We start from the raw sequence: 144,179 nt of genomic DNA on the forward strand, positions 1-144,179 counted from the left end.
GCCCCTTTCCAAATGCCATGATAGCTGCACCACAAGACTAAGGAAAAAATTTTATTTATTAAAAATCCTCAGCTGCTCAAACCAGATTTCTCTGTAAGAATCTTTTAAGGAATTGAAATTTCAGTCTTGGGACTCTCAAGAACAGATTGTTTGAGAGGTTGTGCTCCTTTACAAGATTAAATCAACTCCAGAATCACAGATTAACACCCCACTAACCCTCCTATGAGTCCTCTGGCACCTCTCAGCATCACCCAAAGACATGGGATTTACAGACATAATACTCACTTATTTCTCTTTAAAATTTGGGCTTTTTTAAACTCTATTGGCACAAGACTGGTCCATGCACTTTTGTACAAGATGATTCTTAAAACACAAGTGCAGGAATCCTATCCCAGCTGTTCCTGAAGGTCAACCATCATAAAGAACTGGATAAATCATGTTGTTATGCTCATAAAAGTGTAAAGACAAACTAAAGTAGAAGATCTGGTTAGGTATGAGAAAATTGTGGTTTTTTAACACAACAAAAATGCAATAAATAATAAACAAATACAGGAAATATTTACTGAGCTGCATAAATAAGTAGTTGGGCTCAGGTTAGCAAATTTTTTATCACACACCATGCAAAAGGCATCTTAGCTGAGGCACTTGGCAGGTCTGACGCAGTTTCATAGGTAAAATAACTCATTCCTCCAGTGTTAGAACTAATCTGCACTTGTTGCTTATTTCTTTGTACCATAATAAAATTTCCCCTTGACTTGCTCACATATCACCATCATTAAGTGATCACACTTAAAACAGAGAAAGAACACTCAACATCACAGCCAAAGCTCCTCTATGATATTTATTTGTTATTTGCTATGCAACATCCACTATAATTTGAGTCACTATCATTCTTCTTCAACAAGGAGGCAATTTACTGACAGCAAATGAGCTGGGACTAACATGCTGGTAGTGCATATTTCCAAGTCATCAATATTGTTTCCTATGGTATAGAAAGCAAAAACCAAAAAAAGAAACCCTCCCAAAAAAGCAAGCTCCACCCCAAACAAAAAAAAAAAAAAAAAGAAAAAACCCCCAAAAAATAAAAAAAAAAAAAAAAAAAAACAAACAAAAAAAACCACACACACACAAAAAAAAAAAAATAAAAACCACACCTCCCCAAAACCAAAAAATGACAACAGCAAAAACCACCAAAAATTAGTTACTGGACTGTTATAATTCCCAGTGTGAATTTAATGAGCCCCAACCCGCCCACACCCCCCAGAAGAGGCCAGAGATCCTCAACAGGGTCAGATTTTCCCATTCTGCATTGGCCCAACACAACTCTTATCACTTGGTTTCTAAAGTTCTTTTGTTTTTTCCTCTTAGCTTACAACTTCCAAAAAAAAAAAAAAAAAAAAAAAAGCTTCAAGGAGCTGAAGCTCTAAATCTCACATTTCATGGAAAGCTGGCCAAGTATATAATTCAAATCTCCTTAGAAATCCCAGGCAATATGTCATTTGACTTAGTTTCCACAGCTCTGCTCTATTTTCTGTTGCTCGAGTCCATCCTTTCCCAGAATTTCTGATGCAGCTGCAGGGAACTTGAGGAAAAGGAGTGGAGCTCTGGAGGGGTGAGTGGGCAAAGCTGCTGAGCAGGGTCTGGGGGCTCCTGCACCAAGGGGGACAGGTTGGACAAACAAATACAAGATCATGGTCTGTCAGACTGAGCCCTTTGCTGACCCAGAGAGGTGTTTTAAAAACTTCTATTCCATTTTCAGTGTCATGAGAAGGGTGAGACAGTACTGATGTTATAATTCATGCCATCACAATCAGAAGGTAATTATTTCCTAATTACAATACATGATAAGTGTTTCTTGGCCTACCGGGTTTTGCCACACCATGCTGTAAATGCCTTAAAGCAAATCACTTATGGGTCCTACTACAATGCATCTTTCAAAATTCTGTTTCTCCAAAGTATTTAGTCTTATTTGCAAGGGCACCCTTTGAAATTTGTTTGTAGCTCAATTTATCTCTCAACTATGTCTGTTCTATTCCATGGCATTTCTAAGTCACCATTTCTTGTCTCAATGTCTGCATACAGATGGGAACTTTCTATAAACCCATTTCCCACATTGGTCACGTCTGATGACAGCTCAGCTCGCCAGCTCCCTGTGAGCTCCTCTGGGTGAACTCCCAGCACACAGGGATGTCCCAGAGCTGTCCTGCTGCCCCAGATCCCCATTTCCCACAGCAGAAGCTCCAGAGCTGGGGGAGGCTTTGGGACCCCACTGGTGCTGCCTGCCTGGACCTGGGGCCACCACAACTCACACAAAGGCTCAAGTGCCACCATTTCCTGGCTCTGTCACATCCCCTCAGACTTTTTCCTAATGCACAGCTTGCCTGGGTTGTCTATAAATCCAAACCCCTTTGGGGCAGATATTTTTCTAATTGCCTGTTTGTACTGGTAGAGGCCTCAGCTGGATTCGCCAGAGCCTAAAAATCATAATTCCAGGGCTGCCTTTTTCTGCCTCAAGCACTGTGTTTTTCTTTTAAGTCAGTGAGCATTTTAGAACATGGATCTGGAAATCTACATATTGCTTTATTACAAAAGTGTTTATGTTTTTAATTCTTCCTTCTCTCTGCATAATGAAATTACAAAGCAGGAATCTTTCATAATAAAATTTGATGTAGATATGCCTGGAAAATGAAATCAGAAGGCAGCAGTGATGGGAAAAGCTGCCATCAATCACTGCAGGCAGACTGTTCCCCTTGACAGCAGTCAGACAGAGATAGAAAATGCAGTAATTTGATAAAAGCTGGAGTAGAAAACCAGGAAAAACATTATGATGCCAGTAACTGCATATTTAGCATCAGATCTGCCCTGCACATCAGGCTCCTGAGTGATGGCTACAGCAGAAACTGCAGTGAAGTCAGGCTGCAAATGCTTATTTAGGGCTGGATTGGGCTTGTTCTTAGTCCCACTGCCTGCAGAGAGCAAACCAGGGCTTTTCTGACACCCCCTTCCTTCCACAGCCCCCAGAAATAATCCAGGGGAGAGGCACAACCAGGTGAGGCTTCCCCACCTCATTCCTGAGGAGCTGAATTGGCAAGGGTCAGGTTTGCTCCACTGACTGCAGTGATTTTAGAGCTGGTGTTGCAGGCAGACGAGTTTCCTCCAAACATTAACTTCATTGAAGCTTTAAATGGATAAAACTTGTGGAATTGACGCTAAATAAGCTTACAGAAACATCAGCATTTATGGAGCAGGAGAGCTGAGGTGGCCTCCTCTCCCCTGTTCCACAAGGAGCATCTGAAGCAGCTCTTGCTCCAGCAGAACTCTTGGGTCAGAACAGAAACCCTGGATTTTTTAAATAAATTTGCATTCATTAACTCTTGCATAAGACTGCCTGCACCTTTTGTTTTTTTTTTAGAGACTGGGAGATGTGCAATGCAGCAAATTGCTCTAAAATTTCCCTAACTGGCTTCAAACACAAAACACAAAAAATGCAGCCCAAATTTCTCTAGCTGGCTTCAAGCAGAAAACCAAAACCTGCCTAAAAGCTTCACAGCCTTCTCTCATTAATGGAGGAGATAGAAATTGGAATTTTCTAATTTCAGCCCCAAGTTTGGGACTTATAAAAAACCAAAGAAACTGTAATAAACCATGGTTTAGACAGACAAGAAGACTCTTGGAGTTTGCAGTTTTATTTGCAGGTTGTGGGGTTATTTCAAAATCAAAGACTAAAGACTAATTTATATTTTTATAACAAATCAGAGAAAACACTAGCATAAAATACAGAGAAATTAAACACAAATTATTTTAAGGCAAATTCAGTGTTTTTAATTCTAATTTACCCTAGTGAATAATGGCAAAGCCTACAAAAAGAAAGGCTCCATGTATAATCCTTTCAAGCAGAAGGATCCAAAAATCTAAGTATCAAACCAAAAAATATTTTGCTGTCATTTCTTGTGAATTCAGGCAGCTGAAAATCCTTTTATTGAAAGATAAAACACTCATAAAACAAATCTACAGACCAAAAAAGTCAGTCATAAGTTATGATTACACTTTCTTTCTCTCCAAGGATCTCTGCAACTCTTACTTTCAGACTTATTTCAGTGAAAGAAAAAAATATGTTGGGAAAGCACTGGGTTTTTGGAAGAGAAAAATTGCTTTTATCATCAGTTATAAAAAAAAAAAACAAACCAAGGCTATAGGTAATCTCATAGGAGAGCACTCCTGAATCAAACGTGAAGGAAAAAATATTCTTGTGGGAAAGTTATCCTGCACCAGGTCCTTCCAGTCCATTAAAGGCCATCAATTGCTAATTTGGGCAGCACCAACACATTCGTGTTGCCACAGGCAGAGCTGAACCTCTGATCTAGGAGTGGAAATTGCCCCTCATGTCATGCTGCTGCAAGAATTTAATATTTAGCCACCCCTCATGACAAAGCAGATTTCAATTAAAAAGAACAAAGGCTGTATTAAAAAGATATTTTTTCCTTATTAAAGGGAAAAACCCCCTCATGTTTTATCTGATATAAATATGGAACTGGGAAGTTCAGTAGTGTAAACTGAGCTCTTTAAAATAAAACAATAAAAAAGCCAACTCAGCCACTCCATAAATAAATCTTTCAGACCTGATTTCAGTTGGAGCCAAGTAAAAGAAACCAACTAGAAACATATTACAGGATATTTTGCTTCACAGTGAAAGTGAATTTGCATTTTACAGCTGTTTGTGTGTATTTGTGATACATTTAATACGCTGTGACCTTCACAAGTAATAAAATTTGGGTTTTCATCCCATCAGAAGCTCTTTGGCATTCTGCAGGTTGCTGAGGCAGGCCATCACTCCAAAGTGGGAAGCAATAAAACTTGTTGGACTTATTTCCCTGAAGCACCCTGACTCCTGGCTGACACCTGGAGCAGTCCTAACTAATTATAATTGCTCCATAAAAACAGGACTTGGGCAAGAGTGACTTTTTAACAAAGCATTCTCTGAATGGGTTGGCAGAAATACATCAATTTCCCTTAACTCCTTGGAGATATCTCTAGGTGAAATCAGGTGAGTTAGCTCTAGTTTCTCTACTATAAAATTTCAAGAACATGGAACAACATTTCTGCTCACCTGCAAATCAAAACACAGGGCAAAATTGCCATTGCTGAAATCCATGAACAACAATAAGACTGGGCTGACAAAAGAAAAAATAACATCGCAAGTAGTGTTTCATGATAAATATTTTTTTTTAATTGTATTTGTACCTTCTTGGCCTAGAGTGGTACTGCTAAATTTCACATGATTTAAATTACAGCCTTCTGGAATTTGCTGGATATTTACAGGTTATGAAGGATTTCCACAGTGGGTGTAAAAGGCAGTGCCCTTCCAGCAGAAAAGTTGATCACATTTATCAGAACAAGGCACAAGTGGTGGTTGAAGGAACAAATTATTCCCTAAAATTACTTTATTTATAAGGATTCCCTAGATAAGAAAATGGTTTCCACTCTTTCTTCATAAGATGCCAGGTGCAGCACATAAGAAGAGACAAGCGGTGATCGTGGGAACAATCTGGCTGGATCAACAATGTAAAAAGACATTGATAAACTAGCCAGGGATAGAGCAACCAACTGCTTTGCTGGAAATTCCCCAATAAAACAAGGAACTAACTCAGTCTGCTCATCCCATCAGGCTCCTCAGTGGGAGCTGAAATCTGTCCCTGATAACTCAGCACCATGCTCCAAAGTGTGGCAATTATGCTTCCCACACAGCTATTTGGTTATTTACATCTATTTGCACAAAATCACAGCAAAAACTGAGCTATGGTTCGTGTTGTTTCAGCAGATAACTGAGTCTTTAGTTTGTACCACTTTTACCATAGTTAGATTACTTTTAAGTTCAAAATCCTTTGAAGAACTTCTCTTTAAAAGAATGGACAGTACTCCTTACAGGAATTGTTTTTCTCCCTTGTCATATCCTTGCCAGCTCTAATTTAATCAAGGGAACTTAACCTCTCCATAGAGGCAGAAATATATTCGTCTCTTTTACCCTGGTGGAATTTATCTCCACTTTCTAACAACACATCCTCATTTTTTAAGCTGCAACCAGACACACTAGAACCTGCCAACTTCACTCAACAAACAAAAACTGGTGCTTCATGCAACAATCCTGAACAAGACAATTCACCAACAGATAAATTTCACACACACATTGCAGTAAGGTGGAAAAACTATAAAAGAAAGGCCTCACAAAACCAGGCCTGCTCTGTGAGATCAGTGCTGGCCTTGTCAAGCCAGCACTTTGCAAGCTGCCATGTGAAAGCAATCCTGGTGTGAACAGTTTGTTAGCACAGCAATCTATTCCTGGGTGAAAAACAACTTACACCTGCATAAACCTTAAATCTATCCCATGAAACCAGTGAAGAAAACATATAAACAATTTAAGAATAGAGAGATTTGATGGACAAGTAAAACATCTTTTATTAACCAATAAAGCAATTAGCAAAAAAAGCTGCAAACCAGTTAGAGTCACACACCAGGTCTTTAAAATTAGTTATGTGAATAAAAATTATATGTATAAAATTTTATGCATAAAAATCAGTTATGCTTTGATAGTAATAATCAAAGAAGGCAACTTTGATTATTATTATCATTGCAAAAGATTTTTCCTGCCTATGAATGGACTATGTCCCTAGATCTTGACAACTTGTAGATGTAGGAGCACAGTCAATGTACATAAATATATAAATAGCTTGCACTGATTTCTGTTATAAAATTAGCTTTTTTGAAAATCTTGTGTCATAGATTCTATGCAATAAATTGTGAAATCTCTCTGGAAATGCTGTGTCATTTAATAGAGACTAAACACCCTCAGCTGTTCCTCATAAGATGTGTTTTCTAGACCTTTCCCCAGCTTCATCACCCTTCTCTGGACAGCTCCAGCTTTCTTGAAAGTCTTTGAAAAAACATCCTCCTAAAAACAAGCATCCTCCTTTTTAAAAATAGCAAATATCTCTATTCAAAAAAAAAAAAAAATTAAAAACACTCCTGAGTCACCAACTGTACATTTCTGGTTAGTCAGAGAGCACAGCCTGGATTTCATGCTCCTTTCTGTCAAATTTATGCCCACTGACAAAGCTCCCAGCAGGGCAAAAAACCTTCCCATTCCAAAGTTAATCCATAAACATTCCTTTAAACAAAACTGCAACCCCCCCAAGCAAGTTCCCTCTGATCTGAGCTTTGTGCCAGGCAGGCACAGCATTTCTGATCCTCCAGCCCTGATTGCAAAGCCAGGTTTATCATATCATCAAGGCACAGCTCAGCTGCTGCTAAGCCTTCCCTCCATGCAGCTGTCTGAAGTCTGGCTGCTGATGAAAACATGGTTTGAGTTCCAATTTTTACCTCTTTGATCCCCATTTTGTCCAGAAATCAATTTTCAGCACTAAAACGCTCCCATCTCAGATGTGAGCTGCCTGAATAAGGCAGCAGATAGATCTGTAAGCAATTTCAGATCTTTTGTTTTTATCCCCCTCATGACCAGGCACATGAAATTTTAAAATAGGAAAGCATTAGTGACTGTTTTGTTCCAGGAGTTGCTTATACATTTGAATTTCCCAGAGGTCTGATGGATTATAGCAGATGCCAAGAGGAGGTTGAATAGTTTTATTCCTATAATCCACACTCGTTCTTTTGTCACATTTTTGTTGGCAGCACTCCCCTAGTACATTATCCAGCCTCTACATAAATATTGCAAAGAAATCATTTCTACAGAGTCTAAACTTCTTGTTATTGCAATTTTTGCTTTATTTTACTTAGAGGAGAAGGTATAAACTGTGACTCTGCCAGGATTAATTCATGGCAGGTTGCCCAGAGAGGGGGTGGATGCCCTGGGAGTGTCTGATGCCCTGTCAGGTCCTGGCCTAGTTGAAGATGTCCCTGCTCACTGCAGGGGGTTGGATGAGGTGACTTTAAAAGTCCCTTTAAGCCAAAATATTTTGTGATTCCCACTCACTGAGCTGGAGACTCTCCTGATACCTCTGGTCATCTCACAGGTGTGATCTCCCAGCTCTGAATGCTCTCAGCCTTTCACAACCCTGTTGGGCCCAAATTTACTCTCCTCTGAGCCCAGGAGGCTCCATTTCAATCAATCCATGCACAACCACTCCTATTTCAGATATAAATTGTGTATTCAGTCCTTCTCCACACTGACAAAGGGACCTCAGTGTCAACCACAACTTCCTTGGGTGCCCCAGCCAAGGCAATCCAATCAGAGGAGCACATTTCATCAGCAAAACCCAACAGCAGGCAAAGCTAATTAATCACTGCAAACACATTTTCTCTTTGTGACCATCTACGTGACTCTAAAAGCTCCATTTTCTCTTTGGCTGCTGAATTCTCACCCACAGCCTCAATGCCCATGCACAACCCTTCCAAGACTGATGACCTTCCAGTTTCTGTGACACATGAGGTGCCCCTCCTTCAGCAGGAACTCTCCACTGCTCCAAGACTGGCATTAAAATACTGAGAAATGGCTTTTCACTGAGCAGGGGATGAATAATGAGGGTTCACAGGGGAGAAAATTAGCACAGCCCCAAAAGGACCTCAGAGAAGCTACAGATCCCCTTGGTTCCTGGAGAAGCCACTGAACTGCAGTACAAACTTTTCTACACCTGTAAGTGACTTACCAAGAATATATTGCTAACATTGAGTTATCAGTGAGTAATTAATCTGCATATCTCTGCCTTAATTCTGGAAACTATTCTATGGCATAAACCCTCATTTGTTAGAATCCAAAATGCAGGGAACTCTCAGAACCTTGGCCCTGTAAGCCAAAGCTTAGAATTAAACACAGGATTTGATCTGATACCTTGGAAAATGCTTCCAAACTCAGATGCTAGAAGAAAAAATGTGGATTTATAGTTTAAAGCAGAGACATGTTAAGCTAAGTAAAGGTTAGAGTTTAAGATATAGAAAAAATTAAGTAGTTACAGAGGTAAACAAGGAGTTTAGAATGCAGTACTGTAGGTTTGTGTGTCATAACATAATTAACTAAAAAGCTTACACTGTAGCATGAGTCCATAAGAAGAAATATTTAAGGATCGGGTCAAAACATAAACATCCTTGTTGGCAGTGTTTTATTGGTCAAGAACTCCTTAAAAGGTCTTGTAACTAAGGGTCTTGTGACATTCTAAACCATGTGGTAAATATGTGAGCCAAACTCTCCCTTCCTGTCTACACAGAAGAAAATAAACCACATCAGAAACAACTCAGAGGTCCCACATCTAAATCATTCAAAATCCCCCAGAAGTGAGTTATCATACTCCTCATTTCAAATATACAGCTGAGCCCTTCACAGCCAGTCTAACAACACACTCCCATTTTTAAGTCAGTCAGCAGTGGGTATTTGAAGTCTCGAAGGTCATATTGACACTCATTGCTGGATTTTCCTTAGCAAGAGAAAGGCAAAAGGAACAGTGAACAAATAAAAAAAACTGTGAACAAATGCTACAGTGGCCACTGGAGAGCAGAAACAGATGTTTGAAGGATTCCCTTCTCTCCTGCAGGTGTTTCTGGGTCAGAGCCCTGAATCACAGCTCTTTCTTTGCTCTCAGATGAGAGCAGCATCCCAGAGCATCCCCAAGGAAAAACTGGACCACTGTGTTCTCTTTCTGCCTCCTGGAAGGACAGAAGGATGTGCTGAAGGACATCATTTCAAGCCTCTCACATGAGTTTTGTTATTCAGGACCTGAGCTGTGCCATTCAGGGTCTCTCTGCAGAGCTGCACTGGAAGGGAACCTTTGGAAAAACCCCACTGCCAGCTCAACACCTGTACAGACAAAGGGAGCTTGGAGTCATCGGAGGGAAATTGTACATAAATGCCATGGAGATTGGAGCAATATGTTTCTATTTGCATGCGTGCGCTTTATTTTTTTGAAACAAGAATCTACAGGGCAGAACAAATGCATCGTGCACCGAAGCCAGCTCAAAAACTGTCAGCAATTAGTTTTCTTCAATAGAAATTATGGGTTTTTCTGTGACAATGAAGCTCTGGGACTGTTCTGCCTCCCAGCAGATTGCAGTGCAGCTCATCTGTAAATTCCCCAAAGCACCAGGACGTCTGGCTGTGCATGGTGCTGCAATCAGGACGGGGAATGCTCTGAATGCCTGAGTCTACCTTCAGCCATCTGGAGTCCTTCTTTATTAAATTATTTCTAGTGTTTATGCAGTCTCCTGCTAATTAATTTAAGAGATAAATTAGATTTCAGAAAACTGGCATTCTTCAATTTAGTGGCAACTTGAAAAAGACAAAGTAATAATTATATTGAGTATATTGATATAAAAATGCAAGGCTGTTAACTTAAACACCAAACACACACCACCCACTGAGCAAGAGCTGCCATTTCTGATCATGGCTTTGCTGTGGAGAAAGGAGAGGATCCAGTTTTGTCCACATTAGGAAGGGGTTCTGATGCAGAGCTGGGCACAAAGCAAGGTCCAGAGAAGAGCAAAACTGCCACCCCAACATCCCTTGTCACACATGGCCTGCAGATACAGAGAACACAGAACCCTAATGGGGGCATGAACCAGCTGCTCCCATTTCCAGGAACACAATGAGATCACAAAGCTGCCTATGAGACCACAAAGAAGCTTTGAAGCCCATTTATACCTGTGGGTTTAATGCTGCAGTCACCCATACCCCAAATAAACCATGGAGATTTTGCATATTTGGGGCTGCTCTTTGTCCCAAAGTTCTGTAGGATTGTGGCTGGAGCAGTTGATAAACCAGGAACAGGTGTAGGGGTTTTAGGGAGGCTTGTAATTGTCTATGATTTTTTTTTTATTTCTTTCTAACAGAAGCTTGAATTGCATTTAATCAGAGAAAGGGTGATGCACATAATTACACCGCAGCATGGATGCGCCATTATGGGCTATTTTTTTCCCCCCTTTTAATTTCAGTCAGTGATTTGAAGCATTAATAACCTTCCTAATTTTTTCTAACTAATGTAAGCACAGATGCTAATCTTACTTACATAAGAAGCTCCTCACATCACTGTTTCCCAGGGACCAAATAAAGTTCAGCAAATCCATCAGACTCTGCAGGGGAATTGGTGAATTTGCCTGGGAACATTTGATAATTTCCAAGTGCACCCCAGCTTCCACCACCGAGCCCTGTCTGAACCAGTGCCCAAACTGCTCTGTTTGTTTCTTATTTGGAACTCTCATGGAAGATGATATTCCTCTGAGCAGTTTTGTTCCAAACCTCCATAAATATATTTACCAATAACTATCCAATCCTAAAGTCCAACTAATTATGGACAATTAATTATCAATCAGTTGACATAAAACCTAGGACTAGACCCAGTCAAGTTCCCTGCACAGAATTGTATCACTACAAACTCGCTAAAGAATTTAGGTCATCTATTCTGCCATAAATTTCAATTTCTTCTTAATGAAACTAAACTTGCTCATTACAGCAAACATCCCAAGACCAACCCGTTATTAAATTATTTTCATATGGATACAGCTTGAGGAAAACCAGAATTTTATTGGGAATTGCCTCAGTCTCCACTGGTAAGCTACAAGAATTGAGATAACATTACTAAAAGGATTTCAAAAGATGTAATAAAAAGTCATTTAATAGCAGATAGGTGAGAGAATTAAAACAATCTACTAATTGCACAATTTATCTTGCAGTCCCTCCCATAGGGAGGAAGAACATCTGTAAGTAAAAATAATTAGATCTGTTTTTCAATAGAAGAGAGCACAGTGAAATATTGGATACTCTCCTAGCAGAGCTCCAAGCTTAATTCCCCCTAAAACCACCAGAACATCACCTTGCAAAGGCAGAAAAGCCATTTGGGTAGGAAAAAAGATGCTTGCAGGCTATTGTTTGTTTTTCCAGATTGAATTTAATGAAGAAAACTCTCCCAATCCTTTATGAGGCTGTCTAAAAAAAAAAAAAAAAAAAAAAAAAACAGCAACCAAACTTCTAATCTAACTTATTTCTGCCCTAATTTATAGTTTGGAGTTCCTGATGGGCTTTTATGGGTCTTTTTAAGGAAATAAACCAAGACTAAACGCTAGTTTTATTTCAAATTAACACTATGAAATATGCCTAAACACACACAGGTGATTGGAAAAGAAAATAAATACATGGGTCACTACTCAGATTCTTGTACAAAACCAGAACAGCCTAAAGAACATCCCCGAAAGCCACAATCCTGTGGCAGACTGGATCAGAGGCAATATTACCCAGAACTCCAGAAGAACAGGATTAAACCTGTGGCAATTCTGAAAAATTAGTTTCATTTTTCACTTCCTACAGATATAATCGCACAACATTATAGTCACAGACACTTAAACACAGCAATTACAGAGCAATCATCTTCTCCACCTATTTATAAGTAGTTTAGGTTCCAGAAATCACAACTATAGTTTTGTTTGAGGTAATTTTCAGGCAAAACTAAAGAAAGGTAAGCAGAATGGAAGCAATTCTTCAGAAATAGAAGAAATATCAGTTCAGAAGTGCCATAAGTGCTGTTCCAGATGTCCCAGACCAGGCAGATCTGTGTTGCAGTGCTCCATGGTGCAGAGCAGCTGCCAGTTTGTGTTAAAGCCACCACTGCAGAGCACAGAACCCTTCCCTGTTCCCTCAGAACCACCCCATCTCCACCACAAAAATGAGATAAAATATTGAGCCACAGCACATCCCAACAACACACTTTGCATTCTATTAGACTGATTCACCAGCAATCCTTTTCCTCTTCAATCATTTTTTTTTTATCCTCAATCATATTTACTCATTGTGGTAAATGCCAGACCTCGTTCACTCATTGCCAGGCTTGTCTCAGCCACCCTCTGCAACGTCCCAGGAGCCCCAGCAGCTCTGAGCTTCCTTGGAAAAAAAACACCAAAAAACCACAGCAAAAAACACCAAACAGCTTCCCAAAAGCTCAAAGAAAAGGGTAATCCAGGTGCATTAGGGTCCTCTTTTTACCCACTTCCATGAGGTGTTATGCAATTATCTGATTTCTGTGCCCAATGGAAAAATAACATCTGAATTCTCGCTTGGTTTGTGGGAAGCTGCACTGGCATGAGCAACGTGCTTCAAACCATGAGCACGCCAAATTAAAAAGTGCAGTCTGTGGATCAACAGCTCATTAAAATACCAGTGTTTGCTACACCCAAAAAAGGGTCCAGAATGAGATTTTTGTTATCAACCACTGGCACTGAGCCAGAACTATGGGATCTTTAAGGTCCCTTCCAACACACACCATTCTGTGACTCTGCAAGAAGGGAGGAATGGGCAGAGGGAAGGAGTTGTTTCTAAGCTGGCTAGGTGACAGCAGTGGCTGCACAGCCCCAGCACCACCTTGCCTTTACACACCTGTGCCTTATTTTCATTTGCACAAGTTATAACCAGGTAAGACACAACCATTGTGTTCTTTTTAGCATTAAAACACATAAAGGACATTTGCAAAGCTCCAGATGAGAAGTTTCACTGCCAGGAAAAGTGCTGGTGATAGAACACTGGGGATGATCTGCTCAAACTCAGCCCTGTGTGTGGGACAGACCCTCAGGGAAGTTAATACAGAGCCCAACAATTAAAGAAATTCATCACCCTCCCATCCCATGCCAGCTTTTTCCCCTTAACACAATGCATGAGGAAGACCAAGGAAAATGGAGAAACCAAGGAATTGTTTTGACAAATGCTCCCCTCCAAGCCCTGTCAGCCTGGGGAAGCAGGTAACATTTCTCACACACTCTGCAGCTTGCCAAACACCCAACATTTAACTGCCAGGCTGTAACCCAGGGGCACAGGCTCAGCAGCTGCAGGCTGGGATATACCTGAGCTGGGAACAGAAGCTGGAGCAGTTGAACCCATCCAGGAGCCCACCCTGAATCCATCAGCCCATCAGGAGCTCCCCCTGCGCCCTGCTGCACCAACACCTTCCACTGTGGGAGCCAGGTACCCATGGAGGACAGCACAGTGCACAGAACAGGGCAAAGGGCACAGAAAGAGGGGCTCAGAGGTGATTACAGGCTCCATCAGGCAGAGCAGGTCCCTCCCTCCCTGTCCCTGCCCTGTGACAAAAGGCAGCTGAGGCACACAGGGCATCCCAGTCCTGGGAACTGGTCACTCCACTCAATTATTGCCCTGGCCATAAACAAAGAACAAGCTTTTACTTCAGTTTTTAATTTGCTTATTGCTTCTCAGAAGCCTCACAAAGAGAAGCAAGCTATAAGCCCATGTTTTCTAAAGCAGCTCAGTTCACAGGGCGAGAGAAAAGCAGAGAAACAGTGGAAAAAGTAGCACAGCAAAATCCACGGAGAGCTAAACTACACCTGAACTTAAGCTCCAGACCCATCCCTGCCTGGCCTTGCCATCAAGAAAGAGCCCAGGGTTTGTAACTACAGAGTTATCCCCACTTTCCAAAGACAACAGAAAATTTAAGTGTAAAGTATTTATATACAATTTCTTGTTCAAAGTCACAAGCCCAAGTGCAGGAACCCAGCCTGTCCCAGGGGCTGGCCAGCAGCAGCCCAACAAATGCTCTGACAACACCAACAAGGCAGAAACACCCCACCAACTTCCCCAAAGCACTCCAAAAAAAATTTTTTTTCATAAAATTGAGAAAATTAACAGATAAGATAAACACTGACCTCTCCTGAGCTGAGCCATTCCTCATTCCTGCTCCTTCCATGCACACAGCCACCCTCTGCTTGTCTACAGGACTTTTATAGCAGCTGTGGTGGATCAGGGATAATTACTGATTAATAAGTTTCACCTGGCCAGCAGATCAGGCACACCAGATAAGCACCAGCTGGGATGGGAACTGTGCTCTGTTTCAGTTTGATTTTTTTTATATTCCTGTGATTCGGCTTTTGTTTTGGGGGCTGGAAAGTCCTCTTATGTCAGATACCTCATCCCTTATAATTACAGGTTCTGAATGTTTGAATCAAATTTATTATATTTACCATTCCATTTCCTCTCAGAAATACTGGCCCTTACAGTGGAAATGAAGCTCTGATGCCACAAACTGAAGGGTGACAGCACTGAGGCAGCAGCACCACTTTTTCACTTCATGAAATTCTAATGTTTTTCTCTATTATGACCAATAAATAGGAGTTATTATTATTATTATATTGCTCAAAATAATAACTATTCACAGAGTTGTTGCTAGCACACATCATTGCCTTCTAAAACAGCCATTTCCTGAAAAAAAAAAGAAGAGAAAGAATAGCATCATTGCTGGAAAAGCAAGTTTTGAAAGAGTGACTGTGTTTGGCACGGCAGACACACTGCGCCTTTACTTTGGTTTTGACAACCCCACAAACGAGTCTGTTCAAAAACGGAGCAGGCACGAAATGGATGGCGCTCTCTGGAATCAGAACTTGTAACAAAAGTGGCATTTAGGTTTCAATTTCTTCTGTCACACTGTGAGCCTTTCCAAGGGTCAATCAGTGAGAACTGGAATCGCTGGGAACAATTTCAGTGCAAGCCCAGGGCACGCTCACCGAGGCGCAAGAGAGGGCAGAGTCTGTCCTGGAGCAAACAGCACTGGGGGGGAAATTATTCCCAGTTAAAAGGTTCATTATGGCTTTTGAAGCACTTCTGCAGTAATAGAAAAAACAATAAAAAAAGCTGAAGGCTTCCAGTGGGCTCTGCCTTTTTATTCAGTGAATCAAAATGGATCCCATTTCCTGCTTCTTGGAACAGAAAATTGTTTTTTTATATTTACTTTTTGGCACTAAACAGCTTTATAATTTTTGTCTTGTTTGGAAATAACTTTTTAGCAATTTTGTTGAACAGCAGAAGAAAAATAATTAAAATTACTTTATATGAAAAAATTAATTCCATACAAAATTCATTAGAATCACACATTAAAAAAATTTAAACCACAAAACCATCAGCCTTGATATCCAGAAAGTTTGTATAATTTCATTTTTTTTTACTTATTTGGGTTTGAAATCCAAGATCATCACTGTAACGCTGTAACACAGTGACCCTATTCACATAATTTGAGGAAGGGACCCGAGGGCTTTTTCTATTAACAATTGCTTAATTTCTTGTCATTACTGAAAAGAAACTTCTGGCAGTTTTGTGTTTGAATTATTTGGTGATACATTTGGCACACAGACATTTCCCTGTGTAAAATTATGACACTTTCAGACAGGGATATATTGAGTGTTTTCTTGGCTGGGCACAGTGCCTGGCAAAATCCAATTAAGTATTAAAGACAAGTTTCCCAACTCATTTTGAATGCTTGTATTTGTCATTCACATCCCTTTGCCTCCAGATATTGGAATAAAATATCAAAGAATGCAAGGTGCAAAGGTGTCCAAGAGTCTCCAACAACAATTGTATCCTCTGCTGTCATAAATAAATAAAAGAAAACCAAATAAACATTGTGGGGAAAACATTGCTAAAAGTGTTTCATATCTCATATTGCATTTGAGCAAATGGATGATGATGGAAAGCACAGCTTGCTTTGCACTTGAATACTGATGGTTATATCTGAAGAAGTTATTTTTCTGAATAAGATATTTTTGTCTATTTCAAGCAAGCAGTTCCATTTATGTTAGATATTTTTACATGATTACCTTAAAAGACCATGTAGCTTATTCCAACTTTTGCCTTGATTGCATAAACCAGCAGTTATTTTCATTTAAGTGGAAAATACTCCGACTTGAGACACAAACAGGGCAAAACTTCTGTCTGCCGAGCCATCTCTGTGACTTTAAAGGCTTTATGTGTTATTGAGGCTGTCATTCCTGTTTCCCTCGGTGGGGAGAGCTGGCTTTAATCCCATTAGCCCTGCTGAAGGAGCAGCCTGGAACCAGCCAGGGCCAAGGCAGCAGCTCCAGTGTCCGGGGATTTCTGCTGGTCACAGTGACCCCAAGATAAGTACAAGTCTCTTTTCCCAGCCCAGCAGCCAAAGAAGGAGTCAGAATTCTTCTGTTCTCATTCTCAAGGTTATTTATTTTCTCTTATATATTACATTCTTTCTCTGACCTGCTGAGATCTGTCTGGCAGGTCGGTTTGAGGCACACTGACCGCCCTCAGGGCAGTGGTATCTTTTTATACTAAAAATTACCTGTACTTTATTTACAATAATTTTCCAATACCTATCCAAATGAAGCTTCCAAGCTGGTGCTGGAAAAGGAGCAGGAGCCTGTAGGAAGGGCTGGTGCCATGTCCAGAGCCTGCATTTGGCTCCTCCTCTGCCCAGTGCTTGAGGAACCTTCCAGAGCTGTGATGTGGATATTCACACATTAAATTCAATGCCATGACCCAACACCCCCCAGTTTTTCCATTTCAATGCAGCTGGCTCATCCCATCAGGGTGATTTAGGCTTCAGTTGCTTCACTTTTTTTCCCCAACCAGCTGGAATTGGCCACTTAGCCACCAAAGCTGGTATGGTACCTAGTAATATTAATTACTCTGCCTAGTGAGCCTAATAAAGAGCAAAGCTTTGTATTTCTCTGTTCTATTTCCTAATTAATTCACTGTATGCTCTTCACAAAGTGTTTTATAAGGAAACAGATACAGGCTGCCAAGTCTTCTTCCCCTGTAAATTCCGGGCTCTGTTGCTCTTATTGGAAATAATTTTAGCACACAGAAAAAACCAGAGTAAGGCATTGGACAGAAATAAGCATTCATATTGAGAGATTAAATATATTCCAATTCAGCCACGGGATTTTGAACATTTCATTTCCACCAGGGTCTCATTTTATGAGCATATAGGTAATTTTGCCATGGCATGTGACTGAAGTGATTTCATTGCTGCATTGTCTCAGAACTATCTTAATTCCCAAGTAAGGGACAAGTAAATTCCCAAGTAATGGACAAGGGAATTTCCTTTTTCTTGTCCCATCCACAATCCCTGGTGAGTCCCTGCTTTGCTATCAGCCACCATCCTAAGCTGGAACAAGATTTAAAAGTGAGGAAAAATATTGAAGTTTTTTGGTTTTGACACCCCTCAGGGTTATTTCAGTTTTCCACCATTTCATTTCAATTCCCTGAAGTTATATATAAGAAAAGGTAAATGTAAATGTGATCTAGTTTTGGGAATTTATCCCTTTTGGGGTGAGGGATTAAACATTTTAGGGTGTGTTTTAGTGGTTTTGGGGTTTTTTTTAAAGCTTTTATTTCAAGTAAGACTTTGATGTGAAGAGCAAAACAAAGGCAAGGGAATTCTCCCTTTGCAAGCAAATGTCATGGAGGAAGGCAGTTTTTATTTGGTACAAATAGGTTTTAAAAGATATATATTTATTGTTTGACTCCACAGCTCCTGTCCAGACTCCAAGTTTTGTCCCATGGCTTCAGTCAGTCTGCCTTAATTAAGCTTTCACAGAATGAGGAAAGAGTTGGGCAAAAAGTGAATTTGAATCAATTTTGATCGATGTGATTACACATTGCTGACAGGAAATACAATGGCTCAGAACTAATAAAAGGGGAGGGGGGAAAGCTGGAAAATGGGAGAGGAAACAAACGTAAAAATGGGTTTAATGCACAAAGATCTACCATGCAGAGTTGAAAAGCCAGACTGTGAAGAGCCAATTAGTGCACCAAATATGAAAAGCAGCTGAATTAAACAGAGAGAACATCATCAAAGAGAGCTCAGATAGGGATGTTCCCAGCATGCAGACATAAAGACATTTCAGATGAGTATATAAGCAAATGTTTTTAAAAAGAAATGAAATGCAGTGGGAATTCAGTAAAAACAAGCCTGTAATGGGCAAATGATAGGCTGTGAAATAAAGTAGAAAAGCCAAATCTTTATAGTGTCTAACACTGACAAAACACTTTAAGGCTGAGTTTATGAGGTTCTGTGCCATAAACATCAAAACTTAGAGAGCACATTTGTTTCTTGATGTCTGTTTTTATTTACTCTCTTGGAGTGTTAATGAGCAGAAAGATGGATTCTAGTATAATACCCATGCTACCAGAAGAAAAAATAAAAGGACCAACATTAGCATTGATGTTTTAAATGATTAAAAAAATGTCTTGAAAATGGTATCTCCTGTTAAGCAACTTGGATGCTCCTTGTGGTCTGAACATGCTGAGAACTGCTTTGATATAAAATTCAAATTTCTAAGTAATTTTTCTGCATTTGGAGTGGTCACCTGCTGGCTTTTATTCAAAGGAGATCAAACAGAAATATTTTTAATGGTCCTCTTCCATTTGGATAAAGAAAAGTGTTTAGGCAGTACAATAACAAATAAAAAGTTGCTTGAGTTTCTAACAATTACTGACAAAAATGAGTTTACAACACCAAATACAATGAGAAAATATTTTGGCAAAGTATTTACACTGAGATATGAGGACCCTGAATTAAGGAATGTGGGTGCTTCCTGCAGGATAAATGAATCCTATCTCTGTATCCTTGACTATTTCATATTTCTGGAGGCAGTCAGTACCTCCAGCTAATGCCAAGTCAACACCCAGGATTCTCAGTGAGCTCAAGTTAATATTTTAGTTCAGTCACCATGCCAAGATGATTTGCAGTGCATGTGGAAATCTTGCTGCCTGCTCTTCAAATGAGCATTTTTTTCTTTCAAACAATAAATTCCCTACAGTCAGAGGTTAGCTTTGCAATCAGGACAGTAAATACTGAATTGCTATGAAACCTCAGCACTGCCTTAATCTTTGCGATGGGTGGGGTGTTGGGGTTTTTTTTTTGTTTGTTTTTTTGGGGGGTTTTTTTTTGGGGTTTTTTAATGTTTCACCTTTGAAGATGTGACTGCCACCAGAGGTTTTGCTCAAGCTTTGAAGATAATTCTGGAGATTCCCCTTCCCAGTGAGAGCAGCTCCATGAGGATTCCCTGAAGAAGTTAATTCTACCTTTGAGCTGTGAGGACACAGCTGCAGGATGGTGGAGACCTCAACAAATAAATGTTGGTGAAGGAATGAACCTCCTGCAGCTCAGCTTCCAAGAAAACACATCCAAAGCTGCAGATGAACCAACCTGGACTGTGTTAGAAATGCCAGTTTTGTTACTTCATCATCTCTGAAACTTTAAATGTTTGATTTCACAGCTCTTCAAGTGTTATTCTAAAGCTGTTGACTGAATACTGTGTGTAAGCTCCTGCCGATGTCTTTCAATTTATTCAGCGTGTAAAATTCAAACTTTTCCTACTTTTCTGTGACTAGTTCTTTAACCCACTAGAGCCCAACATACTCTAGAGGTCTCTGATAATTTTCTGAAGAATCTACATAGATATCTCTGTGTGCCCATGTAAAAATTCTATATATACATACATGGATGTATTTACAGAACCTCCACACCAACAAGTGTTTTTGGCATGAGAGAAATTCTCTCTCCTCCTGTTTTGCTGACTGAATTTTCAGGCAGCACCGGTTTTTTTTCCTAAACTGAGTATTAAATTCACTCCATTTTACTGAGGAAATAAAGCTCCTAGCAGATGGCCAGCCAAGGCCATTACAGGCTGTCATTACTTCCCACACCCACTTGTCCCTCCAGATTAGGAAATGCAACTGAAGAGTTGCTTTTCCTCCTGCACTTTTCCTATTTCCATTGCCAGTGAACAGATGATGCCTCACAGATATCTCCAGCTCTTCCCCAAGCACTCTGCTGCCCTTCCAAGGGGTTGCTTTGCTTTCCTATATCAGAGAAGGAAAATGGGAGATTTGAAGATGCACACCTGCTCCCTGCAAAAGGGAGTGCAGCATTTCAGTGCACAAATAAAATCCAGTAAAGCTCCTGGTCATGCTCTGTGACCTTTTTGTCAGATTCTAACAGAATCTCTGAGGCTGGAGCTCAGACAGTTCATGAGGGTGCTTGTGCACACAGCAGCTTCAGGACCTGTGCCTGAGACACAGAAAATGTCCGAATAAAAAGAATTATTTTTTAATTTTGAATTTTTTTATTTTATTTTTATGTTTATTTTTAATTTTTTTAAATTTTATTTTATTATTATCTTATTTTTTATTTTTATTTTATTTTATTTTTCTTATTTTATTTTTTCTTATTTTTTAATTTTATTTTTAATTTTTTATTTGTTTCATTTTATTTTTTATTTTTATTGTATTTTTATTTTATTTTTCTTATTTACTTTAATTTTTTATATTATATTATATTATATTATATTATATTATATTATATTATATTATATTATATTATATTATATTATATTATATTATATTATATTATATTATATTATATTATATTATATTATATTATATTATATTATATTATATTATATTATATTATATTATATTTTTTCTTTTTAATTTTACTTTCTTTTTTCTTTTTTTAGCTTCTCTTCTCTTCTCTTCTCTTCTCTTCTCTTCTCTTCTCTTCTCTTCTCTTCTCTTCTCTTCTCTTCTCTTCTCTTCTCTTCTCTTCTCTTCTCTTTCCCCCACAACATCAGTTCTACAGCTAAAGTTTACAGCCAGTGGAAAATGAAAAATTTTCATTTTCCAGACTAGATGGGGCTTCCACTTGCTGACAATGATTTTTTTTTTCAGCATCAGGATTAAGTAGATGTATAAACACTTTCAGAATTAGCTTCCAAACACCAGATGGAAAAGTAATTGGAGTCAATGTAGGAATCTGTTCCAAATCACTGATATGTCTTTAATTCAGGGTTATGACAGGTATCTTTCACTTGCATTTTTTATCTCAGCTCTGATCTCTCTGGGCTTTATCATGCTCAGTGATGATGAATCATAAGCAGTGAAGGACATGGCTGAAATTCCCTTTCAAAATGTCATTTACAAAAGGCAGAAGAAATGCCTTTTTTTGGTTATGAACTGAGCAAGCTCACCTGGGGAGACTAAAGTGACAAATAAATGTGCCATTTCCCCCTGCCACCCTCAGAGTGACTTTCCAGAACAGAGCCAGATTTTAACTTGAAAGCAAAAATTACCTCTGCCAAGTAATCCATAGTAAACAATGTGATGTTAATTACAGCTCATTAGTTTTTGTTTACTGTGTCAGAAAGTGCCTGGGGGGCAGCAGCCTGTCCTGATGTTCACCAAACCCTGTGGGTGGATTGCCATTCATTTTAATGGGCTAAAAATGATCCCTTGAAATCCTGCGTTTTAAAAATTTTGACTTTTAACTCCTTTAATATCAAAAAGATGTCTTACCTGCATGTTTTTGCAGACCTAAAAGCCTTGAGAACAATCCTAATGGGACACTGCTTGCTGAGTTTAGTGACAGAAGCAATTAAAACCTTGAAGTCTTGAGTGGCTGAATGAAAATTCTGGTTTTCTTCAGTGTGCAGGAGGTCACTAAAGTGAATTTGAAGCTGGTGTGATAGCGCTGGATGGCTTCTAAAAACCTGACTCAGAGTTAGCAGGCTTTGACAGGGTGTGTCAAATGGTTTCTGTGGAGCTTGAAATACTCATTTCTGATTATTTTGGAAGAGAAGTGACACAAGAATATGGAAGTGCTTTTTCAGAGTTAGATAGTGAAATAAGCTTTAATAATTTAAGCTCATCCATGCCATAAATACCAAGCAGCTTCCACTCTGGAATTTCTAACCCAGAAGAGGAGGCCAACACTAGCTCAGCAGAAGATAAAACGAGTTGAAGAAAATGTTTTTGATCATTTTAGTGGCCTCTAAAGCTCTGAGGATGCTCAAAAAGATAACATCAGCTTTTAGGAACTGTTTGACTTCAAAGAAATTGCTGTCACAGAAAACTGAAAATTGATGATCCATTTCTCTATCTTACCCAAGCAGGTATTTCAGAGCTGCTGTTGCTGTGAAGGGACCATCACTCCTCAAAATCCTAAAGTAATATTCACAGCCTCCCAGTAAGGGTGGAAAAAGTGAAATATTGCCATGGCAACAGAAAAAGCTGGAATCCAGAATACAAACCACTTTTACACAGGCTGCCCCTAATTCTGGGTCATCCTCAACCATGAAAAAGTTGAGGTTTCCTCTTTAAAAAGCTTTTATTCTTTCCTGCTCCAGCTGACCATTCCTGGGCTCTGCCACAGTGAGCTGATGCTTCAGGACTTCTCAGAAGTATTTTTCTTTTACCAGTATTTTTCTTTTACCAGTCTTTCTTGTTCCTCTCAGTCCATTAGCAGGCAAAAGTTGGAAGGTAGTGATATAACCCATGATAGAAAAAATGCAATAAAACCAGTTACATGCAAATTAAAAGAGTTGTTTCCATTCCAGGAAGAATTGTTGGAATTTTACTCTTTGTTATTTATTTATGGCTGCACTGTTTCTATGATTAGTGCTGCATTTGGTATAAATTAGTTCTAACTTTTGGCCAGCTAGTGCACTAAAAAGTATTTTATATTGCAAGCTGCCAATGCAAAGAGGTACAACATAAATCAGTCAGTGTGCAGATTGGAAGGAACTTGATTCTTTTCTTCCCCCTCATTTAGTTAGCAGTGCTAACTTTTCTCCACTCAGAAGTATGAAAGATTATCTTACAGTTTTCAAAACAACTCCCAGGCCACTTTAATCAGTGTCTTAAAGGATGTAAGCAAACAAGAAGGATTCAAAAAAACAGGAATTACAAAAGCCCAGGCTATGAAAAGGCTTTTCCAAAGGAAACAAAGCCTCTGTGAGCATCAATCTCTTTCAGAACTTTAATTAGGTCTCTGTTTAAAGTATATCAAAGAACAGATGGTTTTCACAGCTAACAGGCAGCTTGGAACCATCCAATATCAGTCATCCAACTCTAAGCAGGAGCCCCAAGAGGACACAGTTTAGGGCCAGACCATCTTTCCCACAGGGACAAGTCTGAAAGTCTGAATGCTTCTTTCTAACCTGGGCAAAGGCAAGCATCAAGAGAAGAGCTAAAACAGTGTTTATCTGCGATTGAAACTTTCAGCTTTTTCCATACAGAGGCCATACATGTCCTCCCATCCCTGTGGTCAGATATTTATTGAGGCCAGTATCCATCAGGACAGAATTCACTCTTGTTTTGAAAGTCAGTGCCAGATGTAGGAATTTGAAGCAAACTCTACCTAAACTAAAAATCCTTAATTCCAGGATCTTTTATTGGGCTCTGAATCTCATCCTTGTGATGCAAGAAATCCCAGAAGAAACAGAAAAAGGAGTTTCAGTTTGATTCTTCTTTTCCTTAATAAGTACAAGTTACATTGCTGAGCTCTAGTAATGATCCTCTGGGTTTAATTCCTGTATTATAAATTAACTTAGCAGCAAAGTTCTGCTTAAGTTTAATCACTGTGCTCCCTCAGGTGAACTTTTTTACTCCTGAATTCTTTATTGGGCTGTGAATTAAGTGCTACATCATAACAACTTCTCTCTTCCCTTCAAATCCTGCAAACCTTAATGAAGTACTCAACACCAAACAACTTCTCAGTTTCTGGATGTGGTCAGGAAAAGTTCAAATCAAAGAACCAAAAAGAAGGAACCCTAAATCCCATCCAGTGCCATGGCAGGGACACCTTCCCCTGTCCCAGGCTGCTCCAAGCCCTGTCCAACCTGGCCTTGGACATTTCCAGGGATTCAGGGACACACAGCTGCTCTGGGCACCCTCCCAGGTAGGACTTCCTTCCCAATAACCTATCTAAACCTGCTCTAAAAGCAGATTATTTGTTCATTTTGGTTCATTGTCTTGATAGAGAAATGGGAGAAATAGAGAAATAGAGAAATTCATCCATTGTCTGGATGAAGACACTGACTTACAAAAAGATGATTGCACTGTGATCAGATCCAGACACTCACCGTGATGTGGAGCCTCCCAATGCCCACAGTGACTCCCAGATTCCAAAATGTTCATATTCTGGCCTTAAAAGAGTCTCAAATCACAGCAGTGACAGGCAGCAGTAATAAAGCTGCAGTTCTTCACGTGCAATTTGAAAAATACAAAAGAAATTGGATTTTTGACTGATTTCCCTAAAAGAAAAAATCTTGATTGCTTGGAAGTATAATAGCATACAGCTTTGGAACTATGCATTTATATAACTGTACAAAATAAGGCTTTTTATCCTTTAGAGGGAAAAAGAAAATACTGTATTTTTCAAGGTGAACTCATTAAAGGCAGTATTTAGGACTTGAACATTTAACCTTTCTTGCTATAGTGATGCCACAGTGATGTATATCAATGCTTCAGTTTGTTCCACTTACTTTTATCTCTTTTTTCCATAAGCTACATATACTGTACCATCTTAGAGACTGAGTGTTTAATATAGGGATATAGGATAATGACCTTATACATATTTGTATTTTTTTGGCCCTTCATCATCTGTTCTAGAAAAGCAATGACCAGGAATTCCTGTGAATGAAATGTACCCTCCATTTAAAAATAAACCAAATTGTAGCAGCTGGCTTCAGGTAATAACAATTCCTCCTTTGAACAGCTAAATACTGCAGATGGGCATTTTCCACTCTGAGAACAGAAATCATTTTTCCTGGGTAACATGTGAAGCCAGCTCCAGTAGCCTGGTGATCACTGATGCTTTGGTGTGGTGGATTCTCTGCTTTCCTGCAGGGAAATGCTGATGTTTGGAATGAGAAGCTGTCACCAAACAGCTGAGTGCTGCCCCATGTACCTGCCCTGCTGGGCAATGTTCACCTAAGCTGCATTTCAGGGTCATTTCTTGCCTGAATGTCTGGGCTCTGTGGTTAGATGAGGTGCAGAGCTTCTCTGGTTTCACAGAATCCTTGCTTCCCTTTCCTCCTGCCCTCTGGAGCTGTGGGCATCTGTTGGTGGGAGGGTTTGAGAAATGAAACTCAACAGGTGGTGGGATTGCCACTGGCAGCTCATTTGTTATCATTAGCTGGTACAAGGAAAACAATGTTCAAGAAAAACATTAGAAATAAATAAATAAAGTGAGTGACAGGACTCTAACCCCTGTATTTGGCGTTATTTTTAATTTCAACAAAGCCTCACAGGAACTGTTCATCAAGTTCTTTTCCTGGAGGAATTTTTTCTCTGCGTACATTCAGAAGAGAGAATTTGCAAAAATTATATTGATATGGTATCTATTTAGAGCAAAAAAGGGGAAAGTGATCCCTTTGCTTCATTCCAGAGTACATCAAGAGGAAAGCAATCATTCCCACTGAGCTACATCAGACTGAGACCAAAGACACACAGCAAACACATCAGTATTTAGCACAGTGGAGTTCCACTGATGTTAACAAATGACACTGAACCTGGGAAATATTACACAACAGGCTGAGCCTAGATAAGAAAAAAAAAACATACTAAACCAATCTTCTAGAACATATTTTTATCTCAATCATGCTAAGACTAATTAGATGGATATTTGAGTTAATAATTCTCCTTTTAAGAAAGAGGAGCTGGTGTGTGGTCACTTTTTCTAAACAGATTAAGGATTTTATTCTAATTATTTTATTCTAATTATTTTGTTATATTTTAAGGAAGCATTTTGAATTAAATTCAATTTTAATCGAATGCATGTTGACTTTGCTCTGTTAATTAGATCACTTCCATCTATTTTATATAAATGTTTTGGTTGTAGTTTTCTATTTTCTGCAAGAACACATTGTAACCATTACTTCTTATGAGATAATAGAAATGTCATAATTCCATGTTCTGTATTAGATATAAATGGAGCTGCCATGCAATATTCCATTTCTGACAAGAAACCAATAAACCAAGAGAAAAAAGAATGTAAAAAAACACTAAAAAAATCCAAATGAAGCTGTGATTGATGGACATACAACTGAGCTGGGATCCCCATGAATAATGTTAGTTACACAACATGCCAAAAGACAGGGCTTCCAAAGGGAGTGATTTTGTGATTAGTTGTAAATTGTAATCAGGACCAGAATAGTTCCAGGAATTAAATGCTGCTAAGCACAGAAATGAAGAAAATGGAAACCCATTCTCATGTTAAACAGGGCTTTGTTTTTCTTGGCATCATATTTTGTGGCAGCTGTCCTGCCTATAAAGTATTGATTGGGGGGATTTTTTTAAATTGACAGCTGAAAAATCTTATTAAAACCAAGCCCAACCTGTGCTGCTGATATTATTCCATATTATTAAATCTGAAAGAACTTTTGAAATCTGATTTTTCTCTTCTGTAATTTACCACTCATACATAAGATGTCTTGGGCAATAAAAACATCTGTCACTATTTTGCTTTCTGGATTGTCACATTTTAACAGGGGTTTGTAACATGTAAAATGCTCAGAGAGGTTTGTAGGTAAAACCATTCCTTTCATTTCAACAAAATGAAAATACAAGAAAACAATTTAATCAATATTTGATCCTACAGAATGAATTTTGCCTTCTCACAAAACATAAGTTATCTGACAACAATAATAGACACAACTGAAGTGCCTAAGAGAGAAAACTTCTGAATTTCATGAAGAATAATTAACACAGGCCATCCAGGTTGGTAGAATTTCAGCCTGTAATTCTTTCCTTAGTGCTTAGAGTCAAAACTAAAGGGAGAAAAAAATCATCAGTGTTTGGTTTCATGTCCTGCACACAAATTCTCTTACACAAGGTCAACATTGCATGTATTGTTCTCCCATGGATTGTCTGCACTTGCTGATAATTCATTCATTTTCTGGCTCATCAACCCTTCCTTCCAAGAGATTAAATGGCCCTTGAGTCTCCTCAAGAAATATGAGAGAGCTTGATTGCCCAGGGATGACAAGAAGGATGGATGGATTGAATTTCCACATGGCTCCTGCCTTTGCTTCTCTTATTTCTCTGCTTTTTGGAAAGAACAATCTGCTGCCAGTGCAGGGAAAGCAGGATAGATCCATCGGGAGGTTTCGCTTCCCAAACCAGCTTGGGCCAGGTGAAATTTCCCTGTGAAGGAATCTTCCTGGACAGGAGGGTGCTGCCTGCTCTGGGGGAGTGCCACAAACAGGAGTGTCTCACACCTATTCACTTTTCTCTGGAAAAATTCTTGCTACTGGTCATTCCTTCCCATATCAAAGAAGAAATTTTAATTCATTTCCATGGTTTTTTTCTCCCTATTCCTGAATAAAAATATGAATGAAGACCCCCTCTGAAACATGCACAGGAAAAATCTGCAAGAGCATAATTTATGCTGCAAGACAAATTATTGTCTCAGAGCAAGATAAAGGTATTAACATTTTATTTGACCTCCTTTACCCTGACTATTAGTATCTGACTATCTGACTAATATCTGACTAATAGTATCTGACTATTTAATGCCAATAAACACTTATATTCCCCTTCACATCTTGGATCTTAAAAGGAAGGACCCATCCTGGGTATTTTCACATTCAAATAGGATTTTTGGTTTTGCTGCACATTTTTTGTGAACTGCCTTTGCAGAGGTGTGGAATGAACTGGCCACAGGAGGTTCTCAGCAGGGCTTGCCCTCCAAAAGCATCCAAGGCAGATCCAAATCCCACTGAAGCACTAACAACTCCCATTCTCTTTCCACTGGCTTTCCATTTTTGACATGATTAATCCTCATTTTATACGGTACTTCCCACATTCCATACTGGGCATGGAAATAGCTAGTTGGGTTCTGCTCAAGCACCCTCAAAAATAAAATTTAAACAAGTTCTGCAGTGTATACATGTATGTATATATATAATGGTCAATACTAACAGAGCTCCCAAAATCCACAATTCCCCTACAGATGGAAATATCAGGGCCTCTCTGCCACAGTGCAGGGCAGAACCTGGTCTGGTTTTGAGCAGAATACACATTTAAAGCAGCTGCTATTTTTGCAGGACATGAGCACACCATGGACACACATTCTCAAGGTCTCTGGTTTGCAGTATATGAACACCATCCCTGCCTGAGTAAAGGCATTGTCATTATCTCTGAGAAAGGTACTTAGAGTCATTCTCTGGTGTATATTCACAGTGATACACTGATTGAATCCTGAAGCTCGTTGCTCAGAAGCAATGGATTCAGGGCTGATAGTAGTATTTTGTAGTTTTGGACAGAATGCAAGTGAGAGTGTTGCCAAGATAAACTCAAGGTTTGCTTTTATTGCTGGCAGGCATTGCAGGAGCTGCTTTGTTAGAGCTGGAGTTCTGCAAAATACATCAGCACAAAGCTCAGCCCTAAGATCTTAACTCACTGTGCTGAAGGTGAAACCCTTAACAATCTGTGCTGAAATTCCCTTACTAAAGACAATTTGAGAAATTCCTTTCCCTCCTGAAGGAATTCTTTCTTGAAACTCAGCAGGGAAAGGTAGAGATTGTGGAGTTCATGGTCATTTTAAAGTGCCTTCAAGAGAGCAAGAAATGAGACATTTATTGCCTTTGCATTGCAGGTTGCCACTGGCACATGAAGTTTACCACTGGAAAATGGGCAAGGTTGGACAGGAACACTTTTTATCCACAGCAAGCCCTTGTTAAAATACTGGCAGCATATTTTGGAGCCAGACATGGTCAGACCCACCATCAAAAAACTGCAGGGGACACAAAAGGAATTGCACTACTCTTGTTTGTCCTCAGACATGCTGTGCATGACTCCTGTGGTTTGTCAGGCATCTAGAACAGACTCACAAACTCCTTTCCCTCTATATTCCAGTGGGGTTTTCTGATCACTCTCTGGGGTACCTAAAAAGACAATTCATCCAGGGAGCTGTGCTCTTCACACAGACCTTTTCTGTGCAGCTCTGGGGTCAAGGGATTGTGGAGCTCTGTAGCAAACCTTGGCAAGTGGCACATACTCTCTGTGTTTGAAAGTTGGTTCATTCCTAAGGGAGCTGCTTACAAAGATGACAAGCCATCTGTCCCTACTTCTGGTGTTTTCTCTGCTTCCACATCCATAAGTTAAGCCAGAAATAATGTTTTCAACTCAAAAGCCTAATTTGGGCTGTAAATTGTAGGTTTGGAATTATCAAATCTAGTTTAAGCCAGGCAGTGAATATTTTTTGCATTGCCCTTTGCTGGTAGGAATTTCTTCTTCTAGCACTGACGTCTTGCAGATCACTGCTCTGTTATTTGCATTTAATATGGTGTATTATCATATCACCACATTGTGGATTCTTGCTTGTTTCACCCAGAGCCAGGATTATTTACAGGTACCATCCTGCTGCACTGGCTGCTCTGTCCTAGTGGATATTCTATTATAATAAATGTGGGCAGTGTAAGAAAACCATGTTGCACAATATTGCTTTGATTAGCAAGGGTGCATTGGAGAGTTCCATACACAGACACCTGGAATGAAGAGCAATAAAAGGAAAATATTAATTCATTTCTCTGCAGATACATTGTGTGGGCAGAGCTGGGCCCTCCTGCAGGCTCTGAGCCCTCAGAGCTGACTCTGTGACCAGAAGAAATGAGCTTGGATACACCAGACATATAAAAGGGGTTTTGGAATGAGGCATTTTCCTTGGGCAGGATAAGGGGATAAGAAGCCCAGAAGAAACCCAACCAGGAGCATCCCAGGTATTGTGCCAGGTAAAGACCAGGAGCTGCTCAGCCACAGGAGGGTCCAGCTGCCAGCACAGACAAGTTCTCTGCAAAAAGTTTTTCTACTTTGCTCCCAAATCCATCCTTCACTCTATTCATCTTAACAATTTCCAGCAATTAAGGTTGTACAAGCTCTCCCTTTCCTTCCTCTTCCTACCATCAGCTTCAATTTTAAATAAATTTGGTGAACTTCAAAATCCTGACCCCTGCTAGAGAAAGCACAGGATGCCTCAAGCTTTCCTTAGGGCTGTGGCTGATAAAGGACCAGTGGTAAGCTCAGTGAATTTATTCCTGTTTTGAAAGAGTTTGTTCTTCCTACACCCTTCCAAAGTTTTGCTGCTGGCCAAGCCCAAACCCACAATGTTTTTAGCCTACAGATTATATTAACTTCTGCTGAACTAATCCCTAATTGCTTTACCCTCAATGCTTCCAGTACAACATCTGATATGATTAGCCAGGCCATTAATTATCTTGTACTTTAACTATGAACCTCCTGCTGAAACCCAAGGAAAGGTCAGTGCATATCTGGAGAAAATCATACCTAACAAGGTACATTTATCAGCAAATTAGGCACACAGTGAGTTCAGCATGCACAGACTGTCCAAAGGGTTTTTACTCCTGTGCTAATGGTACATTAGATTTTTTTGCTAAGGATATTTGCTTGTAGTCAACAGGAGACTGCCTGGCTAAAAATCTCCCATGGATATTAGTGAGCAAAAATCCTTTATATATTATAAAAATCACTCAGATTAAAAAATGCAGAAGATATTTGTTAAGTAGTCCAGTCTGCACAGATACCAATGTTTTCACCTCAAATAATTTTTAAAAAAATAATTGTTGCCACATAAACCTCCCAAGGAACAGCTTGACAAGCATTTGCTTCCAGCAGTGTTGCTCCACAGCCCCAAGCTGTCACCTCTGCTGTGGCTGAGAGGTTCTTTGAGCTGAACCAGGAGCTGATCCAGAGGAAAAAGCTTTTTTTTTCCCCTTCTGAACTACTTTTAACCTGAGTCCAGGTCCCCAGGCAGCCTCACAGCTGCACAGACACATCCAAGCAGGCAGCTGAGTGATCAAAATAGGGAAAGAGCCTTGTAGGGTGATGTTACTACTCCAAATATGTCAAAACACCACCTGAGTGATTGCAGAATTAATTACTGAGTTCACATTAGAGTAAAAGGAGCCTGACATGAGCCCTTTGAACACAGAACATATGTATTTCTATCCCTGCCTTGAATTTGCTGCATCAGTGGTCTGCTGCAGCTGGCATTTTGAACTTAATGCCATTTAAAAGAAAGGCACCAATGTCAAGGTCACATTAAAAATAAATTGGGGACATGATAAAATCACTCAAGTGTATTTCAGTTCAATACATCTTTGAGGGCTTATAACTTGTATAATTCCTCCTGGAGGAAGGGTTAAGCTTGGCCTCTTTTATCAAAATAAAGGACACAAGGCTGAAGAAGCTGCCCATATTCTGCACATGTATTTGGCACTTCTTTATTTCCTCTTCCAGTTTATGAGTAATAAAACATCTGGGTGCACAGAGCAGTTTTGCACAGATGGCTGAGCTCAGGAGGACTTGGGAGCCAAACCCAGTTTATTGCAGCTCCTGCTCAGGCCGTTCTCTGTGCCCAGGCTGCAGTGAGCTCCTGCTTCACAGGGTACAGGGCACAGCTTCTCAGCCCCTTTGCAAATCAAGCCCTGATGATACAGGAGAAATCCCTCTGCTGTCCTCAGGACTTTTCAAACAGGTGCCTCACTACATAAACACATAATATGTGTGTTGCCATGCTATTTTCTGAAAAATCCCTTTGCCAGGATTTTTCTCCTGAGAAGATGAGAAGCCCCAGAGGAAAAGAAAAACAATGATTATCTGCTGCTGTGGAATGCAACAGGTGCATCTGTGATTGGTCTCATGTGGTTGTTTTTAATTAATGGCCAATCACAGTCCAGCTTCCTTGGACTCTGGTCAGTCACAAGATTTTGTTATCATTCCTTTCTATTCCTTTCAAGCCTTCTGATGAAATCCTTTCTTCTATTCTTTTACTATAGTTTTAATATATCATTTTCTTTTAATATAATATATATCATAAAATAATAAATCAGCCTTCTGAAACATGGAGTCAAGATTCTCCTCTCTTCCCTGGTCCTGGGACCCCTGTGAGCACACCACAATATGTACATATGCATTTATACCTAATTGTTAATTCCATCTCAGTTTGTAGTTTCTGGTAATGGCTCTTTTGATGCTGCTGTCAGGCACCACTGTGTTGCAAGTGTTATCTCCTGAGAGGATTTCACAAATCACTCAATATGAGATGTCACCACATCTCAATCAATAAACTTGTATCATGACCCTATTAACAAAGAGGCTTCCAGTGGCTGAAACCACATATATTTGTACAAAGGATGGCCTGAAAAGCAAAACTAATCTTGTTTATTGACAGAGCTCAGCTCTGAGGAAGGACAGTCCCTTAACAAATCATTTAGCCAAGATATTTTGCAGAAATGCTGCCACATTCATGAAGGACTTTCAGAGGTGATTTATTTCTACTCTCCTGCTACAACTCCTGTTTTTCACTGTCAGTATTTTCTCCACATGGAGCTTCCACTGAGAAGTCAAGGGGGAAAACCAGGGGAAGTATTTGCCATGACAAAGCTGAGCTCCCTTTTTCCTGGCTACTTCATATGGGCAGAAATCTGGGACCTGATTCTCCCCCAGATCCCTTCCACATCCCTTTAGACCCTCCCTGGTGGCTGCTAGAGCTGATTATTTAAATATTCAGAGCTGTATTATTTTAGTCCTTTGTGCAGACAGAAAAGTGGGGACAGAACAATCCTGCAATGCAGAGAACACCATGAATCCCCTGAGCTACCAACAGATGAATAACCAAATATTCCACAGCACCCATAAGAAACCCCAGCTTAGGGAAACCTGACTTCTCACTGCACTCAAGTGAGCTCCTGGTTTCTGAATAAACCCCGTCCTAGTCATGCACTCAGCAGTCTCAAGCATAAACATTGCTTTGGTTGCATTCATGAAGCCATTTTAACAAGGTTAAAGTTATTTGAACTGGTTTTTGGCAGAAAGGGAGCTACAAGGTCAACTGCTTCATTTGTTCTCCTCTCAGGCCTTTGCTCTCTATAACCATCTCTTACACAGACACACTTCACTTTTGATTGTCTGCATTTATATGTATCTGAAGCTGGTTTATAGACATACAAAAGATGTTTCTTTCACAGCCTCCATTTGTAAAGGAAGCCTGAGAGCTCTGTATTTAAGAGCCATCAATCTGAGAGCAGCACTCCTCCTGCACTTTGGGGAACTGAGTTTTACCTTCAAGGGGGTGCATTAGGTGGGGTTCTGTGCTCTCCAAACAGCTCAGCTGAGTGCCAGGAGCAAACCCTGTATTCATGGACACCTCTGCTCAGGTCACTGAAAATTTCCACTGTGGAAAAATGATAAATACTTTGGTCTTTGGGATTTGCAACAGAGGGCAGAGCAGTTTCTGGTTTTCTGTCCATAGGTGGCTTTGCAGTTAGGAATAAACCCCACAAGGAAGTGCTGGATGATGGTTCTGCTGTCACACAGGTCAGGGGCACCTCAGCTTGTGGTGGTGTTCACAGGGGTCCCAGGAGCAGGGAAGAGACAAGAATCCTGACTCCAGGTTTCAGAAGGCTGATTTATTGTTTTATGATATATATTATATTAAAACTATAGTAAAAGAATAGAAGAAAGGATTTCATCAGAAGGTTTGAAAAGAATAGAAAGGAATAGAATGATAATAAAATCTTGTGAGTGACCAGGGGGTCTGAGCCAGCTGACTGTGATTGGCCATTAATTACAAACAACCACATGAGCCCAATCACAGATGCACCTGTTGCATTCCACAGCAGCAGATAATCATTGTTTACCTTTGTTCCTGAGGCTTCTCAGCTTCTCAGGAGGAAAAATCCTAAGGAAAGGATTTTTCATAAAATATGTCTGTGCCACTCAGCAGGCTGGGGAAATGGGGGCTGTCCAGCAGGAAAGCAGCTCTGCAGGGACAGCCCTGGCTCACATCACATTCCTGCTTTTCCTCCCCCTGTTTATATGGGAACACAGGGTTCCCAAATTCCCAAGTTTTCTGGTGACACCCCAAGGATGCCCCCAGGACCCCGTGTGGATGCAGCAGTCCCAGCTCACTGCTGCCATGGCCATTTTCCCTCAGCCTCCCTCCTGGCAGAGCCCCAGGAGCTGTGGGGTACCCAGAGCCCATCTCCTGCTCCCCCCACCCCATTCCTGCCCCTGAAATGGGAAAATGGGAACTCTTAGAGGACACCCCTGCTAAATCTGCACCTGGAGCAAATAAACTCCCCTCAGTGGCCCTGTGCAGATGCCCTGCAGGCTGCCTGTAATCATATTTACACTGGAGTGCTTCCATCAGCCTTTGGGAAGTTAATTCTGATTTACAGTTTTGAAAATTGAGTCTAGAGCCAAGCTCAGAGTTCAAGAGTTGCTGTTAGAAGAGTGTGAAAAAAAACCCAGACTGCTCCCATTAAATCCAAGTAGCTGCCAGTGACTCCCCCATTTGGATCGAGTACAGGTTGGCCAAGAGCACTGAAATGGGAACAGGCATGTGAAGCAATATTTCCCATATTAAACAGAAATTAATGGGACTTTTTATTTCAGCTCTGGGGAACACACCCTAATTCAAAGGGATGATTAAAAGTAATAGTTCATTAATGCAGCTCTGCCCCAGTCCCTGCTCCTATTTGGACATCCAGTCTCCAGCAGCAGCACCCTGGCACTGATCATTTTGTAGGAAATATGAAATGCTAGATTTTATTATTCATCATATGTTTCAAAAAAAAAAAAAAAGAATCACATGCAAGGAGGAATCAGGGAGAATATTATAATGGAAATAGCATTTTAGACAGAGTTTGTAAAACACTTGTCATATTGCAGACACAAAGTTAAATTAATATTTATAACATTCCTTGGGAAAGGAGCAGGACAACTCCAGCACAGATACTGGAAATTTTCTGTGCCATGCAAGGCATCTCCCAGCACAAGCAGAATTGTTTGACTGTGCTGCTTTATGAACAGCTGTGACAGGAGGTGTTCCCAAGGGACAGGAACATTGCTACTGGCACAAGCAGGGAGTCCTGGAACACAGGGAGACAAGCAGCGGATAAGTTTTCCAAAACAAAAAGTTTTCAATAAAAAATTCACTTCTGTCCAAATGAGAATTTTTGGGGAAGGTACTGAATTTCTTACAGAGGTTCTGATTTTTTTTCTTGGAATTAATTCATAAACATGTCCACCTCCTTTCTCTGCCCCGTTCCATAGATATTTTGATGGTTTAAAAAAAAACTTTTAGACAATCGTGTTTTTTTTTAATGCTTACAACCACTTCAGCACAGATGAAAATATAGCAGGGTAAACTTTAAATTTTTGTATGTGGATTGACTAATTAAAGTGTAATTAGCCTTACCTGTTTAATTATGCATTATAATACATACAAAAATAAATCAAAATTTACTGGACATATTGGAAGCTGTGCTATGTATGGTATGTGTTGCAGCACACAAGGAAGATTTCTGCTGAGGAAGCAAAGTATTCATTTGTAAGATTTTAAATCACTATAAACTCAATTTATTTTATTTTTCTTTTATATAACCATAGGTTACACTCATTTTTCCATCCTTTATGTCCAAACTTCCATTTGCTTTTAAGATGTAAGAATGGCTCATTACTGAAGTTGCAGCCCATTTTTTATTTCTTTAACTAGAGCTAATTTTTATGCCATATTCCCCAACCAATTTCTGCACTCCAGATGCTCCTGATTCCTGCAGCATCCTCCTGTTCCCCTCCCATTGCAAGGCAGCTCCTTGCAGGTCCCCCTGCAGCAATTCCTCTCACACAAACCCATAAAATCTGACTGTTCCTTGGTACTGCTGCCCCCTCCCAAGGGAATGTGGCACAGCCCAGCACCTGCTTAAAAATGCTATTTAAGCAAACTCAGATTGCTCACGTGGCACAGAGTTGATAAATATAAATGTGTATAACCCTCCACCCTGATATTTAACATGGAAATGAGGGCAGTGGTTATGGTGTTTGTGTTGGATGTATATATATTAAACAAAGGACATTGTAAAGCTTAAAAAAATCTGACAGGGTAATTTATAAAGATGCAAAGACATTTGTTTGTTTTGGATACAGAGTTTCCTTTGGCAAACTTTCTGCCCAGAGCAAGAAGGATTTTGGAAAGCCCAACACTCACTAGAGGGCCACAGCCCAAGGCAGGCAAGGAGATGCCAAGGGAAGTGTTGGGTCTTGAGAAGCCAAATAGCAAAATCTCCTTGTTGTCCTCAGCTGTCAATGTCAGAGTACAAGGGAAGACAGAGATGTTATTCTTGAAGATGCAGAGAAAGGACAAAAGGCCACAGATATGAGCCCCACCCAGAAAATTTCAACTGTGTATCAGAAAAAAATCCTGCAATCCCAGCAGTCAAACATTACACCAGGGCCAGAGAGGCAAAGCATCTCCAGCCTTCAACAAGGCCCTAAGCAGGGAAGTTGGACTAAGCAACCTCCCAAACTATTTTTTGTGATTAAATACAAAACCTTGTTGAAAAGACCCACTGGAAGTAAGGTAATTTTAATTACAGCCATCAATTTGTATACACAATAATGTGTATTTTACATATATCAAGGAAAAAAAACCATACTGCATTTCAAAATTTGTTTACTGCAATAACAGAGGCAAATAGTCAGGAATAAGGTTAAGCCACTAATATTTAGGAAAGCCACAATGTGTGTGTAAATTGAAGCTACAGAAGCTCAGTAGTCAGAGACATTAATTCCAAGGGTTTCACAACACCTAACTCACCTCAACCTCATTACATGAAAATGGAGTCTGGATTGCAGGGCTGGATCTAGATTATTATCTAGCACCCATAAGCTTCAGGTTCCTATTTACAGTAACAGTTCTGAGATGTTAAACTGCAAGGTCAAGGTAAGTGTTTTAGCTCTCATAACTGCAGCCTAGTTTCACTAAAATTGCCTTAATTAACTTAGAATAGTCTGTGATTCTATAATTACCAGATCAAAATGTCATTTTAAATTGTTCCTCATTTCAGGATATGTGAACACTGAACTAGCTGTAACAAACTTCTAATATTTTCAAAGTCAAAAGTTCATTTTTACTTAAAAAAAAGCCACAATAAAACTCTTAACAGAGGCTTAAAAAGGTCTTTATAAAATAATCTCCATCACACTTACAATAGTAAGAAAATTATTCTGGTTGCTAGATTTTAGTAAATATGAACTGGTTTGTGTAATTTGTATTAAAGATGGTTATAACTTCAGTTCACATTTCATTTCTTAAAGGGGCATGAACAAATGTGTCAAGACCAGTAGATTATTGCTGTTTCTCATCAAGTCCTTTTCACTGAGGACATGCTGCCTTGGGAGGCAAAGCATGTCTGGCAGCCAGCTGGGACAGGAGAGCTGAAGGACAGAAGTTATGATTTGCATGTCAAAAAAACCTTCTTCAATCACCTTATACTTGGCAATGGCACAACTGAGCTGATTTAAGATCAAAACTGTGTCATTCCATCCATCTCCTGAATGACAGTCCTGATCATCTCATAACTCAAGTTTGCTTGAAGTGACACAAGAAGGTAGAATCCAAGTAAGTTCTGGAATGGCAGGGAAAAAACCTCTGATGTTTATCCTCTCATATGCAACTCTGAAAATACCAGATGTTCCTCAGAGGGGTTTTCACCAGGTCTGCAGGAGGAATGGGTATGGCTGTGCAGAGAGAACAGAACATATTGGAAATAGGAAATCCATCAGGTTTTCTATTCCTGCAGTAGTACTGAGCAAATTAAATATGCCCCCATTCAATTTCAAGAGGGCTCAAAAAGATCTAAAAATCCATACATGTTTTTAATCAAACTTTTCATCCAGTAAGCCTCTGAAATGTACTTTCTGTGGACATAAATTGGCAATTACAACTGCAAACAGAAAAAGCTCACAACAACTGCTAATAGGGTGTCATTAATTATGCATTTTAACCAGCTGTTAGATTCTTTAGCTTTTGGTAATAAATTATCCTAGTGAGGATGGTGACAGTTTATATGTCCAAGGTTTAATCTGCTGGTGCACTTCTTTCCTTTGTTTTTATGAAACCTTGCACTACTGTTTCACAAAGAGCAGCTTCTAGAAGAGCTAAATCAAGCCACTCACACAAAATAAAATGGATGTTGCTGTCAGAGGCACCACTGGTAATAATTACCTTCACACTGCCACCTTTCACATTTGAAGGTCTTAAAAGAAGAGAAAAAAAGAGAAAAACCCACATGACTGCTAACACTGAGGGAGAATTTTCCACTTCAGTAATTCCTTGTGATGTGATAATATTTAACTCAGCACATGTGAAGACATTTCTTGTCATGTGGAAAAGATTCCTGGTCTTGTGGTGTGCAGCCTTCCCAAGACACCACTTCAGTGCCATCTGCCCTCCCATTGAAGCCTCTGGTATCTGAATCCCAGTCTCAAACACTGTCCAGTCAAACCAGTGCTGGGGAACATTCTGAGAAATTCCTGATGGAATTACAGACTACCCTGAGTGTGCTTTGCTGTGTGACACCCTGCTAAACTGTCCCCCAGCAGGGGGGTTCCCAATGAAACACCCAGAGTTATGCAGTGTCTGCTGCAGCTGAGCAGCAAACTCCTCTGAGCTCTGCACTGATAAATCCTCACACCCCATCCCCCTGCAGTGAGGCTGAAAGGCATTCCCTCTGCAATCAGATTCCCATGATTTCAACCAGAGCCATCATAAAGAAATAGCAGAGAAAAAATTCTGCAACTGTGAGTGGAGCCTGTGCATAAGCCATTGTGATGGCTGATCCAGCACTGTCAGAGCTGTGCAGCCAGCTGCTGCCTTTTTCCTTTTACCTCTCCATGCTTTAAAGAAATGTATTTGATCAGCCTTGACATTTTATTTAAAAAAAAAAGCTGCTATCAACTGACCATCAGAAGCATTCTGTTACAAAAGAGTACTAAAACTGTATGATAGCAATGAAAGATACCTAAAATATTCCTCTGAAATGTCAAGCATTTCTCTTCATGCTGGGTATTTATGTACCTTGACATTATCAGCTCTTCTGAAAATGGAGAAATACATCAGAAACTATCTTGTATGATTGCAAAAAGGCAAGGTGCATATTATTTCTTCCCTGCCTCTCAAAAGAAAGTATTTTCTTTTCTGTAACAACCATTGATGCAAACTGGTACAATACAGATCCTTAGTCTGGAAACCTACATCTTGAAATAAAAATACCTGCTACAATATTTCAGATCTAAGATGCTCAACTGTAACATGTATTTAATTTCTTTTCAAAGTAAATTTCCATGCTGTGTCATTTCACTTGTTCTACTGTGGTGGTTTGACCAGGAAGAAGTGGGAATTCTGGGATGCTGTGGTCAAACCAATGGGTGCTTGGATTTTGATATTGGCACCTGGTGTAGCCAGTGGGTTTTTGGACACACCTCTGAGAACATGTTATGCTGGACTCTTTTGTGTAGCCATGGACAGAGCCACGTTTCCGTGTGATACAGAGACTGAGTCCAGGGGGAGAAATGTCCCAGAGCCAAAGAAGATTCAGTGTGGGTACCCCTCGTCCCCAGGGGGTATATAAAATATGGGGGGGACAGATGTCCCAAAGGTGCAAGACTGTGCTTTTCTGAAACTGGACAAAGCATCCTTAAAAAGACAACCCTGGAAGCAGCCCTGATTCCTGTTCGGTGGTGAGAGCACCGGAACAAGGACGGAAGAGGCCACCATGACACATGGAAGGACTCCCTCTCCTCTTGAGGAGCTGAAAGTTGAGCATTCTAAAGGGTGGTGCTGGACCCAGAACTGGTGATTTTGGAAGATGTATTGTATTGGGAATTTAGGGGGGAGGAGGAGGAGAGTGTTTTTTGTGAGGTTTTCATTTTGCTCATGTTTTCTTTTTTCTTTTGTGTGTAGTTTAGTAATTGTTTGTGTAGTTTAGTTAATAAACTTTTCTTTATGTTTAAGCTGGAGCCTGCTTTGCTTATTCCTGGTCACATCTCACAGCAGACACCAGGGAAAGTGTATTTTCATGGGGGCTCTGGCTTTGCCAGGCCTAAACCATGACATCTACTGAAATTCTTAATCTATACAAAGATAATAAAATACTGACCTATATCAGGGTCTCATTAATTTATCAATAGGAATGTTTAACACCTTCTTAGGACACAAACAGCTTTTTGCTGACAAATGTGCACCACTGGTGAAACAATCCAGTATTTACATTCACCAGTGAAACACTTTGGGGATTCTTTAATCTACTGCACTGTAAATAAAGTTTCATCATATCCAATTTCACCAAATTTTCCTATTCTTGAACATTCACTGAACAAAAAACTGAGGGAGAAGCAGAAGAAAGAGATCATACTTTGGTTGCATTTGTAGTAGCAATTATTATCCAGTACCAAAAGCACTAACATCAAATATCTTCTGGAAATGAAAGGAAGAAGAAAAAGACTTCCTCTGCATTCAAGTTTAGAAATTGTTTTTGCAATCAAAATGACAAAATTAATCAAAATTAATATAATCAAAATTAATGGCTGTCTGCTTCATAATTTCAACTTCAGAGGAGAAAGGGAAAGTAAAGACATCTAAGCTGTAGCTGAATTTGATACGAGCACAGAAGTTACATTAGAGCAAACTTACAAATTCATGTTTTTATACATCAATGCTGTGGCTGCTCAGGATTGATATTCATGGTCCTGTATATCTCTTTGAGAAACAGCAAGGCAGTGTCTTCAGATCCCCTTTGAGGAAAGAAATAAATAAAACAAAAGGGAAAAAGGGAAGGGAAAAAAAGAGGAAAAGGTTAGTTCAGTATGGTCCATCTTCTAATTCTCCTAAGTCACATTCCAGCCTAATTCAGCTCTCCAAAGAGTGTTCACAACCTCTTGGCCCAGTATTTATTTTTCATGAACATGGCCTTACCCCTACCAGTTTCCTTCAAGCTGTAATTCTACACAAGTTTTGAACAAGTTTTAGTTCTGCTGTCAACCCTAGCCTATACATTTACCTTTTTCCTAGTGCATTTCCTCGTCCTGTCCTCCCTAACTTCCTATGCTGCAAACTCCAAATCCCCTCCTCTATCCTCCTCTTTGGTGTTACTTCCTCATCTTAATCTCCTCAAATAACGTTTCACTTTTTGTCCTGAATATATTCCACACTTCATTCTACTCACTTTGTCCCAGTCCAATAATTAGCCCAGTTCTAGCAGCAATATTCTAATTTCTTCTCTAACTGGCAGGCCCTTAATTGTAAACAGAGTATGTTAAATACCCATAGTCTTCCTCTCTTGCTTACCACTAAAATGTTAGATACATCTCCAATAATTTAAAGATTAATATCATTCAAGTGCCATGTTTCCAAGTGGCTGTTTCCCTCATCTTTTCAAAAAGCAAAGCTTCAGGCTGTCTGAATCTAAAGTTAACATGAATAGACTTAATCTTCTTCTTCATCTATAAAATGCTATTTAGACATACATAAATAATGCAAACATTAAAAAAAAAACTATGTTAAACAGGTAATTTTTAACAAAGTTCCAGAGCTGCAGGAGTTGTCAGATGAGGGCAGCTCTCTGTGCTTTTTAAAATAAATCATATAGGGAGCCAGTGAAGGAGATTTAGATGGTCAGAACTGTGATCCTCCAAATGTGAGGAACAATCTGCAGAACACCAGAACAGAATTCAACACACAAGCTAAGGGAATGCATGTATATTCCACAATTCAGCACAGACATTCCTTGATGGTCTCTGCATTAAATGAGCAGCAAACAAGCAAGCAGAAGGTTCAACACAGAAGCTCCAATCTCTCCAACACTCAGAGCATTTCATTTAAAGCTCTTCCCACCATTCCTCAGGAAGAAATGCTCTCCTATTCGGGTCATTAATCACTGTGCTTATCTTCCTTACTCGAATGACAAAAACAGGCACAGGTACCAAGCTTTTAAAATACTGGCAGTGATCGGCTGCCACCCTGTGGAAGGAATTCCGGTCCCTTCAGCCCTGCCTGTGGAACGGCACTGCCACCACCGGGTCACCCAGACAGCAGCCCGGGAACCCCTCCTCTGGCAGGGGCTGAGCTTCAGCATCCAAGAGATGATGGCTCTAATGAGACCCTTCAGGTAATGCCTTCAGAGCTGTGTTTGAACCTCTGGAAAAAATGCCTGCTGCTAAAATGACCTACTGAAAATCAAAACCTTCAGAAAGAATGTAGAGCACTCTTTGTCCAGCACCTGCTGAACTCAGAGAGACCAGTCACTCCTCCTCACCAACATCACTTTGCACAGCTCACAGCTGACACTCAAGGTTGGCTATTATATACCAAGGTGTGCTGTTAAATATAGTTCCCACATCCTTTGCTCTGCCAGAAGAAGCAATAAAGTTTTACCACTTATTGTAGTCTAATAAAAATCCTTCATGAACAGTTTTGTTTGAAAAGCTGCAGTTGTGAAAATGCTTCCAGAGTTCTCCTTGTTTTGAAAATGACAGTAGCTAAAAATGTGTGTTTGGAGTGTCAAAGGTCAAGAGAAGAGGGTGCAATGTCTTCATTGCAAACAGATTTCTAACACAGAATTTTACTTTGAAATAGGATTATCAAACAGTGACATCCAAGCACTGACCCTGACACTCCTGGACAATCACACAGACTGTGTCCCTTCAGCAGGATTTCTGCAATCACAGATATCTCCCCTTACCAGTAGCACAGGTGGCTCTGCAAAGCAAACAGGTACTCATTGAAGCTCTCTATTGGCTTCTCCTGTAGAACATAATCAATGCGACGCCCTCCGTTCAGCATCCCAACCTTCACTGAAACATCTTCATCTTTTGGAGGCTCTGCACTTTCAGTGATCTTCTCAGCTAAAATCAAAGAGTTTCACATTTCAACTATTTTCAAGCACAGCCTGCTTGACTATAATTAAGAAATATTACCCATTTTTTCCGCTGTAATTTCCAAGTGTTTGTGATAAGACAATAACAACCTGAACTGCCCAGCATGGTTTAGAAAGTTACTGAACTACAGGCTTATTTCTTTCCTAACAGTTTAAACAGTTTTCTAAAGAAGTAACTGCTGAGTGATCTCTCCCTGAACTCACTCCAACCCACAAAGCTTTCATTGTAATTTCTCTCCCACACCCAGCTGAGGAGGACAGTGACAGAGCAGCTTTGGTGGGAACCTGGCATTTAGCAGAGATCTCCTTAACAGGGTCAGGAAAATCAATAGCAAACAGTCTCTGGGATACTCAAGTGTCAACTGATTTGAGACAAGGAAGTTACAGAAAAACCAATAATGTGTCCATGTACCTTCCACCACTTGCTTTTCTTCCTCCTCTTTAATTTGGTCAGCTACTTTCTCCAGCTCTGCTTGCAGCTGGGTTGAAGATGTATGAGCACGTGCAAACTCATTTAGGGTCTGCCATGCACTCTTCAGAGAGCTGATAAAGCCCTGCTTCAGGTCAGATCCCATACGAGACAGAGAGTCTTTCAGCTCTGAGAAAGAAAAAAAACACCAAAAATTTCACTCAGAAGGATTTAAAATTACTAACTAAAATTACTAACTAAAATTTAATTCAGGAGGATTTGAAATTACTAACTCAAAGCAGAATGATAAAGTTCTGTTCAATAAACATCCCAATTATCAGCAGAAACAGGCCTGCTATGTCATAAAAGCCTGTTTCTTGCTTCTCCATTCCATTTTAACAGATTAGGTGAAATGCAATTAATACACATAAAAATTAATCCATGTTTCTTGCTTCTCCATTCCATTTTAAAAGATTAGGTGAAATGCAATTAATACACATAAAAATTAATCCATGTTTCTTGCTTCTCCATTCCATTTTAAAAGATCAGGTGAAATGCAATTAATACACAATTGACTTCTTACTGAATGGGTCAATGAATCAACCTAGATCAAAGTCAAAACAATAAGGAGCAAGAGACCATATTTTGCTCCTTTATTATACACATTTTTGGAGAGCTGTAACCTGAAACAAGTATCTTGTGCAGTCCAGCAAAGCAGACTCACTCTGATGGACAATTCCAAAGGACAGAATCTCTCCAAGTGCCTGAAGAGAGGCTTTCAGGAGGGCTCTGTGAACTTGCACAACAGCAAAACTGACTTTCCTCATTAGATGTGCAAAATTTAAGTGGAGCACCTTGGTCTGATGTGCAGCCAGGAGCAACAAAGTGTGTCCCTGCCCTCCAAAGGCCACAGAACCTCCTTTTCCCTCAGGGGAACAGATTCTGGTTAAACACATCATGGTGGTCATTAAGGACACCAAGAAATTTTGTTTCTGTTTCACAGCTTCTTAGAAATGAAGGTGATCAAGCAATGTACAGCAATGTTTTAATGGAACTTTGGTAAGACAAGGTTAAATCTGGAGGAAATGTGATTATTACTTTTGAATAGAATTGTAATGCCCAGCTTATGGGGCTGGGTAGAATCACCTCTGATGTTTGGAAAAATAAGGAGTCAGATATCCAGGGATATTCATTAGTCTCTTAAAATCTTACAATATTCTGATGCATCAAATGAGAAATAATGAATAGGATCCATATGAAGTAAGTTTTCTTTTTACCCAGATGAAGTCTTTTTCTGCCTTTATGATGTGGAATGAGAACTGGTTTTAAATCCAGGTCTTCAATGATCATTGGTTCTAACCTGTAAGCTACTGGATCAAGCTGTTAAGAGACAACACATTGACATTTAGTTATCTTTAAAATTATTCTAATTATCACATGTCAGTGAAAAAAAAATCCTTATTTATGGATTATAGACAACCATTTTTCATTTCTTCACTATTTGAATTTACAGAAATTCAGTTCATGACATTAAGCAGGTTCATGAACTACTTTGGTCTTGTTCTCCCTACAGAAGGAGATTCTAATGAGGAAACAACAGCAAGATTTCTTTGCACTCAATATCTATCAACGTTAAAGTGTTAAACAAAATGAGACAGAGAAGAACAAACAATGCATGTAAAAATACAAACATTCTATAAAAATCTACAAGAGTGGCCTCAAATTAATGAAAAAACCTAAACAACTCCCCCCCCCCCCAAAATTCTGAAAAGAAAAAAGAAACAAGGCAAATATTATGAAAACAACCCATGCCTGGAAGTGTTTTAGGAAATGTACACAGGGGAACAAGAGGTGTAATGCTCAGAAGGTAGAACTTAGTATTCTGCCTTTTTTGTCATCTACATCAACTGAAATCAAATGTCAAAAGCACTGCTACTCACTGGGTGATAGATATTGAAGAATCCTTTGCAGGTGGGGAGTCTGTAGTTTTCATCAATCTTCTCCACACCCCTCACAGTAAGGAACACACCAATAGGGGAACCAAGAGCAAAGAAAATATCTGGTTCAAAGTCCAGCGCACTGTAAACCACAGAAACCTACCAGGCAGAAATCAGACACATCATCTCTCAGAACTGTCAGCTTCAAAGGAACTAGCTAAAGGTCATCAACATTAAAAAAAAATACAGTGAAAAGAGAGGATTGATCAAATCCTTTAACAGTAATCCTTTTACTGTTCTAATCATTTAGATCCACACAGTCTCACCTGGCCAGTTCCAATTTCGAAGTACTCATAGTCAATGTTCACAGAAGACACAGATGCACCAACTGGGAGCTTCCTCTTTGAGTGCCCAGACTCTGAAGATGAGACAGGAGAAATTGCCTCTTTTGATTTCTGGGTGTCTTCTTGAGTCTGGAGTGTGGCAGCCAGCACTGCTTTCTTTTCTGCTACTGCTTTCTTCTGTTCCTTTTGAGAAAAGTTTTAAAGTTAGGGAGAAAAAAGTTTAATTTCACACTGTCAAAGTTCCTTTAATATATTCAGGATGTCAACAAGAGTGTTCAAGAATAGAAGCTTGTCCACAGCAAGGAAGTCAGTTACAACTTACCAACTTTTAATTTCCATCCTGAAATATGTATTTACCTGCTTGGCTGCTCTGTCTTTTACAAAATTAGCTATTTTCTTCCTTGGTCCAAGAGGTATCCCCATCTCCTTCAGGTCATCAACTGTACACATGAGCTAAAGAAACAAACACCAAACACACACATAAAAATTTATTTTTCTAGTAGAAAAAGTACTTAAAACTTTTCTAGTAAAATGAATAATTATGAATTTGTTAAGTCAATTTATAAAGCTACAGAAAATACAAAATATTAAAAAGACACAGAGTGCCCTAACAACTGGGTGGATGCATCACATCAAGAAAAAACAAGAGCTGCAGAACACTGAGTCTTCAAGTCATGCATTGATTATCTCATCTTTGCAACTGCTCTCATGGGCACTGAGAGGAAAAGCAAAACAAGAAGAAATCCCAAACATGAACCTCCCTTCCCTGGGCAGCCCCAGGAGCCCAGTGAGGATTTCAGTACCAGGGACTCCATGTCGATGCGCTCCTTCTCGAAGGTGCTCACGTACTCTGACAGACTGAGCATCTCCAGGGTCTTCTGCAGAGTGGGAACATCTTCCTCTGCTTCAGCCTCACAAAGGTCATCAGCAGAAGTAGCAATGGAGGAGCCCAAGGAACTGGTATCTTCAGTCATCTCAATAAAACAGCACACAAACAGAATGACACCCTCTAATAGCGGAAAAACCAGTAAGCAGCAAGCAAAACCAAGTTTAACTATTTTCTCTTAAAATATTATTAAGCAAGCTCTGTAAATATATATCCATTTTTAGTGAAGCAGGACACAGATTTTCCACTAAAATAGAACTGCAAAATAAATATTTTAAAATTACTGTGAGAGACAAAACACTCAAAAATGCTTCCTTTTATTCCTCAAACAACTGGTCACCATTTCTAGTCTAAACACAAATTCTCTCTCTTTTATACATCTGCCCCATCATTTACTGTTAGACCAAGTTACATGTTCACAAGGGTCAAAGCTGATGCTCACCACCAAATCTCATTACTGGCCTACTTGAAACTTAAGAGAGAGGTAATTAATTTGTCCTGAGAAATTACAATATTTACAAAACAGCATCTTTCCATTAACATGTTTAAATGTACTATCAAAACCCACAGACTTGTTCAGCTAATAAATTCTGAAAAGTTAAGAAAAAATGATTGAAAATATCAATTTATAGGCCTGGAAAGACCAGCATGCAAATTACCTGTTTATCATGAACAGCCACATCCTTCACACTCCCATTAACACCAGAGAATGGTCCAGAATTTGCTGATGAAGCCAAGTCCTTCTGGTTAGACAATATGTCAAATAGAATTAAGGAACCTGCAAACAGGAATTAGAGCTGATTTGGGGGAAATATCAGGTTTTCCTGTCCCTAAATCTTGAGCAAGATTTATATGCAACAGTAATGTCACAGTACAGTTTGATCAAGAGATGGCTGAAGGAAAATACTCATATGTTACCTTGAACTTAAAAAGCTAAAAGCAGTCTCTTTTCTTTCCTGCTCACGTTTATGTAGTTGCCATGACTAAACTATTTTTCCTTAAACATCTGAGACTGCTTGGTGAACTGGAGGAAAAGTTCCAGTCCAAACCAGTATGTCCATATTCTGCTCTAACACTTATTCTATATTCCAAAAAATGACTGTACTATTACTGAGTGGGGGTTCTGAGACACAGACATCACACATCTAACAAGTCACCAGATAATCTTTCAAACACAGAAGAGACACTAAGTTTTCATGAAGGGAAGTACTGACTTTCTCTCAAAGCCTGATAAACTCAGCTGTTGAGAGGAGCTTGTTGGCTGTTTTCTGAAAGACAGCCATGCCCTAACCGCTAATTTGACATTTATGCATAACAAAGGGGCCATTTTCCTTTTAAGAGGAACTGATTTGTGACAAAAGCAGCATTCCCCAGACAATCAATCACCTAAGCTGTGCCCAGCCACAGAGACTCCCCCTTTGAAGTCGGGGTTGCGGCTCATGAAGAGCGCATACAGGCGGTTCATTTCCATGCCCACTTTATCCACGATGGTCTGGCAGTAGGTGGGGCTGTTGTAGAACAGGATGTCGAGCAGCGTTTCGTTGGTGAAGTGCCTCAGGCGACCAATGCTCGGCAAAGTGATTTTCTTTATGTTCCTGGTTAACACAGAATCGTTAAAAGCATGAAAGGCTTTTAAGAAACGCTCGTGAGAAATTTGTTAGCTTTTGAAATTAATGCAATGTAAATGCTACAGAAAGAGTCTCTAAAGAGATTTTAAAAACCCATACAGCCTTCTGGCCTTGTTGCATATTCACACATTAATGCTACCTGCTGATTGTAATATTTCAGAAAGATACAGCTCTTTTTTTTCTCTCCAGCCTGAAATAACCTCTTCTCTCTATTCCAACTCTACTCTCATAAAGTACCAGGGAAGTTTGGTGAGCAGATTGAAGTGGAAGAGAAAAAGGAACTTGCATATAAAATTAGACTCACAGAATGGTAATACTCTCTTTTTGAAGAAGAAGCTTGGCATCACCATCTGCCTGCCTGGAGTCAAGACAGCTGCACTGGAATTGCTCTAGACTTGAGACTGCCTGGTTTGATTAACAGAATAAGGATTCCTCCTCATGCAGTGCTCAAATGCAAATAAAACAGCAAGGCTGGAGGAAAGCAGTGTGATTTCACTGAGCTACAACAGTCTGGATAACATCAGCATCACTTTAAGTGCCACAGGTTGCCATCCTCACAATTTTTACTTCCCCAGATTTGAGCAAGGGAAACAGCTTGAAATGTGAAGTCATAGCAAAGGGGTAGGCACAGAGAAGGGATTTTAAAACAGATTTTTAAATGCTGTAATATTCTTACCCAAATATAGATACTTTGCTTCAAAAAAGAACCCCTTAGCTCAAATGCCTAATCATAATTCAGGCACTTCTCTGGGATGCTCAGAGGGCTCAATGCCTTCCTCAGAAAGGGTGAAACTCAATCAGACTGCAGGAAAATAAAGAATAGAAAACTCTCTACTCTAAATTGTGCACACCTCATGGACAAAACATCTCCAGGCTCACCACCTCATCCTTGTGATCACAACTCTGCACACTCACCCATCAAGTATCATGCATTGGCCACTCTCATGTAAATCCTGTACTGAAAAGTCGTGTGCATGAAAATAAACAAGAGAGATATTCCTCAAGCCCTTCCAGCTTTCCAAATACACCTCATCAAAATGTTAATTTTTAAAAATCTGCAATTCTCTAATTCAGTCATCTGCATATGAACTGCTCTTTTCCCCCACTTTCCATAACCCATTAAACAGCAGCTTTTAAGATGTTTTCAACATTAAGCAGCATCCTCACCTGTCTACACCTGTTGCATCCCCATGCAGAGAACTGTGCCAGTGAACTGGAAGGAATTCCACCCTGCTCACTTGGCCTTCCTCCAAATACTTCTTAAAGTGAGTCTGCAACAACTTCAGAGAAACATTCCTAAAATCATCAACTGTGAAGAAAAAGAATAATGAAAATCTGATAGCTGCATACTCAAGTAACACACAAATAGTCCCTCCTTCCCCTTAATTTTACAGATAGTCAGAATACAAATGATGGAAATTGAAAGCTGAAAAAATCTTTTCAAGTATTACCATTCTAACAATAAGAAAGTACTCATTTTTGTTGGAGTGGATTTTTAGCAAGCTTCTATTTATCTCACAATGATTGCCTCCATAACTAGAGAGGGCTTTGTTAATTTACTCAGTTGTACCAGAGTGTATTTAAAAAAAAAAGGCAAAAAAACCAAGCCACACAAAGCAAAGACATCCACTCACACCACAAAAAGAAAAAAACAATCAACCAAAAACCCCCCTTCACCACACATCCCAAAACACAAACCACCCTGCAAGTGTGGTATTGAGAACTACTAATAACAGCCAAAGCTTCAAGTTTGACAGAACACAGATTCTGCCTTTGGAAAGTAATCATGAAAAAATTGAATTTCTTAACATTTGAGACTTTTCTTTCAAAAAAACTTAGAAAGATGTGCTTATATGAGCTAGAGAGAGCCACATTTAAACAGCAAGAATACAACTGCTCATTATACAAGCCCAAACTTACCACACTCAACAATGCTTCTAAACCTCAAGTCACATACAGGACCTATGCCATGAACCATAAATACCAGATGGTCAATTTGGGACATTTCTCCTGTAGAAAAAAAAAAAAAAAAAAAGGAAAACATTCAGAGTACCAATATGTACAGCAGGAGTGAAGCTCAGAGTCTAGCAAGTGTAATACACACTTGTTTCATAAAGCCTATTACATATCATGGTTCAGGACATAACAGAGCCCACAGGATTAAAACACCCCAAAACCAGATAACCTCAGCAAACAGCTCAGATGAAGGAATAACTTTAATCTTTAGACTCCAGGCACAAACAGCACACAGCCACTCCACCCACCATTGTCCAGCTTCTGCACAGATCCAAACTGCTCCCAGTGCAGACCCAAGTGCACCAGGAGTCTCATCACCTACCATCAGGAATCTCATCATGGTCATCATCAATTCCACGTTTCACCACCCTTGGCCTCGCCTGCCCATCTTGAGAGGTGCCCCATTCATCTGATGAGGTAGAAGGCTGGAACTGAACTATGACCTGTAACAAATACAGTGTCCAATTCCAACCACAGAAAAGCCTCATGACTCATACTGGTAGTGTGAATGCACTGCATAGTTCAACATACTCTTTGATTGCTTATCCTTTCATCTGAAAATCAAATGTTTTCTTTCACAAAATTCCCATTAGTGTGAAAAGCAAACTGATGACTCAAAGTAACCACTAGGTGAAGAAGCTGGACCTGCTCATGGTGCAGAATCACCATTTTAACTCCTCAGCCAAGCATTATTCAAGCTCCTCCTTCCTAGTATCCAGTATCCACTCTTCCTTAGCAGATTACTTGTAATGTGAGGAAATGGAATGCTACCTGATTTACAATAACTATCACAAGGAGAAGATGGAAAAAAATAAGTACAATGCTTTTCAGGGAAGGACAACAGCATCTGAAGTAGTCCAGAACCCCTAAAAAGTGAGTAATTCAATAGTACAGCTGTTTAAAGGACTTACAGTGTGAACTTGTATTTATGACACCAAGTGATTTAAATGTTCCTTCTCTAGATTTTTACTGGACAGAATTCTAAAACCAGGATTATTAAATTATTATTAAATTAGGATTATTATTATTATTAAAGTAGGAGCAACCATGATTCTGTCCCTTGGATAGTTCTGTGTATTAATTACTGCATTTGTGATAAGTGAACAGTTAAGAGTATTGATCAATATGGCTGAAGTCCATGTTTTAATCACATGAGACTGTTCACAGAGTATTCAGAATAACTTTTAAAACTTGTCTTGCTATACTTTCTCATGGCCTGAAAATAAGAAAAAACCTTCTCAGGCCTCAAAGAAACTATTTACCTTATAGCTAGATTAATGCTCTTCTCCACATGAAAGCTCTTTGTTTTAATTTCATTGGGTACAGACCGAGGTTAAACTAATTCAAATTGCTAACCATTTGCTGCCAGTTGTGCTTAGCCAAAACATTTACTATGCAAATCCTTATTCTCTTCAAGTTTCAGAAAGCACTGTCTTTTAACAACATGACAGAACACTGAAGCAAGCACAAGTTCAGTGTTCTGTAAACTTGATCATCTTTAATGCACACACACCTAGAACAACCAACTGGTATGTTTCATGCAAGATTAAGAGAACATTCAATTTATGCTTCCATCCATTTTGCTCACTCCCCCTGCAAAACTCAATTGCCAAAATCTATTACCTTGGGATTATGCATAACAATTGTCTCCCCATTTGGAAATTCAAGTCGCCGATGCCATTGATTTGTAGTTACAGCTCTTTTATATTCTGCCTGAAACAGAAAACAAGTTACACAAAGTCAGCATGGCAACCTTCTCAGTATTTTGGGGCCTTAGGTAATGCTACAGTTAAAATTTACAAAACTTTCTTTATATAAGTGTCACATGTAGAACTACACAAGCAGTGCAGGACTGATGCAGAAGAAATATGGCCTTTTAGACACTCCTCAGGATTTACTTATGTTCCAGAAAGTGCACTCTGAAAATCATCTTCGTGAAACAGAAAGAACTTTTTCTAAGGTGATTAACACAATGAACTAATTCAAACAAGGTCTCTGTGACTTACTCACCTCCAGCTTGTCACTGAAGTCCTCAGTGTACGGGATGAAGCGGCTGTCCTTGTCCCCCTTGTAGAACCACAGGCAGCGCCGCACCTCCGAGGGCTCCTCGTCCCAGTACACGGCTCTCCTCAGCCGCTCGTACAGGAACACGTCGTAGCGCCCGCCGTCCGTGCTCAGCACCACGCTCTCGGGGTCGGGCTGGACTGGACAGACAGACACGTGGGGTTAACACACTGACACTGCTGCACTGGGACAGACAGACACGCGGGGTTAACACACTGACACTGCTGCACTGGGACAGACAGACCTGCTCACCACACTGACACTGCTGCACTGGACAGACAGATACGTGTGGTTAACACACTGACACTGCTGCACTGGACAGACAGACAGACCTGCTCACCACACTGACACTGCTCTGCTCTGTCTGTGCTCAGCACCACGCTCTGGGGTCAGGCTGGACTGGGACACACAGACACGTGTGGTTAACACACTGACACTGCTGCACTGGACAGACAGACACATCTGCTCACCACACTGACACTGCTGCACTGGGACAGACAGACACGCATGGTTAACACGCTGACACTGCTGGACTGGACAGACAGACACACCTGCTCACCACACTGACACTGCTGCACTGGGACAGACAGACACACTGCTCACCACACTGGCACTGCTGAACTGGACAGACAGACACGTGTGGTTAACACACTGACACTGCTGCACTGGGACACACAGACAGACACACCTGCTCACCACACTGACACTGCTGCACTGCTACAGACAGACAGACAGACCTGCTCACCACACTGACACTGCTCTGCTCTGTTTGTGCTCAGCACCACGCTCTCGGGGTCGGGCTGGACTGGGACACACAGACACGTGTGGTTAACACACTGACACTGCTGGACTGGGACAGACAGACACACCTGCTCACCACACTGACACTGCTGCACTGGGACAGACAGACACACCTGCTCACCACACTGACACTGCTGCACTGGGACAGACAGACACACCTGCTCACCACACTGGCACTGCTGGACTGGGACAGACAAACAGACAGACCTGCTCACCACACTGACACTGCTGCACTGGGACACACAGACAGACAGACCTGCTCACCACACTGACACTGCTGCACTGAGACAGACAGACAGACCTGCTCACCACACTGACACTGCTGCACTGAGACAGACAGACAGACCTGCTCACCACACTGACACTGCTCTGCTCTGTCTGTGCTCAGCACCACGCTCTCGGGGTCAGGCTAGACTGGACAGACAGACACGTGTGGTTAACACACTGACACTGCTGCACTGGGACAGACAGACACATGTGGTTAACACACTGACACTGCTGCACTGGACTGACAGACACGTGGTTAACACACTGACACTGCTGGACTGAACAGACAGACACACGTGGTTAACACACTGACACTGCTGGACTGGACAGACAGACACATGTGGTTAACACACTGACACTGCTGCACTGGACAGACAGACACGTGGTTAACACACTGACACTGCTCTGTCTGTGCTCAGCACCACGCTCTCGGGGTCGGGCTGGACTGGACAGACAGACACGTGTGGTTAACACACTGACACTGCTGCACTGGGACAGACAGACACGTGCTCACTACACTGGCACTGTTGGACTGGGACAGACAGACACACCTGCTCACCACACTGACACATCTCTGCTGTCTCAGCCCAGCCCCAGCCACTCCTGTGATCAATATCAGGCCATCAGCACTGACAGTCACAGCATGGCAGAGAAGCTTTGTGACACTGAGATGCTTCTAGAATGTGTCTGTGTGCTCTGTACACAACAAAACGCTTGGAAAAACTTCCAAATACCAACACTTATTCCAGAACTCACAGTTTAACAAAAAGGCAACCCAAGAGAGAAGTAAGGAGGAGTTCTATATGAAAATCTGAGATCTATATGGGTATATTACATATATATATTTTATATGTACATATAAAATACAAATATATACATGTATGTATTTTATATATATATTTATACATATATATATGAAACGAAATCATCTCAACACTGACAGCATCAAGCAGTGATGATGTCAGTGAAATAAATTAAGTGGCCAAAAAAAAATCTTCAAAACATTACTTATTACTGCCACATACTGAGTGTGTGGCACATTACTGAGTAGCATTACCCCAGTATCTTCCTTTAGTCCTTCTGCTCACCTCTGGATAAGACAGGACTTACCAGAATTATAGACCTCCTCCAGTTTTGCAGAATCCAGAATGCTGAATGGCATCCATATTTGCTTGTCCTCCACCTCCTTACAGTAGAACCAGTGGGGCTGAACTGGCTCGTACTGGTTCTGCAGCAGCACAGGAGGGGCTGCCACCAGGGGCCCTGCAGGCCTGGCAGGCTGGAGCTGGGACTGGGACGGTGGGAACTGAAAAGAGATGGGCTCAGCACCTCAGTCTCACAGGGTTTTTACAGAACTCTTCTATATTTTGCTATAGGGAATACTCTGAACCTTTATTTCTAAGATGCTTTCCTCCCCAAGAATATAACCTTCCATTCTAAAAATATTGTCCACTTCATCGTGTGTTTGAGAACTTACACCTTCTCAAACTGAGAAAGAATGTGAATTTCATTACCACAAACACTATTGAAAACTGCCATGGTTTAGCATCATGATTATCTAAAATCAGTGAGATTTCAAATATTCTCTTAAATTTTCAAAACTTGAGCTGAACTTGTTTCTTACAACCACAAAATTTGACATGAAAATAAAAACATATTTTTCTCATTGTTCATTTACATATAATTATGCTTTCACATAAAGACTCCCCATTTTAAGAAGTGGCCACTTCAGCTACAGCTCTCTTCCTGCAAAGTGACCAGAACAGGCACATTCCAAACTCAAATGCAGCATCAGTGGCACAAGAAAAGGAACTGATTTTGAAAGGGACTACAGCCTATATAAAGATGATTTCATACAAATTTTACAAAAATCCCAGTCAGTACAACTAAAAGCAGCTGATGTCAGCAGTAGCAACTGCCTGGTTGATGATACATTTAAAGGGAAAAAAAAGGGGGCACCAAAATATCATACAAAATCCAATAAACAGAAGTTGTGAAATTATTTAGTCTAAAACTCCAGACTGTCTAGGCTCTACTGCCTTTGTTATGTTTTGTCATTATATAACCTTCACTTTCTTTATTCCTGATAACAGAAATATAACAATAGCTCAGGCAAAAATAAAAAGTTTTTGCTATTTTCAAGGCAAACATGACAGGTTTTATTAACCCATTGGCATTACTTTAATAGTGCTTTTTTGCAGGTAGAAAAATAATGAAGATTATTGCTTTGTATCACACAAAATCCTCAACCAATTTGTTTCAAAGAATCTGCTGACAATTTTATGTGACTTAGTTTAAAAAAAAATCTGGCTTCACCAACAAAACCAGCTTAAAAAGAGATTTTAGCCAATAGCTTTGAAGCAGCTGAGTGACCTGATTTAAAGCTGAGGCACAAAAAATGCAGCAGCATAGCTGAAACTCAGAAACCCACAGAAAAGAGCAACAGAACTTCACAACCTGATTTTGTTTCTGATGCCCAGAGCTCACAGAGCTACAGCCTCAGGGTACACTCACTTCAAAGATCAGGAAGACTTCCTGGAACATGAGCTCCAAACTACTTCTAGTGAAAAGCTTTTGCTGTTATAAACAGTTCAAGACTGCTTCTGGGGTTTTTTTTTTGCAGAAAAGAAAAAGCTCCAAAAGATAAAGCACAGAGCTGAAAGAGGAAAGTGATTTAGCTGTGGCAGGCGGGAGGTGTCACATACCTGTGTCAGTGGCCCCGGGGGTGCCTGGTACATCTGCACGGGTGGCACAGGGGACGCTGTGGCAGGGGGGTGGCTCTGCTGCAGCTGGGGAGGGGTGAGGTAGGGGTTGGCCCTGCTGCTCAGGGTGGTGTGCCTGTAGGGGTTGTAGCCCTGCTGCTGGGGGGTCCCCACGGGCAGGGCAGTGCTGGCAGGAGGGGGACAGCTCTGCTGAGGGGGCTGGTACGGGGACATGCCCACCTGGGAAGTGGGTGGGGCACTGTAAGGCTGGGATTTGGGAATATGTGGTGAAAAGGCATTTTGGCCATCCTGGGAGCCAGACACGAGTGGAAGTGAAGGGGGAGGTCTGGAGAAGGCTGGTGCTCCCACAGAGGTTGAAACAGTTGTCAAGGGTGGCTGCCCAATGCTCCCAAAGGGGTCACAGCTGCTGGGAACTTGAGAGAAGTAGCTGAAGGTCTGTGGTGGGTTGGGGCTGGCTGATGTCTGACCCAAGAAGCTGTCCTCCTCCCCAACGTCTCCAGAATCTTCTGCAAAAACAAAAGGATCACCAGAGATCTTGTGAGAGCTTCAAATCACTGCATGGGGTCACCATGTTCTGTAACACCATCAGCTATGGCCAAAACTGTCAGCCCCCATAAAGCTTACACATCCTTGATTCAGCACACCATAAAATGAAACAAAAGATACCAAGTCTTCAAGAACATTTAAAATGGACCATGAAAGTCACTCAGTGTACACAGAAAATGCAACAAATATTAAATAAGAAACCAAAACATAACTGGAGTCAGGACCTTCCCAGGGTAATGTGGCAGGCACTAAAATCCCTGCCAACTTCACTTATCCCACAAAAGCAAGAACAACCTTGGTTCATATCCTTTCACCATGAAAACAGCCAGGACTATAAGCATAGGACTTTATGCTCCTATTTTTAGGATAGAGTTTAAAAACATTCCTAAATAGGCCAAACTTACAGGTTAAACCATCCATTCTTGCCTGCTCCTTCAGCAGAGCCCTCTGAAGGTTTCTCATCTAACTTGCAAGGTGGCCATAACTCATGATCCCAAGCCACTTAATGAGCAGGACTTACTCCAGTTCTCTGTAGAAATCCTACTCCAGACTTGCATAAAAGCCACATCCCTGATGCAGAAAAATCATTCTGCATAATTGCAGGAGAGGATTTAAAAAGTTGCAAGGCCATGAACGCCCTTTCACATGGAGAAAATAAATAAAAGAAGTCCTGATCAACCACAGTTTTCTACTTTGCAGTGACCTAGGAACAAGTGGAAAAAAGGAGGTTTGTCATGACTTGGGGTCTCACAGCAAGCTCACCTCAGGCTGTGATGGCCTGAGCAGCTCCTGAGGGAGCAGGAGCCAGTCCCATCTGCAGAAACCAGCAGATGTTTTCAGTGTTTCACCTGCCTGGCAATGAAATGAGCCCAGGCTGCGGGGCAGACACCACAGAGCATCTCTGCTGCTCAGTGCCCAGGCAGAGAGAGCAAGAGTCTGCAGTGTGAGCAGCCAACAACAAATGCCTTCATCCACAGCCAACACAACTGTAATAGGGAGTACAGGGGAATCCACTGAGAAATGAATGACTGCACACAGCTCCCTAATGGTGGCTGTCAGGTGTCAAACAAATCCCTGGACTGATTCTTATTAGATTTTACACAATTTAAAATTATGATTCAAAATGCAAAATATTCCACTCAGCAAGAAGATCCCAACAACACCTGGCTGGAGAGATGGTGAGTTCACTTGATTGTGAAAACAGAACATTTAACAGGACCTGGGCCTTACTTGGACTGACACAGAATGGAGCACAACCTCTGACACTGAAATTCTCTCCATGTACAAGACCATGAATCCTCACCTCCTCTCCATGATCAAATTTTAAGCCACATGGAGAAAATAAGATTCACCACATTAATCAAATCCCATCAAATTTTATCTCCAGCTTCAAAATGTTCAGGCAATTGCCAGGACAGCCATTTGTATAAAGCTACTAGCCAGATCAGCACTTAAAAATGGTTTTATTTTCTTAATGAAAAAATAATGTATATTCGCATGAAAGAAAAACTATGAGGATTACACAAAGGAATTAGTGAATGTATCAACTAAATAGATACCTAAAGTAAGAAGAAATAATACTTTAATGCTTTTATCCATCCTATCAAAAAAATGTAGTTGATCTAAAAAACTATTCCAAAGCCTTACTTGGCAAATATTTTATTAAATCTACATAGAAGTACTGCACTGATTTCCAGCTATATTAATACTTATTTTAGCTAAGATACAGCAGAGCTGAAATGAAGTCTTGAAGACTCAGCATAAAACAGTTTGGGTTAAAAGAGACCTTCAAAGGTCATTAGTCCAATCTCAACATGCACAACACAGTAAAATTTGAATTATCTGGTTTCTAGATGCATTTCTAATGCTTCAAGCTTTAATCTCTGACTGAACACATTCCCAAAAAAATCCATTCCTTTATCTGAAAGTGCCTGAACACCAGATTTTAAGTTACACATGCATGTGTTGGGAACACCATTAAAGCTTTAGGAGAGAAGGATATTAGAAGCAGGATTAAATTAGCAAGGATATTTAAGGCGGCTGCTTAACGTGCTATTTTCAAACGGAAAAAACAGAAGAGAGGGGTTTAAAAACCATGAGAGAGAGGTTTAAAAACCACGAAAACATTCAGTACGCACTGAATGGAAGCACTGAATGGAAGCACTGAGTGAGCTGCAAGCGGATGATCAGTGCCCGTGCTTAGACACAGCGCTAAAACCCTCACACACGCACACAGGCATTAAACAGAGGGAAACAGAAGAAATTAAGTGCCAGAAAGCGGAAAATGAAATCCCGAGCAGTGTCTCTGCCGAGGAACCGCCAGGGACACCCGGCTCGGGGAGCCCCAGCGCCGGCTCCAGCCCACACGGACCGGGCCCTCTGAACCCGCAGCCCCCCTTAGAGCCCCGGTTCGGCTCTGGGGACTCCCCCGGCCCCACTGCCCCTTCCCGGCGGTGGCGGGACCCGGCGGGACCCCGCACATCCCCAGCGCTCCCGGCTGCCCTCCCTCTCTCCGTACCGGCGGGCAGCAGCGCGGGGCCGGGCGGCGCGGCCGGCGCTTGGCTGACGGGGATGAAGGGCACGTTGAAATTGAACTCGGTGGCGGAGGAGGAGAAGAGCAGGTTGGTGGTGCTGCTGCTGTTGGTGCCGCTGCCGCTGCCGGTGCCTCCCCCGGGCTTCGCCGCCGCCATAGCCGCGCCCCGGCCACGTCCCTGCCCCGGCCCCTTCCGCCCTCACCCAAGATGGCGGCGGCGGCGGCCGCGCGCAGCCGTGAGGGGCGGGAGGCGGGCCCGGCCGCCATTCCCGCAGGAAGAGGAGGAGGAGGGCAAAGAGGAGGAGGAGGAAGCGGCGGTGATCCCCGCGCTGGGCTGGCGAGCGGGACTCGGCGGCCGCAAGGTGCCGGCAGCCCCGCGGCGAGGCGCGACCCCGCCATGCCGTGCGTGGGCGACTGGCTGAACAGCCCCCTGAGCATCGTGCAGGGCATCTTCGGTGAGGCGGGGCCCGCGTCCCCGGGCGGCGGCGGGAGCGCCCCACGGGCGCCCGGAACCGGACGGCGCTTTCCCTCGTGGGGTGGTGGCGGGGCCGGCTCTGTGTCTTATGTATCTGTTGTGTCTTATGTATCTGTTTTATGTCTTATATATCTCGAATACAGCGTGTGTTTTGTGTATCTCGTGTGTCTCTGGGTTCCGGCAGCAACGCGTGCTGGCTGCCCGCGCTGCCGAGCGGTGCTGGTGGTACCAGCGCTATCAGCCGCGACTTAATCTTTTTTTTTTTTTTAATATTATTTACTGTTATTTCAGACTCTGAAAATTAAATCTGGGTTTAATCTTCACTAAAAAATACCGACATTAAATTTTGCGGTGCCTCGGCTTATGCCTGTCCCCACTGCGGTGTTGTTTCCCTCGCTGCCAGCAATGGCTCTGTGCTTCTCGAGTGGTGTGAAATGGGAAGTCAGTGAATTGCAAGGGCAATAAATTAGTCCGAGATGCACTCTCTTCCCCAAGATAGAAGTGAAAGTTGGGTTTGTTTGGTGTGCTGGGAGAATGCTGGGTAAAAGTCTCTGACGTGGTGATAACGGGCACGTTGATGTGTTGTTTGTTGTAGCCCAAAATGCTCCAAACTCTGACTGGGAGAAGAAGGTAACCGAATACTTCAAGGAGAAATTAAAAGAAAATAATGCTACTAACTGGGTAAGAGTTTTTTTTTTTTCTTTTCGAGTTATGCTTTTTCTTAAGCTCTGTTATTTTTTACACTTTATTGCAGTGGCTTGCTTTTGATAAAGTCCTGCAATTTCACGATAAGTGTGCAGCTGAATTTCATGCCCAGGCTTTGGGATGTGGAATTTGCACCTCGGCTGCCTTAACCTGAGTGCAAAGCCGGGATGTGAAATCCCAGCCCGTCCATCCCCTGCCTTCTGCACGCTCCTTCCCCCAGGCCATCGCTGCCGGCTGCTGCCACACTGTAGCACAGTCAGTAGATGGCAGGAGATGACCAATATTGTCATTTTTGGGGAAGTGTGAGTCCTCACCGTGCACCACAGGCTGCTGGTCATAAACCCTTTCTCTCATCAGCTTTTATCACAATGCAAAGCTTGTGTGGGTTGAATAAATAGTTGCCTGGATCTTCAGGTTTTAAGGAAAAAAAACACTTTTCCTGCTAAAACTGTGCTTTATTGGGCTGAGTCAGGCCTGGTTTGTGCAGTTTAGCAGGGAAGCTGTGCTTTAGGTTTTAAAAATAAAGTGTGCACAGTTGAGTTCAAAAGCTGATACTTTTCTAAAAGGCTGTAGCAGAAATGACATAATGGGACTGATAAGGGAATGAGAAAATTTGAGATCAAATCTGTTCTACCTGTCACTAAAACCAGGTGAAAATAATTTTTCTTTCTCTGTCTGTGAAAGTATTCTGTATTTAGTATTAAATGGTTGCCTAAGTCAAAGCATTAATGGCAAAATTTGAGTAAAATTTACATCAGAAGGAATTTAATTCATATTTTCTTGCTCAAAAAAATGAGGGGCTACACTTTTGTTAAAATGCCGCTTCCTATAGTGCCACTTACACTTTTTGTTGCGTTTTAATGTTGAATGTAGCTTTTTCAACAAATATTTTATATTCAGATCTAGAAAACCCTATCCATATTGCAAGTTCTTTGAAGTTATCCCATGTGTTTAGGCATTGATTTTTTTTCTTTCTGTTTTCCCATTGTCGTGTAAAACTGTGTGAAAAAGACTTCCCCAATATGGACTTGGAAATTAACATACAGGTTTTCCAGGACCTTTTGTTATAAGAAATTGTGCATGCAAATTGCTCTAGTACTGCTGGTTACATTGCACATGGTGGAAGTGCTGTTAAGTAGAAATAAGATAAGTGATAAATTCTGTTTAATCCTGCAGCTGCAATAATTCTAATTTAAAAGTTGATCTCAAATATTGTACAGTTTTCATACAGTTCCAGTGACCTATCACCAGTGTTTTGGACTGGAAGAATTTGGGAACTGTTAAGAATTGTAACAATTATCTGTAACAGCCATTGCAGGAAGATGTTGGGATAGATACACTTTGTTACTACTTAAATTGGGATGGGAGATGCACTCAGAAAATATGAAGTGTGCTATAAATATAGGAGTTTGATAAGGAGGATACACTGGATGGTCAGAGAATTAAGTTTTCGTGCTGGTTTTGGCTCACTTCAGAGCATTGCTCAATATATACCAGTTGTATGGAGCAATCTCTTTTTTTCACAGGTCCCATCACTGAATGATGTTCCTGTGCATTACCTGAAACCCAACAGCTTAGTGAAATTTCGCTGCATGGTTCAAGATATGTTTGATCCTGAGTTTTACATGGGAGTCTATGAAACAGTTGACCCAAACACAAATGCACGTGTAAGTGAAATACTGAGTTACTGTTTTGTCATTTTACTCATTCTGGTCCTTCAATTTCTCTAGTTTGTGAGTTAAACCTGTGGAGTGTGGACATGGATAGTAACTGTGTTCAGCTCAAGTGGCATCAGTAAAACATAACCTGTTACATTTCTGTTGAGGAATAGAAAATGTTAAAATGATGAAATGTTTGGCTGGATGTCTGTGAGGGGCTTTGGGCTTCAGTGATTTTGGTGTGATTCATGTTCAGGATGCTGCCAGAAACAGAATGATTGCATTGCCTTTTCCCTCTTGACAGGTTTTGCATTTTGGTAAATACAGAGATGTGGCAGAATGTGGGGTAAGTTCTATAAACTATATGAACTTAGAGAAGAAATATTGGATGGAAGGTTGTAGTTTTATGTGTGACAGAGCTTCTTTGGTCCTTGGCAGTGGATTCCTGAAGATACTGCTCTAAATGCAAAGTCAGTCTTTGGTTTGGAAAGCAGAGTATTCATAACTGCTCACTGGCATTCTAATTTCTGCAGGCTTCCAGCTGTTTCTGTTGTATTTAAAATTTGTTTTGGTTGAGTGGAGGGGGGAGTGCCCATGACCTTGAATCTGTCTGCTATGGAAAATAGTTGCTTTTGGTAGTGCAGTGCAATTTGAATCAAAACATTATATATTCACTTTTTCCTGAGTTATGTAGTCTTGCATGCTAATTGTAACTTCTGGCTGAGTGAATCTGTGGGGTTAGCTTAAAAAAAGAAAACAAACTGTAATCAGGTTTTTGACAAAATTTCTCTTGGGATTGCAGCCTCAGCAGGAAATTGATTTGAACTCCTCACAAACAGTCACCTCGGAGAGACAGACTTTCTACTGTGTTCCAGTGCCTGGTGAATCAGCATGGGTGAAGGAAATATCTTTTTTGCCTGAGCCAGTGCTTTGTTATACAATCAGTGGTCACCAACTAATTAATTAGATTTAAGGAATAAGTCCATTTAAAATTTCTTTTTTTTAAGTGAATCTGGAGAGGTGATAGGTGTAGAAAGAGGAAAAAATAAAGTTGATGGTGTGTAATATGCACAAAGAGGATGCAAATGAATTTAGGGGCATTTGTTTTGATTTAGTAGACATTTTTGCTTGGGTGAGTCGTGAAAATTTCTGTTAATTTCTAATTGTAAATGCATAGGAAAAGAGAAACTTCAGTTGAGCCACTGGCATTTTCTACAGCAGGACACTTGCACAGTGAAAGTCTCCTATAAAACACCTGTAGCTGAGCATGTTAAGATGAGGATTTTGTTTAAAAAAACCAACATTAACCTTTAGTGTGGGTGAGTTTTCCCTGCTCAGTGTGAGGCTTCCTTAACCCTTGGCCCACGCCTACATCAGTGCCAGCCAGGCCCGGGTGAGCCCCTCCACCTCCTACACCCCCAGCCGCCACAAGAGGAGCTACGAGGAGGATGAGGACATGGACCTGCATCCCTCCAAACAGAAGGAGCAGCACCTGGGTAAGAGCTGCTCAATGGTTGTTCTGGTGTCTTCCCAGGATTTGGCAAAAATTCATTGCTAAGAACTGAAATATTGGCAATTGGTTTAATTATTATTGTTGTTGCAGCCTTTAGGATTTGGAGGCTTTGTTGAAGTCTTGTTTGATTTGAAGGCGTGTGGGAGAGCCTGTACACGTGTGTTGTATGACTTGTTATATGTGTGTTGTATGACTTGCTGACAATCTGCAGAAATTTTTAATATAAACTGGGTTTTATGCATATTCTGACCTGGTTTTTTTAAGTGAAGTGCAGAAAAATATTACCTTTGCAGTCCTATGCACTGTAGAAAAAAAAAAATCATTCCTCTGGTTTAAACTTTGCATTTTGAAAATCAGGTTTCTGGCCATGTTTGGGTTTCCAAGACACATAGATCTTTGCCAGAACTCTCTCTCACACTTTAATTTGATTACATATAGTATGCACTTGTGCGACTTCTCATATTAAGAGTATGTTCTGCCAAGTATATTGCATTATTAAATATTCTGGTCTCAGATGTCTTGTCAAATTAGTTTTACTCTGAAGAAAGTTGCTCACTGAAGAAAGTTGTTCAGTTCTGCGTTTCTTTTTAAAAAGCCTGCAAATCCTGTGTTTTTCAGGCAGTGGAGGTGATATCCATGGATGTGTGGAGCCAAAGAGATTAGAAACAGAAGCTTCTGCAGGTCATCATGTCATTTCTCCCAACTGCTCCCCTCCACTTGACCTAAATTTTCCCTTGCCAGGAGAGAAGGGACCAGCATGTCTTGTAAAGGTGAGAGATGCAGAGCTGATGAGCAGGGCTGTGCTCTCAGAATCAGCCTTGCAGTGGTTTGTAGGCACAGAAATGTGTCTCAAATCCAGAATTTTGTTTCCAGAGATAATTACATTCTTTCTCTTCACTAACACAGTGTTTCTCTTCTTGAGTGCTGCATTTGAATTGCTGGAATCCTTCAGCACCATTTACTAGAGCTTGCACCTTCTCACCCCATTTAGTTAAAAAAAGATTCCAGTATTAGATGCTTGAGGGTGCAGCTGGTATTGAGCCCTGGTATTTTTCTTTCAGGATATTTCCTGTAATTGAAAAACAGCTGTGAAAAACCAAGCTGAAAATCCAATAAACTACACATTTATGTATTGAATTTGAAATAGTCCTTGATTCACTGCTATGTTGTATTACTGTGAAACTTTACACAAAATTTCTCTGCTGTTGCTGTATTGACTTCTCTGCTGTTCAGCAAATCTTGATGAATCAGAGTAGAATGCAGTTGTTTACACTCCTGTGGCAAAGAATGCCAATAGAAAAAGCATGGAATCATAAAATCCCTGTCAACTCCCTGCCAAGTCCCTTTTCCAGGGTAAGCTTAGTGACACTGAGGGCAAGGGGAGACCTCTTCACTCAGACTGTTCTCAGGCCACAGCTGAGATTCCTGAGTTTCATTTATCTGACAATTTTTCTGCTGTCCTGCATCTGGCCCATCTGCCTCAGCATTTTATTTTTTATTTTCTGTTTGGGGCAGATCTATGAGAGCTGGGAGAGCTTCAAAGTCAATGATGTGCTGGAGGTGTTTGGTGTTCTGTCTGTGGACCCAGTGCTGAGCATAGTGAACAGTGAAGAGAGGTAAGGCTGCCCTGAAATGCAGTTTATATTGCAGTGAGCAGACAGGGAAATGTGTAAGTACATGGTAATTATGCTTGAGAAGTGAATTTTGTTGCTTTAAAATAGCCTGATGAGGAAAGTGTTACATCCAGCATCCTGGAAACTGAAGGCCAATGTGCTGTGGTACATCCATATCCTTGGATACCCAGTGCATCTTTTTTTAGGTTGCTGTACAGTCTGCAAAGCAGAAAATGTTTCTGTAGCTAAATGTTTAGTGCTCTTTCATGTGTACCAAACTTTCAGTGAATGAGTGAATAGTGAACAAAGTTTCAAGGAAGCTTTGAAATTATAAATGTCCTTTTGAAGTAACTTCTAAGTCCCTGGAAGTTGTTACCAGAAATGTAAACATTTCTGAAGAGTATAAAAAAAAGGTTTGCATGTCTGCATCCAGAGTGATAGTGACCAAAATGAGTAAAAAATGGGTTGATTTTTCATTAATTAAGGTACCTCATCTTCTTAATCCACTGATAGAAACTTCCAATTTCACCTGCTGTTCTGCAATTCCTTGCCTGACAAAATACAAAATCATTTAGGATGCAAGAAGTCAATTTTCAAAATAAAACTCTTGAACAAAATCTAACATAAATACTGCTGATGTCTTGAACCATTGCACTCTGAATCATTTCTGTTGGTGAGTTTGTTCATCTCTGGCAAGTAGGACACCCAGAGTGCAATGTGAATCCTTTATAGTGCCAACTTCTTAAAAATTACCTCAGCCTGGTCAGCTGCGTTTTGTTATCATCTGTGTGACAGCTGATCCCACACTGACAGCTCAGTTGCTCTCTCACAGGTGCTTGTGGGTTTTTCCCTGTGTCATTCTGTAACAAGAAGACAAAATGGTGGCATTCAGCAACATTTTGAATACAAAATAGCAAAATAATTTTGAATACAAACAAAACAAATCTCTTTTAATGGAAAGAGTGGATAGTGTGTGGATGAACTGCTGAAGTGGCTTTGAAATAATAAAGCCTGACAGTTTTTAAAACCAGTACAAGAAGATGAAATTTGTGCTAAACTTTACTGTCATCTGATAGAGTCACTTTAGCAATTTTGCTTTCTAAAAATGAAAATGAAAACCTTGAAGAGATTTTGTAAGACATCTTCAGGGAGAGCAGTTGTGTATCTGGACTCTTAAATTAAGAGGTAATACCTCCAGGTTCCAGCAGAGGTACATTAGGGTTTATTTATTCACAGTTTTTTTACTCAGCCAGTGACAGAGATGTGATGTGACTGTCTAGAAGATCTTGTCAGGCTCCAGAACCTGGTGGGATGTGAAAATCAAATCCCACATGTACTTACAGAGACAAATGTAATAAATGACCTTATTTTTTAAAAGCTGTTGTTTAGATTTCATTCAGTACAGGCTAGGCAGAACAGTGTGATATTTTACTTGAAGCTACAGCCTGTATGCAGCAAATAATAAATGTGATTTTATGGCTTGATTATTTTCTGAAAATAATAGAATCCAGATATTTTGGGGTAAAGCCTGCTTTGGTGTTAATATGTCAATATGTAATTGTAATTCAGTATTTGTGGTGTTTATAAAGATCCTGAAGAAGGTGGTTTGAGTATGGCAGGAGTCAGCAGGAGCTGGGAGTGGATGTTGTTTGTCCCTCTGTTCCTGGCCTGCTTCCAGCTGTTCTGGCTCACAGGGACAGAAATTCCCTGGGATGTTTGTGAGTCCAGCTGTGCTGTGTCCTCTCCACAGGGACAGCTCCAGCCTGGATCCCATGGAGTGCATGGACACCATGGAGGAGCAGAGGGTGCACAGCCCCCCAGCCTCCCTGGTGCCCAGGATCCACGTCATTTTGGCCCAGAAGCTGCAGCACATTAACCCCTTGCTGCCTGCCTGCCTTCACGAAGAGGAGAGCAAAACCTGTGAGTGTCTGGGCACTTTCCAGCACATCTGAACAAATTCTGCTTTGCTCAGAGGCAAATGCCTCAACAGCAGGGTTTGAGTTTAAATCTTGGGAAATGGAAGAACCATGCAGTGCTGCACAGGATGCAGATGTTTGTGTTTATGTGATGTTTACATTTTATTTGGCTGAAATAAAAGTGATTTATGTGGAGTTTGGTTTTGCATTCTACGTGCCCAAGGATTTTACCAAGTTGTTCAGCCATAAGATTTGATTTGTTTTCACACAGAGTTGTGAATTGCTGGAAAATTAGATTTCCAGTTTAGTGTGATATTGGAAATAAGAAACATACTGCTAATATAGAGACTCCTAATACTGTGCACAAAATAAGGCAATTCTGCTTTTAAGCAACTGTGCTATTTCTTGTTTGACTGCTATTATTTTTCACTGAATTATTGCATGCAGACCTCTGGTATTTATGACTTTCTTCTTTGAGTGCCTTGTATTGCTTGTTTTGAGCAATATGTTAGAAGTTTTTTCTGCCTTTAATATAAAATAGAGCAGCTATGGATTTTATAAATTTGGCTCTACACTTTGTACCCTGCTGCAAATGCATTACACAATATCTAATCTTTTTAAAAAATAATTTCCAAGGAAGTTTTGAGTGATTCAGGTTGTCCAAAGCCAGTTGAAAAAACCAACGAGTCTTTGTTTTTTTTTTCCTTGACTGCTTTGGAATAAACATTTTTCTTCATCAAACTGTGACAGAAAGTCAAATTTATTTAGAGGGAAGAGGGTGAGAAACAAGAACATTTTCTGACATTTGTCCTCTGCTCTTTTGCCAGTTGTTTCTAATTTCATGTCTGAGCTGTCACCAGTGAGAGCAGAGTTGCTGGGGTTCCTCACCCATGCCCTCTTGGGAGACAGTTTGGCTGCTGAATACCTGATACTGCATCTCATTTCTACAGTGTAAGTATTGACATGTGTGCTGAGAATTTATGTATTGGGCATTTAAAAGAAATCTCCTTCTGTGGGGTTCTTCACCAGTCTGCAAATATATGGCAGAAATAGCCTAAATAATACTTATTTCAGTAGTACTTTGTGCAGGTGGAGTTGTCCTGTCACAATACACACAAAGGCAGATTTCAGTGTCTGAAATAACAGTAAATATTGATAAAAGAGCAGCTTTATGGCAGTGTATGCTTTCAGTGCTGCTTTGAGAGCTGACAAAATCTCCAAGACACCTTTAAACAGAGGTTTGAAAACATCTTTCTGCCTCTGGCTTCTTCTAATGAGCAGGACATGCCACTGACTTCCCAAAGCCAGCATTTCCTGACTACAGGAATTATTGCTTAGGTACTACAAGGTACATTGTGGGAATTGGTTTAATTAAATGTAAGCCTCTTTACTGGTAAGTTGAAGTGACCTATTTAGCATGTGATAGAAATTTATTTTTATATTGATTTAAACTATGGGTGAAAGAGCAGCATCCTTGGACTGATTAAAATCTTAAGTGTGAAACTTCAGAAATTCTTTGTCAGGCCCAAATTTAATGTTAGTCATTTTAGTCTTCAAAGTCAAAATAGGTTGTTTTCATTCTTTTTAGTCCCTTAGAATAGAATGTATTTTCTCTCTTAGCTGGTATCACAAAAAGGCTGAGAGTTCTCAAGAATGGGGATGTGATACACAGTGAGAAGAGGGAGAGGAAAGCTGAGGGCAGGTAAAGGAGATGAACAAGTGTGATAAGGAGGGAGGTTGAGATTGGGCAGCAGAAAGGAAAAGAATGCAGTGTGTTCAGTGAGTAACAGCAGAGTACAGGGAGAACAGAATGTCTGGAAGGCCTTTGCAGGTGCCAGGCACTGTAAATCACTGCTGTTGTGTGGTGCTGTGAGGGGCAGCTTCAGCCTCCTGCAGGAGGAAGGCAGAGGAGCTGATTTTGGTCTGTATGTTCTGAAATCCTGCTGGCTGTCAGAGCTCCAGCTGCTAACACCTGTACCCAGTGTTAGCCAGGTGTTTGCCTAACCTGTGCTGCTTTTGGTGCAGCTATGGCAGACGGGATGTGCTTCCTCTGGGAAAATTCACCGTCAACCTGAGCGGCTGTCCCCGGAGCAGCGCCTTCAGCGAGCACCTGTACCGCCTCATCCAGCAGCTGGTGCCAGCAGTGAGCATTGCCTGGGCAGGGCTGGGGGGTGTTCTCACTGGTACAGCCTGGCCAGGGTGGGCTGGAGTGCTCTCCTGCTCCCCTGTAGAGAGCAGGTAACAATAGAGATGGGGCTGTGCCTGGGCAGGGCTGGGGGACCTGTTCTCACTGGTGCAGCCTGGTCAGGGCAGGGCTGGGGGACCTGTTCTCACTGGTGCAGCCTGGTCAGGGCAGGCTGAAATGCTCTCCTGCACCCCATGTAGAAAGCAGGTAACAATAGAGATGGGGCAGGGCTGGGGGGTGTGTTATCACTGGTACAGCCTGGCCAAGGCAGGCTGAAATGCTCTCCTGCTCCACAAGTAGAGACCAGGCAACAATAGAGATGGGGTATGGCTGGGGGACCTGTTCTCACTGGTACAGCCTGGCCAAGGCAGGCTGGAATGCTCTCCTGCACCCCGTGTAGAAAGCAGGTAACAATAGAGATGGGGCAGGGCTAGGGGGTGTGTTATCACTGGTACAGCCTGGCCAAGGCAGGCTGGAATGCTCTCCTGCTCCACAAGTAGAGAGCTGGTAACAATAGAGATGGGGTAAGGCTGGGGGATGTGTTCTCACTGATCCAGCCTGGTCAAGGCAGGCTGAAATGTTCCAACACTTGGCCTAGAATGTATTTTCTCCTGCTCCCCAAGTAGAGAGCAGGTAACAATAGAGATGGGGCTGGCCTGTGTGTTGAAGTCTGTGTGCCTCATCATCTAGGATGAATATGCAATGAAATCCTCTTCTCAGTGGTATTGAGCTGATAGGCAGATGCTGCATGCTGTATTTGGTCTTTCTGGGTTGATATGTGTAGACATTTGGGTTATTAAATTATGGTGTGTGGTGTTCACAGGGGTCCCAGGATGAGGGAAGAGATGAGAATGTTGACTCCATGTTTCAGAAGGCTTGATTTATTATTTTATGATATATGTTATATTAAAACTATACTAAAAGAATAGAAGAAAGGATTTCATCAGAAGGCTGGCTAAGAATAGAATAAGAATGAATGAATAACAAAGGCTTGTGACTGATCAAAACAGTCCAAGCCAGCTGGCTGTGATTGGCCATTAATTAGAAACAACCACATGACACCAATCCCAGATGCACCTGTTGCATTCCACAGCAGCAGATAACCATTGCTTACATTTTGTTCCTGAGGCTTCTCAGCTTCTCAGGGGAAAAAATCATAAGGAAAGGATTTTTCAGAAAATATCCTGGCTACAATGGTGTCATTAGGGTTTACTCAAGTTTGTGGATACTGCTGTGCAGAAAAGCCACAGTAATTCAATTTGGGGTCACACACAACAGTATTGCTGCAATAAATCATTTTTTATTGACCTCATCCTAGATGTGCAGAACAGGTAATAGGAATTCCTGACAGCGATATTTTCCTTTGGGGAATTTTGAAACACACAGCATTTGGATATTTGGGATAAAGCATTGCAGTGCCAAGTTCTGCTTTGCTGTGCAGGCTGCCAGGCCAGCTGCAGCTGCAGGAGCAGCATTGCCTGGGTGCTGATGTTTGTTTCTCCTTGCAGTCCTACCACCTGCGCATGAGCATCGAGAGCATGAACCACTCGCGCTTCATCCCCCACAAGGACTACGCGGCCAACCGCCTGGTCAGCGGGCTGCTGCAGCTGGCCAGCAACACCTCCCTGGTCATAGATGAGACCCAGCTGGAGCAGGGACAGCTGGACACTGCAGGTACACAGTTGGGTGTCTGCAAGCCCGTTTGGGAGGTTAAAAGCTGCTGTGTTTTTAGACACAGTGATAATCGTGTCCCGCTGATAAGGGGTCTAGTGCTAAACTCTTTGTGGCTTCCACATCCTATTGCACTGCTTTGAAGCAGCTTCCTGCAGCCTTCTCAGCCAACTTAAGACAAATTGGGAGAATTCTTCATTACCAAAATAACTCTGATTCACTGGAGTGGCCTTTCAGTTTCCTGTGATAGTGCATGAAGTGGGCAAAGCATATGCTGATGCCTTATGCTCTACATTTTTACTGTATATCTGGAAACCATCCCTGAGAACTGGAGAAAAAAGATTGCTATTACTGTGTTAAAAATAGTGGGGATTCTGTCTTACAAGCTGATGTAGCACTGTGTAGCGTGCTTTCAGCAGAGCTTTAGAAATTAATTTAATTATAACTCCCTTAAAAGAGCTGAGTTGCATTAAAAGCTCAGTACCTGGAGAATGCACAGTACAGGTGTCTTTGAGTCCTGGGGCTGTCCTGTGCAGGGACAGCAGCTGGAGTCCAGTGATCTGTATGGGTTCCTTCCAGCTCAGGAGATCCTATGAAACAACAACAGGAAATCACTGCAAGTAACTTAATTTTAAAATCAAAATGCTGTCTGGAGAAAGCTGCTTTGGTTTTTTTTAATTACTGCTCTTAAAAGTTGCAAACTGAAATTACTAAATTTTGAATTTTCAGTATTTTTTGCTACTCAGCTTTAGTAAAGCTACAAAATTTTGCTAAAGAAAATAGTAAAATGACTAACAAGCTCTGCATTGACTGTTTCAAAAAAAATTAGGTAAAATATGATAAATTCCCATTATAGAGAATTCTTGCTGTGCTGGTTTATAGGTTTTCCAAAATGTTTGTCTGTAATGTTTAAAAATACTCAGCATTTAGTGAAAAAATAATATTTTAGATATTAAAAGTTGCAGATAAAAGGGCTTGGTAATTTTATTTCTTTTTTGCTGATGTGGTATTGTTTTCTACTGAATTTAGAGTAAAGAAGTACAAATTTTTCATTTCTTACAGCAGCGTTGGGAACAAAATTTAATCCTAGAGAAGAGTGTCTTCAGATGTGGCAGTTGGTTTGGAGCTCTTGGAAGCTACAGCTTAGAAATTTCAAATGGAAAAATGTCCCAGAAGTCAACCCCAATATTAAATTTGTCTTTATTTGCTAACTTTGCCTTTATTTACACTGTACTAAATTATTACTAAGCATTTAAAGGCAAAACCATAACAGTAGTTTTGTCGTTTGACGCAGTAACTGCTGAGGAGAAATTCAGTTTGTCAGACATGTTGATATTTCAAAGAGAGCATCCCAAGGGTCAACCAGTTAATTTCTCAATATTTTAAATAACTTAATTCCAGGTAAGGCAAGTGAGTACCATTAAAAAAAAAATGGCAAAATTAAATTGCTGATGTTTTTCTGCTTTTGAGGAGAGATTTCCTTTTTTGGTTTTTCTCTGAATAGATACCTGGCTTTGTAGGGCCAGTGAAGACATGAGCTATAAACTCATGTACTAATGTACTAAGACAAGGGTTTAGGCCTGAAATCAAGAATTCTTAATTTAGATTCAGATTAAGAAGTGGTTGTCTGTGTCTGGAAGACACCTCAGACACAAGGAGGAACAGGGTGATTGCAGAATCCTCCTGCTTGCTGCTCCTTGAAAACAGATGGGAAACAGCAATCAGGGCTGACAGTTGTTTTGCTCCAGTGCTCAGGGAGTTTGCTGTTGCTCTTGCAGGTGTCCATAATGTGACAGCCCTGGGTAACCTGATCACTTGGCAGAAGGTGGATTATGACTTCAATTACCACCGGATGGAATTCCCATGCAACATTAATGTGCTGATCACTTCCGAGGGCCGCTCGCTGCTGCCGGTGAGGGAGGGAGGGAGGGACAAGTGGGGACAGGAAATGTCTTGTGACCAGGAAGGGTGTGACACTGGCAGTAGCTGCTGCCTGCTCCCTCGTGGCCAGAGAACAGAGATGGAGCTTTGTTCCTCCTTCCTCAACAGGGGTGGTGAGGTGGTGAAGGACCCAGGGTGGGTAAAGCTGCAGAGATGTGCTGCTCTCCAAGCCTCCCTCGGGCACGGTGGGTTCTGAGGTGATGGCACAGATGTGGCACTGCCCCTGCAGTACCCTGAGCTTGCTCTCTGACATGCCAGCTTTGTCCACTGAGCCTTGGCTCTCCTGCTTGGATCAGGAGCTGTTCAAAACATGAGCTGGAGAGTATTTCAAGAATTATCTTACCTTGGTTCTGGGAAATACTGACTTCTGCTCCTTCTGAGAGTAAATTAGTCTTGGAATAGAAAATAGTGGGACGTGGAAGGAGATGAAATGTGATTTTCTCTTTCAGTCAGATTGCCAAGTCCACTTACAGCCACAGATAATTCCCCCGAACATGGAAGAGTACATGAGCAGCCTCCTCACTGCAGTGCTGCCCTCCGTGCTGAACAAATTCCGAATTTACCTGAGTTTGTTGAGGCTGCTGGACTACAGTATATCTGATGAGGTGACCAAGGTAGGGACACTTCTCTCACATGTTTTCAGCTGTGTATTTGGATAGAAAGCACCTTAGTAGACAGTTACTGTACTTACCTTGTCAGTAATTCTCCTTCAAGTTTTACAAAACCCAAATAGAAGCATTTTCACACCCTGGCTGTGCCTTCAAGGGTTTGTAAAGTATATACTGAATTTATTAGATAAGGAACAGTGCATGTAACCTGCTTTCTAACACTCATTTTGAAAATGGGTTCTTTACAAAGATGAGAAGTAGCCTGGTTTTTCTCAGCAGCAATGAGTTGAAAGGTTGAAATCTAAAGGTTGGTACAGTGTTCTTATCTCCTCCTGGAGATCTGTTTTGCCCCATAATTCCACGCTGTGTTGTTCCAGGCAGTGGAAGAAGACTTTGTGGAAATGCGCAAGAACAACCCCGAGAGCGTCACAGCCGATGACCTGCACAAAATGCTGCTGGTGGCCAGGTGGGTGTGGTGCTCCTGTCACCACTCTGGGCTTCCCAGCCAGCTGCAGCTTGAGCCAGCACTTGGTCTGCAGCTGAATTGTGTCAGACCAGCCAGACAGAGGAACAAGGCAGAGGAGATTCTTAGATAGGCCAAGTATTTGCTTCCTGCTTTCATCCCTTGCTTTCTTACTCCTGAAGGTCGGCTGGGGCTGAGTGAGTTGGGCTGGGGCTGAGTGAGTTGGGCTGGGTTTGAGCTGTTCTGGGCTGGGTCTGAGTGAGCTGTGCTGGGTGGCAGCAGCTGCAGGAGCTGTTCCTGACTGGCTCTCTGTGCTCCCCCAGGTTCCTGTCGCTCAGCGCGGGGCAGACGACGCTGTCCAGGGAGCGGTGGCTGCGAGCGAAGCAGCTGGAGGCACTGCGCAAGGCCAGGCTGCAGCAGCAGCAATGTGTCAATGGCAATGAACTTTAACACCTGCTGGATGTCACCCTGAACATGTCTCTAATCCAAGGTGCAACCCATACTAAGATTGGAATATTGTTTATACCAGTTTTTGTAGATAATTTATACCAAAAAGTTATGGATATTTACCCTTGCGGTCTGAACGCGCTTAACTCTGTTCAGCCACCTAAACATATTTTATGGAATTTTTTTGGACCCTGTTTTGTAATTGAAAATTGGTAACATTGAGCAAATTGTTTGATATTAAACTTTAATACTGAGGTTGTGTAAACTTACTCCCTTTAATAATAAGAGAATTTAAGCCAGAGCCCTTCATACATAGCAGTGGTCTGCTCTGTTCTGGAGGACATTTGTGGTCTAGTTTCTGTTTGGCTGAATTGTGAGGATCAGAGCTCTCAGCTGGCCAGCAGCTGCAGCTGGAGGAGGTGCTGACTTCACTCTCTGTGCTGTTCTGTGAGCTGGGGCAGGACACACTCAGAGCAGCAGCAGCATCAGTGTGATGATATCAGTGTGGTACCAAGCAGTGATCTGACCAACTCAGGTATGAAAAATATTTGCCTTGTGCTTTGAGCAGACCATGACTTCTCACATTTCTCCAATGAGCTTTGTCCTGGTACAGCTTATTAAAAAAACCCACATTGGCTGGACAGTGGGTGATACTCCTGTGCTCACACAAAACACATCTTTACTTTCTGCCTTGGCAGTACTGCGGGGTGGTGAAATGGTTTATTTAGTGCTTTCTGCTGATTGAAATCACAGGGACAGGAACCCCCTTTTTATGGTATTTTCCTGTTCTAAACATGAGGGCTTTTGCTGTACAGCCAATCTGGATATTTTGTCTCTTCCCACTAATAATGAGTACTTATGAGAAACATTTTTTGTGTATCCTAAATTTGAGCCAAGCTTGGCGCTGTTTGAAATCACTTAGAGCTTATTTCTTTTCTCTTTTTTTTTGTTTTTGAGCACTAAAAATGAATATTCATGGTTTTGTCTGACTTGTGCTGCATTACTGTGAAGTGAAGCAACTGAACAAATGAGGAAGGAAATGAACACTTTTCAAAAGGCAGCTGGGCTGGAATGCAGGGTTGGGTTCTAAGATTGCCTCAGGGGATGTTTTTGTGCCCATTGCCATCTCCAATATTTCATAGCTGGAAGGACATTGAAATGGAGAGGGATAGGACAAGGGGTAATGACTTCAAACTAACAGAGGATAGATTTAGATGAAATATGAAGAAGTTCTTCCCTGTGAGGGTGGTGAGGCCCTGGCTGCCCAGAAAAGCAGCACCATTCTGAGAGGATAAAGAAGTGAAGTCATGCCTGTGTCCCTTGACTACCAGGAGAATTGTGTCTGTAATTCTGAAAGAAACAGCCAAACATGCCTTAAAATCACATACCAAACCCTGCTTTTGCTTCCACTTTTTTTATTAAAATATCTCATGTATATTGCTCACATTAAAATACAGCAGTAGTTTAATTTTAAATATAGCCACAAGTATAGACACTCAAAAAAAGAACAAAAACCCAAACCCACATCACTTTAATAAAATAAATAAACCAAATTTGTTTATCAAAGTTTCAGGTGATAAACTATTTCAGACACAGTACAAGTCCTAAGCCACAGAGCTACCCTAGGCCAGGACAGGACGTTGTGGGGACACCACGTGCAGCCTATCTACAGTACAGGGACAAGGACAGAGGCACTGGGTCTGTCAGGGTGCTACAGTCACAAACCACAGCACAGCAAGGTCCTGCTTCACAGCAGCTTCTGGACAAGGTCCTACACTGGAATGGCATGGCAAGGCATTCCTGGGAAGGAGGATTTCACAGGTGGAATCCTTGGACACACAGAGCAAAGGGGAGTTTTGATCCAGTTCCCAGCAGGAGCGGATGCTGCACCCTGCGAGGTGCAAAGCTGGAGCTGGTCAGGAATTTGGTCTTGGATAGATGCTGACAGCTATGCTCTAATGCAACCCTGATCTTACAAGCAGTGCACTGGCCTCCTGCTCTAGATGTTAGTTGGGATTTTGCATCAATTTTCATCCTTAGAGAGAATCCTAGCACAGAGGGACACAGTGCCTGATGGGCAGGTATCTGGCTCATCCTGCTTTACAGAGACAAAAACTTAGAGCAAATGGGCAGAGTTTGGAATTAAAAAAAAAAATAACTGCTTTAACATGGGCAAGACAATTCAAAGACATTTGCTTCATTTCCCCTCACATCAAAACAAGTGAGGAAAAAACCAATCTACAGAAGAAATTTGCACTGCAGGATTGTGGGTATTTCAGATTGGGTCTCTAAGCTTCATCTATAATGAAAGTGTCCCAGGATATCTGGAAAGAAAAGGATAGAAAGAAATCTTACTTTCTGGTTTAACATACTTAAATTCAACAAAAACACATCGGTTCCCATTGTAGAGGCACAATTCAGAGAGCTGCATCTAGAACTTCATTGAAAACAAGTAAAAATACTAGTCCAAAAATAAATAAAATGTAATTTACCGGTACTTTATTTTGCTGGTGTAGTGCAAGGTAAGTAAGGTCAGAGAAGTGCAGTATCATCCTTTGAGTATAAATACTTTCTACATAATTCAGAAGAGCTACAAAATTAGTCTCAAAAAAATAACTGTGCAACACATCTAAGATAGACAGCATGCTTATTGAATCCCAGTGTCTAAGCTACCTGTTTAAATATGGTTTATACAGGTTCTGTCTCACCTGCCTGAGGGAATTCTGAAGCTTGGTCAGAACCAAATTCATTTGCATCTCTCACTGCTTGTAAACAAATCACCTATTATCAATCCCAGTATCCAGTAGCAGTTCATGCCACAATAGTCCTGATGTCATTGGGTTGTTTTATTAGAAGCCACAGCTAGAAGAACACTTCCCAAATGAGCAACTAGATCTGAATTATTCGCGTCTGGCATTGCGTAAACATTTCTCTCAGTTCTTTTTGTTTGATTTCATTTAAAGCTTCTGGTTCTGCAGGGCTCTTTTGGACCTTTGCCACAGCAAAATTAATCCCTTGAGTCAATCCTGCCTGGGTGATGTTGGCAACCTGGACCATGGAGCTGCGGATTTTAGCGAAGGGAGACACGGCCCTGCTGCCGCTGCCGTCGGCGGGGGAAGGAGAGCCGTGGAGTCCTGGCTCCTGGTTCCCAGACACAGAGCCCGGGCTCCTGTGGGATTTGCTCCAGTCAGGCCCCCCCACAGCCAAGAGCTGAGGGTTTGGCTCAGAAGAGGGAACATCCAGCTTTGACGGCCTGGAAGGAACGTCTGCAACAGCTTCAGCCTTGGGCTCTGCCTTCTTGGCGGCGCTCCCGCTGCTTTGGGCGGGTGCGTGCTGGGGCTCTGGAGGAGCAGCCTCAGAGGGCTCGGGCCCATGGCAGCCCTTGCTCTGGGCATCCTGCACGAACCTCTGGCAGTACACATCCACGGGCTTGGCCAGCTCCAGCCCCGCGCTGTCAGAGGCGGGCAGGGCGGCGTCCTGGCCCTCGGCTGGCACGGCCGCGCTGAGGCTGACGTCGGTGCTGCTCAGGGACTGCGAGCGGCTGCCCAGGCGCGGCGCCGAGGCGATGATGCCGCAGCTGGGCAGCACGTAGTCCGTGGGGCCCATGTTCTCCAGGGACCCCCCCAGCTGTCCCTCCTCGTCCGACTTGGAGTTGCTCAGGAAGTCATCCGAGTGGAAGGAGTCGTTGTCTGAGCCTTCTGTGTCAGATTCACTGGCGGCCTTCGCATCCACCCCGGGGTTCTCCAGGGTTTCCAGGCTGCTGTCCGACTTCCAAAGATTCACTTTCAAATTTGGCTTTAAGAAATTGACTTTCACTTCAGGTTTGGCAAAGCTGCCCAGCTTCCGAAGGTTGCTGATGTTGACGTTGGATTTGGTTTGTTTCACCTTTTGATTGAGGGAGGAGAACTTGCTCAGTAAATAATTCTTGCCTTGGGCCAGGGACCCTCTGTTCTGAGACCGAATGCCAATGATGTCTTCATGAGGTTTGCTGCTCCTCCTAGAAGAGGAAAAAGATCTTTAATGTACAATCAAAGCACCAAGTATACTCTGTCTCCAGTCTATTTCTGTAACAGAAATGGACATTTCAGTTCCTAAGTTACCCTTTTTTTACATAATAATATTGTACCCATATAAGCTAATCAAGCTGAAACCAACAAAGGAGGGTTGATACAGAACAGTAGCCAAATAAGGGGAACAGGCAGTTCCTGCAGGCACTTTAGTTTTTGATTAAAAAGGATTTGAATTCTCCATTTTTTTAACCCTAACTTTGTGTATACCCAGTAGCCAGATTTAGCAAATATTCAGTCTGCAATAGCTGTAAAAAGAACAAGGTTTTTTGGCTGCACTTTCTACTCAGCTGGGAGAAGCAGCAGAGTTGAGAGCAAAGGTGGGATACAGAAGGATCACATCATTGAGGTACTCACCTCTCCAGCTTCTTCTCAATAATGGGCACATCCATTCCCATTGCTTGCTTTGTGATTCTCAGCATTTCTGCAATGCACTGAAGGGTGTCTGAAATTCAAGCAGAACCTGTCAGACCCTAAAAACACCCTTAAAAACCCATATTCCACAATCTACAAAGAAACAGGTCCAATTTTAATGTAATTTTGTTTGGTTTTACTGCTTTGCTTTTCTTTCACCCTGCAGAGCAGTTGTGCCCTTCAAGTTGTAATTCTGATTTAAAGCTTACAAAACAAACCTGAAGAATAAACTCTCCTTCAGCCCTAAATACTCAGCATTAAGCAAATCACTGCCACACTGCCTCATTTGGGGAAGGAAGAGAAGCAATTTTATTTATTCTAATCATTGCTGACAAAACTCAGTGCTCCAGGTATGAAGTGATATTTTTTTTCCCTTTTTAGTGTTTGTTTAATCTAGTTAAACAACAAGCAAGAACATTTCCAGACACTGATTTCACTAAAGAAATCGATTTCTTTACCTCTTTAGGAGTTAATTTTAACTTCATTTTCTAAGTTTTTGAAGCAGTAAAGACCTGGACAGGGAAATTATTCTAGTTCTAGAGAGATGTTTTACTTTAAAGCTGTATTTGAAATGGTTTTTTTTCTATTAGAACAGTAACTGAGTGATTTTTTTAAATTGCTTTCCCACGTCACACAACAGGATTTTATTGGAATGATTTCTGAAGAAGGATAAATTTTAAGAGCAATGGAACAAGTATTTTTTAGAGAAACTCCAACACATTGGATACACTTCTATGTCTAAAACTTCTACACAGGACACAAACCTTTTCCATCTTCTTCTGGGCTGCGAGCCACAGCCCTGAGAGTGTGAAAATATCCACTCATTTCTTTGTACTTGTAATGCAGCCTCATGCAAGAGAACTTGGGTTTGCCAAAGAGAGTAGGCTCAGGCCCTGAGAGAGAAACCAGGAGAAATCTTTAGAAATCTTTAACCAAACACTGAAAGAGATACTGCAGAGCCTGCACCTAAGGCTATGTAAGTGCTGACAGTGTTTTTCAGACTAAAATGCTTCATGTTTTCATAAGAGCAGGACTGATACTTTAAAAGAAAGATTTTCACATTACCTAAACAATCAATAACTTACAAAAAGTAATTACACTCTCTGTATGTCTGTTACAATCCAGCCTGATTGTTTACTGCAGATTACTTTTTCAAATGGAAGGGAAAAAAAAGCTTTACACTTTTTACATGCTGTGGGTTTTTTAGGGAACGCTCCTGCAAGGATTAAAGGGAAAGCAAGTATTTTTATCAAGGGGATGTAATTGAAATTTCAAGATTCAGACCAGTACTTCAACTCTTCAGTGCCCTGCATAATCTGCAGCATTAAATGAGGTGTGGATGTAGATATTGGACTCTGCTCTGTGCCTCAGGATACAAATGTCCACAATACACACGTGAGGGAGACCTTTCCCCTGAATGCTCAGAAATTGCACAGACACAGTGAAAGTTAGTCAGGAGATGATGAAATCACTGTGTGTTGTGCAATGGAAGACTGAACTCCATCAGGAGGCCACACACTCCCTTCTCCCCAACTGGATCACCTTTTTCATGATTTAAAGAGATCACATCTTTAATGCTTCAGCAGAAAATGCTGGATTTAATCTGCAGATGTTACATTCTATAGCAAATAAATTAAATCAGCATAACAAGGTGCTTTTGAAACAGCATGTTTGTTACCAGCCCTTGAGAAAGAGAAGTTTCACAAAGCTGTGAAGCAGATCTGAAGTACAATTCTGAGCCACTGGCTGTGTTTGGATCAAAGGAAGAGAGCCCTGGATGCACAAACCTGTGACTCATTACAGAAGCTGGCAACATTGTTACTGCCATTTGATAAATAATGAAATCTGTTTGGATGACTCTGTGGCTCTTTTAGGAGTTTGAAAGAGGGAAAATTTTAGAACCTTCCAGTGATCAAAGCTTCCATTTCCAGCAGCAGGAAGAGCCTGGCAGCTGTTTTCAGCCAGAGGGGCCATTTCTGGGTGGGGAGCCCAGGGCATGTGCCACACTTCAAGGACTGCTGCTTCAATACATTTGTAGGATGCTTTGATAGGTGCTCAAGCCATTGTTAAGATCATTCAAAAAAAGACAGAGTGACTGTTTTCTTACCTATTTCTATTTTTTCCAGAGCTTCAAGACTTAACCTTTGGTACTGATTCACTTTGTCGATTTCATCATCGTAGCTAGAAAAAAGAAACAGAATTTAGTGCTTCCAACTAATCTAAAGCAGAGCTACTAAAATAAAATACACATAGTAAGGGAAAGTGGTAACTTACTAGGCCACATAATAGGCAGAGTTTGAAAGTAAAAGCAGCACATCCACATCCTTATGAGTGGCATCAATGAGACTGAAGGGAAGGAAAATAAACACAGGGTAGAAGGTTTTATTTGCAGAGCTGTAACCTGTGCCCAGTGTGTTCTGGGGACACTCTTTAGGAGCTGAACACAAGTTACAAGAAGTTTCCATCATGGTGTGTTATCAAATCCATGTAAGAAAACCTGAAGTTATCTGACAGCTCAAAAATATCAGCAGAAGGTCCAAAAATAAACAGAAAGCCCACAAGCTATTAAAAATGCTACCAGAGAAATGGAAAAACACCTCAGCCTCAGTGAGGGTGATGAGCCTGTGCCCTGAATTGAACAGCTGTCATAACAACCTGCTCTGCCATTTTTAGATGCTGAAGTTTAACCTGCAGGAGATCTAACCACCATTTTTCTCTTGCAAGCTCCTGAACTCTGAACTTGATAAGGAGTGAAGTTCAGAGTTTCTGCTCATTAATTTCCATGAACAGAAATCCAGACTGTCCAACTGCTGACTCATTCCCCAAGGATTCAATCTGAGCAATTCAGTTACACTTTCCCTGTAAAGCAACAAGGAACAGCTCCTCAAGCACTCCCTTTCACCCACCCTTAGTTCCACAAGTTCTCCTCATGGTACCTGCCACATTTTGGCAACATCAACCACATCCATCCATTTCCAGATGATCTCTCTAAGGTCATTCCAGCATGCACCATTTTTATGGCACAAGTTTAGAGGATTTTTCCCTTTACAACTATTCAAACCCTTCAAGCCCTCTTGTCCTTCTACAGAACTGTCCACACATCAGCCATCAAAACCTTTTAATATCAGCAGTAATTAACAGAGGTGTCAGAGCAGCAGCTGATCAATTTTAACTTTGTTCAACAAACCTTGGGTCACAATCAATGAGTGCCCAACCTCCATGGAATTTTTCATCATCTGGCAAGAGCAGTTTCATGTAGCTCTGCAGCAGCTGGCTGATCAGCTCCTGGTGGCTCCTCAGGTTCTCCTTGTGCAGGGCTTCGTGCTCCTTCTCTTTTGTAAATATGGAGTACAGGTCCTCTGTCACAGGGATGCCCTGCATCAAATCTAAATAAACCCCAAGAAATATCAAGCAAGACACAGTTAAAAGTGATGCATGGCAAGAGTTTGTAAATTCCTTCCAAATGCTGCATTTTAATGATGCTCTTGGTAGTCTTTCTGAAGAGAATGTTTCCTTAACTGAAAACTCAGAAGGTGTAATTCTACTTTCAATGAAAAACAAGAGTTCTTCACAATTTTAAGAGATACTTGCTACATAAATTTAACTTTGTCTTAAGAAGAGATGCTACAAGACATTTAATACTAAAATGAAGCTGGGGCAAAACCTCCAATGAGTCACACTGCATGCAATCCCTCTGAATTGAGTGTTGCTTAAATTCCAAAGTGAGATTGTTCCTTGTAGAGTCCAGTACAGACATGTACCCACTCACAATGCTTTTAAGCAACAGGAGGAAAAAAATCAGTCAGAAAGATAAAACCAAAATGATTTCATAATCTTTTCTAAATACCACACTCAGCTGGGTTGAAATTGTGCTCTTACCTATGACTGCTTGCCTGTAAGCATCCCTGAAACGATTCAGGTAATATCTGTTGGCAGAGTTCACTCCATCCTTCATCACCCCTGCCAGCTTCCTTTCACCAGTCCTTGTGAAGTCACCCTGTCACACACAACATGCAAATCTTCACATCAAACTTTGGAGCAGCAGGCTCAGCTGAAAGGATTTGGCACTCTGAAATTCAGTTCTGAGCTGGAAACTCAGGAATTATCTTCAAGTAACTATTTCATACAGAAGTTGAAAAAATTGATTTTTTTCAAAGAGCATCTTCTGGCATTGACTCTGCAGAGAATCCTCTGGTTTTGATAGATTTACAATTTCAGTAGGAAATTCCAACAGAAGACAAATCTGGACATATAAACCAGCTAACATTGAAGCAGGACTTTCAATACATCAATCATTGTGATGCTTCAATACCTCCAAAAGAAAAAATCCCTTTTTTTGGCCTTTAATGTAAAAGGAACACAACTGGAACAGTAGAGAAGACTGAAGCTTACTGAAAAATGGTTTTCATCTCACTGCTTTTGCTACCAAAACAAGACAAACATAACATACTGGGGGAAAGCAGCACATATCCTCACAACCTCAGAAACAAAAGAAAGTTTCTAGGCCACAGAAGGCTTAGAATTTGAATAAAAAGTTGTTTTTGTAGTTACACTTCATTAGAGGATTCTATTTTCAGAGACACGCCGGCACAGAGCATTTCTAAAAGCAACATCAACTCCTATGAAGAATATTCCAAGTGTGTTTCACTTTAAAATTAAAAGAAGTACCACAATTTAAAATAATTAATTTAATCCATGAACCTCAACAGTGAGTGGAGAAATCTTCCAGCAGAAGAGCTGAAAATTCAGATCTATAAATTGAGGTCTGCACTTCAGATTTAAAGTTTAATATACTCAATGAAAACAAGCACATTAAGTTTTTTCTTTAAATATTAGTGCAATCAACTAATCAAAGCTCAGCAGAGATATTTAAAGAGAGATTTAAGTATTAAGCATTTCCACCATTGTGATTTTTCTTATGCCAAATGCAAATACTACTAAAATTTGTTCCACCAATTACACAGCAAATACCTCAAATTCTATGACTTTTCAAAGCATAGAAGTAGAGAGCATGGAGTTTCATGCTTGATTTTGGTACACAGAGTGCATTACAGCTAATTAAGAAGAGTCTTTAGAAAATATAGTTAATTAATATCACCCTATTACCTACCTAGCCTGATCTCCAGAACTTTAGAGTGTTCTTTAAGTATTGTAAATGCTTAGAAGTACTATAACCATGATAAAATATAAATGGATGTAATAATTAATATATCTCTCCAACTCTTATCCCTGTTGTGGTTTTTGTTGAAGAGAACAGAATGCAGGTGAAGTGCAGGGAGCACTCAGCTCTTCTCTGACTCACACCAAGCACAACACAAAATCTTCTTCCATTGCAGTCTCATCTCTCCAGAACAAAACCACACAGAGAACTTGGTGAACTTTTAAGTATCTGTCTTTGGTTGGAAATGCAAGATGTGGCTGGGCTGTATATTCTATTGCCATCTGTCAGAGGTGGGGCAGGTATCTCCTGTTCATTGGGCAGTTTTCTTTATCTCTCCCACAACCCATCCTCCCTCCAGGAGATCTCTTCTGCTCATGAGCCATTAATCATAAATTATCTTGTCCATGGCCACTGAGTGTCCCTGCATGGCTGATCCAATCCCAGCATCCCATGGGGAGATGCTCCGCCCAGGGGAGGAGCCAAGCATTCCTGCCTGGATCCAATCTGAGCTTTGGGACACCCCAGCAGCCTCTGCCCCCTGCATTGCCAGAGGAGCAGCTTTCTGCTGCCCTGCATGGCCAGAGGGAGCCCAGGCCCATCTGCAGCAGCCCTGGAGCTGCAGAGGAAAACTCCCCCCTTGTGCAGGATCCCTGCTGCAGCAGAGCCACAGCTGGCACTGCAGGAGGGCTGAGCCCCCATGGCATGGGCTGGGACACCCCCTGACACACAGGCTGTCATGTCTATTCTGACTCTCTCAGTGGGTTTTTTTTTTGTACTCTTGCATTTGTATTTTTAATTTTCCTAGTAAAGAACTCTTGTTCTGTTATTTCTATTCCTGTATCTTTGCCTGAGAGCCCCTTAATTTCAAAATCCTAATAATTCGGGGGGAGGGAGTTTAAATTTTCCATTCCAGGGGAGGCTCCTGCCTTCCTTAGCAGGAAACCCTTTCAAACCCAGACAATAGCCCAGGGCTCTGCAGTGCACAGGAGCCCTGTAAGCCCAGGGTGGCATTGCTGAGGACAGTGAGGTTCCCCCTTACCTTCAGGGCCGCCGTGCCCGCGTACTGGCGGCTGATGGCATCGCCGTTGTTGGCCCACATGATCTGGTAGATCCTGTTGCACTTCACTGGCAGAGGCTGCTCCGGTGGCATCACACCCAGTTTTTTGAGCTGCAATTTGACATATGGGTTAATTCAGTGCCCAAGGTAAAAGTCATTCTCAGTGTCAGAGCTCGGTGAAGTAAATTGAAGCGTTTGCCAAGTGTTTAATTGTTAGATTTTGTATGATGGGGGGAGGAAGCCATTGTGCTGATTTGTCAGATTAAATTAATGAATTGGTGGTTTATTGCTTAACATCACATCACTGGAGGCAGCAGTAACATTAATTATGGATGTTAAGTCAATCATCATAAAAATTAGCTTAAGGAAAACAAGTTGCTGTAGATTCTCAAGATACAGGAAAATTTTCAATAGAGAATCATCAAAAAACAGGCACAATTATCAAAATCATCAAAAAACATCACAATTTAAAAATAAACAAGTTGATATGTCTTCTTTTCCAAAGGCATTCATGACCTCAAGGGTCTAAAAACAAATAAAACTAACTTCTTATGTTGGTTTATTATGAGGGCTTGCACATTTTGGACAGTTAATGTTTGTCACTGATACCAGAGTAAGATCTCTCCCTCTTAGAACACCCAGTCCTTCAGTTTTCCCCAGATAAGCCTTGGGTACATCAACATCAGGCTTTGTAAACACTGAGGGGGTAGAGCAGCACATACAACTGCAATGCAGTCAATAAATTATAGGGATAACTTGGAATAAATCATAGGAAAACTTCCATTTACAACTGAAACCAAATGCTGAAGCACTCTTTGCAAGTTAGATGAAAATTAACACAGAGCTGCTCATTAACTCTGAAAGCCCTTCAAGTTCCCAGATGAGAGAAAGCAGTGGTTGCAAGGAAGAGAAGTGGGAGGTACATGAGCCCTCAGTCCTTCACTCCATGCCACTGACCCTGCAATGCTCAGGGCATTTCTCAGTCATCAATGATTCCCAAGCACTTCAGCTCCAGGATGAGAATGATGCAGCACATCACAAGCTCACACTTCAGCAATGATTTAGCCTCTTACAACAATCTGTAACACTCTTATTTTTCAAAGAATTGCCTTGGAACTCGAGAGTTACCCTGAATAGAAATCCTATTTTAAAATAATGACTGTGGGACTGCTGATCCCTCCCCTGCCCTGAGCACTCCTATGTCAGGAGCTCACAACAGCAGATCACAAAGAGGAACTGCCAGGTACAATGGCCAGATCCAGTCACTTTTCACCCTATTGAAGGACCCACTTCATCCCTTCTCCCTCACTTTAACCACAATCAGGTTTGCTCATTTTGGGCTGTGCCTGGGGCTTTGGTGTTCCAGTTGCAGGACATTCAGTCTGCATTAGGTCTGCAGCAGTTCTGGGTCAGGGAACAGAGTCACCACTGAGCTTCTAGAAAACAAGGGAGGGCCAGAGCAAAGAGGAAAACTAAAGGAAAGTACTCTCAGTCTGCTTGGAAATCCCTCCTCTACACAGGGAGAACTATTCCACAGCACAACAGTCACAGCCATCAGGGCTATTTACACCATGAATTAATTATTCCTCTACACACAGAAGGGACAACTCATCTCCCTACTTGCTGCATCACAGTATTTCACTTCAAAGCTCCTAAAATAGCCCCCAACTTGTTAGATTTTAGTCCTTTAACATCATTTCAGTGAGGCACTTGGGGGAGAAGGTGTCATGTTTCTAAACTCTGTATTCCTACATAACTTAAACTGGAATTACTAAATCTAAACAAGACAATCCTCTCCAAGTTGTGGACAGCCAGTCCTTTTTGAAAGAGGACAGAAGGAGGCATCACTGTTCTGTAATTATTGCAAGTTTTGCATTTGTATCTATTATTCCTCTTGGCTTCATGGCTTGTAGCCATGGTATTTTCTGAAAAATCCTTTCCTTAGGATTTTTTCTCCTGAGAAGCTGAGAGGCCTCAGGAACAAAATGCAAACATTGATATTCTGCTGCTGTGGAATGCAACAGGTGCATCTGGGATTGGTCTCATGTGGTTGTTTCTCATTAATGGCCAATCACAGTCAGCAGGCTCAGACTCTCTGAGAGTCACAAGCTTTTGTTATCATTCCATTCCTTTCCATTCCTTGCTAGCCTTCTGATTAAATCCTTTCTTCTATTATTTTAGTATAGTTTTAATATAATATAAATATCATAAAATAATAAATCAGCCTTCTGAAACATGGAGTCAGATCCTCATCTCTTCCCATGTCGGGGCTGCCTGCCAACTTCCACAACGGCTCTTCAAGTATTTTGCACAGATTCTTTCGTAGAGGTCAGTTTGGCATTTTCCAAACACACACATTTCTCTGTGACCAGCAACGAAGGTGGGAGGCCCTCAGCCCTTGGCAGAGCCCCTCAGGTGTACGTGCCTGCTGCTCCATGACCACTCTGGCAATGGCAGCCTGCACCACGTTGGTGCGATCCAGGCAGTCCATGCAGTTCACCCGGAATATCCCCTCCTGCTTGCAGATCACCCCAGCCTGGTCAACCCTGCCAACAGGGAGAGAACAAAAGCACACTGAGACACTGAAAATCCAGTGCAATTCATCAGCTGCTACAAACAGTAGAACATTTTACACATGGAGCACTGTTTATGGCTGCACTCACACCCCAGCCACACCCCACACTGAATTAACTCTTGTTCCCACTTATCCTCCTCCTTAATCTAGGATGGATATCAGACATAAATCCTACTGAGGCCACAAACTTCAGGTGCAATCTGATGCTGAATTCAACTCATGCATACATAATACAAACTTTCAAGAGCAAAGGGATTTAATTTCAAAAACAGAGAAGCCAATGATAATGACAGCAACACAGAACAATACAGAGCAACTGACTGAGGCTGCAGCCACACTTGTTACCCAAATGTATGAACTTTAATCAGTCCAAACTAATCATTGTTTGCTGTCAGCAGTCAGGCTGCCATCCTAGGGCTTCTGGGTCAAATACAGAGTGTTTCACACTAAATGTGAGCGACCCTAAAAGTGTGAAATGCATAAATGCAATAAACCTCAGGCAGGAAACAGCACCTGAGAATTTCTGCCTTCACATGGGTAAAACACCAACACTTCAGAAGACAAAAACTCTGACAAACAAGCTGGACACCAAAAGAGAAATGTATAAAACATATTGGTTTGGAGAAAACTAAGGCCTCTGAATATCTACTCTTTGTTGGTGTTTTCCTCTACAGATGTTTCCTACTAGTCTAAAAAGAGTTAAGTACCTACCAGCACCACTTCATGTCAAGAATAATATCGTGAATGGCATCAGTCAGTGTCTGAACATTTTCAAATTTCATTCCTCGGCTGAAACACAAAATTTCACAAAAGTTAGTTTGAACTAGAGCAGCGGCTTTACTGAAAAACTTTATCTTATTTGTACTGTTAACAAATATGGTGTTTTGGCTAAATGAGAGAGACAAACATTCCCTCCTGCAACGAGCTTTAATCAGGAGCCAAGATTCAGAGCTATTTTGCAGTACAGTGCAATGTCCAAATCCAAGGCAAGAGGTTAAAAGATCATTAAATTCTCAGGACTTTGCATTTTTTAATGCTGCTTCCATTAGGAAGAGCAAGTGTGCAGCTATTCAGGCATGTGCAACATTCTGTTCTCATTTTAGTCTCAAGAAAAGTAACTACAGTAGATTTGGAACTGGGATGGTGAGCCCTGCTTTGCCAGTGATTGTACAGACAAAACCACCTAGAGACACGTCCCTCCTCCTCCCCCTACCACATCTGGTTATTTTTCAGGATTGTTCTCAATTCTCTCCTGCTCACAGTGCAGAAACAGTCCAGGTCACTGCAACTGTTTGTAGAAAAAAAGTGAATGAAGGAAAACGAAAATTCCTCTAAACAAAAGATTAATCATCAAATCAATCCAGGGTGCCAACAGTCCCACAGAACTCTCAAAGGTCAAACTGCTCTGAGAGGGGTTTCCCTTGCCACCACCCCCTCTGACAGTATCTACTAATGCCATATTCAGTCAGCCAGTAATGCTCTCCCAGGCCAGCTGCAATCCCTAGATTAGGTTTGGAAGTGAAGATTAAACCACTTTAGACCCCACACAAATGCAGCCTGCTTGTGGGAAGCAGGAGAAATACATGCCTGTGACAGATGACATGCTTGGGCATGTGAGCCTCAGAGGGCAGTCATGAAAACAGCAACTACTCACACTGGATTAAGAAAAAATCCCTGTATTTTGTATTGAAATAACAGCATCAGGGTCCTGAAAGAACCCATTATGTTTTTATGGAAACAAACAAGAGAAACAGAAATAGAGAATATAAAGCAAAATGCTACACCGCTTGAAAAAGCAGGTCAGCCACAGCTTTACACTCATGGCATGTTTAAGGAAACTCTTAAAATGTGGGACAATGAAGCTTTGCCCAATAAGTAACTGCATTTTTAACAGGTCAGGGACACAACATCACAAACAGCAGTGCTTGGTTACCTAAGCTTTAAGTTTTATAGTGCTTTAGTTTAAAAACTGTATTGTTGTCTAAAAAACCAGTGTTTCATGCCGAAGTAGAAATAATGAGTCTTCTCCTCATTTATACTTTCATGGCTATAAAAAAAGATGCAAAGTGACACTTCCAAAGGGTTTCTTACCAGTGCTCATGGAAGTCAAATGAAACATAAGTCAGATTTGCATTGTTGTAGAGAAGAACTTGTTTAAGGTAAGCATCTCCAATAATCTTCTCTCTGCCTGTCTGGTCCACCAAGTTAATAATAACCTGTTCAAAAGTTTAATTATTTAACATTCATCATCTGCTACATAACTTGCTTAGATTTACACCATGCAATACCAAATAGCTCCAGAGTTAAAGATTCATAGCAATCTTGCTGAAGTTACAACCTTTGATAGATTGTACCTAAGACAAATAAGCTCCCACAGTTCCTACCTAAATTTAAATACAGAGAAGCTCTGAATGCATAGGGCAGGTATACAGAAATAAGTTTTAAACATTGCCATAAGTTATTCCTGGGTTTTACTGGTTATTTACAAGGCTATTTGAAAAACCTTAAGTAAAATTCTATTTATGAACCAACCTTCCGATTGTCAACAAGCTTCTAAAAAACCCACAACACATCACCAGGAAAAACAACCTAAAAACATTAACTTTCAACCCCTGCATTTTTATAAGATTACTCTTCTGTCATGTAGCACTCACCTGCTTTTTGTAATTTTTCAGCTGCTCTTCAAAGTGTGCACGAAAACAGGACACGGTTTCATTTTCACCTACAAGGCAGAGCAGTGTTAGACAGAAGCAGCCTGTTCAGCAATAAATCCTGTTTGATGTATGAAATCATGCCCAAATTTGTACTCTAAAAAACCAAGATACCTTAGCTTAAAGATAATAAAACATAGCACAAAATTACTTTTAAAGGTCTTTCATTAATTTGCTCATGTTCAACATGGCTGTTTAAGCAAACACGTTCTTGAATTTTGCTGCATTTTGCTTTTTGTGCAGAGGAGATGGGACAAAAATTTAACTTTTAATAAGCCTGCTTCATCCTTCTACATATGCACCACACTCACATAAACATCTCCTCCAAAATAAGAGTTCCAGAGGCCCTGATTTTAAGGTTTTTCACCTAAACACTTACTCTTGTCCAGCCGGGGCCGTGGGTTGTATCTGTATCCAACCTGGCTCCAGAAAACAGGCACAGAGCCTCGTGTTTGGATGTAGGAAAGGGTGTGATTGTGGACATGGATCAGCTGCTCTGTCTCAACATAATTTGCCACATTTCCATTTTTATCAACACCTCTCCGCTTATACCGCATTCCTGGGGGAATGATGAGAATGGTCAAGTCACAATAAAGTATTTGCCTTAAACACAAATTATTAATGTTGCTGGTTTTGACAATGCTAACCCCAAACAAGAGTTCTAGCCCAAATCCATGATCAATGGTAGAAGTCACTCCTATCCTAGTTCATTCCTCAAAAGTTATTTTGACTGTATGGATAAAGTTTATTTACTGATACACTATGAGCAGCAGAATGTAAGCTGACAGGACAGGGCAGATTAAAGTCACAAATACCTCTGGTCCATCTTAAAAGACACATTTCTTCCAGTTCTGTCACATTTAACACAAAGTTTTCCTTTAGTGCTCAGTATTTTCCATTAACCTAAAGGCCACTTTTACTGGCAGAGGCTCCACTTCTCACAGAGACCCCACAAGAGACCAGAGCTAACAAACATCTGAGTGCAAACAAGAAATACCATCTCCCACATTCAATCCTGAGCTTGGCAGAAAAAAGCAGCAAAGACTGAACAATTTCCCCAGCTGCATGGCCCTGCAGTGCTAGGAGCACCCCAGCAGCCTGCAGTGAGTCTGCCTACCAGCCCTGTGCCGACTCCGGCGGGAGATGAGCGCCACCAGGAACGTGGGGTGGATGTCATCCACACAGGAGGATTCCTGAGGAGGAGTTTCAGGGCTGCTCTTGTCATCATCAGAAGATTCACTGTAGTTTACTACCAGTTCTTCAATCTGCACAAATCCTTGAATGATGGGGATGATCCAGAAGTCCACTTCAGGATTCTGAAGGGTACAAGAAACATTTACTTTCCTGTTGGTCCAACATTAGCTACAATTGTTTCTGCCGTTTCTCATGTTAACAAAGCAGTTGCTTCACATGCTTTTCATGCTTTAATTTTTGCCATATCCTTATTTCTGTAAGAGATAGCAGCATTTTTCCTCCATCAGTCACAGGGCTTTTAAATCAGAAGAAAGCATTTTTTTTGACCTAGTTTCTGCTTTAAGGCAGTTTTAAAACCTCTGTGTGGACACATACTGTACCACCTTTACACAGGAAGGTAGATGTTAGCCTGTTTTCAGCAACACACAGTGTAACAGCCCCTTCATATAGGCTAATTTAGTCCTCAAGACAATTGGCTCATGGTTCTGCACCCTAAAACATTGATTTCTTAAACAGAATTGAGATCCAAATTCCCCACTAACTCGGGGTTATCCATTAATATCTTATAACATGAAAAATACAACTCATTAAACTCCTGCATTACACATAACTTTCCACAGAGGACATAGATTTACCCTGCTGTGACTCCATAACCATTTGTTTATGGATAATTATCCATGAAAGAGGAGCAGGGCATAAGGCAAGATGCCTGCTGTCACCCCTAAGAAAAATCAGACTTGCCCTAAACTGGCACACAGAAGTTAGCAACTTAGTCCTTGGTCTAGGAGGTTAATTAAAATTATGGAAGGTCATATAATGAAGAAAGAGTGGTGGCTTGCTGTTTCTTTATGTGCTCATTGGCCAGGAAAATGTTTTATTTACTCTGGACAGATGTTCAGAACAACTTGTTCTACACTGTTTTTACACTGATCAGCTACTGTGCTAAAGGAGACAAACACCATCCTCCACTGTGGAGGGCCAAAGTCTTATCTCAGGGAAACTCTGGAATTCAGTTATTTCTTTCCTGGCTCCTCCTCATTATCAAGTCCAGCTCTGTTCAGGGATAATCCATTTCACATAAAAACACAACTTTACCTTCAGAAATCAGCACAAACATATCACTCCAAGTTATTCTACACTGCTTTATTGTTTTAATGTTTTATTTCAGCTGAAGTTCCCTCCTTAGCAATGGCCACAGGCTGGCTGGGGACAGAAGGCAGTGCCAGCTGCTCAGCTACAGAAGGCACAGCCCTGATCTGCCAAGCAGCTTTGTAACCAAACCTCTACAAGGCCTTAAACAAACATCTCAACTAAAAAGAACTAAAGAACTGTTCTCATAATACATCTTAAAAATATGACTCACATCAATGCTGATGAGATCTTCAATCATGTGCTTGTTCCAAAAGAATCTGTCATCCACCTGTTCAGAAGACAAAAGGGCAGTTTTTGCAGCATTACAAGTTAGGTTTGGCAATATCTGTGGGAAGGACACCAGAGTCCATCAGTTCATTCACCACACCTGCACAGACAGTTCAGAGCTTTAAATAAAACACTTCAGTTCAGGTCATGCTGCTGCAGACTTTTGTTTCCTTGCACCTGAGCTGGTTACAGGACAAGGTGTTCAGCTGCTGTAAAATGTGACCAGCCAGGTTTGGAGCATGACCATTATTGGAAGCTCATGCCCCAGGTGGAAGAAACAACACAAAAAAACCACAAACAAACACAAATAACACAAACAAACACAAATAACACAAACAAACACAAATAACACAAACAAACACAAATAACACAAACAAACACAAATAACACAAACAAACACAAACAAACACAAACCCAAGCACTCACCTTCCGCCACAGGGGCAGGTTGGTTTTCTCACAGGCACTCTGCCTCTGCACAGAATTTGTCAGGTCATAGCTCAGGCTGTAGTAAAAGGAGTCTGAATCCATGAACATCTTGAACAACTCCTCCAATAATCTCTTCTCCAGTCTCTCTTTCTCTTTGCTTTCTCTAATCTGAAAGAAAACAATGGCTCTCTTGTCTTTCTCTGTGAGTGAAAAAGATTCCAGTCTATTTTCCATTTCTAACCTTGGAGGACAAACACTTTCCCAGTGATGAGCAGGACCTTAAAATTCCCAGCAAAGAAAAACACAAGAGACAGCAGCCTGAGAAACATAATTCTAATTTTAATAACTATTGTTTTGACTTCCTAATCCAAGCCATTCTTGGTTTAAAGCAGTTAGATGAGTTTGATTGGTGTTCTGAGGAACCAGGCACCAAATTCTGCGTCCAGTTCTCTGTTATAAGAGATACTTGTGCAAAGAAATTTCTAGAAGTTTAGAACCTCACTAGAAGCTAATCCTAGTAAAAAAGAACTCTATTAGCAATTCTGCCAAAATTATATAATTACAAAATGAAAAAAAAAAATCACAGAAGAGCCACAGTTAAGTAATCAAAAAAATTAAACTGGGCATCAAGAGAATAGCTCCACATTCTGCAAATTTTTAAAAGTCTTTGTATTCCATTTGATCATCCATCAAAACTTTTGAATTATAAACTCAATATTTTGGAACAAAGAATGAAACAGTAGAAAGCTTTACCTTCTTTTTATTTGGAGCAGACACATTAGATTTAATTTGAGTAAGAGTCTTCAGCAGGAATTTTGTATCATCTGGGGACTGTGTTATCTTCTCTGGCTTGTTTATCCCAAAATGGTGCTTTTTACAAAGCTAAAATAATGACATTGAATTAAAGCCAACATTTAAATACTCTTTAGAAAGGTCAAAGAAAACTGAAAGTCTACAAAAGCAAGATTTTGATGTCCACAGACCTAGGAGAGACACAGAAATAGAGAGGGAACATGCAGGTTTCCATCTACACCCTAATTCTCACTCTTATAAAAGGCATTTTCTCCTGCCATTGTGAGACTGCCTCAATTTGATATGACCTGAGTACCCAGACCCACCCCAACTTCCCACTCAAGTTAAATTAGCACTACTCAGTTTTATTTTTATTTTTGTTCCTTTATCCATTCTCTTTTGGGGAAAAAAAGTGCAACATTTTAATTAAGGGTTTCCCTTCAAGTCAAGTTATAGAATTAAGATTCCAAAATGGGATGAAAGCAAGAGAATCCATTAAAAAATATACTTGCTCCTGGCTCAGTTTATCTTATTCTTGTGTGGTATTCCCAATGATCTTTATGAAATTTAGGTATGATGTTGTTGCAATTTCCCTAGCCAGCAGAACTTGTGATTTCTGTTTAAAAAAATATTTTTAATAAAAGAAATAGCATTTTAAAAAGCACAAAATATTCAAGAGGTTTGCTTATACCAGGACAAAGAGACAAGAGGCATTTGAGTTTTAATTTCACTGAAGCAGGAGGGGAACAGTCAGAGCTCCTTGAGGGTGGCCATACCTCCAGCTCCAGATCCTGAGGCTCTGTCTCAGACAGTGGAATCACTGCAATCTTGGTTATTTTGCACACCTCATGATCTCCTGGAAGTTTGCCAATCAATGCTTTCTGACGAATTAAAAGCAGCCACCATGGTAAATCTGGGAAAAGAAGAGATCAGTAGATGCTTTTATTTGTTTTGTCAGGAATTTATTTTTATTAGTGTGCCAGAAATCATTTGACTAGAAGAACCCAGTGAATGATGATTTGTTATTGTTGTGTTTTGTTATTATGCATTGCAGTAAAATTTTAAAAATACTTTAAAATATTTATTCAGTCTCTAATATAACAAGGAGATTAACTATTTCACAGACTTACATTAAAGTAACCCCTGCTTCACCTATAGGAATTAACAATCTCTAGGCTGATGCACATTCCCACTGATGGCAGCACAATTTCTGGACAGCTGGAGCTCAAACAGCAAGTTAAGAATTTCCCTTTGTGCCTCCTGTCATGTAGCAAACAAGACAGACACAGGTAACACCTGATTGCAAGATTCATGAGTGAAGAAATCTGATGAGCAAACAGGGACTGCACCCCATAAAGTAGTTTACATGTGTTTAAAAGCTCATGACATCATTCCTGAAGGGCATAAAGTGGTGGAGAAATTAGTGAGATAAAAATTAATGAAGATATTGATGACAGGTGCATTCCATGCACACATCCAGCCTCCAGCACTTGCAGCTATAGCACCCACAATTTAATAAGACAGGGAAACACAGCAAACATTCCCACTGACTGCTGAGGAGTGCCTGGACATTCCCAGATTTCAATCCCTTGGCTAGAGCAGGAATTGTGTGCTGGGCTTTTAGCAGCCAACAGCAAAAGTTCTGTCAAGGGAGATGGAAAAGGCAGAGAAAGTCCTAGAGACAAACACAGACCTCACTACTTCTCCCAGCTGAGAAGCAGCCAACTGAGTTCAGCTGAAAAGGTGACAGAAAGACATAAAAAGCCTGCTGTGATAGACTTAAATATGCTCCCACACTTGTGATGGCAGAATGCATCATGTATTGTGCCTCTGAATACCATACACAGCCTTTGAAAAATCTATAGCAAATACAAACCCTGTTCTCCTTGCTCAGTAAATTCTAAACAGTATTTTATCCTCTGAATGCTTAAGAAAAACACAGAAAACCCCAGCAGTTCCTTTTATCTAAAGAACAGGAATAGTCACTGCCAACTGTGTGCTGTGACACTGCACTCCCCCCTTGCATTCTGCATCACTGCTTTAAAAAAGAGATATGTTTGTGTTAGCTATTAAGAAGCCTTTCAAAATTTCCTAACTACAGACAGGCTGTGAGAGCCAGAGGGTGCCTCCCAAAAAGGCAGGAGGGGAAGGGGAATGAAGACAGGCAGCACTTCTTTAATGTGCACAGTCCTGCAAAGGGAGCCCTGAGCTGCACCTGAGCCCTGCAGCAGAATCTGAATCTCTGCAGGATCAGAGACACCTGAGGTCAGGAGGGAGCTCAGGGTGCCACCCTGATGGAGCAGAGTCAGCCCTGAGGCTGCAGCAGGGACAGGAACAATCCAAGCTGTCACACAAGCACAGTCTCCCAAAACTGGCCACAGGACACCAGCCCAGGAGAGGAGAATGACAGCAAATGCCACTCAGTGATCCCCAGCGCCCAGCAGGGCTGGAGCAGCTCCTCTGTGCATTTGTGGCAACATGCCTTGGAGAACTCCTGCCCTTGCCCCAGCAGCCATGGGCAAAAGGAAGCTGAGGAAAATGACAGATTTTATGTAACAGCGAGAAGACCAATGAACAGATTAAAAAAATCCTTTTGCAAAGGAAAAACTGAAATGCTGCCAAACCCACCAGCAGCACACAGCGATGCCTATCAGTTCATCTGAAAAGATCTACCCTTTCTGTGCTGGTTTCCAGCAGGAAAACCCAGCAGTGTCTGAAAGCCAGGGCAATCCAAGCTTTCACAAGGCATCCAGAGTCCTGTAAGCTCATCTATTCCCACCTGCAGAAGGCTGGCCACAAAATTTACTTTTAGGAGATTACCAATGTATGTCAACAAACAAAACAGACATTCTAACAAAGGCAACCATCTAGAGCTCCAGTGAATTAATCAGTAGGGTTCTACTGGACATCAGTATAAGTAAACGCATTTCTGAGCAGATACACCACAGTAAAAAACTGGAAAAGCAAAAATCTCTGCCCAATCTTCCCTCTACCTATATTAACAAATCCTGTTAGCTGTAAACAAGAACTTAAGAGCTTTATACAGATAAGTGAGTTGAGTATCCTTTCATCATTTTTAAAAAGGCACTGAAATGTCATCTTGGTGTACACAGCAAAATTCTTTGTATTACAGCCAGAGCCACAGAACATTGAAAGAAAACAGGAATTCCCCAGCAGATCAAAAGTAAACAGTCAGGAAGTAATTATGCAGATAAAGTATGCCCTGAAGTAAAAGCTTCAGCAATAACCATAAAAGCAGCACATTATAATAGCCAGCAACACCTAAATAACTGAATCCCTAAATATAGAGAAAGTGCTTCTGCAGTCAGGAGGAAAAAAGCAGTTCCACAGATTAGTGACTGCCTGCTCAATGTGTGAGGCATGGTGTGCACTGCACAAGCGGACAGCTGCATGCCACCCCAGAAAAGTGCACTTTTCAAGTCATCTCTCAGGATATAATGTTCATTTTCAGTGTTTTATGAACTGAGGCAGAGCAGATGGTGACAACTAGCTTGAAGTATTGCATCCAAAGGAAGCTATTACCTCTCATTCCTCACGAAAATGGAAATTTACTCCTCTGTTGTTCCAACAACGTCAGCACAACTCTGCTGTTTTTCTCTAACACTTCCCTAACAATCTAGCATTTATTTTCCCCCAATGCTTCTGCAGTAACTTTTCATAAACTGTACATGAGTTTTTTACAAATGCTGCTTTCTGCAAGGATTTTGATTTTAGCCAAGAAATTCTACACCACCAATTTCATATTTTTGTTACTTGAACAACTTCAAAATTGGCTGCATGCAAAAGGAATGCTTTGGGTTGTTGACTGTATGAAATTCAGTTATATCTCAGTGAGGAGATTTCAGAGCAACCTGTAGTTTCTATCAAGATTCAGAGGCATGCAAACAAAAAACAGCTGGGGATAAGGAAGGAAGAACTCCCTGTTTACAGAGCCTGTGGACTCTTGCCAGCAGCATTTAACCTGGATCTTAATTAACCAGCACTGGAACACTCCAAATGAATCCAAGTAAAGACAGGGGTGTGCTTTGACCAAGAAACACAAGAACCTGTGGCAGAAATGAATGTGTTAATTGGTAATTGCTGGAACTAGTTAGGAAATCCAGCTTTGGTTATAGTCAGATATACTGGACAACAAAATTAAATTCTATAAAGTAGATCCTTTATGCAAGAGATGTGTTTGCCTCTATATGGGAAGATTATGCAAAGACAATTTTAACTGTGCATCTTACCAAGAAAATGAGCAATGATCTGTTGCAGTAGCATCTCCACAAAACATCCTAAAACCCTTTTCCTTTTATCCCCATTGTTACTCTGGATTTTCTTACAAGTTCTTTTGGGATGGGCCAGATAATGGTAAGCAATTCTATTCTTACATTCTGATATTCAACCAATGTTTTATTGTTTGGGTTTGAGTTCCCCCCACACACAAAAAAATAAAGTATCTGAATGTTTAAGAAAATTCACTTTGGGGAAGAACAAAACATTGCTTTAAATAGATTTGAATCTCAAATATAAGTGTACAATTATCTTAAGAGGTACAAGTGGCCCCTCATGTCAAAAATTCTTCAAAGAATTAAAAAATAAACCATGTAATATTGGCTAGCTGGTTTCCATGAGACAGCTTCCCTGTCACAGCAGCTTTCCTACAAATTCTCCTGTATGAGGCAAGCAATAAAACCAGCAAGATTAAGAGTAAATTAAAACCCATTCCTAGTTACAGCTCATTGGCAAGGGTACTCCAATGCTAAATTACAGACAGCCCATGACTGATTACAGGGACATTTCAAGGTCACCTTAGACAATTCCAGCATTCCTGCAATAAACAAATCCTTCAAGAACACATCAGAATCTATGTCCAAGACATTCAAGTGCATACAGGCTTTGCCACAGCTCTAGAGTGCACTGGTAGCAACTCCAATACTTAAAAAGGCATTTGAAGTTCTTAAGTCTTTTTTTTGTGTGCCAAGGATTTTTAAAACCTCTTTTCAACAATAGCTGGTAACAAGGTTCTGAGCAGGACATGCCCAAATTCACCAAATGAGCTTCAAAGTAATTTTTCTGATCCTGATAACCTAGGGGCAGGGGAGAAGAAATCAGAGCAGCAAGTCCTCCTGTTGCAGGTCAGGCATTTCACCCAGCTCCTGCAGCAGAGTTCTCCTGCTGAGCCTGGACAGAACCATCCAGCAACGTTAAATATTTATACAACTTCTGCTGATAAAGTTTCCAGGTGACAAAGATTGATACAAGAATAAGTAATGAAGACAGGTTTCTGTTACAGACTGCTAGATGATTCAGCCTGAGGATAACATCAAGCTACACTGGAATATGACCAAGTTCATTGAAAATAGCAGGTTTGAGGAGAGCTGTGTGAGACAGCTCAGTCAGCCCTCTCCTTGTCACTGCAGCCTGATGGATGACACTCATCAGGAAATGGCAGCAAATTCCAGGAGCTCTCAAAATAAAAGGATAAATAGCTGGAGGCTATCTTTCTTTAGCCATTTAATAGCAGAAAACAAGACACCACTTATAGGAGAGTTGCATCACTAAATACCAGAGTATCTACAACAAAAAGGATGAACAGTTTGTGATGGTGGCAGCTGACCAAGGCAGAGACAAAAGGAAACACTTCCACTGACCTAAGGAGAAGCTGAGTGGAATGCCTGGATGAGCTTAATTGATTCAGGAGCTCTATAGGACACATGGAAAGAAGAGATATCAGGCTTATTACCTGATAATCTTAATTTACCTGACAACAGCAAGATGACACCTGTTGAAGTATCACACTCTGGGGAAAGTTTCACCTCAGATTTCATAAGCAGAGGAAGCAGCTCACAATAAAGACACATGCAAAGATCTTTAGTTGCCACAACACACTAAAAAACCTTCCAGAAAGCATTTGAAGTCCCCCTTTTCAAAGGCTTTTATAACTAGACTCCCTAGAGAGAAGGGGGGAAGGCTTTTGTGTACTCGAGGGCCTGGTTTTAAAACACCACACCCCACACAAACACAAAAACATGTGTCAAAACCAACCACTGAGCACTTTCCCACAGCAGAAAAAGGTCATTACTGGAGTTTAGCCATCATTCATCATGGACAGCACATGCTGACCAGCACAGACAACCTGGATGAAGAGAAGAGAAATGAGATGGCAGAGTCTGAACCACTTCATGGCACCAGATCTGAAAAAGGGTGGCTGAATAAATCTGGAGAATGAGCACAGACAGAAATATCAGGTGAACTCAAAGAAGATGAAGTGATGTGACTAGAAGGAGGACATAACCAGAACTTCATGGAGAGGTGAAGTTCTGAGCTATTACTCCCAGAAACAGGACCAGGGCTCACAGTATCTATGGAGCCACCCCCAATAACTCCCAGGATTTATGTGCCCTACACTCATGCCAGAGTGTCCCAGTCCCTGCTCTCCATCCCATCACCCTGAGCAATCTGTTTCTATTCAAGGCACCACAAACATCTGATCCATTTCAGCACTTAATCCATCCTGCCCTCCTGGAACACACTTGAAACTTTACCTGTATTGATCATATTGCCAGGCACTACTTTAAATGCAGGTGTAGGCACTCACAAAAACAATGGCACCCAGCAAGGGTTTGTGACCACCTTTCCTACCTGCCACAGCTATCTTGGCTGGACAAAGCTGGTATAAATCAAAATTAATACTTGTTATGGCTACTGGAATTTGCAGCTGATAAAGCAAAAGGAGTAGTGAGTTTATTTTACAGGAAAACATCACTACTATCAGTTAGAGACAAGCTTATCATTAAAATAACAATGAATTCTACACCTGCTTGAGTTTTATAGCTCTGTCATTTAACTGCAAGCAAGTTTAAGTGTTCCTCTTGCTTCCAAAAATTCCTCTACCAAGACAGCAATTATTCTTCAGGTTTTTATACAGCATTGAGAATTCAAGCCTTACACTTTTGTGAAAGTTTCCTTCATTAGTTTTTGCACTGTATCACAGGAGAACAACAGGAATCTCCTTGAAACGATTATTCCAAAAGATTTAAGAATTTTATAATTCTCAAATGGAGATTCAGACAGAATTTCAAATACAAGTTTCTACTATTTGTGAATGCAGGTCTCCATTTTTACAAGACAGTGCCAAACCACAACACATTCACTGGAGAGCAGAGTGAATTTGCATGTGCAGCTGTAACAGAACCACCTTGACAAGTCCATCTGGGGAGTCCAAAGAACCCCACACTGCTCCACTGGAGCTATGCAGTATCATTTGTAACATCCCAGAGCTTCAGCAGTGAACAAATAAAAACCCCATCAGAAGAGAACATACCTGTATGAAGCTGGACTTTGCCAATGACTCCCTCCACCAGGCCCAGACAAATGGGGTTCCAAGCCAAAAGAAGATCAGTGGCTGCAAAAAAAGAACAAAGCTCCTGTTTTTAAATAGTAAACCAAACAGGACAATTAAATTGAACAGTCCCCCTCTCCACCTTCCCCACCTTAGAGGGTAGAAAATGTAAAATAATTCCAGCAATAATGAGATTATGTACATGTCCATTTTTGCTTGCTAGGAAAAAATGACTAAATTTTCAACATAAAGCCCTACCACAGATATTTTCCACATTTTTGAGGGGGGAAAGTAGCTTTAGGCAGCAGTGATTAAATTTAATGGAGGCTTAATTCTTCTTGTATCCACTAAAATTTTTAATGTAAGCAAAATTTTACTGGCTGTAGTGAAACTGAATAGAGGTCACTGAGTTACCAGCACAGCCTCAAAACCCAGCAGATGTTGACTTTCACCCCCAGCTCCCTCCCATTTGTATCCAATTACTATGACTTTCACATCCTCTTTCTATAAACACACACACACAGACACTTCCCCCTCTGTGAAAACACTCTCCACAAGCACATGGAATATCAAAGCACACAAAGTCAAGGTTTAGGTTTCTGGTTCTCCAACTCTTAACAAATTCCAGAGAACCACATAGGAAGTAGAAGAGAAAGCAGGAAGAAAATGAGTTTCTAACTGTGGTGCAGTACCTGTTCAAGGATTTGAGAGTGGGGGAAAGAGGGAAATTCCCAATTCAAATCTTTAAAGTGAAAACAAATACTTCAGAGCAAATATCTGTGTAGGAGAGAAAAATCTCAAAGCAGAAGAAGTTTTTCTATACTATGAAGGACAAGCTTGTTATTATTTACCAAAACACGCTTGTTCCAAGGTAAAAGAACTTCTCCAGTTTTAACATCCAGACAAACTGAGTATCTTAGCTATTGGTGTAAGTAGATGAATATTTGAAAGAACAAACTCACAAAAGAGTACAAATCATGTACACAAACACTTTATCTACAACACCTTCATTTCTGCTTGTAAATCTGAGATTTGCAGGTGACAACTGACAGTATGATTTTTTTTTCACATAGTCATTTTAGAACACTGAATCCTCCTTAAAACATTTGCAATTGAGGTCTTGATATTCCAATAACACACACTGTTTTCCCAGCTTCCAACATAACATTTAATAGTACAAGATTCAGCTAATTTCTTCATTAAATACAAGCATTTCCATGAGCTGCAGCAGAAATGGTTGCAGCCAGGGTAGATCGGGAATAAACTCATTAAATGGGATGGATCACACGTGCCTGGACACAGACAAGCAAGAACTAAAAGCCCACAGCAGCAGAATTTAAAGCAATGTTTGCAGCAGCATGCAGGGCTGCAATTAATATGTGCAATAACCACACTGGAGCAAATTCCTGTTTCTTCCTTTCCCTGGAGACTTGAGCTGCACAGAACCTCATGGCAGAGTAAAATGAGCTTCCTAGGGAGACTGAGACAGCTGAGCATCAGGAAATCAGTGGCAGTGGGTGTGACAGGTTTGATGTGCCCTCAATCCCTGCTGGAGCACCTGAACACATCTTGTATCCTCCTGGCAGATTTGTGCTCGTACAAAACGAGTCCAGAACAGCCTGAGCTCAGCTTCACTCCAAATAACCCACGGGAGAATCTGTGCTGAGTGGGAAAGCTGCACTGGCAGCAGAGAGGAATGCAGGCAGCCCTCCTCACTCCCAAACCTTCCACCTTCATTCCCAGTTTTGTCTGAACCCTGGGACTCTTCTACAGCTGCACTGTCTCACACCTCATCTACTTATTGCTCTCTTTGTAATTAGCCTTAAACTCATCCTTCCACCTGCCATGGTATCAAGCAGCAAACAAAGCCAGACACAGGAGGAATTTAAAGAACCAAATCACTGAAGGTTTACCATGGCTACCATAAGCTTGGTAATCTAGAACACATTCTGTGTCCTTCTAAAACTCTTATTTCCTGCTGTGATAAAGTATTAGCAAGAAAACCTCACTTGCTATCCAGAGCCTTCCTCTAGGAGTTTACAAGAGATAAAAAAATGAGGAAACAAGATGTTGTTTTAATTAGAGGAATAAGGAAACAAAATTTTAGAACTGCTTGTAAGAGGACATAAGAAAATAGAAGCCTGCTACAGGAATTCTCCTACCCCAGCAGCAGAGACACAATGAGAAATAGCTCTAAACTTTAGGTACAGACAAGCTTTGGAAAAGAAGAGAATGCATTTGGAATCAAACATTCCACTCTGGAATATCTGGAGTGCAAATATTCCACTTTCAGAGTTTAAAGGCAGCAAATCCAGAACCACCAGCACTCTCAGGTCAGTGTCATTATCAAGCTACTCATGGTAAAGGCTGACTGCCTGAAGAAAATTTTCCATGGGGAAGGCAGGGCATAGAGGAAAAAAAGACATATTTAGCAATATAAAATGGGATTACCATGTTTTTCTCAGTGTCCAAGAAAACCCAGATGCAAAGAAGCCTTACAGGAGCAATGCTTGGAGGCTGTGAAAAAACACCACTTGTGGAATCACATTGACTTCCTTTTGGTGACAGCATCACTAAATTTGGTTTTCTTACACTATTTCTAGATAATATTTTATAGGAAAGTATGTGTGACAGCACAGAGGCAAGGCAATTGTTTTGGGTTTTTAACTAAATAAAGCATATCTGGTTCCAACCTGATTAGAACTTGGTTATTGGTTAGAATTCAGTTTCCTGTGTGACAACCATATCTCAGCTCAGAGCCAGCACCCAACCATGCTGAATAAATATCACTACAGAAAATGCCAATATGAACCTCCAGCTCCAATGAGTGCACTCTGGAAATAAGAGATGGATGAACCAAACAAAATAAAGGTTTAAATATAATTTCCCCAGCCATCCCCAAAGATGTGCTTTCATGCTGAGCGCACTCCTGTTCACTCTGTATAGGAAAAAGTTGCCTTCAACTTTTGTCTAACACTAAAATTGAGCAAGACTGTTTCCTTGCAGCCATTTGGTAAAACTGGCAGCAGCAATCTCCAGTCACTATCTTCCATCTTTGAAATTATAACCACTCTATATTTAAAATCATTACATAAGCAAAGATTCAGAGATCCAAAAATGTTAACTGCAAGCCTGCAGGATGTAAGTATTGAACTGTATTATATTTTACAGAGTTTAAGAGGCAGCCTGAGATGATACAGTGATACAGGCTACAGAAGGTATCCACATCCTTTTAAAGTCATAAAAATAACCATACAAAACAAAACTGAAAATGTTCAAAGTTTTCAGACAGTATACATGAGACCTGGCCACATGTGACTGCTAAAAGAACTCATGACAAGTTTGACTTTTTTTTCTTTTTTTAAAGAAATGCCTGTCAGTAAGAATTAACCACCACAAGGCTCTGTCAAAGGAAACTCTGAACTTTCCTTACAGACAAAACAGACAATGTTTTGAGATATAATGTGAAATCAACTCATCAATAGTCACTCTTGTTTCCCCACACAAACTTCACTTCCTATAAATGTCATACAGTCTTCCTTTAAACCTCACAGAGCCAGGAATAAAGACTTCCCAACTTTAAACTGCAACACAGGGCTGCTGAAACAGACTTCTTACAGAATTGTGCTGATGATAAAAGAGCAGTGCCAAAACAGTCATTGTCAATGACAGCAGAGTCCAGAAAGAATCACTGTGAGCAGTGAGATGAGTCCAGGGAAGATCTTCCCTGGCTTGAGGAATTCTCTGCTGCCCTCGATGTGTTTAAATTTGAGAGAAGTGCCAGTGTTTGACAGGTCTTAACACTGAAGGATACACTTGCTCACCAAACTTCCATCCTGGAGTACAAAATTGCTCATTCTTTCTTTCCCTCATCCTATTAAATAAATTCAAGCTCCTGAAACAAACGTTGGGGTTTTGTGCTGATTCCTGTCAGAGATAAATGACCACTGCAATGCATTTACCATTCACAGTGATTGTACCAGCATTCAGAAGTTCTGTCACAAATTCAGAACAAAATCAGCTTTGATGTGATTGACTTCCACCACCACCACCCTCAGAGCTCACCAGCAGCACACAGAGCCTGCAGCACCAGATAAAGTCTCTTTAATTCTTTGTGTTTACACACACATAACCCTGATAAAGGTGATACAAAAGCAACTTGGAAGAGCATCAAAACCCAAAACTGCTTTCTGGCTCTGTCTGCAGTCTACCACCAGCTGAGTTGATCCAAGGTCAGGCACAAACTCTGATCAGAAAACAAACCACTGCTTTGGGATAAACCACTTGCTCAACACAGAGTGGCTGGAGGCAAGGCTGGCAGCTTCCTTTGGAGAAGGCAGAAGAAGATTTAATTAGTTATCATTTGAAGCCAGCCCATACTGCCTGGGTCAATCCATGGAGTAGCTGTAATTATATTTTCCAATTCTGCTGCAGTTCAGAGGGCACACACACCTCTCATCTCCCTTGTTGGCATTGGGAATGAACCTCAGCTAGGAAGTGTTTCCTGACACTGTGTTCAGTATAAAACATGCACATCATCACTGGATTTCCTTCAGGTTACACCCAAGTGAAGGAGCATGGACATTCATGTGGCAGTTCTCAAAAAGTCCTCCTGGAATCTGGCAGAGCACTGATTCTCCATCATTTTCACCATTCAACATAAGCCAGAGATATTTATATAGAAAAAATAAAAATAAAAGCAGAATGACTCACTATGTACAGCCAAAATAAATCATGCAGCTCGGCTAATGTAAATTTTAACACCAGAAGTGTTAATTTTCAGGAAGAAGCTTCAATATTTTAAAATAGATTTCAGGGTTGTTTTTTTTCTTTAAATTGTGTCTGCCTTAGATCAAAAACAACTGCAAGACTTTATTATTAGCATTATTTGACCTTTATGACCTGCTGTGGCTTCTCAAAAGAAAGTCTGCTTTCAAGTTCCAGTTCATCTTTGAATGGTGTTCTGGCATTTCAGCCAGGATTAAGAGATTACAAATTAACTTGGAAGATTTAAGAATATGAAGTTGAACTTCTTTCTCTTGGAGGAAATAAAGTACTACTTATGCAAATAAAACTTAGGCTAATTGAGTTTTCTTTTCAACACAGATTTCTAAAACTGTCTTTAAGCTACTTGCAGAAAGATGAAGCATTAATACATTGAGCATTACAAGCTCTTCATTGTTATGAAGTGTTAACTTTATTTACTGGCATGTTCTCCTCCAAACTTTAAACAAGTTATCCCTTCAGCTAATCACCTGCTTTATTGGGACATTTCCCTTCAATATCTCAGCATTAAAAGATGAACACAAACAGGCCAAGTACAATTTAGTGACAGATTTAAAGCAGTGGGGATGGCAGCACACAATAACAGACATTCACAGTGCTGCTGCCAAAGCAGCAAAAAAGCAACTAACAAAAATGAATCCTACTACTCATCTTGATAAAGAAATACTTCTTTGTATTCTGGTGCAGCCAGAAAATCCCTCGAGTCACCAGGCATTGCTTGGGAAAGTGGAAAACATACGGGAAATGTCCAGTTGTCTGGAGAGTGCCCAGGGCTCCATGGAATTGCACAAGGAGCCCCTGTGCTGGAAGGGCAAACAAACTGCTGCCACCAGGGCTGGCCCCAAACACAGCCTGGCCCCGTGCAGCACTGGCTTCCAACTTTTTTATCAAATGCCACACCAAGGAAAACAAAATTAGCACATATCCCAAACATGTATGTTTACTTGTCCAGCGAAACATGTAAATGATTTTTATTGCGTGTATTATAAAACATACAAAAGTAAGAGGTTTTTAATGGGTGAAATAAGCATTGTTTTAAAACAGTGTTTATTTTTATTAATGGTACAAAGTATTTTCTTCCTGCACCCCCACCGGACTGCCTTGAGCTCCCCACTTCAGAGACCCCTGATGGCTAAATACATCCAACAAGCTTTGATGTGCCCCTCAACCCTTTGAGATAAGAATCAGCTCCTCACATCCCTTCCACAAACCTGTAAATACCACTCAGAAAATCACCCAGCAGGGACTCTTCAAATGCAAATAAGTGCCAAGCCACTGGAGCTCAGAGGCTTGGTTTTTTGCTTGATTGGTTTGGCTTTTTTTTTTTTTTTCTTTTTAACTTTAGAGCTTCCTTTTATTCTTCACATTGCTGAACTCTGTTAGCAAACACATTTTCTCAGAAGTAAAACAGAAATGGAAAAAATATCTTTTATCCTTCCAAAAGCAACAACTCTGCACTAATTAATATTATTCCACACCAACACACATTCATTCCCATTTTTAGCTGGTATTTCAACAAAGCTCAAGTTGTTTGAGGATATACCCTTAAAGCTAAGAAAGCAGTAGGTTGTCTGCATTTTCTAAAATCCTATTTACTCTGCAAGAAGGAAACTATCAATCAGGCAGGAGAAAGATTTTATTCAAACCTACTTACAAACCTGACAGCTTAAACACCATGTTCACTCATTCTGAAGACTGTCTATTAAAAGTTTGCTCAGCTACAGCCATACTGAAAGAACAACACAAGAAAGCTATTCTATACTCAAAAAATTAAAATATAAACATTTACTGAGCAGAAGGATTTCACAATCACGGAAATTAGTTTGTTTTACTAATCACTGAGCTGACTTATGCTAATGCTCCTTAAGAGCCATGGGAGAATTACAGTGGGAGCCAAGTTGAAGCAAGGTAAAGTTTTCCCTCACTGTCACCTGTTCTTCTGATGCCATAATTAAATTTCCTCTCTGATTGTCCAACTCATCAGTCTCAAAGCACAAGAAGAGTTATGGATTGGAAACAACCATTTCTAACACTAAATATGGGAGTTGTACTCAAAAATTTGGCATGTGTTTCAGGAACAGACAGGATTTCAAGCCACTATCACCCCCCATATTCCTCCTTTTATTTCTATTTTCTTTTAATTGTTGGGGAAAATTTGACTACTCAGATAACTAGGAGCAATATATTATTTAAGTGTTGCTGGAAGGCATGCAAATAATGGGGAAAACTTAACCATCACCCCATGTGCAAAAATTGCTGTTTTCCCTTAACTGAGAAATAGACAAAGAAAAAACCTGAAAGATAACAATTAATGCCAGACCAGCATATTTGCCATTTACATCTTGCAACCAAGGTTATTTACTTTTAAATTTGGCTCAGAATTTTGTTTTCCAGTTCAAAGGATGTTCAAGGGCCTTGTTTTCAGAGGCTCAGCAAACACTGCCCCAGGGCTCTATTCAAGGAAGGTTTCTGCCTTAAAAGGAGAAGCTCAGCGTTCAAGTGCTATTTCATTCATTTGGGTTCAGCTTTTCAGGAAAAAAGTCCTCTCCCAGTTTTTATCGAGGAAGATGCTTGGAGCAAGAAAATAAAACTGATGATTAAGTATTAATATTCCTGTTTACTAAAGCCAAGCTTTAATAAAAAACAGTTCCTGCACTATTTCCAAATTCTCCCTCTAGATACACAACTAATAATTTCTCTTCTTGATACTCCACTCCCATTACTTTATTTTCTATCCCATTCCAATCTGCAACAGCTGTTTTCAAAGAACACAAGCAGCACATCAAACAAGCGGCTGCTTTGTCCTGCAGTTCAGAGTTTAAACCTTAAAATCACAAAAGTTTTCATGTTTCCTTACACATACACATGAAATATCACCCACACCATTAAACTGTGAAACAACCTAACAAGAGGAGCAGTGTTCTCATGAAAAAACCACAAGCCCTTGGTACAGCTGCAGACCTTTCTTAATTGAAATCAGTGTCCTCTGTTCTAAATATCTTAGCTGCAGTTAGCCTGCAATTTCCTACTCAATATCTAGTTAATACTAACTGATGAGATCAAAGATGAGTCACTTCTGCCAGCAAAATACAAGAAATCCACTTGAATTAGATTAATTTTAACTCTGGGGGAAGGCAAAAAAAAAAAAAAAAAAAAAAAAAAAAAAAAAGAAGAACCAGCAACACCAGAATATCAAGATATGAGGCATTAGGAGTTTTTCCTGTATTTAAAAACCTCAGGTCATTTCAGCATGGACAAGAATTCCAAGAAATCTACACATCTGAGTTGGGACAAGTTTGGCATTTTCAGAACTCTTCATAGAAGGAAGGGAAAGGAGAGGAAAAATAAAGGGGGAACACCCTTGTCATATTCATCACCTGCTAAGACTATAGGAAAGCAAAGAAACACCTCACCTCAAGGTGTATTTAATTCTCACCAGGCTAGGCTTTAACACACTACTAACCCACTTAAGCCTCAGCTTTAGTTTTACTATGTTCTATAAAAAGAACTGCAGGTGGAATTACAAAGTAGATTTTATTTATAAAAGGTATAAAATCGTTTCCCTCTTATAAATATATAGGAGGAGCTCGCCTCAGAGTCAGAAACTAAACCAGTGACTAATGTATGCAATATTTAATCAGAGGAAGGAGACAGAGCAGCCCAGCCCACTCCCCTGCTCCCCTCTGCTCCATCACAGGAAGGCAAAAGCAGCACCAGGGACCCAAGTGCTGCAGATTTTTTCAGCCTACATTCTGCAGCTATTGCAGATCAGCTCTGACATCTGGTTTGTCACAGACGCCACAAGGACGTGGTGCTGACAACCCAGAAAGGGGAGGGAACAGAGGAACAGAATGAGCAAGCAAGGGTGAGAAACAGTGCAGTACCACTGCAGCTAAAAAGGTGTCAAAAAACAGCTTGAGGTTCCTTCTGAAGTGACTTGAAATACTAAAGCTCCAGCCTCCTGTGGAATTCATTGCCCAGAATAGACAGGCAGTTTCCAAGACATACGAGTGAAATTCAGGAAGGCACTTTTGTATGAAATAATTCAGCAGCATGACTTCACACTCAGGCTGTCACCCCTCAGAGCCATGTCTAGGACTGCTCTGCAGAATAAAACTTAGCAATAAATGCTTTGGTGGCAGTGGCATCACTCCTTACACCATTCATGAGCTCAAGGCCTTCACTGAGGCACTCCCAGGCTCCCACAAAGGAACTGCTCCTGCTCCTCCAGCCTGCAGCACGAGGAGCAGCTCAGGAATTCTGACAAGCCACCTCTCCATGACTCCTGCAATGCCTTGGAGGAGGAGGAAAGCACACAGCTGGAATATTATTAAATGGCCTTATGATCTGTGATTCAGAGATGACTTCACACTATCAGACTGAGACACCTCACCTGAAATGTGTCCCCTGCTGCTCTGAAAATTCTGTTTGGTAACACATCCCTCACCGGACGTATTCAAAGTGCATTGCTTCGGTTGCTGACTCACAACCATTTTCAACAGATGAAAATTAATTCTGTGACAGTAAATTCCTGAAGTGTTTGTTTGAAACAAACAAATGCCCATCTGCCTCTAGTTTACAGTTCCAGAGGTAAAACACAGCTTAACCCATCTTTCTCTTTCAGGCAGAGGCAATGAAGTCATTGAGCATGACATCCCCAAAAGCTGAGTTAAATTCCAATCTGTGTATCCCTCAAAATATTTGGTAGGTTTTTTCTCCAGAGCAATGGGAATCAGCACAGTTAGAAGAAACAGTTTTAGTAGAACTTATTTGACATTAGTGCCTGGAGTATTATCAAGGCCAGCACAATGATAATAGAAGCTTTACACCGTAACAGTCTCACTCCTTCTATTGCTGTTAAAAAATGGTGAGAAGAATTCAGTGTCTTCAACACTTTTCATCCTTTACACACACATCTATATGTACACATATGCAAAGATAAGCACAATTTATACAAACATCATCAATAAAAAAATATTTCTAATCTGTGTAGAGCTATCAATCAAGAGCAGCCACCCAGAGCATCAACAGAGTGATCCAAGAGTGAAATCCTGACCAAGACCTGATGTAAGGCATTTAAGGCATGGCTGAACAGCACATGTTTTTTCATTACACTGAAAAATGCACACTCTCAGCAGCCAAATTATTAAAAAAAAAAGTCTATGATGCCAAAATGATTCATGGATTTCCTGCAGGTGACTCATTAGTGCTTTCACTTTAGAGAATAAAAAAACCCAGAAACATCTTGTAAACACAGGCTGACAGCCTTCAAACGAGGGCCAACCTCAGACTTTGCTTATGGCAAATATTTACCAAGATTATTTGCCTTTTTTCTTTTTTAATTCAAGTTGTTATCTCCATGATTCAAAGAGGTCAGAAATACAGCTTTCAATATTGGCAAATTTCTGAACATGCCTTTATAGCTGAGGGAGGAGAGTACTTTCAAGCTTAGCTTTAGATTCAGACCTACTCTCTCAAGCAATGATTTGCAAGGTTTACCAGTATTCTCTATTTCAACCCATGAATGTGCAAAGATTAATTCAGAGCAGCCTCTGTGAGACAGAATTTTTAAAACCAAGGCCTCTGAAACCAAGCAGAGACACAGAGCTAGATCACAGCCTTTTGACAGATTATTAAACATGTCAATGAACACAAGTTATGACTTTGTTGTTTTTTTAACACAGCAGTGACTCATCACACAGAAATTCATTTACTCATTTCCGGGCATGAAATTGGCCTCAATAATAAATGGTCAAATGGAATAAAATTGCAAACTTGAGGATATGAAGTTTTGTCTTAATACAAGAAAGAGCTATTGATCCAAGAAACACTTCCTGTGAGAGAAATGTTTCTTTCTTGGGCTTACTTTCAACCTGCTAAGATGTTTTATTTCACAGACCTGGAGTCCACTGTCAAGAAGATGATCCACAGAGAGGGCTGGAAAAACCAAGCTGCAAACACATGGAAATGGGAAAGCACTGCTAACAATTGAGAGTTTCAAGCAGGCCAGGGGACTTGAATATCACATTACCTTTAGTTAATCTGCAGGTCACACACAATAGGGATCACATGGAAACTGCCTGAAAATGCAGAGGCAGGCACAGGACAAAACACTGCTGGAACAGCAGGCTGACAAAACACTGCTGGAACCAGGCTGACAGTGCTGGGCACTGGCAAAGCCTCCAGCAGGTTAAAGGACACCAAGAAAAAATAAAACCCAGCAATGGCTGCGTGAAAGCAAGGCACTGATGCTTTTAAAAGTTGAGGTTATCAAACATTCATCTCCAGAACTACAAACCATTAGTTGTTTTAATTACTGTGGGTCAAGGAAGAGCTGCTTTCAGCCCATGCAGATGGCTGTAACCATCACAAACCCCAACCCGAGGGGTTTTCTCCCCTGTGAAAGCACACATTTCACTGAATAGCAGTACTGTCTGCTAGCTTACAATTATTTTGTAAGGTCACTTGCAAATCAGAGTATTGCTGGATTAGTGAAGTTGATGGACAGGAATTAGTCATGCTAACTTGACACAGATTGCAATTTTATCTAAGAGACATAAACAAACTGCTCTGAGAAGACACAACTCAAGGATGAAAACATAGCACAAGAAAGTGCAGTATGAAAAACAGTTCTTTGAAAAAACACAGATAACAACGGTATTTGATGGTTATGTTTAAAGTTTGTCCAGCCTTTCACAGAAGCTCATAAAATCTACTCTACTTGGATAGCCAGCCTGGTCATATACACATTTAGCCACCTTTTTTGGCATAACACAGATCGCAGTTTTAGAAAGCTGTAAGTAACATCACTGCAGCCTGCCACATGTTTGGTGAAACACACAGCTATTTAGAGTGTCTTTCTCATACAAGCAGGGTCAGCGTGGTCCTCTACATCAAAGCTACATATTAGAATCACAGAGAATGACAAAAACTCACAGAATGGTTCTGCTTCGAAGGGACCTTAAAAACCATCTGGTTCCAACCTCCTGCCATGGGCAGGGAGCACACATGGCACAAAGCAAGGGTGGCATTTTATTTTGAAGACACCTTTACCCCTAGGTAGGACAGGATAATCACCATGGTTTCAAAATTCCCTTTTACACAACTCCAGCTCAATTTTTGTTCGCGCTGCCTTCCCTTCAGTCTTGTACTAATACACAGTGCAACTGTCACCCAGCCGGTAATCACTGAAAAATTCAGAAGCACTTTAGAAGCCACAGAATCCCAGAACGTCAAAGGGCTGGAATGGACCTTACAGCTGACCCCGCTGTATCCACCTGTTCAGTTTCTGCAAGAGGCCACCACGGGACCCATCTGCCCACAGACGCAATGCCCGGAGCATCCCTTATGTAAGGCGGACACCGGCCCCTCACGGCCCCAGCGCTGCTCCCCGGGGATCACCGGCTGCCTTCGGCCACCGGCACCGCTCCGGTCACACCGCGGGGGCAGCGCTGCTTTATCAGCGGGGAAACAACCGCAGGAGAGGCGCGGCAGCCGGGACACCGGGACCTCCCGCGGCCCGGGGGAACCGGGGCTGCTCCTGCGACCCTCCGGGGACCGGCCCCGCCCGACCCCGGCGCCCGGCCGGCTCCCAGCCCGCCCTTCCCCGCGCAGGCGGCGGGCGCGGCCGCGGGGGTCTCCTCACCGGCTCGCAGCTGCAGGCTGCCGTCCCTCCGGCTGCACCAGAGCGCCCGCTCCCCGCTCTGCAGGATGTAGTGGTCCTTGGCTTGGAACAGCTCCATGCTGGCGGAGAGGGACGGAGGGCGGCACGGGAGGAAGGGGCGCTCCGGGAGCCGCGGGCGGAGAGGGACGGAGGGCGGCACGGGAGGAAGGGGCGCTCCGGGAGCCGCGGGCGGAGAGGGACGGAGGGCGGCACGGGAGGAAGGGGCGCTCCCGCCGCTCCCGCCGCCGCCGCGCGCGGCCCCGGGGCGGAAGGGGGAATGGCCGGCGCGGGGGCGCGCGCTCCCGAGCAGCCGCGCGCGCGCGCACGCGGGCGCTGCCCCGGAGCCGGGGCGCGAGCGGGCGGAGCGGGCGCGAGCGGGCGGAGCGGGCGCGAGCTCGGGTTCCGCTCCCGCCGCCGCACGTGACAGCGCTCGGCCCCGCCCCGCGCGCGCTTAAAGGGACAGAGCAGGGGCGGGGCCTGAGGGGGCGGGGTCTGAGGTGGAGGCGGGGTCTGCGCGACCCTGCCCGGCGGTCGTTCCGTCCTTTTCCCTCAGCCGCTTCCCCTCAGTTCGAGTCCCCTCAGCTCGGCTCCCTTAGATCAGCTCCCCTCAGCCCGGCTCCCCTCAGCCCGGCTCCGCTCAGCTCGGCTCCGCTCAGCCCGGCTCCCCTCAGATCAGCTCCCCTCAGCCCGCTCGCCTCATCCCCGCTCCCCCGAGCCCCTTTCCCTTCATTCACTCTCCCCTCCGCCCCCCTCCCCTCATCCCCGCTCCCCTCAGTCCGGATCTTCTCATCCCCTCTCCCCTCAGTCCCGCTCCCCTCAGCCCTCAGAAGGTGATACACGGTATAACTCGTGGTGAAAGGAAATCTCAGGACCACAGCACGGGGCTCAGCGTTATGTTAAGTATTTATCCAGAAGGCGGCATCTGATGAAAAGGCAAATCGTTCCCTCTGTCTCTTCTGCAGGCAGCACTGGAAAATGTGCCTGCAAACTGCTACAGACCCTTCCCAGCCTTACTGAGGGCTTGTCCACAAGCTTCCAGAGCTTTTGTTTGATCACAAAAGCTAAAGTCCCACTTGCTGTGAAATTGAGGAAGAGATGGACACAGACAGAAAGCATCCTGTCCTGCATGCAGCCTGGGTAGTGATGGAGCAGCTCTGGTGGGCGCCTGGCATCCCAGTGAAGCTGGGTTCTTCAATGCACAAATTAAAACATTTACCCATTATTGTTAAACAACCTACAGTAGGAGAAAAACACTACTTTCAAACCACTCTTTGAAAGGATGGGTTTCTCTCATACTACATTTCTCCATTGATATATATTAGTGATGCTACAAAACACTAAGTGACTAAAGGACATTAAGAAATGAGAAATCCCATTATTAAATGTGAGCATTCAAGAGCCAGGGAAGAGCTTGATTTTGGGAGGTACTGAAGAGCCAGTCTAAAAATGCATTTAAGTGCAGGCATGACTTTAGATGTATAATTTAAATAGCTTGAACTGAACATTAACATCTTTTAAGAGAAGCATGCACTACAGAACTTTTCTGCTTTCTCAGTGGGTCCAAGCATCATTTTTGCTCCCATGACTTTAGTCTGCACTATCATTCACTAAATACTTCTTCCTTGCAATATCATCTCTATTCTGCTTGCGTTTCCCAAGCAGTTCAGTGCTGTAGCACAATGCATAGGGTCACCATTAAAATGCTTGCAGGGATTTCAAGGACAGACTTTTGTTTTGCCCTTTTTCACGCTTTGATCAGAGCTTTTTTGGTTTTCCTCCCTGTGGGTAGTTTTCTGTTTGCATTCAGCGTGTTTTCCATAGATTCACAGCTGGGTGCTGTTTTTATGAGCCTTTCAGCTTGAGTTAGCATAGGGGAAAAAAACCTGAAAGATTAATTTTGCATTTTTGCAATTCATTGTCACTGGATGACGGTAAGGAAATGCGTAGGCTGGCAATTAGTCATGCACTCTCAGTATTACCTGATTGCCAGCAGCTTGAGTTCAAGTTTAAATGTTGGTTAACAGAAAGGGATGTGATTTAGTAACTCCACACTTGGAAGTACAAATGGCTGGATAGATTTGACAAATACACCACTCTTCCTGAGGTGAAGGGTACCAGATTTGGAAATGGCACTGTAGACAGTGAGAGGAACTTTATTTCTAAATGTTGGCCATTAAAAAGTCATGCAACATTTTTTTTTTTTGTTTGTTTGGCCTCAATGCTCCTGGCAGCTTCCAGACAAACATTAGTAAAATCCTGGGTCATCTTTTTTGATGCCAAAGTAACTACAGAAACCTTCCTTGTTACCCTCTGTACTTCTTGCTAGTTTTTAATCCAACAGCGCTTTGTCCTTTCTATTTTCATCCCTGTGTGTCCAAGGCAACACCTCTATATTCCTCCCTGGCATTCCCTACCCACTTCCATGTGCTTCTGTTTTCCTTTGGAGCTTAGGGAGGTTCTCTTAGGGAGGTTTCTTTCCTCTTCTGAAATATGTTTTTGAGAAAGCTTCTGCTTGCTTTTTAGAGAGGGTCTGCTCTGCATTAAACAGAGACTGAAGAGTCTGCTTTGAGAAGAAACCTCCTCAAAACAGGTGTAACACAAGAGGGTCTCCTGGCAGGCAGTATAGTGGATAAAAGAGATTTGATTGGGACTAGAACATTTTCTGAAGTGCCTGTAAATGTACTACTGAGAAATAGTTGTGTGTTGTGTTTTATAACAGAAAAATACAAAACTACTGGCATGAACATTAGTTTTTTGGCAAGAAAATGAAAACTCTCAAAACCCAGGGAAAGCAGCTCTGCATAAGAATTTTTGCCTGAATTTATTTTTAGCTTTCTTTTCACTGAAGAAGCTTTTTGTGGCAGCTGTAGTTATATCTAAAGGAAGAGGAACTCTGGTATTTCCTCCTTCGCCATGAAAATCTCTTACTTGCAATGGGAATATTTCTATTTCAGTGAGCACTAGGAAGAGAACAACCTTCTCCCTTCAAAGCAATGTGTCTGTGGTTAATATCTGCAATACACTCTATGGCTTATGGACAGTGCATTGATTTCCCTCTGTGGCACTGGCTCTTAAGAGCAAATCAATGGGACCATTTTCAAAAATAAATGAGAATGTTTTGATTGCCTACGATTCTTTTATTCTGGAATTGCAAATTGCACTTTGCCAACTACCAAGCTGGTGCAGACAAAAAGATTCCTTACAGTGTTGTTGGGCTGCCTTCCTCAGTTAAAATATGGTTTATACTGTACCAAGGCCGCATTTAAATCATTATTTCTCCAAAGTGAACAGCAGGCTCTTCTTCACAGCCATTGTAATCAAATTTGCATCTCATTTAAAACAGATTCTACTCGCTTTTCCTCAGTCTGAAGAAGTTAATGGTTTTATTACCCTTTGGAAGAATTTATCTCCCTCTCTTTACTTTTAATTTGGGCTGGGGTTTGTCTAAAGGGCAAAATAGCTCACATTACAAAAAGAAAAATTCTGCCTTTAGAAAGGGTAAAAAGTAAAATTTCAGGATCTGTCTTTTAGAAAAAAAAGATTTTTAAAAGGTTTGGGTTTTTTTCTGTTATCATTTAGCCAATTTGAATTCATTTTGCAATTAGCTTTCCTGGAAGTTGCTTTAATTTCCCTAGGGGTTTTTTTTTTTCCATTTTAATATTACAGAAACAAAAACCATCATCATCTTTATAATGTTACTAGTGTCTGCTGAATCTAGCTTCTTCCTCAGGATGTATCAGTAGATTAGACAGTAAAACATCAAAAGTAACTATATAGATAGATATAGATATAGATATAGATATAGATATAGATATAGATATAGATATAGATATAGATATAGATATAGATATAGATATATAGATATATAGATAGATATATAGATATATAGATATATAGATATATAGATATATAGATATATAGATATATATTCAATTGAATATAAATATATATTCAAATTTGTGCATAACTGACTTTATATTTTTGCATTACTTTAATTTTTGCATGACTGTGAATACTGTGGAGGCCAAGCATCAAATGCCACCTGAAGAACACAGCGGTTGCCAAGTGCTGAAGTGTTATAGATGTCTTTTTGTCACTTTTCCCCGGGTTTGGCTGCCCCAGGAAAAGGATGTGTATTAGCTATTCAGTGCAAAAATCTGTCAGTCATATGTGATGGAAATAAATGCAGGAAAAGTGGGAGGGAGGGGTTGAATCACATTCCTCTTGCTCCCTGGTCTCCTGGCACTCATTATTTATACAATATTTATGAATTATTATGCACTGTTTACATTCATGTCATGCCCAGGAGCTCCAGTTGTGATAAGGATCCCCACTGGGCGAGGTGCTGTGCAGAGGCAGCAATGCCTGCTCACATTCCAGGGATTCAGAGCCATTACAGGAGGCAAGGGCAATAACAGAATGAGGTGTTCAAGGGATAACATGATGAGGCATTTTTCATCAGCTTGGAAGCCAGTGGTCTCAGCATTCCAGGATTTAAGCATTACTGAGTTGTGATGGAAAATTGCTTTATTGTTCCATTCAATTAATAAAGTTTTAACACAAATATTTATATTATATCACTCCATTTGCTATATTGAGAATAACATGCTTTCAAATTAGCACTTGTACAGCTGCAACAAAAGCCTGTGCCACAAATTAACTTGGGGTCAGACTCTCCTTTCCTCACCCCAATGTTGTTCCAAAGGGAACTTTGCAGGGTAAGGTCTGACACGCTGTGACATTCAGCAACAACACTGGATGCTGCTAAAGCCAGCTTAAATAATCCTTGCCTCCTTCCCAGCTGTGTGTTTCTATTCCTGTGCCCTGCCTGTGCTGGATAGCCAGAAGCATTTGTGCAGCATATTGTAACTGGGTTTGCAGATGCACAATAACCTGTTAAATACTATTTGTGAAACTGGGTGTCACAGTGACTGAGGTTAGAACAAATTTACCTGGCCTTACTGAGCAGAAGGAGCCTGATTTTGTGGGGTCACTTACCTTAGTGTCACTCAGTGCCAGTGTCACACTGAGCAGAATCAGATCATGCCCATGGTATGGATGTGTTACTGCCAACCGTGCCTATGTTAGGAGGCAGTGCCATAGAACTGGAAAGGGTTTGGAGAACTAGACAGCTGCTGCTGAGGATCCAGCTTCTGAACTATGCACACTCCAGGGGCTTCATTGAAGATTAGATCTGGTTTTGTCCTACAGACCCTCAGCAGCTGGAGCCTGTCAGAGACAGTTCTGAAGTACATCTCCTGTTTTCTGTTGCAACTCTCAAGGAACAAAATTCATCTCCTGTTTTCTGTTACAACTCTTAAGGAACCCAATTCCTGTGCTCACAGATGGAACAGCAGAGCCCTGGGATGAGCCTCAGAAGGTGTCATCCAAAGGAGCTTTTTCAGCTCCACCACCTTTCCCAAATGTCATGAGGTGGAACAGTAAGAGTGCTCTTCTGGAAGCCTTGCTGTATCTCAGACAGATTCACCAACACAGATGAGGTGATTGCTTTTAACACTGTAAGTGAAATTACTCCAGCAGAAATTTGGAGCCATAAAAAACCTCACTGACACACATATCCATGGGTCTCCAAGAGAACTCATATTTACAGGAGCTCAGCCTCTACATAATGCTGCATTTACACTGCAGATACACCTCAGTGTTTAGGAGGAGTAGGGATGTGTGAAGTTCAGAAAGGGACACTCAACCCTCTCCTCCCAAGAGCAGCAACTCTAGCTGCCAGGCAACAATTTAGGTCAAAAAACACTTATCAGCTTTTCCTTCATCTGTGGCATGTGGATAAAAAAAGTCCTGTGTAGATCTGGCAATCCTCAAGCTCTTGATGCTCAGTTAAGTACTGTGCCGGTAATTAGAATTCTTATGGCTCTCAAAGGACAAAACCAGAAGATTAAAAGAACTTTATTTTCCTGTGAGATTATATGTTCTATACTTGAGTGACTGGGAGAGATGATCATTGCTATATACAGGCTAAAAGTGTTTATTGCTGGCTTTGCTTTCCTTGTGCAATGCTATGTAGGTCATTGTCAAACCTAGGGAAAGAAGATAGACATGAGAGGGGAAAAGAGGATTGAAAATCAGAAAGTGTGAGTCCTTGTCCTTGAACACACAGCAGGTTCTTTGCACCACACTTTTACATTTATGACTAAAGGTGACATTTGCTCCCTACTATGCAAAAGTCTTACAGCCTGCCTATATTGATATGTGTAAAATGTTTTAAATTGCCATGGCAGCAGTTTACATTTGTATTTATATGCAGATAAAGGCAAGCAAGGTCTATCTTTTATAGGAATAATAATAGAATAGAATTTATGTATGGTCATACCTCAAACAAATCAGGGAAGTTCTGTATTTTTGTTGGAGTCAGTCAGGTTCTGCATTTACAGAGGGGACTACCAATGAGAAGCAAGATTGGTATGGAGCAAGGTAGAATAAGAGCCATCTGAAACACTTGGCAATGTGCTTTTCACTTGGATATTTTAATTATATTACAACATCTATCTATCTGAACAATTTATATACTGCATTTCTGTAATAGGTTTTTACCCTGGCTCTATGGCTATGTGTGATAAATCAGAGGGCTGTAACACTTTGACAGGTATGGAGCTACACAAATGACTCAGCTTCACCTGATGTTCCTGAGATAAGGTCAAAGGCATTCCTAAACAAAAATTTAAAATAACCTAGAAACTGCAAATAAATGGTCCATTGCCTCTTTGGGGGAAGAGACACATAAAAAATTGCAAGGCATCCTTTTATTTATTAAGGCCATATACACCATTGCACCATATAGGATGTAGGAGGAAATAGAACTGTATGAGAGTGATTACAGAGGGGAAAATGCCAAGCAGGTGTTGTTGTTGTTGTTGTTGCAGGAGTTACACTGGGTCACCAGTCCGGTAGGGCCAGCTGGAGAAATGATCAGCTTGGAGAAGTAAGTGCTGACCTTTGAAAACTGACAGAGGATGAGGACCCAGAAAGTAGGAAAAGTATTCAGGTTTCTAATTTCCTATTTTTTCCCAATGTCTGTGAAACCACCGGGCAGTTATAACTTCCTATATATTGAGGAATCTGTGCCACCATCCTGATCCTAACAAAGGGAAAGCAGGAAGAGTCACAGAACTTTAGATCTTTTCTTAAATGAAAAGAAAGAACAGAAAAAACCCTAAGTATGTACTTTCAAATACCTGCAAGACAATGAAGTGTGAACAGTTAAGATAATAAACATGAGATTGAATCAACATCCTTTCTTCTTATGAAAGTTTAGCAGGCCTGGGCAATAGTTGTGTCTGCATTTTATTCAACGTTTGATTCTGTTCCTTGTGATTTCCCTGTAACTACCTAAGGATGGTCCACTTCTACAAATATGGTCCACTTCTGGCACCTGCACAGTCCTAACATTTGGGAATTTTCTCCTGGAGAGTGGTTACAAATGGTTCACACTCCAGTTTGGTGCTATCCTGGACCTTTGCCCATGGCCCAAATAATGGAATAACAAGTGTACTTAGGAAGCTCATCAGGCTAGAGGGGTCAGAAATCCTGCTGTGCATCAGGATTGCATCAGGAGGTCATTGTGGCAAGCTGAAATGAATGAAATGCCTGGCAAGAGGAAAAATTTTCAAGAGTAATAATCATCCATATAAATACAAGCTCAGGAACAGTTGGTTAATCAGGAGTTCTGGGGTAATCCTAGATCATAAATTGATGGGGGAACCAGTAACAAAAAAGTGAAAAAAAATCCATTTATACTACAATGAATACACAGGACCATTTTCCTTAAGACCTATGCAGTAATCCTTTTACTCTGCTCTGAGTCAGACCTCAGTGGGAATCCCATACTCACTTTGATACAACCATTTTAAGAATTATCTATAGAAAACAGGCCAAAGGAAATCAAGGGTAATCTGAACTTTCAAAGCTGTGATTTATTATTTCAAGAAGAGGGATTTTTTGGACTGGTTTCTCATTGGAAGCAGGAAAACAGTCTTGAAACACACAAGAATTGCTGGAAAGAGGACAAAAATTGGAAAGAGGACAAGATAACTGGTTTCTGTGCCCAGTGTTGCTGAACCATGGAATGGTGGAGGCTGAAAGGTACCTGTGGTCCAAGCCCTCTGCTCCCAGCTGGATCAGCCAGGGAAGGTTGTCCAGGCTCATGTTCAGAGGGGTTTGGGTATCTCCAAAGACAGAGACTCCACCCCACTCTGGGCAATCTGTGCCACTGTTTGACCACCCTCACAGAAAAATAAAAATTCTTAACTCTAAGTGAAATTTCCTGTATTTCAGTTTGCAGCCATTTCCTCTTGTCCCTCCACAGGAAATCCATGAGAGGAGTCTAGCTCTATCTTCTTTCGTCCCCCCTTCAGGCATTTACACACATTGAAAAGGTTTCCCCTGAGTCTTTTCATTCTGAGGCTAAACAATCCCAAGTCTTATTCCAGAAAATACAAGTACTGAGCATAACGACGGGAAGAATGAGTTAGACAAACAAAGAATGAGTTAGAAAGAAAGCATTTGGCTAAACAGGCCTGGGAATAGACAGCTCAGTGACATTATCTGGGCACTGACCACTGCTGCTGTTGTTTCAGAACAGGTTAGGCAAGACAGGAACGAGGTAATGTGATCTCTTCCTAGTCACAACCTACAAGGATTTGCTGCACCCTTAATTTTTATGAATCTCAGTCTCTTTGCCCATTTCCACATTTCTTTAACCTTCTTTTCATCCGTTCCCTGTCTTCCTTGTCTCATGCATGGATCTGTCAAGGAGCAGTAGAAGTTTCTGCCAATCTGTCAAGCAGCAGTAGAAGTTTCTGTAACAATCCCACAGAACTGCAAATACTTGCCAGCTGCAAGAAATTGCAACATCCATCCTACTCAACCCTCTTTGCTCTCTTCCTGCTGGGTTCTGAGCCCTCTGAACAATGGGCTTCATGTCGTGTCCTGTGTGCAGCTCTTGTGAGGTCACTGCCTTGTTAGAAATATTGTGCAAATTGAGCTTGGGCATCTAGAGCCACCTGAGAAAAGCTAAAATTGTCACATTTCAGTGGATTCCAGCACTTCCCTGAGGCTGTAGATACTTCACCAGAAGGTTTGGGCCACAGCTTCTCAATTAATTGTTTTAATTAAGAAAGAAAGCCTCTTTCATAAGAGTTTTGTTTCTTTCTGTAGCACTTATCAATGTTTTTTTTTTAATTTTTCCTAGGTGGCTGGTGTAAACTGTGGAAGGAAAAAGGGGAAAAAAAAAAAGAGAAAAAAGGCTGCCCTTCCATTTCTCCCCCCTCAGACATATTTACCTCTTTACAGAAAAAACAGACCTGAATGGGCAAAAAAACCCCACCCCAAAAAATGAGAAAGCAAAATGAGCAAGTCCCCAAGTAACTTTCCTGCTCAACTAAATCAGTTTGAAATGAGGTTTCTGAGACCAGCTGGTGCAGCACACAAGCAATTGTTCTGTTTGGCTGATTTGATTTGCCTCAAGCTGCAATGTTAATTACAGTGAAAAAAAAAACATAAACTCCAGTTAAATTTGCTAACAATCCTAAAAATAGGAGCTCCTGTCCTACTCTTAATCAAACACAGCATCCAAAAACAAACACAATTTAATACTAACAAAATCAACCATGGTAATAGGATAGATTCTCAGTCAGAGTGTGTAATTTTAAATATCAGTTTTGTTTCATATTTTTGATTCAGTTTAAGAAAGATAAAATGAAAAATTTATGTCCTGCCACAGTTTCATGATGCCTGTGGGGAAAGGATTTGGGGAGCACTGGGAATCAACACCACTGGGTTATATAACTGACACTCAAATAATTCCCTGTGCTATTGTAAACTGGAATAATGGGCACATGACCTATGCCATGGAGCATTTCATGACTGGAAAGCACTTTGGAATCAGCTAATTAAAAGACTGCATAAGAACAAACAGGAGCATGCAAAGTTCCCTGAGATGGAAATCGGGTGAAAAATAATCCCCAACAATTGTGATAATAGGATTAATTTGTGTGGTCACTACTCCATCACGCAAAGACCAATTTTTGCTCTGTGCTTTACATGTCCTCTTCTTACAGCCCAGTTTGTTCAAGGGAAGGCTGTCTCAGCTCTCAAATCATAAAGATTGGAGCAATCCTTAGAGTCAGAGGTTTGTGGCTCCTTGGCAGCTGTTCCTGGTGACATAAGTCACTCTGAAGGGATGTGCAATCCCTTCCTCTCAGGGAACCGTGGCTCATGTGAATTCTGACCCAGCCTGCCTCTGACCAGGAGCACCCTCACCAAAAGAAACATTGACTGAATAGATTGATTGGGATTTTAATATCTTGCCCTTTCAAAATGGGTTTTTCAGAAATCAAAGTGTTCCAATGCTGGCCAGCAGGGACCTCTGGAGATTGTTAGCCTAACCTTTCATTTGAGGCAGCACTTTATTTAAAAGCAGGGCTGAAATTTTATATCTTGCTGCTCCTCACAGTACATCTTCCCGGTCTGTATAAGTAAAAATAACTGATACAAAGCACCGGGAGTACTTAAATCGCGCTCTTATTTTGCAGTTTTGAGTTTTTGGAGGGTTCTAAGAGCAGCACCTGAGCCATAATGACGTTGATGTGCCCTAAGACCGGCACAAGCGCTCCCGTCTCTGTCCCGCCGTGCGGAGCTCGGTGCCCCGGTGCGGGTCCCTGTCCCGGTGCGGGTCCCTGCCCCGGTGCGGTGGTGACGTCACAGCCCCGTTTTTGGGGTAAACCCGCCGGGTTCGGGTGCGCCGCCATCCGCGGGGCGCTGCTGCCCCCTGCCGGCCGCCGCCGCCTACGTCACTGCGGGGCTGTGACGTCATAGCGCGGCGCTGCGATGGACGGGATGGGCGGGTGAGCTGGGAGCGTCCCCGCACAGCGCCGAACATCGGGGCACCGGGACGAGGTGGCTCTGTCACCTCTGGGTTAATGCTCATGGAGCTCTCATGGACCATTTATTGGCGCAGAGTCACAGCATCTCTGAATTGTCAGAGTCACAGCATCTCTGAATTGTCAGAGTCACAGCATCTCTGAATTGTCACAGTCACAGCATCTGAATTGTCACAGTCACAGCATCTCTGAATTGTCAGAGTCACAGCATCTCTGAATTGTCAGAGTCACAGAATCTCTGAATTGTCACAGTCACAGCACCTCTGAATTGTCACAGTCACAGCATCTGAATTGTCACAGTCACAGCATCTCTGAATTGTCACAGTCACAGAATCTCTGAATTGTCAGAGTCACAGAATCTCTGAATTGTCACAGTCACAGCACCTCTGAATTGTCACAGTCACAGCATCTCTGAATTGTCACAGTCACAGCATCTGAATTGTCACAGTCACAGCATCTGAATTGTCACAGTCACAGAATCTCTGAATTGTCACAGTCACAACATCTCTGAATTGTCAGAGTCACAGCATCTGAATTGTCACAGTCACAGAATCTCTGAATTGTCACAGTCACAGCATCTCTGAATTGTCACAGTCACAGCATCTCTGAATTGTCACAGTCACAGAATCTCTGAATTGTCAGAGTCACAGCATCTCTGAATTGTCAGAGTCACAGCATCTGAATTGTCACAGTCACAGCATCTCTGAATTGTCACAGTCACAGCATCTCTGAATTGTCAGAGTCACAGCATCTCTGAATTGTCAGAGTCACAGAATCTCTGAATTGTCACAGTCACAGCACCTCTGAATTGTCACAGTCACAGCATCTGAATTGTCACAGTCACAGCATCTCTGAATTGTCACAGTCACAACATCTCTGAATTGTCAGAGTCACAGCATCTCTGAATTGTCACAGTCACAGCATCTCTGAATTGTCAGAGTCACAGAATCTCTGAATTGTCAGAGTCACAGCATCTCTGAATTGTCAACGCTGGGAGAGACCTGCAGGATCACCCAGCCCAGCTGTCCATCCCTAAACCCCAAAGCACATCACCCAGCTCCTCTTGAACACCCCAGGGATGGTGACACCACCATCTCTGTGAGCAACCAATTCCCAATGCCTGAGAACCCAGAGAGTGAAAAAATTTTCTTCTGAAATCTAACCTGAATGTCCCCATCTCAAAATCTGTATGATGAATGTTTAATTACCACTCACTGGCACTGTTAGGTTCTTCCACCGAGTGGGTTTTGCCTTTAGCAGAGCATCATGGAACAAAACACCTTAGTTAGGAACAAGTGTCTCAGATCAAGCCCAAGGAACTTCAGGAGTTGAGATTTTAAATTTGAGACTATTGGGGTTTTGTTCTGCCAATCTTTTGCCAAGATTTTAAATTTAACAGACTCTTGGGGTTTTGGGTTTTTGTGCCTTCTGCAGATAACCAGCTTGACGCACACTGGAAATGTCCATTTGAGCTAATACAAAAATTGAGTCTTTTCTTGCTCTGTTATTTACATAAATGTACTCAGGCTCTGTTCCAATTTCTGATCAGCTTTGGCTGTCCAGTCCTTGAGACAGAAAATCCACCAGGGAGGACAGGGGAAATTGTCAGCACAAAAAGCTCCTTAAATCTCCTGCCCCTGAGAGGAGAGTTACAGGAAAAGGAGCAGCAGGAGGGGATTACTCTGATGGATCAGCCTTCATCAACAAATACTGGAGACTCATGCAGAGTTCCCAATGGAAAACTGAGGGACAAAAAGTAAAAATATCACCACGTGACACTGAGAGAATTTCACCCTCTTGGTAGTGTAGCTTGGATGGTGCAAAATGTGAATAAATTATAAAGATAAATGCTTTAAACCTCTCTGTGAAAATCTGAGGACGCATGTTTAATTTTAATTAAACCAAAAGAGCATCACTTATGGTAAAGAAATAACTTTTATCAGATTTATCAGAGGAAAGTACAATACACACTCACAAATAATAAAGATATGTCTCAATTCTACATTCCTCATTTGATAAAAAACACAAATTCAAGTGAGTGAGTAAAATTTGCAAGATTTTCTGGATGAGCACTGATACAGGGCCTGGTTTTGCAGCTGGCTGATTCATTCTCTCCTGTGGAAAAGCCAGGCCTGTCACACCAAGGCTGACCTGCTCACTAATCTCAAAGCAGGTGCCACTGAGAGCAAGGTATTGGAAACCACACCTTCCCCCAGTGCTTTTTCCCCTTCTGTTTACCATCCTCTCCCTCAGTTAGCTTGTGCTCAGCTTCAAGCCCACAGGAAATTAAGAGCTGCTGCTTGTGCTCACTCCAGAAGAGCTGCTGGAAAAATTCTGGGTTTGCTCTTTCTGAATCTGCAGGCTTGTATTTCTTTTGAGATTGATGGATTGGAATTGTGGATGATTCTGAGATTTGGAATGAGGATTAGAGTTGTGGTTATGGAATAAAGAGGTGCAGAAATGAGCCAGTGGCTTTTTTGGGGGTTTATAAACTGAAACAAACTCTAATGCCTGTGTTGGGGTAATTATGTTCATGTAGATCCAGACTGGAAATACTTATTGGTTTTATGTGAAGATCAAGAGTGTCTCGTGCAATCAGTGTTCTACAAAACCCAGCTTGGAAGTCAAATCTGAAAGTGTTTGTTAAAATGCTGGATATGTCAATGTTGTTTGTTAAAACCAGAACTGCAGGACCCCAGGGCCTCCAATGCAAACCTGGCACCTTTTATAGGCTTTGGAAAGGAACCCTGTGAATGCAGCCATCCCCCAGAGCCTGCCCACCCTGCTGGGGAGCGCCCTGCCAGCACGGTGGGCACAGGCAAGGTGGCAAAGTTCTGTTCACTATCACAGGAAACCATTTTCCATCGTGGCCCTGCTGCTTTTCCTGCCCAGCAGAGGAAATGCTGGTGCCTGGGAGGGGCAGTGGTGCTGCAGGGAGGTGGCAGTGCCACTCTGGGACCCTCATGGGGACACTCAGGCGGGTGAGGTGACATCAGCAGCGTCCCAGCAGGAGAGACTGATGCCTTGTGAGGGCTGACCCAGAACAGAGGCTGGACAGAGCTAAAGAATAAAGTAGGGATTTATTAGAATGCCTCAATGGACACACCTTGGGCAGCACAAGAGCCCAGCCAGGGCTGCACCCCAGGTGAAGCAAAATGGCCCCAAAATGCACGACTGGTCACAGGGTCTCTCACTTTGATCAGTTCTGCTCCATTTGCATATTGGAGTTAATTGTCCAATTAGCCCATGCAGTCCCATCCTTCTTGGTTTTCTCTCTCCAGCTCATGGTGTTTATGCTCTTGGGCCTGAGATTTGGATCATTTGTCCTTGGTCCCCAGGGACCAAGGACAGAATTTTACAGAATTTACAGAATTTACTTCTCCAGCTGGAGCAGGACTTGTTTTGTCTCCCTGCTCTGTGCACAGAGCTCACCATCCCCTAATATGAAGCCCAGCCCCACACACTAAAGCAGCACAGAATGTGAAAAATAGAAAAGCCAAACCTGAGGCATCAAAACCCACGCCCTGCCCCAGTTCTCAGCTGGATATATTGGACTCTGACTGCAATCCCAAACCAGGGATGTGCACACAGAGGGGCTGCTGGGCTCACACCATAAATCTGAGGCACAGGAGAACCAGAGCTCAGCCATGCAGCTTCTCATGCAGCTCTATCAAATCCCATCCTCTAGTTTCACAACCAAGTCTCTTTCTTAGCATAGTCAAGCACAAACTATTTAAGGCAGGGATTCCCTACGCAGGTAATTGTATGTTATATAACAGGAATTACGTGTCTAATTGTTACTGAGGGGGGAAAAAAGGTATAACAATAATAATTGCTATAATTCCTGCCTTCTCCAGTAGTGCCTATTCTCCTTGAAGTAATCAGGAACTTGTTGCTAGGTAGTTAATATTAAAGGTACCTTAAATATTTTAATGTGTCTATGCCTGCTGTTTCTAGGCAGCACTATTTGTTTATGATATTGTTATCCAACCCTACCTTATATCCTTTATACAGTGTAATCTAATACATCCATACAGCTAAACTTCAGTCCTGATACTTTTATTTGTCGCAGAGTAGCATATTGAAGTAACTACTCCTTAGAATGAAAAGATACCTCTGATGCACAAGATTTCTAGTTAACAATCCTAGGAATTAAATGAAACAAATAAGGCCATTTTAAATTTGGTAGTGCTTCAGTGCACTTTCAGCACCAGCAGATGCTTCCATCTGCCATAGTGCAAATTTCCAAAGTTTTAAAGCAATTTGGATGATTTCACTCTTGGGTGGAGAGAAGGCCAATTTGGATTGATTTATAGTTACCTTGATCCTTGTTTTCATTCTTCCAGGCATGTTCCATCTTAAGAGCTGGCTTTATACTGGGTATGCAGTCATGCAGAAACTTTGATAAATGTTTGAGGTTATTGGCTCAAGGTCAAGATCACTCTTAATTGATGAGAGAATTTGGAGTTGAACTCCCAGCACTTTTTTTGACCAAACTCTCTAAATTTTTAAGAGAAATCTTCACATGCTCTGTCTTGCCCTTTTTTCTAAGTGGTAATAGGTCAAGGGAAAGAAACATTTCATGGTTGTGGAAAGGCAGCTGGGGAAAGCAGGAATGGAGATGAGACAGGAGCTCATCATCAGTTGTGACACAAAGGAAGGTCCTGGGGACCAAGTACTCACCAACACCTGAAATGCCCAGCTGGGGATGTGTGTTATTTCATCAGTCCTTTGGAAGCAAAAATTGCTGCATGTGTGGCTGCTGGGCAAAACTGCTTTAAGTTTTCCTTGCTTTCATCTCATCCTGATTTCAATAAAACAGGCAAGCTCACACTGGGTTAAACATTATGGCTCTCACTAACAGATTTTACAATCTGAGCTGTGCACTTGGAGTGGCAAGCCAGAGTGCTGACAACTCCTATTCTTTGCCACAGATCAGTATGGGCTGCAGGAAAAAACCCACATTATCTGCCTGCCAGCCCTGGGGGAAACACAAGGGAATTATTCCAGACACTGCTCATTTCTGCAAATGGAAGGAACAGAGCTTTCCTGACAAGACAGAAATGGATGAGAACTCAAAGTTCACAAAATGATGAAAAGCAATAAATCAGGGCTTCAAGTAACCCATGTGGATGATTTTGCAAATCTCATCTGTTCACTGTCAGGGGCTGAATAAATGCAGTAAAAAACAGGCTAAGTTCCATAACCCTGTTATTGCTAAATTCAGGGTATTTCTTGTACTGTTTTAAAACTCAGCTAACCCCCCATTCTTAAAAATTATATTTGTGAGGTCAGATTAATCATCTATCCACTGAGTAGATGTAAGTAGTAATATTTCAAAGTTTGTTACATTTTCTTGCCTGCTCACCTCACTCCTAACATAGGCACCATGTTAGAAATGAAATAATTAACTAGAAAGAGTTAATTATTTTCATCTCTCTTCTATCTCCAGCCTTTTTCCCAAGACTTCCAACAGTGTTATCTTTAGTGCAAACCCTATCAGGGATTTCTGTTTGTTGTGGCACACGTCAGAGAACATTGCACAGTCCTTGAATAGATGTCAAATGTAAAGAACCAGGGATGAAGAACTCCAGATTACATTTTTAATTCTGAAACATGAAGTGTGTCCTCACAGATCAATGCCCTTTGGAATTGTTTTCTGAAATATGTGTGGCAAATGTGCTTTTTTTCTTACAGTCTGAAATTTAATGTAAGATCCTCCACTTCTGCTTGCCCTGCAATTTGCTGGTGCAAGGACATATGGAAGCTAGAGGCTGGCTGGACCTGTTCCTTCCTCTCATGCAGGTCTCCAGCTTCTGGAGTGGAAATTCCAGCAGGAACAACTGAACTAGCCTCTTTATTCTTTTTAAGTTGCATATTTATAGATCCTGGAAAGGTGTTTGAGTGAGAATTGGTGTGTTCCCCTGCTTTGTAACCAGCCTCCTGCCCATCTTAAAATAACTCCTGCTCTGGATTAGAGGGGCTGGCATTCAGTTACACTGGTCTCTAGTGTTACAGACCATCCACGGTCCCTTCGTGGTTCACAGGCACAGGGACTGATCCCCTGCACAATCCCATGGATGTGAGCTTTGGGCAGAGCTCAGGAACACAAATTATCCAGTCTTAAAGGCCAGTGGATCTCAGAGTAACCCATTTATCTTTAAGCAAAAGATTTATCTCAAGAAAGAATAAACACACTTGTATTTGGCTCTCCTGTACCGCTGCACATAAATAGGTGAAAGTGCCAATAAAACCACTGCTTGCTAAATACTAAAATGATTGTGTTCATATTTCATTAATGGCAGTACTATATCTACCCAGAGAAGTTTGGCTTTGGAGCTTTAATATTTACAGTAAGGCTGCAGGAAATGGTATTTTGTATGGTTAACTTCTGGCTTCAATCTGTGCTCCACAGTGAGTGCTGAGCTCAGATTAGTTTTTCCTGAAGGCCTCCTTTACCCAAGTGGCCCTGAAAAGCTGGATTTGTTTCTGTCAAAAAAGCTGTTTTACTGCTGGATTTTGTAACAAACCCAAAATTTTATGATACTCAACTTTTACAGCACTATGATTTGTTCCTAGGACATCTGCATTTTACTTCTTGGACACAACAGGACCAAAAGCACAGAAATTATTGCCCATTACTCGGCCTTTAGTCTAAGCCAATCCCCCCCCATGTTTGTGCATGTTTTATTTGAGTTCATGATATGGTGCCTTCTATTTGATTACCTGAGTATTTAAAAAGATCAAGACATGCACATTATTTAAGGAGGGAAGCTGAAAACGTAGCAAATTAAAACCTTCTCATAAGCATACCTTGACTGAGATTTGTCCTCTTCAGCAGCTGTGTGCCAGCCAGCAGAAGCTATTTTTTTTTAATTATCATTATTTATAAATTATTTTATTATTATTTTAATTATCCTCTGAGGACACTGGATCAGGGCTTTCCTTTACTTACCTTGACCCAGGTGCAGGGGCAGAATCTGCCTCTACAAACTGCTGTGCTGCTTTCCTGCCTCCTGGGTGGAGTGTGGTTGGTCCACCTTTCCTTCCCCACCTTGCCTGCAAACACAGCTGAGCCAACATCAAGCTGAAAGCAAAACAGACCCCAGATAAAGGGTTTGTCCCTCCCTCTGGAGAGGAATTAGACACCAATTCCTGTCTCACCCTGCTGCTGGGGGCAATGGAGCTGCTGCCCCTTCCTCGGGGCATGGCGTGGTTAGGCAGCCTGTAAATAAATAGTCAAAGTGCTATATTTACAGGAAACACAATGCCTTGCTGCTGTGAGGGTTTAAATATAGAGAACAGGCCACTACTGGCATTTAAAATAGCACTAGCTGGACAAGATAGTGCAATCAGAAAATAGCCTAAGCTTTTACTGTGGTTCCATGTACAGGCTTTTCAAATCCTTCCTGCTACTTTCAAATGAGCTGAATCAGTGCCTTTTACTGACAGGGGATCATTTGCTTTTGAATAAATTGCATTTCTTACTGTTTGTTCAATTTTTTGAAATGGCTACTGCAAATGCACTGTGTATTTCAAAACCTTGCATTGAACAGCACAGCTGTTGTTTGTTGTGCACAGCTGTATTTGAGAATTAATGTAACATAATTCTTATGGCTTTAAACTCCTAAGTGCTTTCTACCTGAGTTCCAAAGCCAAGTTTGCAGCTGCCACCCAGGGCCAAAGCACAGAGCAGGCACCACCACCCAGCAAAGGCAGAGGAGGAGGAATCCCCTTCCTCTCCCCTTGGTACCGAGTCAAGGCAGCAAGCAGGCTCTGCACAGAGTAGGTCAGGAGCTCACAGGGAATGGGTGGGAATCTTGAGCTGCTTCCTCCATGGCCACTCCCTCCTCCCAGCCCTCCTGCAGGATTTGTAGCTATGCTGATGTGTCCAGACATATGAACTGGACTGGGCGCAGTTGAGGCTTGAGCAAGAGAGGAAACAAAGACAGCTATGACTCAGAGCACCAGTCTCTGCTAGGCAGCTCCAGGGCAGCCAAATGTGCTTTCCCTTATTAGGCCACAGCATGAAACCTCACTGTTTTGAGTTGTACCTAACTCTGCAGTAGTAGCACCGACTTTAAGAATCAAGTTCTAAAGCAGCACTTGGCAGAGTGCAGCTCCACCTCCAGCTCTGCTTCTTAAAAGAAGCCCATCAGTTGAGATTCAGTTTGACTCCACCTACTCTGACCAACACTGAATAATGTAACATGAATCAGGCCCCATTAGCAGCAGATGACATGGATTAGAAATCTAGCACCTGTTTAGCTGTCTGTAAATACTGTAAATAACTCTAATTTCCACTGTGCCACCTCAGTTAACGAGCTGGTTTTGATCTGGATCATTTTAGTGGTCTACTAAGAGAAACCATTAAAAGATAGGGCCTTATACCTCCCACAGACTCTGCTTAGAGAGCTCAGTTCTGAAAATCCACAGCTGATTTTCCTCAATTTAAGTATTTTTGTTACATGATGTCAGATTTGTGTCCTCAGCTGAAATGTAACCCTGCATGAGCAATGAGCCACCGAAATGAGTTCATGCAGGAATTATGCAGGCAGCTGAACTTTCACACCTCTTCTTCTAGAATGCCTCAATGCTGCTCCCAAAGCTGGAGCAGCCAAAAGGTTACAAGACATTGTGTATTCTCACACAGTGCTGTTGATGATGAAAATGAAACAAGAAGCAACATCAACCTTCCACCTACAACTAAGCAGAGAGTTCACAGCCCAAATGCTACACATACTGCAGTATAATTCACATGCTGTATTGTTACTTTAAAATAAAGAGTGACAGTTCTCAATGACCACTCTCAACCTGCCTCTTAAAAAGAAGAGATTTTCAGATGGGCTTAAACCTTATTTCAAATGCACTCTCATGATTCTAAGTGTAGGTCAGTAAGCGATCAATTGCCTTGAGCAGATTTGTTTTGGCATTCATAAATTTGGGGCTCAATGCTGCAAACATGCTACCAGCTGAAAGAAAATTTGCATTTTTAAAGTTAACAAGTCAAGTGTAATATCTGGATTTCAGTTAGGACCCCTTCCTCCCCTGCACTGACTCTGCTGCTTTCATTTCACATGGCTCTAGCAGAAAAATGGTTTCTCTCTCTTGCTCAAGTACAAATTGTTAATCTCTCTGAACAAAGCATTGCTTAAAACTGTTCACAAAGTGAGAGGAATCCTACTGACTCTATGAATACAAAATGTATTTCTAAATACAAAAAAAAATTTGTACTTCTGCATACAAAATTTCATAACTATTAATAACACAATAGTGACTTTGCAGAAGAAGTTAAGATCTGGAAATTTCTGTAAGACAACCACAGATCTCAATGTTATAGACATTTCAGTTAAATGGTGACTTCCAGGGTGAGGGGGCAGAAATGCTCAGCCAAATTCCTTTCTCAATCCAAACAGCAACATCATCAGAAGGGAGGACATGAATAGACAAATGTTTTTGCCTTGATAAGAAAACAGCTGTCAGACTTCAACTATAATGCTGCAATAAAACGTCTGTTTTCAGAATAGTGTATTTAAAACCAATTACTGTCTTTACAGTTCTAGCTTATAAAATCACAAGACTAAATTAGGCTTCCATATTATTTTATTTCCCTCTTAAAATATAGCATTGAAGTCCTGCACACATATAAATATCCCTACAGTTTCTTGCACACTTTCTATCCATCATTACTTAAAGTGCCCAACTGTGAACATTAAAAGTAAAAACACTACTGTTAAGAGTGGCTATACTTGTAGGAGGACTGGTATTCTGACAATGCAGGCCACTGATTTTACAAAAATCACCTGCAAAAGAATACACCTGAAACAACACGCATCAATATTAACCCTGAAGTCATTTTTCTTTTCCATTCAGCTTATCTAAAAGCAATTAATGTACAGGGTTTATTTTTGAAACATGTCTTTTACATAGTGTAAGAATAAAGGCTAAATGCATCATTTTCTTTCTAGCTCCCTCCTTTCCCCACAAAGTGTTTACTGTGTCCCAAGCTGCTATGTTGATTAAAACCAGTTGAAAAGAGCTCCGGAAATGCATGCAACTTAAAATTCACTTAAACACACTTTAAGTTATAAAGTCTGAGAGATTTTGATTTCAGCACGTGGCTATGGTTCAGTTGGGTTATTGGATGTGTTTGTTGTGGTGGCAAGATTGGTAAACACTTCTTCCTTGGTTTCAGGTTGGTGTCTTTCCATTTTGGTTTCCTCTTGAGCATTTTTATTACTGGTATCTCCCTTGCTCTTGACTTCCACAGGTTCAATCTCCATGATTTCCTGTGGTGGTTTAGGCTCTGGAAAATTTGGCTGAAGTCCATCAACTTGAACAGGTTCTGGGACATCTTCTGCTTTCTGTTCAAGTTTTTCCAAAATGGTCTGGACCTTCCTTACACCATCTCTCCTGGCCTGGCGCACATCCGCACGACCCTCAGGGTCCACTGAGTCTAGGGCTAGCAACTCTTTGGTCAAATACTCTTCAATCATCAAGTACTTTTTGTCAGTTTTCTTGCCTTCAAAGGAGTTGACTGCCTGTTCAAGCATTTGTACTTTCTCCAGAATTGCTTCCACTTTCAAAACACCAGGATGCTTCTGAGGTTCTCCTGTTTCCATTGTCTTCGGCGGCGCCGCTTCTTCGGGAAGAGGCCTTTCCTGGGGGGGAGCAGCCTTGGCAGGGGAAGGAGCCTTTTTATCAGCTTTCTCTGCCATGGCTGGAGGCTTCTGGGGCTGTGCTTTAGGATCTGGCTCTTGGTGGGTGACCTGGATTGGGATATATGTGGAGGGTGCCTCTGTTTCGGGCGGCGGGGCTGCCTTGTTGTCAGGCTTGACTTCAGGAGGAGGGGCTGGTCTTGGTGGCTCCTGAGCTGGGACTTGTTGCTGAGAAACCTGGTGAGCAAGGCAAGTTTTGTGTTGAGACACAAAGCTCCTTATTTCCCTCTAAAGAACAAGTAATCTACCATCTAATTGTCTGTACCCTAGCAGTGCAACTTCACACACATGAGATATTTAATCTTCCCTGAGTGTTGCTGAATTTTACTGTTTTAAATTGAAAAAATAGCACTGTGCTGAACAGTTATTATAGTCACCAATCAACTCTCTCAAACATCAAATTTAACCCACCAAATCCTGCCCATGCTCAATAAAATCAGCCCCAGATGCAGGTTTAAAAGACAGGACCTTTGAGCAAAGCCTTCACCTAGCTTAAGTCAGAGAGATTTCTTGCTGAAGAAAGATTTCATCCTGTTTCACTAATGAAGGGCTCATCTTTCTTGAAAAGCCAACTACTTTGCTGAGTTTTAATCACACTTTGGGATATTCTCATCCTATTCCTGTTTTCAGGACATTCCTTTTCTGGTTAGTGCTTATTTTTAATCTTTAACCTATTTACATGCAGAGGTTACTGTGTCAATCTTATTACACTGTAGTGATTAGAGACTATCCTTGGGATTACTCCACTTTTAAATCATCAAATCAGAAATCTCTTGAAATTGAGATTAGTTTTGAAGTCTTAGCAGAAAGCTGAAATTTAGGAGATCTGCATTTTCCTCCCTCTGACACCCCCTTTAGTTACTCAGGCACATAAACAGTGATTTTGAAAGATACTAAATCCAGCTCTCATGGATTTAAATAGTAAAATAGCTGTACTTTATTCCAACCAAGTATGTAAATGGCCTACACTAGAAATCTGTTACTGCTTTACCTGTAAACATAAAATTTGATTAGGGAGAGCAAACTCTCACCCACAAAGATAAATAAATTAGCACTGATCTAGAATATGCCATTAAATCTTGAGTCTTCCTAGTTTTGTCCTATCCTGGGTTTTCAAACTATTAACCTAAAGTTTGCTTCTGTCATTTTTAATGTGAAAAATCTCCAGAGAGGAAATCAAGGGTTGTTTCTGTACATACCCCCTCTTCCACACACTCACAGCTGTCTAATTCCCAGTAGCCTTTTAATTGTAGTTTTACTAAGAATTCTAACATGGAAAAAATGTTCCATGAGCAGCAGGTTCTATGACCAAGAACACGCTTCAAGCCAGAAGAATAAAAAGCTCTGGATTTTGCTTATCCCCTTTCTTCACAGCAAAAACTACTTTGTGCATCTGATGCTATCCCCTAAATGGCTCTGAGACATCAGTCAAGTGTATTTACATAGATGTCACAAATCCAACACACCTGGTTTTCATCTCATAAACATAATGCAACATCAGTGACCTCAGTGTAATTACACCAAATTATACTCTGACAAGAGCAGATTAAATCATATTTCAGTGATCTACCACAGTCCTGACAGGTGGAAAGGCAACTTGCAGCTTATCTCAGGATCTCCCAGTCTGTTTAAATCTTAGCAGTGGAGACTGCTTTAGGTGCTTTCATGTATGTGTTAGTACAAGCTCATTTTACAGCTCTAGCCACACTCAGGCCCCTGGCAGGTGAATCACTTCCCCATTCCACATACCTGGGGTCTGTCTACCACTGTCTGCACTCGGATGGGAGCTGGGGGCTGCACCTGGGTGCCCACCCTGGCCGGGGAGCTCTCCCGACTGGAGGAGCCTCTCGGAGCCACCCGGAACGGAGACTGCGCCCGCGCCGCCTTGGGCTCCCGCTCCTCGGGCTGGATCTTGTGGAACACGGGCTGGTGGGCCTGGAACTCGCCCTGCTGGGCAGGGTAGTGGGTCTTCTGAGCCTGGTGGTAGGGCTGGGCTGGCTGCCGGGGCATGTTCTCATGGATCACGGGGATCGGGATGTAACCGCGAGGGAGCGCGTGGCTCCCCGCGTTGGGTCTGCCAGAGGGCTGGGGGGAAGCTGCTGCAGGGTCAGATGCTCCAGGAGGTTGAGGCTGCCATGAAAACAAAAATCCATGATTAAATGTTAACCACTGTGTGTGCACAATACTTTGCATTTCTAAAGAGAAAAGGGGGCAATCATCATAGAAACTGAATTCGTGTTTCTAGCGTGCAAGGACTCCATTTCCCTGGTTTTTTGGCCAAGAGCCTCACTAGACAAACCACATAAGTTGTGAGAGCATCATTATAACAAGCAGGAACCTGAGCTACAGCATTCCCAGCCCTGAAATGAGCAGGGAGTGGATGCTCAGTCAGAATGTTTGCTGCTTTTGCATGGCTGTTCCTGTCTAAACCTGTTAAATTTGAGGTAAACTAAAGCTAAGCAAACAAATTATGAGCTGGAGACAAACCCAAACCCCTAAGAGCACACAGCACTGACTTCTGATCCTCGCCACACAAACAGATTTTGTGTGTTTTGTTGGGTTTATTTTAAGAGCATGTCATTAATTTGGTGATGCAGATATGGCTAATTGCCCTTTGCCCCCTCTCCTGTGAAAGGCCAGACTGAGCCGTGAGAGGAGAGAACAGGCATTGCAGGAGAGAAGGGGAACAAGACCCCTCTTCTGGTTCTGATCAACTGCTCAGCTGCCCATGGAACAGCAGGAACCTTGGATAAATAAATGATGGTTTGCACTACAGCACCATCAGTGGCACTGGTGATGTGCAGTGCAGGGTCCCCAGCAGAGGCTCTGGTCACTTGGTACCCACACTGCACTGCCTGAGTGTGTAACAGCAAGTTCTGAGGCCCTCCCTCCCTGGTTATCTCCTTTAAGTGGCACAAAAGACACATTCCTAAAGGCACTCTGCAGAGAGGGCAAAGCTGTACACAGCTGGGAGAAGGAAAAGCTGAGCTTGTTGTCTTAGACAGGCATGGTTAGTCAAAACAGCTGAGAAACCTGCCAGCAGGATTTTAATTACATTCTTCAAACTCCAAATGGGTTTCAGAGAAGATGCCACCACTGCTGAATTACAGACCTGATATGTTTTCAGCTTGGTAAAGGCTGAATTTCCTGCTCATCTTACTTTGAATAAAAATGAGGCTTATATTTCCATATATTACAAGAATACCAATTTGCTAACTCTCGACAGAGAGGAGGCCAAAAATCCCACCTTCTGAAACACAAAACAAGCAGGGTGACATTTTTTTCAAAGAAGTCCATAGTCTGAAATTTTTTTCACATGCCACTGAAGGACAAAAATACTTTACAACTCACTTCTAAATGTGTGTATATGTGTAAATCCATTTCATACAACTGAAATTTGCAATTAGGAAGCAAAGCTCTTCTGAAGTGGCCTGGGTTGTTAGCTGACTGGACACTTGTCTCTCCCACTTTGACTCATGGTGCAGAACACAAGAGGCTTGTCTGCATTCTCCACTTGTAGGAGAACCTGCACAAACCCTAAAAAACCCTCCCCTGCCACAGGGCCCGCTCAGCTCTGCATTTATCTCTGCAGAATCATTCCAGAACAGAAGTGGGTGACGCCAGAAAAAAACCCATCCATAATTCATGCTGCCATGACTGTGCACTTTCAGTACTCTGCAAGCACTGGGAAAAAACACAATCCTGTGGCGAGCTGGGCTTCCTAAGCTCCTCATGTGTGACATTCAGGCCACAAACGCTGCAAAGAGCACTGCGAGCAGAGCCCAGCAGCGCTGACGCTCACCTCGGCTCCGTGCGTGGCCGCAGCTGCCGGTGTCTGTCCACATTGTTTGTCGGCCGCCGGCGACTCGGGGCCACCATAGCCCGCCCTGAGGGGTGCCTGGGCCTGCCCTGCTGCTGGCACAGCCTCTGTCTTGTACCTCTGCAGGCCTGGCTGAGGGGAGGAGAAGCAGGGGTGCTGCTGCCGGCCGTCGAGGCCCTCGTGGATGACGGGGATGGGGATGTAGCCCGCGCGCAGCTTGGGGTAGCCCACGTGTCCTTCTCGGGCCGCCGGCTGCTTGGGGCTCTCTCGAGATGGGCCATTGGCTGAGGACTGGCCTTCCTGCAAGGGAAAACAGCACAGACAGTTGTTGGTAGCTCAATAAATGTGGTGAGAGAAAGCTGCCCTAAAAGCAGCATCAGATGCGTGTGAGGGGCTCAGAGCCTGTCAGGCCTGCACAGGGCAGCCAACACTGCAGGCAAGGGGACAAAGATGAAAATTCTGCTTATGTGTGGGGCTTTCACCCCCACTTCTCATAAGCATTCCCTTGTTCTTTGAAATACCTGCCTAATTCCACCTGGATTTCTTATTTATCATACACTTAGCCACCAGCCCAGCCTCTTCAGAGGGAGCTCATCCAATTCAAACAAGTACCAATGGGACCAAAGACATCTCCCCTCAGCACTTCTCAATGCTACATCTGAAAAGACACTTGCAAAGAAGAATAATCCCAACAGAAGCACAGCTTTTGTTGGTATCATTCTTCCCACTGGCTATTGGAAGAAATACTGACAAGGCACACTGAAAATGTGTTCACTTCCAGCTAAGGAGGATCGGGTTCCATAAATATTGAGGGAGAGGGAAGGGGAAGACAGGATAGCTTAACAAAGAGGAAAACACTGAAAAGCAAGATTTTAAAATCCCTGTGTTGTCTGAGCACACTCACTGGACAATGTCAAAGCTCTGGCAAGGGTGTAAGTGGTTTGTGCTAAGAGCCCTCACAAGTCCTCTAGTAAGTTCTTCCTGCATCGGTCATTCTATTTTGAGACCCTGTGAGGGCCAAGTTCCAGATGTATCTCTAAGTCAGATCATGTAACAAGCACCTCTGTCATTCAGAGGGTAATGTCATTATTCAGTAAGAGGAGAATTTAATAAGGGGACATATGGTGCAAGTGTTGGAAACCCTATTTTTAAAGGGGTGTTTAAGCTGCAAAAATATTTCATGTTGCTTCTGTACACATTGACATACTAATTCATCAGGAATTCAGTGTTTTACCAACCAGACTATCAGTGTTCTTACTATATGATAGTATCACCTTAAAAAGTGATTTCTGAGAATTCTCTTCTTCTTCTGCACTAAAACCACAAAGAATTGAGGCTGTAAACTAATGAAGACAAAAAAAACACTGAAAGGAGCAAGTTCAAAGCCTGAAAGTCTGAGCCCCACTGTTCCATTTCCTTTTACTCATTAAAAAAAAAAAGTCCTCCACAAAGGAAGAATTCTAGAAGAGGCACAGAGGAGAGCCAGGCCTAGAAAGTTCGCAGAGAGAAGCAATGTGAAGTTGGCTTTCCCAGCTGCACAACGAGGATGATCTCATGCCAACGTCTGCACCAGGATCCACGGATGAGTCATTTTAAATTCACCCTACCAGGAAACCACATTCCTGTGCTCCACACAGGCTCTCAGGGGCTCTCAGAACCCCCCACACCAACACTCACTCGCTCTTTCACCTTCCACCAGCACAGCCCTGGCCCCACAGCTCCGCCGGGATCCGCAGGGATGTGCCCTTACGTCAGCAAACAGCATTTGTTGGAAAATAAAAAATAAACCTGAGGTGTGCTCAGCTGACAACAATGCGAGGCCGTGCTGGAGCCAAGCGTGTGTCAGAGGCTGGGCTGGAGGGGAGGCCATGGATCCCGCACGGATCCCAGCGGGAAGCAGCGCCTCACCTTGGTGCAGCGCTGACTGAGGGCGTTCTGCTGCCCCAGCGTCCCTGCCCGTAACCCGAGCAGCCACCCCACCTACCGCGGCTCCCACCGCTATAAAAAGGAGATTCCCTCACTTCCAGAGGCTCTAAGGGAAGGGCTTGGGAGCTGGGTGGGCCTGCAGCACCCACAGGGGATGTGGCACGAGAAGGTTTTGTCAGCCAAAGCTGCTCTGCCCCACCTGGGGTACAGAACTGCCCAAAGGGAGCAGCTGCTTTGGGGTCTGCATTGTCTTTGATTTGGGACAAGACCTCCAGTTTTCTGGAGTGCCCCACAATGATAAATCATTCCACATGGACAGTATCCCACTCCCCTCCATGGACCCCTCCCAAAGAGCCCAGCCATGGCCTTCCCCTCCCTTGTTTTCATGCTCAGACCCGTGGGGCTGCCCTTGTTTTGAACCTTCTCAGCAATCTGAGAAATCTGCCTCTGCAACTTAAGCCCTGCTAGGAAACACAAAAGAGGCAGCCCAAAACCAAAGCAAGAATCAGGTTGGACTGCTTCTTCAAAGCATCCAGTTTATAAATTAAGTAAAGCTTCTGTCAATACTTAAGGTGTTTTTGTTTTGTTGTTCTCTATTTTTTTAAATAGACCATACTCCCACAATTTCTCACATATCCTCACAGCTTCAGACAACCTGTGCTGCTCCTGTGGAAAGTTAGTATTTCAAGCTGGTCCTTTGCTGTAGGCTTTTTTCCCCTGCAGTCAGGTCTAACCACAGAGGCCTCAGCTGTGCAGTCACACTGGAACAGCCCTTGGTAAAAGAGCAAGGGCAGCGTCCTTGTTTTTCCCACCATCAGTGGCCCCGAGGCACAGATCAGGTTTAGGAAAGGTGCTCTCATCACAAAGCACTTCCTGCTCTACACTGTCCCCTTCAACACTTAATTAATACTTAACTCTACAAACAGCTGCCTACATTAGCCAGTTTGTATCACCACATCTTTAACATTCTTTCTTCCCTGTTTCTTTTCCTCCCACTGTGGTACAATCACAAACAGGGACAATAATCCAGGTATTCTGAAATTCCCATCTCTGGGGAATGACTCCACTGAGCAGGCCCTGGGTTCTGGTCTGTATTTAGTGAGACTCTGACACAGCAGGGAGTGCGTGCACATCCCAATGTCCCTGTCTCCAAAATCCTGGCCAAAGCAGTTCTGTTCTGTGCAGGAGAGCCTGTCTTTCCAGCCTGGGCAAACAGGTTCTAGAAGACTTCAGGAAAAGCTCAGGTGTGCCTGGGGACACTGTGCCAATGGGGAGGAATGGAATCAAGCTATGGAAAACACTCATCTTCACACTACATTAAAGAAATTCACAGATTCTCTCCTAATGCTTTAATTCCACAGAACAGTTAGCACAACAAAAAGTAGCCATTTTTTTGTTTTATTTGCCTTCTATCACATACAGTTCTTGCTTGTTACATTAACAAATCTGTTACCTAGAAAAAGTCCAGAGCTCACATTTAATTCATATCAGCACAAAGAGAATGACCAACAAATGAATGACAAGTCTTAGTCCATCATCCTTCCTGGTTTAAGGGTTTAAGTATTAAAAAAACAGGAACCCAACTCAGGTTTCTGCATTGAAACTAATTGAAGCAAATTTCTCCCACCCTCATCTAAGGAAACAAGAAGTTCCTTAAAGCTGAGTAGCTACAAACAGCAGAGTATCAACTAATTTTCAGTAAGTACCAGGACTGACTCTCAGCAATCCCAGGTGTGATCACACAATTTACCTTGAAGAGAGAGAATCCCCCAAAAGGAGGGAGCACAAAAATGCAAAAACTGCCTTGAACAGCTCAGAAATGTTGCAAACAGTTTTACATGATATTTCAGGTAGCCTGAAATACCCACAGGGACTCAAACCTGATCCAGCACTTCAGGAGGTGCTGAGGTAAGCCATCACATCCAGGCAAATGAGAGGTTTGGCCCAGGAGGGGCAGTGGAGCTGTGCCTGGAGAGCTGCTCAGAGCAGGGACAGAGCTCTCAGCTCTCGGGACAAGCATTTCTGTTGTGAGGCCATCACCAGGATAAATAAAGGTGCAGCCAGCACGAGTTGTGCAACTGGAAAAAACACTTCATACCCCCACATCCTACTGCTGGCTTCCCGTGGGAAGGGCACTGTCAGGACTGACACTAAAATCCTCCAACTTGTTCCCATTTACAAGTGAGTTGAAGCCAAGAGGCACTGGAATAAAAAAAGTGACAGCAAGAGCAAAAGCACAGCCTTGCACCAGGGCTCCCAGCACAGCTGCACCATCTGAATAATGGATAACTCCTAGTGTGCCCCAAGTCTGCTCAAGTGTTATTCCAGACCCAAACACAGAAACCTGCAAATTGAGCCACTGCTGATGCCAGCAAATTGCCACTGGAGTTTTCCAAGACAGCTCTACTGTTTGAAATAAATTTGTCAAAATATTCTCTATTCATGCTAAATGACTTGAATAGTTGTGTCAAATTCAGAATCTCCCTTTTGAGACTCCTTACATAATACATTTGTCATTCCTCCAATA

General features: G+C 41.7%; 4 protein-coding genes across 5 annotated transcripts in view; 1 reads left to right on the top strand and 3 right to left on the bottom strand.

Moving 5' to 3' along the window:
• Positions 1–37,087: 37,087 nt before the first annotated feature.
• Positions 37,088–59,644, bottom strand: SEC23IP (SEC23 interacting protein). Its single transcript, XM_063163102.1, has 19 exons — positions 59,457–59,644; positions 56,375–56,898; positions 54,780–54,975; positions 52,548–52,741; positions 52,161–52,250; positions 50,860–50,980; positions 50,442–50,531; positions 49,689–49,830; positions 48,280–48,488; positions 47,553–47,671; positions 46,811–46,981; positions 46,365–46,460; positions 45,990–46,190; positions 45,667–45,822; positions 45,004–45,106; positions 43,730–43,915; positions 43,123–43,285; positions 41,076–41,176; positions 37,088–38,122 (listed from the first exon to the last, which is right to left on the bottom strand). The coding sequence occupies exons 1-18, from the start codon at positions 59,626–59,628 to the stop codon at positions 41,095–41,097; spliced, it is 3,015 nt and encodes a 1,004-aa protein (XP_063019172.1). The 5' UTR covers positions 59,629–59,644; the 3' UTR covers positions 37,088–38,122; positions 41,076–41,094.
• A 164-nt stretch (positions 59,645–59,808) lies between these two features.
• MCMBP (minichromosome maintenance complex binding protein) lies at positions 59,809–74,920 on the top strand. Its single transcript, XM_063163103.1, has 16 exons — positions 59,809–59,926; positions 60,542–60,627; positions 62,178–62,318; positions 62,614–62,655; positions 63,112–63,213; positions 63,676–63,805; positions 64,441–64,592; positions 65,338–65,438; positions 67,186–67,355; positions 68,179–68,302; positions 69,377–69,494; positions 71,045–71,210; positions 72,986–73,119; positions 73,598–73,762; positions 74,134–74,222; positions 74,543–74,920. Exons 1-16 carry the CDS (start codon positions 59,869–59,871, stop codon positions 74,667–74,669), a joined length of 1,905 nt encoding a protein of 634 aa, XP_063019173.1. The 5' UTR covers positions 59,809–59,868; the 3' UTR covers positions 74,670–74,920.
• A 1,144-nt stretch (positions 74,921–76,064) lies between these two features.
• On the bottom strand, positions 76,065–114,449 carry INPP5F (inositol polyphosphate-5-phosphatase F). 2 transcript variants are annotated; one of them, XR_010028687.1, is made up of 21 exons: positions 114,261–114,449; positions 101,813–101,893; positions 95,259–95,395; positions 94,444–94,572; positions 93,691–93,858; positions 93,209–93,265; positions 91,769–91,967; positions 91,031–91,210; positions 90,595–90,662; positions 90,032–90,156; positions 88,652–88,729; positions 87,791–87,911; positions 85,348–85,476; positions 83,027–83,144; positions 82,335–82,533; positions 81,422–81,493; positions 81,255–81,328; positions 79,912–80,040; positions 79,091–79,178; positions 77,375–78,663; positions 76,065–76,990 (listed from the first exon to the last, which is right to left on the bottom strand). XR_010028687.1 is itself a non-coding variant. In XM_063163101.1 (20 exons), exons 1-20 carry the CDS (start codon positions 114,355–114,357, stop codon positions 77,556–77,558), a joined length of 3,357 nt encoding a protein of 1,118 aa, XP_063019171.1. In that variant the 5' UTR covers positions 114,358–114,449; the 3' UTR covers positions 77,144–77,555. The 2 variants fall into 2 exon arrangements, 1 of the variants encoding a protein (XP_063019171.1); XM_063163101.1 differs by lacking the exon at positions 76,065–76,990 and having other exon boundaries at positions 77,144–78,663.
• Positions 114,450–134,773: 20,324 nt separating this feature from the next.
• Positions 134,774–144,179, bottom strand: part of BAG3 (BAG cochaperone 3) — a 16,326-nt gene continuing 6,920 nt past the window's right edge. Inside the window, exons 2-4 of the mRNA XM_063163104.1 lie at positions 139,709–140,026; positions 137,656–138,036; positions 134,774–136,083 (exon numbers count right to left, since the gene is read on the bottom strand). Coding sequence (XP_063019174.1) covers positions 135,310–136,083; positions 137,656–138,036; positions 139,709–140,026 — 1,473 coding nt within the window. The 3' untranslated portion in view covers positions 134,774–135,309. The remainder of the gene's footprint in view (positions 136,084–137,655; positions 138,037–139,708; positions 140,027–144,179) is intronic.

This window comes from Melospiza melodia, chromosome 9, assembly GCF_035770615.1.
Source record: "Melospiza melodia melodia isolate bMelMel2 chromosome 9, bMelMel2.pri, whole genome shotgun sequence".
NCBI lineage: Eukaryota > Metazoa > Chordata > Aves > Passeriformes > Passerellidae > Melospiza > Melospiza melodia.

Coding starts and splice junctions, on each gene's coding strand:
- SEC23IP (XM_063163102.1), bottom strand. CDS start 59,628: ATGGCGGCGGCGAAGCCCGGGGGAGGCACCGGCAGCGGCAGCGGCACC. Junction 46,191..46,364: donor AAGACAGAGCAGCCAAGCAG/GTAAATACATAT, acceptor TTTTCTCAAAAG/GAACAGAAGAAAGCAGTAGC. Junction 43,916..45,003: donor CAGAAAAAGACTTCATCTGG/GTAAAAAGAAAA, acceptor TTTCTTTCTCAG/AGCTGAAAGACTCTCTGTCT.
- MCMBP (XM_063163103.1), top strand. CDS start 59,869: ATGCCGTGCGTGGGCGACTGGCTGAACAGCCCCCTGAGCATCGTGCAG. Junction 63,806..64,440: donor ACAGAAGGAGCAGCACCTGG/GTAAGAGCTGCT, acceptor TGTGTTTTTCAG/GCAGTGGAGGTGATATCCAT. Junction 73,120..73,597: donor AGGGCCGCTCGCTGCTGCCG/GTGAGGGAGGGA, acceptor TTTCTCTTTCAG/TCAGATTGCCAAGTCCACTT.
- INPP5F (XM_063163101.1), bottom strand. CDS start 114,357: ATGGAGCTGTTCCAAGCCAAGGACCACTACATCCTGCAGAGCGGGGAG. Junction 88,730..90,031: donor TTTGACTTCCATGAGCACTG/GTAAGAAACCCT, acceptor TTTGTGTTTCAG/CCGAGGAATGAAATTTGAAA. Junction 81,329..81,421: donor TCTGCCTATTATGTGGCCTA/GTAAGTTACCAC, acceptor TCTTTTTTCTAG/CTACGATGATGAAATCGACA.